Source organism: Musca vetustissima, unplaced genomic scaffold, assembly GCF_032173495.1.
Source record: "Musca vetustissima isolate MV318-11 ecotype Yass unplaced genomic scaffold, APGP_CSIRO_Mvet_v1 utg27959, whole genome shotgun sequence".
NCBI lineage: Eukaryota > Metazoa > Arthropoda > Insecta > Diptera > Muscidae > Musca > Musca vetustissima.
Window position 1 is genome coordinate 1 of NW_026889579.1, and position 129483 is coordinate 129483.

The window sequence follows — 129483 nt, forward strand, 5'->3', positions numbered from 1 at the left end:
AGATTTCATTAGGATGTTGATTGTAAATTTTGTTTTTGTTGTTTTTTCAATTTTATGTGCATTTTGACTTGTTTACAAATTAATTGGATCAAATGCCAAATGTTTAAGTGTAATTAGGTTATAAGATGACATATTAGTTGTTGTGGAAACAAAGGTGTGTGATAAAAAAAATAAATAAAAAATGTTCAACAGTGAACAATTATAACAAAATACAAAAAAAAAAAAATATAAAAGTGAAGAAATATTTTTTTTTATAAAATATTGGTTGTTATTGTTTTTCTTTTAATATTGTTTTCCAAAACTACCAAAAGCTGGGATTTTTGAAAAATTAGAAAATATCGAGAAATTTAAGAAGTGAGGTTTGATTTTTATACCCTTCACCACACTGTGGTACAGGGTTTGTAACAGGCAAAAGGAAAGGAGATATACACATGGTTCCTTTTGAGAATATGCATAGAATCACTTTCTGACTCGATTTTAGCATGTCCGTCTGTCCGTCAGTTGATGTTAAATTGTAAACAAAGTACAGGTCGCATTTATCATCCGATTGGGATGAAATTTGCCACAAGTCACATATTTGGTCCAAGGACGAAACCTATTGAAATTGGGAAAAATCGGTTCAGATTTAGATATATATTTTCGCCCGATTTAAGGTATATGATGCACCAAAGTACCTATATATCCTTATATTTACCCGAAATTTGGCATATCGTACTGAAATAAGTCTAAAACGATGTGTGTTAAATTTCGTGGAAATCAGTTCAGATTTAGATATAGCACCCATACACATTTTCGTCCGATTTAAGGTAAATAGTGCACCAAAGTCCCTATATATCCTTCGATTGGCACGAAATTTGGCATAGAGTACTGAATTAAGTCTAGAAAGATGTGTGTTAAGTTTCGTGAAAATCGGTTCAGATTTAGATATTGCTCCTATATATATTTTGGTCCGATTTAATGTAAATGGTGCACCAAATGGTTCATCGATTTGCACGAAATGTGGCATATCGTACTGAATTAAGTCTAGAACGATGTGTGTTAAATTTCGTGAAAATCTGTTCAGATTTACATATTTTCGTCCAATTTAATGTAAATGGTGTGCCAAAGTCCCTATATATGTTTCGATTTGCACGAAATTTGACACAGCATACAGACTTGAGTCTAGAATGTTGTGTGTAAAGTTTCCTGAAAATCGGTCCAGATTTAGATATAGCTCCCATATATATTTTCGCTCGATTTAATGTAAATGGTGTACCAAAGTCCCTATATATCTTTTGATTTGCACGAATTTCGATTTCGAAAATTCGACATCTGTTAGGATTCATCTGTTGAATATACTTAAAGAGGTGAAGGGTATCATATATTCGGCCCCGTCCGTCACTACTACTTTGCTTACAGGTTTATGTTTAACATGAGCTGAATTAAAAATATCTAAAATCGGTAACCATATTAATATCGTTAATTACACTGTGCGACAAATTTGAATTTTTTTGATAATCAAATTCCAACAGATTATGAAAGAGGGGCTAAAAAAAGAAGACACGTGTATCGGCGTTTTGAAAGTTTACATCGGGGGGTAACCTAAAAAAGAATTATGATTACTTGAAATCCTTGCATTTTAGGTATATATTGTCTTCGGCAATATTACTGATAAAATATCGAGGAATATTTTGATATACAACTTTAACCCCCAACCGACTCATTGAAGGGGTCTTTTCGGTCCCCTTTTCCAGAAGTGATTGAAAACTCATTCAAAACGTGTTTAAAGCTGCTCAAAATATTCTAGATAAATGTTCGCCATAAAGTTTTACTATAAGTCTCAGAATAGACTAAAACTCAAAAAATCATTTTAACATTTTAGGTTTTTACCCAATTTTCCCACAAGATGACGTTTTAGAAGAATGGTACAAGGGACAAAAATATTCTCCATCAAATTATAGTATAAGTCACTGAACAAGAGAAATCTGTATATACCGAATATATAGCCATACATTATGAACCAAAAATTCAAAATGTTCTTGTATTTTTTTCCAAAGTCATTTTCCAGTATTTTTTCGACAAAGTGCATTATAGTAACATGTCTTCTTTTTTTAGCACCTCATTCATAATCTGTTGGAATTTCCCGGTAATTATTTTTTGTGTTGCACAGTGTTATCGGTCATTAGGTTTTGTATCCTATAAGGAAATGAAACATATATTAAAGAACTCAAATTGGTACAATTTCTGACTACCGTTCAAGGATCACTACCTTTTTTATTGTCGAAATAGTGGAAATTGAGCCTAAATGAAAAATTTTCTATATTTGAACATTTGTCTGTAGGACGTTCGAAATATCTAACCTCGTGTGGTACCTTTATGTGGCGACTATGCCAAAACGTAGACCTTTAATAAAGATTTTAGATAAAGATATTTGCCTGCCTTCAATAATTCGAAATTCACAAATTACAGCCTGTTCTGTTAGAGAATGCGGCAAAAACTTTCAAAACACTGAAAACGGGCCTGTATTGTAATATGTGTACAATATGTGTACGGGGTCTCCGACAATTAATTTTATGGTGATGCAAACTGGATACAATTTTGAAAAAATAAACTTTTTAATATTTTCAAATATATTTTTAAGAAATTAAATAGTAAACAATAGTTTGGGCGAAATGTAAATAAAAACAGTGGCCAAGGTTAAAGTCCATTTTATGTTTCATTAAATATAAAAAATATTCATTTAAGAAGAAATTTATTTTCAAAAATTATGTGTGAAATAATAAAAATACTGCCTCTCACATAAATATTTGTTTTGTTTTCACTTTTCCGGAAGATAAACATAAATTCTTAGTGGGGGTGTTTTTGGTTCTTAATTTTATTGTTTTAGGAGTGGGTGTGTGCTACCATAAATATATGACAAATACAAATATTGAAGATATAAAATAAATAATATATATCAACAGATGTTGCAGTTGACCAAGTGATCTAATGATCAACCAATAATATCAACAAAATTTTGTTCTGTTTGTTTATTTTCGGGAATGTCATTGGGGTCATTGTTTCTTGGACATTCTAGAAATGAATGGAAAGAGAATTTTTCTAAAAAAAAAAAAAAAAAATAATAAAATAAAAAAGAAACTGTTGATAATTTAAATAAGTATACACTGACGATTAATTCATATCTATTTTTATTAATTCTTAATATTAATAAAGGGATATGTATTGTAAAATATTCGAAAGATTTTAGAAATAAATAAATGCTATTATACTAAAACAAATTTATTTTATTAAATGCCTAACATTTTTTTCTGATTTTTTAAAGTTAAAAATGAGGAAAAGGGTGTTATTTTCTTTTCCAATTTTATAAAAAAAAAAATATTTTAATTCTTTTAGAGATATTCCAATACCAGTGTGCAGAAGAACGCACTTACAACACCTGCTGTTAAATGATCTAGAAAACAAAATAGCCAATTTTCTTGCCTTGTTTACAGTTCGTGTTTGTGTATTTGCCTAAATCTGTTTTGAAATTTATCGGTGTTTCCAAAAACATGTAAAATAATAATAATTATTATATGAGGTATATTCCGATAGGTCGACAAATTTACACTGCAACAACGCAATTTAAAATATTTCTTTAATTATTCCAATTTATTTAAGGTATATGAATGAGGACTATATCAAGACATGGACCTATATACAGATTTTCCACCAGAGGGTATTTTATTTTCTGAAACGCCAAATTACAGATATAGCAGTTGTAAAATTCGAATATGACATTAACCATTTCAGTGTCAAAAAAAAAATTTTTTGTCGGAATAAAAATCTAAAATTTTGTACTTAAAATCATATGAAGGCACAGAGTTTAGAAAAAAAACAATTCTTATTTTAACCCTCGGACAGTTTTGTCTGTCTTTCAGCAAAAGCAAAGACATCAATTGTAACGGTACATAGGATAACCGAAAAATTGTAAAGGAAGAGAGTAATTTTAAATGTCGAATATATTCGACAAAAACACTGAAAGGGTTAAGAATATTTAAAATGTGTTGGGTTCGTCATGGGTTCAATCAAGGATCCAAGGATTAGGTCTAAATGCGAACCTATATTGAAAAGTCTCTACCTTATATAATCGTAGAACCTGAAATGCCAAAGTAAAGCCACTTTGAGAGCTTAGTGTTAAGTGAGTGAGTGACTGACTAATAGATCATCACCCATACGAAACGGCTGAATTTTTGAGTGTGGGTTGTTGTTGGTGTGTAGGCGTGAGATAAGGCTGGGTTTTTTGGAAATTGGAACTATAAAACGGCATATACATTAGAACTTTTTACCGGGTTAACCTACATTATGAGGATTTATTTGACATATATGCAAAGGAATTGACAATTGAAACCCACTGGGTTAACGAAATCCTGTTAAATGTAAACGTAGCCTAAGGGTACGAAAAGTACTAAAATGTACCAAATATGTTACACTATGTATTAGGCGAATTGAAAGATTTCTGAAATTTGGAATGTGGATCACTGATGGAAAGTTAGAAAGATGTACAAAAGGGTTTTTTTGTCTTGGAAATTCGGCCAATAAGTGTACGATTTGTATATATATTGAACATATATAGCTAGAATCTTGAAATTTAATATGGAATACTGGTTGGGAAGTGGTGTTGATGTACGGAAATGGTACAAAAAAATCGTACTGATGTGTATAAATAGTACAAAATGGTACTAAATTATGTACTATTTGCATTTATTTGTGCGTATAGAGATGGATATTCTGAAAATATGAATTAGGACTACTAATGGAGTACAGGATTGAGGTAGCTTTAAAAAATCGTACTTATGTGTACGAAAAGTACTAAATGGTAATAAGTTTGGTGCAAGTTGGATTTAAGTGAACAGATGGAGCTGGAGTCTTTAAATTCGGAATTAAATTGAATGTTGGAGTGTAGGATTTTGGGAATTTCGTACTTATGTGTACGAAAAGTACTATATGGTACTAAATTTAGTACAATTTGGATTTTGCTTGAAAGGATAGAGCTGAAAACCTGAAATTTGGAATAAGGATTACTGATCTATAGAGACATCTTTGGAAATTCGTATTTATGTGTACGAAAAGTACTGAACGGCACTGGATTTGGTACAATTTGGATCTACATGTGAACGTATAGGGCTGGTATTATGAAATTTATGATTAAAATTACTGTTGCAGTGTGGAATTGAGGAAGTTTTAGTAACTCGTACTTACGTCTACGAAATGTAATAAATGGTACTAAATTTGGTACGATTTGGATGTTGGTGAACGTATAGAACTGGAATCTTTAAATGTGCACTTAAATAGAGCTGGAAATCTAAAATTTAGAATGTGGGTCACTGACTGAGACGGAGAAAGAAAGGGTTTTTGGTACTAATTGGTAATAAATTTAATGGTGGTATGGATGTAGTCTTCAAAATGTGTACTTTTGTGTTCGAAAAGTGTTAAGTGGAACTTAGTAAACAGTACTAAATTGTAATAAACTTGATATTAGATGTAGGCATAGAGGTAGAATTCAGAACTATAGTACAACAAATTAAACAGTATTTACGATTTCCATTTGAAATATCATTTCTTTTGTATTCCCTTTCCGCATACGAAGTTGTGGGCATTTTGCTAGTTCTTTATAAAGACCTATTCTATCATATACGAATCCAAAATGCCAAATTTCAGCCTAGAATCCTTTATATATATATATATATATATATATATATTCGAAATTGTTTATAATGTTGTTTAAGGGACCGGCGAAATGGATCACTACAAGCGATATTCGTTGTAAGCGAAATACAAATAAAGGGCAAAAAAAATCGATGTAGTTCACCTCCCCATAAATTCTGTCGCTTAGTGTTTTTTTCTCCCCCTCTCTGTTTTTCTCTGCAAACACAACGAAAAAACAACCTGCAATCTATCATCACAAAACAAATTTTTAATTACACTTTCTCTAATTTAATTTAATTGTTGGTGATTGGAAACATGCGACGGTGACGGCGACGACAGATGACAGCAGCCAGTAATGCGTGAGGCGTTTCTTCGCTCGATATATACCGAAGCCATTAAAAAAAAAAAACGTCTACAAGAAAAATACTTAAATTAAGATGTTATTTGGGTGGCAAAAATTATTCTATACACTCGTTACTGTAACGAATTTTATGGTCTGTGATTTGAATTACTATTTTTTTATTGTAGAAAATTTTTTTCTCACATTGCATAAATATAAGAAGAACACATGTATATATGTGTATGTACATGAGTACAATTGAACATATGTAAGTGTGATTATGCTTTGAGTGCTTATGTAAACGAAGTGTGAAAAAGAAAATCATTGTTCTTATCTTTTCAAAATATTTTCAGTATTCAATATTTCAATTTCAATAATAGGAACTTTTTAGGAACTTGCATCCCCAAGAGTTTACAACGACGCGAAATATTGGTCCTAGACCCACCATTATACCGATCGTCTTATCTCAACTAGCTGAGCCGATCTAGACATGTGTGTCCGTCGGTCTGTCCATTATAATTTATAAACACGATACAGACCACAGTTATGGACTAATCTTCACGAAATTTTGCATGTAGGAAAGGGGTTTGGCCATTGTTTTTGGTAAAGATCGGTTAATATTTAAGGGATGATATGGACCAAATATTTAATTTTTGTCGGTTTTTCTGGTCGCTCTAGAGGCCGCAAATATGGCCCGAACATCGCGAAATTTTATATGGAGAAGAGGATTGGGACAGAGAATATGCATGCATGTTTTCGGTCATTATTTAGCGGGTCAAATGGACCCTGACTTTTGTGTGAAAAATGACAAACGTCGTATCCTATGGCGTCTATATTTACTCGTGAAGCATATAGATCCGCCAAGTTGATAGTGTATCCAAGAGGAATGGTTGACCTTCAAAATGACTACAATTACATTGTCGTATGTACTCGGATGTGGGAGTTACACACAAATATTTACAGGTGTTTACGTATTCAGATATTATTTAGTAACCCATTACCTCATTAGAGGGCGGAAATATAGCGCTGATTCCTTTAAATTTTTCCATGAAGTTCCAAATATGGTTAAAGGCCTATAATTTTCGATGATGATCTGATTAAAATTTTGTGATGAAGTGGACCGAAAACTTAATTTTTTGTGTGTTTTCTAGTCGAATATAGGCGAACATCACAACACAACCCACCGTGAAGGGAATCGAAATAAACATCCGAGTTCTGTGGTAGTTGTGTAGGGTATCGTATGGTCGGCCCCGTCCGACTATACTGCTCCGTTCACTGGTTTTATACATGTTTTGAAAAATGTAAATTGAAAAATCCCTGGACTGATAGTTAATCCCAATTTTCAAAAGTCGAGTGTATAAATTTGACAGCTGTCCAGAAATGAGCTGGATATGGGGGCGGCTATGCTCAAAATAAGTCTATAATACATAGTGTAGGGTGTTTAACTTGTTATTTCTATAATAATAATATAAATGAAAAAAATACATTTTTGCCACTTTCTATTTCAATGTCAATGTCAGTTTTTTTTTTTTTTTTTTTGGTGACAAAAGATTTATATTCTCATATGTCCGCCCGTCTGTCTGTCAATCAAATTTTAAAATATTTTTAAATTTCATAGACGACACGGGTAATTAGCATTCACGGTATTACTATTTTTGTTATTGTTTTCTTTCCCTGTCACAAAATGCTACAAATTAGAGACAAAAATTCTAAAAAAAAAATCAACAAATATTCACACGATTTGTGGAAATATCATACAACATTCTTAGCAAAACAATAGAAATGCTGCTGCTGTTGGCTTGGGTCCAAATTTATGAAATTAATATGATATTGTTATAGCTAGAATTACTATATATGTGTCACAATTTTTTTTTTAAATTTTATATATGAACGGTGTACCATAAGTGATTTAAGGCATAAATATATTAAGAAGAGAATAAAAAAAAACTAAAAATTGTTAATATACAAATTTGTAACATTTGCCACTATGTTGTTGACATTTTTATAGGGCTGGCATGGCGATGATGTGAATGCAACAATAGATTTATTTTGTAAACATATATTAAATAACGAAATATTGAAAGTAGTCAAGGAACAGTGGGCTAAATGGGATATAAAAAATCTACGCCTTTAGATGGGCTATACACATTTTAAATAATATTTAAAAAAATGCACGCCTATAAAATACACAATATTTTTAAAATATCCACGCCTTGAAATGGACTATAAAATATTCTAATAAAAATACCTGATTATAAATGGTCACTAAAAAATATTTAAAAAAAAACAACCCCCAGAAATGGGCAATACATTTTTTAAATCTTCGCGTATAGGTGGAAAATAAAAATATTTTTAAAAAAATCTGCCCCTATAATTGGACTATAACAAATATTTAAAAAAAATCTACATCTAAAATGGGCTATAAAAGTATATTTAAATAATCCAGAGGGCACTAAAAATATTTAAAAATCGGCTATAAACATTCAAAAAAAATATCAAAGCCTAGAAATGGGCAATAAAAAATTATTTTTGAAAAACCCACACCCATAAATAAACTATAAAACCAGTAAGAAAAGTTTAAAAGTCGGACGGGGCCGACTATATGATACCCTTCACCACTATGGGTAAATACAAGAGGCATATCATCTTTAGAGGACCTTGGAAATGGAATCGCGAGAAATAAAATGTGTGATTTACATAGATATTTGAATCTATAACAAGACCCCATAGACATATCATTCTGAAATCTATGAAATCATTCTGTCAATCGGGAAGACTTGCATTCTTTGGTGTACAATTTGTATAGAACCTAGCAAAATTATATAAACAAATCAGACGAAAATATATATGACAGATATAAATATATCTAAACCGATTTTCACGAAATATTCAATTTTTTGCAATCTGACACGATTTTCACGAAACTTGACACACAGCATTCTAGACTTAATTCGTCATCCCGAATTTCGTGCCAATCGGAAAATATATACGGGCTTTGCTGCATTATTTACATTAAATCGGGGAAAATATATATGTGAGCTATACTAAATCTAAACCGATTATCACGAAACTCAGCACACATCATTCTAGATTTAATGCAATATACTGTGCCAAACTTCGAGGAAATCGAAAGAGATATTGGTACTTTACCGATTTTCACGAAACTTAGCACACATCATTGTAGACTCCATTCAGTACGCTATGCAAAAATTTGGGGAAATCGAAAGACATATAGAGAATTTGGTGCACCATTTACCTAAAATCGGACGAAAATATATATGTGAGCTATATCTAAATCTGAACCGACTTTCCCAAAACTTAACACACATCATCCTGGACTTAATTCAATACGTTATGCTGAATTTTGTGCCAATCGGAAAATTAATAGGGACTTTGGTGCACCATTAACATTAAATCGAACGAAGTTATATATGGGAGCTATATCTAAATCTGAACCGATTTTCACGAAATTTAACACACATCTTTCTCGACTTTATTCAGTTCGCTATGCGAAATTTCTTGCAAATCGGAAGATATATAGGGACTTTGGTGCCTCATTTACTTTAAATTGGACGAAAATATATATGGGAGCTATATCTAAATCTGAACCGACTTTCTCGAAACTTGACACACATCTTTCTAGACTCAATTCAGTACACTATGCAAAATTTCGTGCAAATCGAAAGATATGTAGCGACTTTGGTGCACAATTTACCTAAATTCGGACGAAAATATATATGAGAGCTATATCTAAAACTTGGACCTAATTCAGTACTCTGTGCCAAATTTCGTGCAAATCGAAAGATATATAGAGACTTTGGTGCCCCATTTACTTTAAATTGGGCGAAAATATATATGGAAGCTATATCTAAATCTTACCCGATTTTCTCGAAACTTAACACACTTCACTCTTGACTTCATTCAGTAAGCTATGCCAACTTTCGTGTAAATCGAAGTATATATGGGCACTATTTCCCTAAAATCGGACGAAAAAAATATATGGGAGCTATATCTAAATCTGAACCAATTTTCCAGGAACTCACCACACATCGTTCTAGGCTTATACGGCATTTACATTAGAACTTTTTACCGGGTTAACCTACTTTATGAGGATTTATTTAGCATATATTCAAGGGAATTGAAAATTTAAACCCACTGGGTTAACCAAATCCGGTTAAATGTAAACGACCTTTTACTTCAGTACGCTATGCCAAATTCCGTGAAATCGAAAAATATATAGATACTTTGTTGCTCCATTTACCTTAAATCGGACAAAAATATATATAGGAGGTATATCTAAATCTGAACCGATTTTCCCAATTTCTATAGGGTTCGATCTTGGGCCAAGCAAATGAGCTGTGTCAAATTTCATCCAATTCGGATCCATCTGTCTGTCCGTCTGTTGTAATCACTCTAGCATCTAAACGAATTGAGATAGATCGCCAAAATTTTGCACAGAGGCGTCATTTGTCAGGCAGGCAGACAAATATCGGTCCACGTTTAGGTATAGCTCCCATATAAGGGTACCCCCAAAATTTCGGTATTTTGGGTTTCTTGAGCGCGTTTTTCAACCAAATTCGCTGAAATTTGGTACATTGAGTTCCTATTGGGTACCAAATTTCCCCACTAAAAATTATAAATATACGTCCACTTTTTCTGGTAGCGCCCATATAAGGGTACCCCCCAAATTTAGTTTTTGTGGGGTTTTGACCGAATTTTTTCACCGAATTGCCTGTAATTTTGTATTTTGAGTTATTAATAGGTAACAAATCTCTCTACAAAAAATTATATATATAGGTCCATTTTTACGGGTAGCCCATATAAGGGTACCCTCCAATTTTCGGTATTTTGGGGTTATTGTGCGCGGTTTTCAGCCGAATTCGCTGAAATTTGGTATTTTGTAGTCGTATATAATTGTTTGTGGATTTAGATATCGGTGATATTATAAAAACATTTTGGTTGTAAATGATTTAAATATCGGGTTTTAAAGATTCCGATATGGGGGATTTTTAGAGGTTTTTTAAGATTACAATTTTTTCAATGATTTAATGGGCAATAGGTTTTCGGTGGACTTAATATAGATAAGTAATTTATAAGTAATTTCACATAATGAAATTTGGATAACCTATCCTTAATGGGGCTCCAATTTCTTTAAGGAATTTAAAACTAAGTTTCGAACTTACCTGCTCATCCAATTATATTATGAGTTATGTTATTAACTTATATGAAAATTTTAAGTAAAATATTAGAGCGTGGCATTTGAAATTAATATTTTGCTGCTGCTGTTGCGTCGGCTGCATTGCTTTTACTGCTGCATACTTTTTGGCGTTGTTTTGGGGGGTGGTATTTCAGTTAAGCGCAGAGTGCAAAATAATAAACGTTAAGAACGGACTTTTGTTTTGACAAATAATTTTTTTTGGGCCAAAGCTTTTTTTCAACACTACTAAAGAAGGTTTTTGTTGGTTGTTATAAACTAAATTAGCAATTATTGATTAGGCGGTGTGTGTATGTGTGTAAAAAACAAATTCAATGTGTATAGAAAAATCAATTACAAAAAATTATATATGTTAAGGACACAAATAACACAAACAGCTTAAATATAAAAATTAATTAAATTAAAATTGTTTTCATATTAAAATACAAAATTTTCATATAAAAAATATTTCTGTAAAAATATAAAAATTATTATATAAAAAAATATATAAGCATTATTTGTAAAAAAGGGCGTAATGAAGCAATTTTGTGGTATTTTTGTTGTGTGTAAAAACAAGTAAGGGCATGCATATATTTGGATAAAAGTCTTACGGTGAAGTTTTTGTTGTTGTTTTTCTGTAAATTTTTGTTGTTGTGGGATTTTTATGATTTTGTTTTGGAAAAAGGTTTTTGTTTTTCTGTAAAAAGTTCATTTGGTATTTTTGTTGTTTTTTTATTTTTTTTTAAATTGCATACATTTGTAGTGGTTGTTTTTTGTTTTCTGTTTTAGTTTTTATTTAAAAAAAACAAAATGAACGAAAAATATGTTTAAAACACTATAACTAATTTGAACAAAAATGTAATTTATATATAGTTTATTTATTAAATTTAAACTGTTTGTGAAATTGTGCTTCGTTTCTTTGGTATTGAAATAATGTATTATTAAAAATTACATTTGGTTTTTTGTTGATGTTAATAAAACTATTAATATAAAAATAGTTTCAATATTTGTTCAATAATTGCTAATTTAATTCTTAATTAATTTGTTTTTTTTAAGGACCTTCTATATAAATATTTTTTTTGGGTTCTTTGGGAGGCAGTTACAAAATAATTCAAAGAAAGAAGTTACAGAGAGAGTATCAAAATATTATTTAAATACTCTAATTTTGTCTCATTTTCTGCCTTATTTGAAATTATTTTGCATCCGCTTCCCAAAAAAATCTTCAAACTAAGTTTTTAGGACTAGAATTTTAGCTTCAACTTTGGCTTGGCTTAAACACATTTTTTGTGGAGTAAGAATATTTGTTTGTTGTTATTTAAAAATAAAATTATTTCAATTGGGCAACTACCTTAATGGAGAAGCTACCATTTGGTATATCTTTACCACCAAATTTCACATTGATATCATAATCTCCAGGATCATTCAAGGCATAGAAGATATCAAAGAAGCCATCCTTTTCAATGACATCAATGTCCACGATTTCCCTAGGAAACAGACAAATTAAAAATAATAAATAATACAAATAAATGACAAATATTAAATAAAAATTTATTGAAACCGACGGAATCGAGTGAGATCTATTACTAGTACAGACGATAGTTTTACAACACTACTGATATCGAGTTTAACCTGTCCTGGATCTATATTGACAATTTACTACCATGACTATCATCTTCCGCTACATCAAAATTCTAAATTGCAGTTACGACCCTCAAAATGTCTAAAATCTGCTATCATGTCAAAAGATGAAAAATGTTCTACCAGAAGGCATTTTTCCCTCGAATAAAGCCAAATATCGAATTACAGTTCGTAAATATAGATTCGGTTCGAAAATCCGGTTGAAAATCTGCCTATGACCTTCAAAATATCTTAAAGCCGGATCTAGGTTCTATGTCAAATTACGTGGCTATATTTAAAATGTTCTGCAAAGAGGTATTTTATTCTCAATGGACCACTAGTGTCTAATTGTGACAGCATCGATTCGAAAATCCGGTTGAAAAATCCGTCTAGGATCTTCAAAATATCCTCAATCCGAACCTAGATCATATGTTAAATAACGGACATATGTTGAAAATGTTATGCAAAGAGGAATTTTATTCTCAGAAGACCCGTAATGACAAATTACATCAGCGTCGGTTCGAAAATCCGCCTATGACCTTCAAACTATATAAATTCCGGATCTACGGTTTTATGTGAATGAACGGAACGGACATTAAAAATGTTCTGCAAAGAGGCATTTTATCCTCAGAGAACTTGTAAGGAAATATTACGACAACATCGCATCGAAAGTCCGTCTAGGACCATTCAAATATCTAAATTTCGGATCTCAGTCCTAGATTTGAAAATTTACCGCTAAGAGGTATTTTGTCCTTAGAGAAAACGGAATGACAAATTACAACAGCATCGATATGAAAATCCGGTTCTAGATCCTTCATAGAACCTGAAATTGACTGGACCTAATATAGGGGTTCCTTGTCAAAACATGGACATATATTGATCTTTTTTTCGTCAAGAGGTCATTTATCCTCTGAGAACCCTAAATACCAAATCATAGCACCACAGGATGGAAATTGAGGTTGGGGCCTTCAAATTACATAAAAAGGGGACGGGGCTCTAAGTGGGAGAATATTTCATAACATGATCCTGTATTGAAAATACCTATAGGCTGGCATTTTATCCTCTGAGAACATGAACAGATCGAATTCGTTGGAAAGAAGTCATTTATCCTCTGAGAACCACATCACAGGACCACAGAATGGAAATGGTTGAGGCCTTCAAATTACATAAACAAAGGCCGGAGCATTTAAATGAGGGACTATTTCATAATAGGTCCTGCATTGAAAAATGTCTATGGGGAAGCATTTTATCCTCTGAGAGCATGAAAAAATCGACTTCGTTGGAAAAAAATAAGACCTAGTCTCTAACCTCATGTTGAACCATTACATGGGGGCTATGTCAAACGTTTACCTATACGATAAACCGAAATACCAAATGACGACACCCACTTCGGTGGGAAAATGCATTTAAGACCTTCAAATAACCTGAAATCGACTGGACCTATATATGGGGCCTATGACAAAACATGGATCTATATTGAATTGAATGTTGTTAGGACGTAATTTATCCTCTAGGAAACGTAAAAATGAAATCCCGGTGCCGTAGGATGGAAATTGTGCCTAGAGAGTCTTCACTTCTAGAGCTTTCAACATACCTAACATTGGAGGGGCCTTTTTTGGGTCTAATACGAACAACGAGGATTTGCATAGAAAATATTTCTTCAGGAAGGAGGTTTCTTATCATCTGAAAGTCTGAAATACCAAATCATTCACACTTGGTTTGGAAAAGGAGATTTTAAACTTTTAAAGCCTCACAAATTCGATGGCACCGCCAGATTGTAAAATATTATGGGGAAAGAATCAAAGAAAACCTTTACCCCCTTTCCTTTTTTAATGCAAATAAGTAATTTTTTCAAAGGGCCCCGTAATTTGTAATCTACACTGGTATTCAACACAAATTCCGTGCGTAGTACCCTTCCACGCGATTCCGTCCGCTTCAATTTACCAATTTCAACTTACTTTCCTGTCTTGGAGGCAATTTTACATGTAACAGCACCATCTCCCGCTTCACGAGCATCCACCGTCAAATGACTCTTACTGCCGGAAGGTTGAATCTTGGGGGCCTCTTCGACCAATTTACATTTTTTAGCTTCACCAGTTTGGAAGGCTTCCAATTTGAAGGGTGATCCTTCGATTTCTTGGCCACCATATTTAATGCTAACCATATAGGTGCCACATTCATCAGGGACAAACGACACCACATAGGTACCTTCATTGATTTCTTGGAGGCGGGGCTTAACCGCTTTACCCTTGGGATTTTTAATATCAACATCAATGTCAGCTTGGCCGGCCTTCTTGGTGTCAACTTCAAATTCAGCAGGACGGGAGGCAGGTGTCTTACGCTTATCATTGACGCCCTTGATTTTGACCTTGTGGGGTTCGGACTTGGGGAAGACGGTCATAACGAAGGGACTGAAAGGAAATGCGAAATAAAAAATTAATTTGGAAAATATCGTTTCGAATATTTTATTTCTGACTTACCTGCATGGCACTTCAGTATCGGCAAAGGTAATGGTACAGGTCAACACCGAACCCTCTTTGGGTGGTGAGTAGTGTACACAATAGATACCATCACCTTTCTCTTCGACTCTTAAATCTTCAATGGGTTTACCTTCGGAATTTTGTATCTTCACAGCAATACGTCCCGGACCGGCATCTTGTACATCAATAAAGAAGTGTGTGGGCACACCTTCACGTACCTCACCATGTTCAATGCCAGGACCATATACCTTTACTTTGGAGGGGTCGGATCTCTCTTCCACATACACAGTGAAGGGTGAGCCGGGTATGTGCTTATCGGCGAAACGGATTGAAATATCATATTCACCCACTTCGGTTGCCAAATAATCGACATCACAGCTACCATCACGATTATCGATGCAGGTCAGTTTAGCCTCAGAGGGACCTTCAATGGCCAGTGAGAGACCTCCCTTGCCGGCACCCTTTGTTTCTATGACAAATTTATTCTTTTCATTGACAAAACCTCTCTTGAGACCAGGGCCATAGGCCTTGCAGCGACTAGGGTCACAACCGCTCTTAACATTGACCACAAATGGTGAACCGGGTACAGGAATGTTATCGTACAGTAATTCAATTGTATGGCGACCTGCCTCGAATGGGGTGTACATTATACGGAAGACATCATTGGTGGGTCCGGGCAAGATTTCACTTGGCAACATTTGGCCCTTGGGATCGAAAACGGAGCAGGACAATTTCTTTGATTCGATGTTGGCACCGACTTTACTCATATCGACCATAAAATCGGTTTTCTCATTCATGATGACACCTGCAGGGGGAGGATAGAATATAATCATTATAAAAATTGAGGTCAGAATCGTAAAAAAATTAGGTTAGGTTTGAATGGGTAAAAAAATAACAACAACAACAAAAAGATTATGGATTTTAGAATGTAACTGAACGAGGGCATGCAATATGGTTTTTGGGTCTTGAAATTATACAACAACAAAAACAAAAAAGAAGCTTTGGCTGGGTTAATAGCAGAGCTGCCTGGCTGGCTGAGCGCGAATTTGCCTGAGGTTTTTCGAAACATAAATTAAAATAGGCCTTGGTTACATGCTTCAGATCAGGAGCTTGAATTATTTTCTTTGGATCTGGTAGTATTTGCTTGGCTTAGTATTTTATATTCAGATCGGTTTCCGATTGGATAATGGAATCCGGTTCGCAGCGTACAAAAAACAACAACAATTGAGGGTGACCGGATTTGCCATTTGTTTAACCTGGGGTTTGCTAACATGCTTGAGCACAGGTGCTTGTTATGGTCTTTGGTCCGGGTAGTATTTGCTTGGCTTGGCATTATGGCTTCATATCGGTTTCCGATTGGATAATGGAATCCGGCTTGCAGTGTAACACAACAAAAATCAACATCAAACGGGTGGGTGGATAGGCGATGCATCGCCATTTCTTAATAGCCTACCATGTGGCTGTATCCCTATACCACTAACTCGGGTATTGCTGAGATTCGGCAGCGGATAGATAATCGGTTGGAATGGTGATCCATTTATGTGGCGATCATTGAATGTTATGTTAACAGTATAGTCTCCGGCTTCGGTGGGCAGATAGGCCACATTACAGGTTCCATCCCCGTTGTCACGACAATTAATGGCTGCCTCACAGGGTCCCTCGACCGTGACACCCAATCCACCTTGGCCGGCTCCTCGCGTATCGATCATAAATTCAGCTGGTTGTCCCACCAGACCCTTCTCCAGGCCAGGGCCAAAGGCTCGAACCTTATTCGAATCACTGCCACTTAAACATTGTAATCGGAATGGTCGGGGGGTAATGGGTGTTCCGCCAAAACAAATACTTAGGAGATATTCTCCCAGCTGGGTTGGGGTGAAATTCACCAGGAATCCTTCGGCCGTTGGGATGACATGGGCCTTGACACGACTACCCGAGGGGCTGGTTATGGTTACAGCCAAATCGGCCTTGGGTAGGCCATGGGTAATAATACGAAACTGCTGGAGACTATTTAACGGAGCAGCTTTTTTGTTTTGATTTGGTAAATGAGGAAATGATGGACTTAAATTGTTTTTCTATACTTTAGAGCTAGACTTCGAGAACTTTCCGAGCAAAAGTTCCCTTACAAATTTTTTTGAGGTTATGTGTGTAAGAATATTTTTTGTGAGGTTATGTATGTGTGATAGTTTTTTGCGAGGTTTGGTGTGTATGAGGGTCTATACTTACTTGGTTCTAGGCCATCAACCTTGATTTTCGATACATCGATTTGTTGTTCAACCATTACTTTTTGTCCCAATGGTACGGGTTGTCCTCCATATGTCATGGTAGTGGTATAGGCTCCCTTAGTGGGTGGTATAACCTCAACGGAATAGGTTTGATCTTCATTATCGATAATACGACAGGGTATCTCCACCTTAGTTTCCTCGTGGACAATTTTCACCTTCAACTCGGCTTCGCCAGCATCACGGCAATCGACATTGAAATGTGTGGGAGCATTGGGATGGACTCCCGGTTGGAACCAGGGGCCAAAGGCCTGGACCTTATTGGCATCGACGGGTAGGCCCACATAGACACGGTGTGGTGAATTGGCCGAGGCCACACCACCAAAGTTAACTAGGGGAGAAAAACAAAAACAATATTAAAACGGAATTTTAGATTTTATATTATTCGGACTTACCCTCCACAGTATGTGGTGTACCCGACACGGGGGTGTATGTACACAATTTCGTACCATCTGGTTGATTTTTGACATCCACAGGCAATCTCTTGCCATAGATATCCTCCACAATTACATCCAAGGGTGCAGGGCCACCCTGGGTGGCATCCACAGTAAAACTGGTGGGCTCATTTATAGACACACCATTCTTTTCCAAACCCGGACCCCAGGCCTTAACCTTCTCAGGGTGGTAATCGGTCTTTGGCAGAATTTGTGTAATAAATGGCGATTTGGGTATATCCTCATTATCGCATAGAATGTGCACAGCATATTCACCCGGAGCTGTGGGATGATATTTGACCAAAGCGGAACCATCACCATTATCGTGACATTCAATTTCAGCCTGAGAAGGACCAGCTACTGTAAATCCTAAAGCACCAGTTTCACCATTGGTCTCTACCACAAAGGCAGCCGGGTAGCCGACAACACCGCCGACCAAACCAGGGCCAAAGGCTACAATATTGGAATCCTTCTTGGGGCCGACCTTAACCTCAAAGGGTGACTTATTTATTTCCTGGCCGGCAAATGTTACCACCGCAACATATCTACCCTCTTTGTTGGGGAAATAATGGCACTCATAGGTGTGGGCATCCAATTTGGTCATGGCCACATTTTCGTTCATGCCACCAGGGCCAACAATTCTCACCTCAGGCAAACCTTCACCAGCACCCTCGGTATAAATCTTGAAATCAGCATCATCGCCAACGCGCACACCATTGGGTTGTAAACCTCTACCAGAAGCTCTCACTCTCTTAGCATCGGACAAGGGGGCAATTTTCACCGGGAAGGGGCTATTAGGTATGGGTGTCCCCGCATAAAACACATTGACGGAATGCAAACCCTGCAGGGCCGAAACATATTCACAACGCCACACATCATTTTCCAATTGTCGAACCTTGGCAGCCACCGAGGTCTTATGATTGGCCGGGTCAATGATAATAACCTCAGGTACACCACGACCAGCATCGTGTGTCAAGATGTCAAAGAATGTGGGTTTGCTAATCACCACACCACTGGGTTGTATACCAGGACCGGTAACCTTTACCTTGGAAGCATCGCCGGCATGACCCTCAACCTTAACGGGGAAGGGAGACTTGGGAATATCACGGCCGGAGAATTTCACAATCACCTTGTGTTCACCCTCCATTTTGGGGATATACGAAATGGAATAGGTCAAATTCTTGTCATTGTTGAAACGGACATCGGCCTTTTCGACCAAACCATCGGGAGAGATAATTTCAACATCAACTTGGCCTGAAAAATATCGAAATTAATTATTTCTTTTATAAACAATTGAAAAATTATTTTTGACCTACCTTTGCCAGCTGAGAAAGTTTCTACCGTGAAATTGGCTGGAGCACCAACAACTGGACCAATGGGTTCAATACCAGGACCATAAGCACGTACTCTACGATAATCAAAATGAATTTGTATTAATATTGAAATTTGAAATAAAAAGATTTTGTTTTTTTTATAATAAACAATAAAGCTTTCTACAGTGTTAGAATATTGGTGCCAGGATAATTTTCAAGTATTAGTTAGACAAAATATTGAACAAGGCTTGGAAATTGAAAACAGGGTTTAAAAACGCAATTTAAATTTTAAAGTGCCACAATTCACAGCAAAGTATTAAAGGAAGCGCAATATTCAGTAAGGCATTCGAAAAAAGTTCGAAATTCAAGTATTTGTAATAAAAATAAATTTTTCGAAATTTGAAAAAAGAAATAATTTCGAATTTATTTTTGCGCAAAATATTTAAAAATGTTGAATAAAGTGCATTATCGAAAATAATTCCAAAATATAGAATTAAAAAAAAACTAAAAATTCTTAACCAGAAAATTTTGAGAAAAAAAACTAAAAATTCGAAAATAATAAAAATCCAGTATAAATAAGTTTCAGTATATGAAGTTTTTATTGGCTTTCAAGCTAAGCGAGGCCGATTTGTGTACTCACTAGGGATGTGGACAAATTGAAGCATAAGGTCTCTTAATATAATATTATTCCTAATTTTTTTAAGTTAGAAAATGTGATAAATATCGATGAACGGGATTAAATTTCTTGAAATTATGTTAAAAAATTTAACCTCAATTTTTTTTAAATAATTTTAAAACGTATTATTTTTTAATTCCATTATAGGAAAATAAAAAATATATTGCTATTAATAAATAAAAAATATATTGCTATTAATAATTAAAAAAAAATAATAACACCAAAAAATTATATGCGCCCAACGTGGGGCTCGAACCCACGACCCTGAGATTAAGAGTCTCATGCTCTACCGACTGAGCTAGCCGGGCAGTTGTTGGCGCTCTGGCTAAGTATACACAAAAGCCCAACATACACATGAGTAGCATCTACAAACACTAACAACAAATACAATTCTAATGGAAGATAAAAATAGAATAGAATGTCTTGGGATACAAGCAAATTCATTTCAATAATGTGTATTGATAGATTCCCCACTCTCTTAGAGAAAAAACTTTAAGATTTTTACGTTCAAAATGTATTATAAAAACTATTCACTGTTAACATAGAGCTTTTGTCGGAACTAGAACAACTTAAAGCTTTTTTGAACAGCATATTCAGAATTATTTTCAAATAAAGCTTTCTCGGAATACAGAAACAAAACTTTTTGTATTGAGAACGGAACTAATAGGAAATGTTGAACTCTATTAAATAAGTCCATTTGTATTTGTCTGTTACCAATGAAAGTTTTGCCAGAGTAGGCAAAAAAGAGCACACACACATACACGATGATACCATGAACATACCAACATTATGGATTGCGCCTTCTTCCCCCCTTGCAAAACCAATAACACAAAATTCAGCACATTTATAATAAATTACACACATATTTATATGAAATTATATTAACTGAGCACTTTTTTGCAATTTATATTATTTTTAACTTATTTCCATATCGTTTTTGTTAATTATTTGCGATTTTTTTATAGGAACACGGAATTCAACAACCGAACCGACTGAACTGAGCGAGAGAACTAAACCGAGTGCCATACTGATAAAATGACAGAGAGAAAGCAACCAAAAATGGCAGCCCTGTTGATGATATGTCAATGATCATCTGCAGGTGCCTCTTAACTATTGACGCATGTATATGAAAGGCAATTTGATTGAATAAACGTAATTTGCATGATTATATTATGTATAATAAATGTTTAGAGATTAAATAAATTCAGAAAAAAAACAAAAATAATAATTTATAATAAATTTTGGAGGATATAAATGCACATTAAAATATGTACATTGTAATTTAAAATAATAAACATTTTTTTTTTTTTATTTTGTTTTTTTTTTGTTATGTGCATTCGTCACAAAGTGACGACACATAGCAGTGGGAAATGTGTTGTAGTTGTCTGTAAATGCCTTGTTGACCACGAAGTCAGGCGCCAATGAAACGAACTTCTCATTGGGGTCGCATCGCTGGTAACGTAAGAACTTCGAATTGTCACAAGAGACATTTGGGTTTGAAAGGTTTTTTTTGTAAAGAAGCTATTAATAGCTTCTGGGGAGAATATCCCAACAAAAAACTAAGGGAACTGATGAGGATCAGTGGCGAGATCCGAAACTATAGTCTTCCCTGCCTTACCCCTCGGCGGACAATGCCATACATTCCCCACTAATAAATAGTTGTTTTTTATAAAAACAACAAACTGGGATTAAGCCTGACTATTTTGCAAAAACGAAATACAAATGGTATCCCAAATAACCCGCCATACACTACTGAAATAATAAACATTGTTTTTGGGCGCTATATCACCGATTTTTTTAAGAAGGTGGCCAAAAAGTTCTGATTTTTATTAACATATTTATCAATAAATCATGATAAATTTGTTAAAAATAGTTAATTAAATAAATTAATAGCAGCTCGTAAATTACAAAAAAAAAAAAACATTTTAAATAAAATTGAATGAATTTGTTATACTTCCAAATACGCATAGGTATTACAAAGATACTCATCACTGCTACGAATAATAGTCATAGTGAAAAGTCTATCTATTTTTGATGAATTTTGTTGACGCAACGTACAGTGTCTGAGAATTTAATTAAAACTGCAACCCTTAAAGTATATACATATATTCTTCACGAGAATAAAGTTCTATGTCGATTAGTCCTGGCCGTCCGTCCCTGTCTTTTGAAATTACGATATCGTAGATAGAGCTTTGAAATTTGGCACATACATTGTTATTACTTCTAGGATGTTTGGTATTGCTATATCGGTCCACGGTCTCCCATTCATTCACACAACATGGCCTAGCCACCGTAGTCGCTGCAGCTCAATACGACTGACTATGTCGATGTTCGCGTATAAATTGTAAAGCTCGTGGTTCATTCGACGACGATATTCACGGTCGACGCATATCGGCTCGTAGATCTTTCGAAGTATTTTTCATTCAAACACCCCAAGAGCTGTCAAGGTATATAAAATCTTTAACTACCTCGAAGCTGTAGTTCTCAAGTTCCACATTTGGTTCGAGTCTACTGGACGTCTTGCGTGTTTATACCATCAGCTTAGTCTCATCTCAATTTGTTCAAAGGTGGTTGTTACCGCTGGCAATGTTCGACCCATTATATCGATGTCATCGGCGTAGGCGAGTAAACTGGTGTTGTTTGGTGTACAGAGTGCCATTTCTGTTCACCTTTGTGTCTCGTATGACCTCGTTCGGTATTGAAGGGCTCCGATAGGTCTTTTCCGACTTTAACTGCTGACTTTGTGCCACTTAAAGTTATCCTGCATAGCCGTAATAATTTTGCAGGAATGCCGAACGTAGACATGTCTTTAAAAACCTTTGAACGGATTGGGCTGTCGAATGCGGCTTTATAGTCGACGAATTTTTTCCAGGATTTGGCGCAGATTGAAAATCTGGGCTATGGTGGATTTGCCAGGTCTGAAGCCGCATTGGTATGGTCCAATAATGTCATTGACCACTGGCTTCATTCGTTTACACAGCACACTGGATAGCACTTTATAAGCGATGGGAAGGACACTTATTCCTCTATAGTTGACAAATATCGTCTTGTCTCCTTTTTTGTGCACGGGACACAGGATGCTGAGGTTACAATCATTGGGCATGCATTCCTCTAGCCAAATTGTACTAATCAGCTGGTGCATGCTCCTGACCAGCATCTGACCACCAGTCTTGAATAGTTCAGCTGGTAACCCGTCGGCTCCTGTTCCTTTATTGTTCTTGACCCTATTAATTGATTTTATGACCTCATCTTGGCTATAACGGTAACCCCAAATATTCGATATTTTGAGTTTTGGGGCAAATTTTATCAACCTAATCAGCTGTTTTTTGATATTTTTTATTATAAAAATTGGTCTCCAGTTTAGGCTAATCCCCATATAACGCTATATCCCAAATTTCGGTACTTTGCGAAGATTGGGCTCGTGTTTCAATCAAATTGGCTATAATTATATATTTTTGATTCTCATTGAGTAGAAAATGTCGCTATAAAAATGATTAATATTGGTCCAAGTTTTTCGATATTCTGGGAGCATCTTCACGTTTTTTTTTTCAATTGAAATTACACTAATTTGAGGTTTCTGACACCCCACGTGACAATCTTCGTATCAAAAATTATTAGTGTAGCGTTACGTTTTGGTAAAGCTCCCCAAATTACGGTACCTCCCCATTGATCAATATCGCCCTTTGTCATTATTTTGAAGGTTTTAGCGCCATTTTATCATAGTAGTGACTGTAATTTGCCATTCCTTGATATTGCAGGCAAAACATATTTTTTCGAAAAATTTTCCTAGATTTTATATAGGTTTTGTCCGATTTAAGGAAATTTGATGCACATAACTAAAAAGTTCCACATTTTAGTTGTTTTGTTTCATTATATTGTGGGAAAAATTTAATTTAAAACTAAGTCTTATAATAGTTTAAAAAATTGTCCTTTGGATATTTCTGATCTCAGTAACAGCAATGACAGTTTACATCAATAATTCTGTTTTTATCCTTATGTAATATAATTTTATCTCCTAATAAATAATGTCCGAAAAATGGTAATTTTCTTCAAAAAATATTTTTTATTTTGTTTACCGCCATTACTAACTAGCTAAACATTTATATCTTACTACATCGACAACAAATTCCATTTTATTAATATTCTCCTTTATAATTGTAATTTCCATTGCCATAATTCCCACAATTTAAACAAGTAGCATTTCCAGTCAAAACTCATTTAGATTTCATCTCCTTCATGTAAACACAACTCCCCATTAATCACTTCCACATACGTTAAACGCTAAGATGCACCTGTACAGATGTGATCAATGAGAACAATGATAAAAGTCAAATAATAACGTAACTCTTTACTCTCAATTGTCTCTCCTAACTGCTAGAAATTTGCGACTCCCACTTTAGATCTTTCGTCGTGTTAAAACTGTTCGGTTGTGTCGTGCCGTGTCTCCGTCGTAATATTGTCAATAAATCAAGAAAAAATATAAATTTGTGTAAAAAAGTGTTTAAATGTCAAAGAAAAATATATTCTGTGTGTGTCTATCAATAAAATTCATAAAGAAAATTAAGTAAAAAGGCAATAAAATCTATTTATTAAATCCATTTGTTTGCTCTGTTCACAACGAAATGCAGCAGCAAGCGCAAGTGTATGTGTGTGTATCAAATCAAGTGCGTTCCCTTTGTTTTTGCAAAGCTCTCTAAAAAAGGCGCAAAAATATCAGTTTGTGTATGTGTTGCAATAAATGCTAAAGAGAAAAGCTTTATAATTTAAGCTTCATATAAAATGAATAAAAAATCCTTTTCTCAATTGGCGATGTGGTTGTTGTATTTGCAAAAGCTCTTTAATTTAAATCATTCAGTTAAATTTCGTTTATTTCCTTCGTTCAAAAAATGTGCCATGTTATCGATTCTGTTAAGAAGCTCTATGTTAAGATCAAAATAATCGCATTTCCGTTGTTGTGATTTGTTTTTTTTTGTTTGTGTTCACTAACACATTCGTGTGTTGCGTGTGTGCTTATAAGAATGTTTATGATGAGGATTAAAGAAAAAAAATCGCGCTCAGTAAAATGGCAAAAGAAGAAGAATTCTTTTATTTTTTTTTTTTTGAGAGTGAAAGTCTGCAGTGCAACGGGGTGAGTGTAAATAAACGATTTTATTTTAATAGTAATAAACAAGGGACAGATTTATTTTTCTAAATGTACATTTTTAATGTCAAATACATATTGTGTAATAAAATCACTATAAAATTAAAAGGAATCAATATTTTAGGTATTATTTTAAAATGACAATGTTAGTGGACAGTTGTAAACATGTTCAACAAATTTATAGAGACTCAAAAAACAAAAATGTTTCTATAAATTTCCCTTCACCACTTTCGCCTACAAACTGACAACTGCCGCAATTAAAGTTGCCTAATTATGTAATAATTATCGTGAAACGGAATTAAAAAATATTCACAGGGAAGTGACTTACTGTCAAAGTAAACCTTTCAATTTTAGAAAAAAATAATTTAAAGTTTATATTTCCGCACAAAGAACACAGCGGGTCCTTACTTTGGATATTTCGATCGAATCCATGGTATAATTACAGAAGGTAATCTCATTTAAAAAATTAATAATGGCAACTCTTTTTAATTTGGAAAATAAATTCCATAAAATTTTACTCATGTCGAATGGCATATTAAAATATATATATATATATATATATATATATATATACGTTCTGTTAATAAATATCTCAATTTCTATAACCTCCACCATAGCATGAAGGGTATATTAATTTTGTCATTCCGTTTGTAACTCGTCGAAATATTCATTTCCGACCCTATACAGTATATATATTCTTGATCAGGGTAAAATTCTAAGACGATATAACCATGTCCGTACGTCTTTTGTAATCACGCTATCTTCTGAAAATTTGCATAGCTTTGTCTTTTGTCTGCAGGCAGGTCAAGTTCGAAGATGGGATTAATCGTTCCACGTTTAGGCATAGCTCCCATATAAGGGTACACCCAAATTTTCGGTATTTTGGGGTTCTAGAGCGCGTTTTACAACCGCTGAAATTTGGTACATTGGGTTCCTATTGGGTACTAAATGTCTCCACAAAAAATTATGAATATATGCCCACTTTTTCCGGTAGCCCCCATATAACGGCACCTCCTAATTTTCAGGATTTTTGGAGTTCTTCTTTTTCCACCGAAATGACTGAAATTTAGTATTTTGAGTTCTTAATAGGTACCAAATCTCTCCACAAAATGTTATGAGTATAGGTCCATTTTTTCGGATAGCCTCCAAATTTCGGTATTTTTGGGTTCTTGAGCGCGTTTTTCTACCGAATTCGCTGCTATTTGGTATTTTGTAGTCGTATATGGTAACAAATTTCCCCATAAAAAATTATTCATATTCGCCCCCTATTAGGGGTAGTCCCCAAATAACCCCCTTTTTTATATTAAAATAGTTGTCTAATTTGTTCCGCGTTTTGGATTTGGTTCTAAGAGTAAAAAGCTAGAACGTAAGGTTCGATAATGAACTATATATGAACTATAACCCGGATTTAGCCCTAGCCCCAGTGTGGGAGGTACCAGAAGGAATGGACCGATATTACCCATCTTCGAACTTGAACTAAGTTTGGATGAAATCACATTTTCTGAAACGGATTTGTTCCAAAGAAACATAGAGTCTAGAACCAATATTTCGATGAGCCATAAGGCTGAGGGTATATTTAACCATTAAAAATTTCTGAAATTTGTATTATGGTTTACATAATGAGTTTCTAGAAATGTCGGTAAAAGTCCACTTTTTGGTATTTCCTCCATATTTGCATTTCAAGTACCTGTCAGTATATCTAAGGTGGAGGAAGGGTATCTACAGTTAGGCCCGGCCGAACTTAACGCTTTTTCACTTGTTGTACTTTTCATGTAGTTTTAGTATTATCTGACACCTGCGGACTAAGAGAGACTTTTACCCTAAATATCAAGCTCACTCATTTCCTTCACAATGTATACAATTGTACCCCGCTTTGTATGAACATTTCTAAAATAACAACAATTAATAAAAAATAAAATTTCAAAAAAAAAGGAATTCAGGATTTCATCCAAAGATGATATTCTAATATTTTAACCTTGCATAAATGAAGACCACACGGACTATATAAACTCAAATATATTTGTAAATTCCCTCCAAGAATCCCCTTTTGAAAAATCAGTCATCAAAAAATTAATTTACAACAAAAAAAGGTAATTTTGATTTAATTATTGCACAAGCTAACATTTAAACCCAATTTGAAGCAAATATGGACTGTATCGGTCCACTCCTTCTAATACATCCCCAAAATGGGTAAGAAAATCATTAAAATTTATTAAAATCATCCCCACGCCTTATGTTCCTTATGTTGGCCATACAACCAAGTACAAATGGTGCAATATATGTAACGCCTAAAAGTATGCTACACAAATTGTTCACTTTTCCCTCCATCTCATGACCATTCACAATGGTACTCTAATGATCATTTGTGTGCTATGAAGTCAATTAAAAGAGGTTTAGTTGATTTTTTTCAAATTTTTTTTCTTAAAATCCGGCTTATATCGATCGGCATGAACTATTTTGCAAAGTAGCTATATAAATATATATATTTTTTTATAATTGAAATTAGCATTAGTAGTGCGAGGGCATTAAAATTCTCTACAGTTATTTCGATCTCGTCGCCTATAGACAAAAAATGCGATTAGCCCAGCCATTCTCATGTGGTGTGGAAAGGCATTGAAATTCTGGTAAAACACTTCAATCGCTAATTTAGAGCAGAATTTGTTTAGTGTGAGCTTTGCTTGTGACAACAACAATGGCAGCAACAACGACAAGAAGACACAATAGGGAGGGAGGAATACAAATATTTGCGTGACGTTTGGATTTTTTTAGCAAAAAATTAAAAAAAAAACTTCTCATTGAGAAAACCAATAGAGCGCTTAGAAATACAGGCAAGCGTTTGGGAGAGCGTAACATAATTTTTGTTTGTCAGCCAGGTAGAAAAAAAGCGTTAACAAAATTCCAACTCATTGGCAAGAAGAAGAAAATCGTAAAAAATAAAATAGAAAGAATGGGGAGCAAAAAATTGTTGTAGCCAAAAAATAAAGTACAAACAAAACAACTGGACAACGGCTAAAAAATTTCAACAAAAACAAATTCAAAGCATTCCCAGACTTACCGCGGTGGAGGAATGCTGAGAGTTGGAGGAGAGGGGTTTTTTTCAACGTTTCGATTTTAAAGAGGGGAGTTCAGGTTTTATTTTCGGGCAAAATTCATAGGAGATTTTAACAAGAACAACAACAAGAAGTGTTTTTGTTGGAGGTATAGAATTTTTTGTTGGGTAGGTAGGTTGGAGATTTTTTGCAGTCAAAAATCGGGGTATGCATAAATCCAATTTTTGTTGTTGTTGTTATTTTCAAAATACAAATTTAAGAACAGCAGCCCAAAAAATATATTTTTTTTTTCAAATTTGTTTGTTGAGTATAGGAATTTAGATTGGATGGATTTGGATACATACAAACGGAGTAGATTGAGTAGTTGGTTGATTGGTTGGTAGGTAAATTTGTTGTTGGTGAGAAATAATACACAAGAAACAAAAACAATTTGAGTATGTTGTTGAATATTGAATTTTTAAAAAATAAAACGTAAATAGTACAGAAAGAGAGAAAGAAAGAATTAAAAAAACATAAAAAATTAGAAATCCATTTTGAAATTAGACAAAAATATAGAAGAAAACAGGAATGAAAAACACATGGAACGAATAAAAAATATGGTGAACACAAGGAATGGGGTTTCTTGTTTAAAATGTTTATCTACATGATCTGCAAAGGGTCCATATAGCCCCCTTCGTGTTATATTTTTTTCCTCTGACTCACCTATTTGGATTAGTCTTGGGTCTCAATGGTGCACCCTGCTTCAACTTGGCATTGGGATATTGCGACAAATATGTCATCATTGATTGTTCATCAACATTGGGATTAACCAATTCTTCGGGTTTGATCAGTTGGCGTACATTCAACCAATCATCAGCCAGACCCATAGCTTCGGAGGCATTTTGTACGGCATCCTTGGGATCCCACATTTCCCAATCGGGACATAAACCAGGTGCACAGGCATCAACCAAAGCACCAACAGCCTTACCGCTGGTCCAATCATTGGTAAAGTTCTTAATGGGCAGATCGGGTATTTTGCCATGGATCCAATTGAGCAATCTGGAGGGAAAAGAGGGGAAGAAAAGAGAAAATTATTAATATAAGACAAAAAAACTTAATATAAGACAAAAAAACTATTGGATTTAAAAAAATGTTTTTTGAAGGCCTGGATTTTTTAACAAATACTTTTTGAAGGCGTGGATTTTTAAAAAATATATTTTTTGAAGGCGTGGATTTTTTAAAAAAATATTTTTTTAAAGCGTGGATTTTTTAAAAAAAATTTTGAAGGCGTGGATTTTTTAAAAAATATTTTTTGAAGGCTTGGATTTTTTAAAAAAATTGTTTTGAAGGGGTGGATTTTTAAAAAAATATTTTTAAAAGCGTGCATTTTTTAAAAAATATTTTTTGAAGGGGTGGATTTTTAAAAAAATATTTTTAAAAGCGTGGATTTTTTAAAAAATATTTTTTGAAGGGGTGGATTTTTAAAAAAATATTTTTAAAAGCGTGGATTTTTTAAAAAATATTTTTTGAAGGGGTGGATTTTTTTTAACAATTTTGAAGGTCTACCCTTGGATTTTTATACCCTTCACCACACTGTGGTACAGGGTATTATGTCTTTGTGCATATGTTTGTAACAGGCAAAAGGAAACGAGATAGACACATGGTTCCTTTTGAGAATATGCATAGAATCACTTTCTGAGTCGATTTATGCATGTCCGTCCGTCTGTCTGTCCATGTTAAATTGTAAACAAAGTACAGGTAGCATTTATGATCCGAATTACATAAAATTTGCCATAGGTCACTTATTTGGACCAAGGACGAACCCTATTGAAATTGGAAAAATCGGTTCAGATTTAGATATAGCTCCCATATATATTTTCGTCCGATTTAAGGTAAATGGTGCACCAAAGTCCCTATAAATAATCCGATTTGCACGAAATTTGGCACAACGTACTTAATTAAGCCTAGAATGATGTCTGCTAAGTTTCGTAAAAATCGGTTCAGATTCAGATATAGCTCCCATATATATTTTCGTCCGATTTTATGTAAATGGTTCACTAAGGTCCCTTAATATCTTTCGATTTGCACGAAATTTGGCACATCGTAATAAATTAGGTCTAGAATGATGTATGGTTAATTTCGTAAAAATCGGTTCAGATTTAGATATAGCTCCCATATATATTGTCATCCGATTTAATGTAAATGGTGCACAAAAGTCCTTTAAAATCTTCCGATGTGCACGAAATTTGGCACATCGTACTGAATTAAGCCTAGGATGACGTGTGCTAGGTTTCGTAAAAATATGTTCAGATTTAGATATAGCTCTCATATATATTTTCGTCCCATTTAAGGTGCACCAAAGTCCCTATAAATAATCCGATGGGCACAGCGTATTGAATTCAGCCTAGACTGATGTGTGAAAAGTTTCGTAAATATCGGTTCAGATTTAGATATAGCTCCCATATATATTTTCGTCCGATGTAAGGTAAATGGTGCACCAAAGTACCTATAAATAATCCGATTTGCACGAAATTTGGCACAACGTAATAAATAAGGTCTAGAATAACGTGTGTTAAGTTTCCTGAAAATCGGTTCAGATTTAGATATAGCTCCCATATATATTTTCGTCCGATTTTATGTAAATGGTGCACTAAACTCCTAATGCCGATTGTCCGGTTTAACGAAAGTTTGCAAAACGTACCAAATTGAGACTAGAATGATGTTATTACTTTTTTTTTTTTGAAGTTGGTGCAGACTTAGCTTCCATATAAATTTCGAACGGGTGCCTGATTGAGATTAAATTTTGAACAGTGTGGCATACCGAATATCGTGTATCAAGTGTGCTAAATAAATCGATTTGCATAAATTTGTCCTATTGTACGAAAACGACTCTAAATCTGCCCAAATGAAATGAAACCGTACCAAATTGAGACTAGAATGATGTTATTACTTTTTTTTTTGAAGTTGGTGCAGACTTAGCTTCCATATAAATTTCGAACGGGTGCCTGATTGAGATTAAGTTTTGAACAGTGTCGCATACCGAATAGCGTGTATCAAGTGTGCTAAATAAATCGATTTACATAAATTTGTCCTATTGTACGCAAACAACTCTAAATCTGCCCAAATGAAATGAAACTTAGCATAGGTTTCAGAATATATGTAGGGATTGGTGTCAGTCGGTTCACATATAGATAAAGATCACATATTTAAGTTCGTTCAATTTCATGTCAATATGCCTTCGAAAGGCGACGTCTATTAGGATATATACTATGTAGAATATACCAAAGAGGTGAAGGGTATAGTCGGCTCAGTCCGACTTTACTATTTTCCTTTTAAAAAATCCTCGCCTTGGTGGAATTAAAAAAAATATTTTTAAAAAATTCCACGCCTTGTTGGAACTTCAAAAAATATTTTTAAAAAAATCCTCGCCTTGTTGGAACTTCAAAAATTTTTTTTAAAAAATCCACTCCTCTATGGATCTGGGATTTTTTTTAATTCTCATTTTGCAAAAATAAGTTTTCAAATACATACCTCTGTTTGGGCGTTGGTCCCGAACCATTCAATTGCTGATCATCCTCACCCTCCCAGGCGGGCATAGAAATGGAATAGTGCAAAATCAGGGTCCATATTAGACCCAAAATCAATTTCAATTTACAATCGACAATATCCGAAGAATCTGCAAAAGAAAGGAAAGGGGATTCACAAATTAGTATAAATAAAATAACAAATAATAATTATTATTATTTAATATTATATGAATAAAAATTAGATATACATAGCTGGCCAGACCCGTTTAAACAATTAACATAATTTAATGGTTGCTTTGTTTTTGAGAAGCTAATGCTAATTAGATGAGGGGCAGGGGGAGTGTTGTTGATAATTTATGGAGTGTTATAAAAGAAAAGGGTAAAACAATTCTTGGAAAAAATAATTTAAAAAATATATCAGGTAGAGAATCTATGGACCATGAGAAGGGATTACGATTTTTTTTTGGAAAGTGTTGGAGTTGAGAAAAAAATGTAGGGCACTTCGATGAATATGATGAATATTTAAAAGACGAAGCCATGAGAAAAAATACCATAAAGTTGGAATTTGAAAATTAAAATTTTTTCCTCTCTACAAAATACGTGCAGAATGGTAGTAATCAAAAAAATTATTTTTTTTTTCGACAAGTAAACACAATTAAGCGAACAAAAAAAACAGGTTTTCAATTTGTTGGTTGATGATTCGGCAAAGAAACCGGCCAATGATAATTACAATGATCTACTACGAAACGTAAAAAACAACAACAGCAACAACACATTAACAAAAAATGTTTCAAAAAAAAAAATATTTTACAAAAGTAAAAAAATCATCAACAACCAAAAAACGTTTTTTAATATCAGACTTGGCCCAGCCGGTTTTTTGCTTCACTGGCGTTTTGTTCAAGTTCAGGGTTAAACACGGCTACTCTTTTTTTTCTTAGGCTTTGTTTTTTTTTTTGTTTCGCTTTTCAGATATCTTGTCTGTGGCATTTCATATCTGGTTATAATGCGAATTTTGACTTATGTCTTAAATCATTTTTTTTTTATTTCGAAGTTTAATGGAATGCATCAAAAGACCGGCTGATGGCTGTCCATCAATTCCAAAATGTTTTGAATTTATTTAAATTTTCTTTATAGTTTAAATTTTTTACCGTTATGATTTATTTTTCGTTTTATTCTTCATTGTTGATATTTTTTTTTGTTGGGAGAAGGGTTTTGTTTCCGAACAAAAATTATGATAATTTCTTTTTTAAACTCTTATATAATAAAAATATTTATGGTTTGTTGAACCTTAGAATCGATTTTTGGTGAAACACACACACACACACAAACCAGTAAGGCAAGTAGTAAAGTCGGACGGGGCTGACTATATAATACCCTTCACCACTTTAGGTATATTCAACAGATGAATCCTAACAGACGGCGCATTTTTAAAGGACCAATAAAATGAAATTGGATCCATAAACATATTACTCTGCAACCGATACTAAATTTTTCATTTGGTCAGATATAGAAGCTATATCTAAATCTGAACCGATTTTCAGGAAACGTAACATACATTATTTTAGACCTAATTCATTACGCTGTGCCAAATTTCGTGCAAATCGAAAGATATATAGAGACTTTGGTGCACCATTAACATTGAATCGGACGAAAATATATATAGTAGCTATATCTAAATCTGAACCGATTTTCGGGAAACTTATCACACATTATTCTATACCTAATTCATTACGCTGTGCCAAATTGGTACACCATTTACATTAAATCGGACATAGATATATATGGGAGCTATATCTAAATCTGAACCGATTTTCGGGAAACTTATCACACATTATTCTATACCTAATTCATTACGCTGTGCCAAATTTCGTGCAAATTGAAAGATATATAGGGACTTTGGTGGACCATTGACATTAAATCGGACGACAAAATCCACGCCTTCTTAATGCTTCAAAAAATATTTTTTTTAAAAATCCATGCCTTAATGGAACTAAAAATAATTCACCCCTGGAAATTAAGATGGCAACAAACATTTTTCTAATCGGAATTTTTTGTTATTAAAAAAAAAACAGCAACAACAAAAAAAATCCCTCCACGATAATCCACAGTCATGGGTAGCGATAATGAAAGTTATATTTTTTCTTCTTCGTGGCTGAAATGCAACGAAAATGAAATACTGAAAAAAAATCCCACAAAAAACTTTGCTCCCTCATCAAATCGCCTTGAAGAACTTACGGATGGATGACTACTTCATTTCATTAAAAAAAAGTGATCTAGCTTCAGACGACATCGGCTATAACTATATGTGGAGTGATGACCGCGTATCGGCAGAGCAGAGGCGAGGCGAGACGATCCAGAGTACAGTGTGATATTGTTCACGGTCTAAATACATTTAACGTGTTGTTATTGTTATTTTTGTTGTTGTTTTTTTTTTGTGTTTTTATTAAATTTAAAAACATTGTTAGTCAATTGGTCATATCATCATGACGAAAAAACTAACTGGTGGGATGGTTGGCTCGTTAGCCAGCCAAACAAATAACCCTAATAATTTCCGATCCAAATATAATTTACATAATCTAGGAGCGCTAAAAAATTAAAATAAAGTCACATAGAAAAATAATGAGTAATTAACTAAATATGTATGTACGTGTATTGTTGGTTCCGGTGTTGAAAAAAATATTTATTAATTTGAAATTAAAAAATATGTGCTAAAGTGTGAAAAAAATTATCAGCAATTTTTGTTTTTTTTTCCGAATGCATTGGAGGTTGTTTTTTTTTTCTCTTTGTAAAGAGTGCTGATGTCAACAGCACTTGACTAAGAATGTGCATTGTTTTTGTTGTTAATCAAATTGTTGATAATTTTAATAGAATTATGTAATTAGCCTAGCGCCATCAATGAAATCGGTAGTAACTGAGCTGTGGGGGAAAACAAAGAACCATTGTAGATGTGATTGATAGCAATTGTAGGCTTTATTGATAATTTAATTTGAATTTCAAAGGTTTCAATGGATTTCTAAAATATTTTTAAAGGCCTGCAGACGCGTGGATTAAAATATTTTTTTAAACCATGCAAAGGCGTGGATTTATTTAAAATATTTTTTTTTCGAAGACCTTCCGAAAACGTGGATTAATTTTTTTAATATTTTTTAAAGTTCTACAGAGGAGTGGATTTTTTTACATATTTTTCAATGACCTACAGAGTCGAGTATTTTTTGAATATTTTTTTTTCAAAAACTTTTTTAAAGATCTACAGAGGTCCTTTAGATTTCCGTAGCCTTTATGATACTTAAAAAAAAATATATATATATTTTTTAAAATCCACTCATTTATGAAACTTCAAAAATTCTCGACTTTATGGAACATCAAAAATATTTTTAAGAAATCCACACGGTAAATTTCCATAAAAAATCTTGTGGATTTTTATATTTCCCATAACAAAATATGTAAAACGCACTATTTTCTATAGAGAACGGTTGTGAATTGTAATATAGAATAGAAAACAATGTGGAATTTAATATTTTGTATAGAAAATATTGTGGAAGATGATATTTCCTGTAGAAAACGTTGTGGATCGTAATATTTTCTATTGAAAATAATTCTTTCTTAAGAAAATCTTGTGGACCATAATATTATTCATACGAAATATTTTGGAACGTATAATTTTTCTTAAAAAAATATTGAGGAACTTATAAAAAATCGAGTGAATGGTATTATTTATGGAAACTATTGTGGAACTTCATACTTTTAATGACCGACATAGTGGAACGTTTTTCAAAAATATTGTGGAACATAGAACTTTCTTTTAAAAGTCTTGTGGATCGTGGATATTTTTTAAAGGAATTGTTATGGAACCTATAGAAATAATGTGGAACGTAATTTTTTTTAGATGAAAAATATTGTGGAATTTAATATTTTCCTAAAGAAAAATCTTGAGGAAAATGTTATTTTCTAAAGAAAATATTGTTGGTCTTAATGGAAAAATATTGTGTGTAATGTTTTCTTTAGAAAATGTTGTGGAACGTAATTTTTTGTTAAAAACATGTTGTGGAACCCAAACTTTTCCCAACAAAATTTTGAGGAATTTATAGAATATCGTGTGGACCGTAATATTTGCTATATTCAATGTTGTTGATTGCAATTCTTTTCACTAAAAATATTGTGGAACGAATATTTTCCACAAAAATGTTGTGGAACGTAATATTTGCTATCGACAATGTTCTGAGTCGCAATATTCTCTAAAAAAAATTGAGGATTTCGATACTAAATTTTGTGGATGGAATATTTTTCTAGAAAATATTTTTTCTAGCAAATGTGTCGGATAAGTAAATTTATCGTTGAAAATGTTGAGGGTACAAATAATTTCGGATAAAAATATTTTCAATATAAGAAACTGCGGATAATCGTATTGTTTATAGAGAATGGTTGCGGCAAGAATAGCCGCTATAAAAAATGTTGCAAATAAAAATATTTTTCTTAGAATGTTGCGGATAATGAGATTTTTGCAAAGAAAAGAAAATAGATTTTTTCAAAGAAGATCTTGCGTTGTTATCCGCAAGAAAATGTTCCTATAGAAAATGTTACGGATAAAAATATCTTCAATAGGAAATGGTGCGGATAAAAATGTTGCAGATAATAAGATTTCCTATAGAAAAGTTTGCGGATAAAGTTATTACGGAGTGGATAATAATATTTTCCATTGAAAATGTAATGGTTAAAAATATTTTTTCTGTAGAAAATGTTGAGGATTGAACATATTTTTTTTTGAAGAAAATGTTACCGATAATAACTAAAATGTTGCGGATAAAAATATTTTTCATAGAAAATGTGGCGGATACAAATATTTTCAATAGAAAAGTTGCGGATAAAAAGATTTCTTATAGAAAAGATTTCTATAGGAAATGGATTAGCAAATTTTGCGGATAATTGAATTTTTTTTATAAATGATTGCGAATTCGATATTTATTATAGAAAATCATACGGATAATAATATTTTCCATAGCAAGTTTTTTTGTTTGATGTATTTCTATAGTTTTCCCATCACATTTTCCAAAACAAATGTTCAATGTTTACACATTTTTTTTTATAAATTAAATTAGTAAATAAATTTGGTATTCATTAGCAAATATTTCCCAGGAGAAAATTGTTATAAAAATAACCACAATTTTTTTAAATATAGTAATAATTAAAAAAAATCCAAAACACAAATGAAATTCACATGTAATGGCACCACCATAGATATTCTTGAGAAGAGCTCATTAAAAAAAAAACACATGTCACCACGCATATTTGAAATTTCCTATAATTGAACATAACCAACCAGCAAGCAATTTATAATAGTTTGTCAACCATAAATGTGAATGTTTTTATTTTTGCTAATTTGTTAATTAAACATATGTTGTAAAAAAAATCGACAAACAGTATGGGAATTGGTATCATCCGTAAATAAACAAAACAATTTTAATAAATCCCATAGAAAAATAAAAAGTGAACGTTGAATATGGTTTCATTGGATTTGGTTGAGTGACCGATCGATCGACAATTGATTTTTTGCAAAAAAAAAAAAAAAAAACTGGCTTAGTCGCCGCCACAATGGCCTTATCCACATACAATATAACCCATCTCCTCTCTCTACCCCTCTGGGAATATCCAAAAACAATTGTCACAAAGAAATTTAAAACCCAAGTTAACACACGTTTCGTTTTCAATATTTTCGTATCGGATATTTGGTGTTGTACAAATGTTTATGAATGTTGTTTACATGTGGTTCCATAAGTACTTCTATGGAAGTACATATGGCTAAATGGCTTGCGGGCTGGTTGACTGTCTGCCTGCCCTGGCTGTATGTATTACAGAGAAGCTATGATTTTGTTTATCATTAAGTCAAAAACACACTCAAACACACAATTGGTTTACATTACAACGATTTCATTAACATGGTTTAAATTACTTGGCAACTAGTCGTTTTTTTATTTTCATTAAAAATTTAATTCAATATTTTCAATTTAGTTTTTTTTTATTTGATATTTGAAAAAAAAAAATGGAAAATATTCAATTATTTATTTAACAAGAAATCGAGTAGTGGTATTTAAATGGTATTTAAAAAATACTTCCAAATGACATCATCTTTTTTGAGGTGCAAACGTCAAGAAAAACCGCGATAACACACAAATGTTGAAAATAAAGAAGAAAAAAATAATTGTTTGTTTTCTCTTTCTTAAAATAAAAATATTTTAAAGTGGCGGTTATTTGTTCCAGTCTTGAGAATATTTATTATTTGTTTAGAAGAACAACAAAAGCAGCAATAAAAAATGCAAGTTTCCATATTTATTTTGTCGCATGTATAACAACAATAAACAAAACCAACAACAACATAGCATGACGAATTTCGTGATGAAGTTCGCTGGAGGATGTTAAATAATCGAGGGAAATATAATATCTATAAAATTTTTATGGGAATTTGACTTATCCACAACATGTTTTATAGAAAAATTAGTTATCGGCAATATTTTCTATAGAAAATCGGCCACATTTTCGTAAGAAATGTTAAATATCTCCACATTTTTCAATAGAACATAGTTTTATCTGCAACATTCTCTACACAAAATATTCTTATCCGCAACATTTTCTATAGGAAATTCATTATCCACAACATTTTCTATGGATTTTTTTATCCACACCATTTTCTATAGAAAAAAAGTTTTCCGAAACATTTTTTATGGAAAAATCATTTTTTATGCGCCCGATTTTTTACTGAAAATATTTTTATCCGTAAACTTTTCGATACAAAATTTTTTATTCGCCACATTTTCTTCGAATAATCTATTATTCACCAAATTTCCTGACGAAAATTTAGTTATCCGCAACACTTTCTATACAGAATATTCTTATCTGCAACATTTTTACTGAAAATATTTTTATCCATAGGATTTCCTCATTTTATCCATAAGATATTTTACTGAAAATGTTTTTATTCGCCACATTTTTTTCGAATAATCTATTATCTGCAAAATTTCCCTACGAAAATATAGTTATCCGTAACATTTTCCATAGAAATTAATTTTATCAGCAATACATTCTATAAAAAATATTCCTATATGATCTGCAACATTTTTCATGGAAAATATTATTATCCGCAATATTTTCCATAGTAACTATTGTTATCCGTAGCATTTTCTATAGGAAGTTTTGTTATCCGCATCGATTTTGATGGAAAATAGTGTTATCCACATATTTTTTTTATAAGAAATATTTTTAACCAGAAACTATTCTATAGGAAATATTTTTATCCGCATCATTTTCTATAGAATATCAGCTTATCCACAACGTTTTCTATAAAAAATATTTTTATCCGAAACATTTTTCATGGAAAACATTATTATACGCAACATTTATAGGAAAAAAACGGTTATCCGCTATAACTTCTATACAAAATATTCATATCCGTAATATTTTCTATAGAAATAACTATTACCAGCAAATTTTTTATAGAAAAATAATTTTATCCGCATTATTTTCTATAGAAAATTTTTTATCCGCAACATTTTCCTAAAAAAAATAGTTTTATTCGCATAATTTTCTATAGAAAATATTCTTTCCGCATTATTTTCTATGGAAAAAATTATCCAAATATTATAGAAAATATTATTATCCGCTACATTTTCTATACAAATTTTTTATCCGCAACATTTTCTATAAGAAATTTCGTTATCCACAACATTTTCTATGGAACATATTCTTATCCACAATAGTTTTTATAGGGAATATTTTTATCCGCAACATTTTTTATAGGAAATATTTTTATCCGCAATATTTTCTATAGGAAATTTATTATCCGCAATATTTTCTATACAAAATTCATTATCCGCAACAATTTCTATAGGATTTTTTCTTATCTGCAACATTTTCTATAGAAAATTTTATTACCGCCACATTTACTATAGAAAATTACCTTATCCGCAACATTTTCTATACAAAAAATTTTATTATCCACAACATTTTCTATAGAAAAATTTTATTATCCACAACATTTTCTATACAAAAAATTTTATTATCCACAACATTTCTATACAAAAAATGTTACTATCCGAAACATTTTCTATAGAAAATTTCATTATCAGCAACATTTTTGAATGGGCAACATTCTTATCCGCAACATCGTCTATAGGAAATTTTATTATCCGCAATATTTTCAATAGGACATTTTGTTATCCGCTACATTTTCTATAGACCAATTTTTATCCGCAACATTTTTTTGAAAATTTTATTATCCGCTACAATTTCTATTGAAAATTTGCTTATCCGCAACATTTTCTATAGGATATTATCGGCAATATTTCTATAGAAAAATGCTTAATCCCAACATTTTCAATAGGAAATATTTTTTATCCGCATCATTTTTCATGGATGATATTTTTATCCCCAACATTTTTTATTGATATTTTTATCCGCACGACTCTCTATAGAAGATTAGATTATCCGCAACATTTTGTAAAGAAAAAAAAAATTATTCGGATCATTTTATTTCAAATATGTTGTTATCCGAAACTTTTTCTTTTGTAAAATATTTTTATCCGCAATATTTTCCATGGGAAATTTTATTATTCCCATAATTGTTTAAAGAAATATTTGTTTTTTCAACATTTATTTTATTTCACAATATTTTCTATGACGACATTTTTATCCACATAATTTTCTATAGAAAAATGTTACCCGCAACATTAACAAGATTAAATATTTTTATCCACGCCGTTTTTTCTTAAGAATTTTTAATCTGTTCTCATCCACACCATTGTTTTAAAAATTATTTTAATAGTTTCCATAGAAAATATTACATTCCACATAATTTTCATATCATAATATTTATTTCAAATATTTTTTCCATATCTCCCAAAAAACTGCACAAATTTTGAAACCCTTCAAATTAATAAAGTTCGGTTTTGATAATATCAGCAATGAATGACCTTGTGTGGTAATTACTTAATAACCTTAAACCCACCCGAAAAAAGAAGCAGAACATAATTGGTGCAAGAACAACGACAATAATTAAAAAAAAACCCGAATTTCAAAACTTCTAAACTAAATTCCAGCAAGAAATCAAATTTTAAACCAAAACATGGTGAGACTTGCTTCCCCTAATCACCAAACAACCAAGCCAAAAAAGCCTCAACAGAAGCTCTTACTGGAAGTTTATCGTTGATGATAGAACGACCGCATACCGCAACCAAAAAAGCAACAGTAACAACAACAAAGTTTCAACACACACAGTGAACAAACTTCCTCTGGATACGATGAAACCGATTTTTTTCGTATATTTTATTTTTTTCAAATATTAAATGATATTCCATCTCTGCCTTTTGGCAATGTGGTGTGTGTTAGAGGAGGAGAGAACTTGTGGAGTATTGAATTGATGATTGCTGCTGCCCCTCAAAAAAGTCTCTCCGTCGAGGTAATTTCGTGAGATTTGAGATTTAAGGCTGGATGTGTTTTTTTTGCTTTGTAGTGACATTGAAAACCGGCTTCTCGAGACATAGAAAACGGTTGTTTTTGTTGTCGTTTTTTCACGTCATGGAACGTTAGAAAACAGAATCAGTCTCCATAAGGTTTCCACATGAGCCAGAGAGGGGAGGGGTTAGGAGATTTATAAACAACGAATCATGACATAAAAGGAAATGGAAGATTTCATTGAAAAAAACATGAGAGAGGATGAGGCACAACTCAATGAAATCAACTAACAAAACTTGCAACATTCTTTATTGAAAAATAAAACAAAAAAAAAAAAATAAAAATATTTTCCATAGAAAATTTTTATTAAAAAACCAGTAAGGAAAGTAGTAAAGTCGGACTGGGTCGACTATATGATACCCTCCACCAATTTGGTATATTCTGAATATATATCCTAATAGACGTCACCTTTCGAAGGCTTATTGACATGAAATTGAACGAACTTAAATATGTGATCTTTATCTAAATGTGAACCGACTGACGTCAATCCGTACATATATTCTGAAACCTATGCTAAGTTTCATTTCATTCGGGCAGATTTAGAGTCGTCAAACGTTCGTGTCAATCGGACAAAAATTAGGAGTTTGATGTACCATTTATGGGAGCTATATCTAAATCTGAACCAATTTTCACGAAACTTACCAAACATCATTCTAGGCTTTATTCAGTACGCTGCGCCAAATGTACAAATTTATAAATTTCGTGCAAATCGTAAGATATATAGGGATTTTGGTGCACCATTTACATTAAATCGGACGGATAAATATATGGGAGCTATATCTAAATCTGAACCGATTTTCATGAAACTTAACACACATCATTTTAGGCTTAAGTCAGTACGCTGTGCCAAATTTCATGCAAATCGAAAGATATATAGGGACTTTGGTGCACCATTTACCCTAAATCGGACGAAAATATATATGGGAACTATATCTAAGTCTGAACCGATTTTCGGGAAACTTAACAAACATCATTCTAGACCTAATTCATTACGCTGTGCCAAATTTCGAGCAAATCTAAAGATATATAGGGACTTTGGTGCACCATTTACCCTAAATCGGACGAAAATATATATAGGAGCTATATCTAAATCTGAACTGATTTTCATGAAACCTTACATCATTCTAGACCTATTTAATTACGCTGCGTCAAATTTCGTGCAAATCGTAAGATATATAGGGACTTTGGTGCACCATTTACCTTAAATCGGACGAATATATGGGAGCTATATCTAAATCGGAACCGATTTTCATAAAACTTAACACATATCATTCTAGACCTAATTCATTACGCTATGCCAAATTTCGAGCAAATCTAAAGATATATAGGGACTTTGGTGCACCATTTACCTAAAATCGGACGAAAATGTATATGGGAGATATATCTAAATCTCAACCGATTTTAATGAAACTTAGCGCACATCATTCTGGACCTAATTCAGACCCCATGCAAAATTTCGTGCAAATTGAAAGATATAGGGACTTTGGTGCACCATTTACATTAAATCGAACGAAAATATATATGGGAGCTATATCTAAATCTGAACCGATTTTTATGAAACTTAACACACATCATTCTGGACCTAATACAGTACCCTATGCCAAATTTTGTGTAAATCGAAAGTCATATAGGGACTCTGGTGTCCTATTTACCCTATATCGGACGAAAATATATATGGGAGCTATATTTAAATCTGAACCAATTTTCAGGAAACTTAACACACATCATTCTAGACCTAATTCATTACGATGTGACAAATTTCGTGCAAATCGTAAGATATATAGGGTCTTTTGCACACTATTTACCCTATATCGGACGAAAATATATATGGGAGCTATATCTAAATCTGAACCGATTTTCACGAAACTTAACACACATCATTCTAGACCTTATTCATTACGCTTTGCCATATTTCGTGCAAATCGAAAGATATATAGGGACTTTGGTAAACCATTTACCTTAAATCGAACGAAAATATATATGGGAACTATATCTAAATCTGAACCGATTTTCACGAAACTTAACACACATCATTCTAGTCTTAATTCAGTACGCTGCGCCAAATTTCGTGCAAATCGAAAGATATATAGGGACTTTGGTACACCATTTACTTTAAATCGGACGAAACTATATATGGGAGCTATATCTAAATCTGATCCGATTTTTCCCAATTTCAATAGGGTTCGTCTTTGGGCCAAACAGATGAGCTGTGCCAAATTTCATTCAATTCGAATCATAAATGCGACCTGTTCTTTGTTTACAATAATTTCACATGGTCAGACAGACGGACGGACGGACATGCATAAATCGACTCAGAAAGTGATTCTATGCATATTCTCAAAATGAACCATGGGTCTATCTCGATTATTTTTGCACAAAAACATAATACCCTCTACCACAGTGTGGTGAAGGGTATACAAATCCACGCCTAGTAAAGGACTTCAAAAACTAATTTTTGAAAAATCCAAGACTTGTCACGCTTTGATTAGGACTTTAAAAACATTTTTTAAAAAATCCACGTCTTGTCCAGGACTTCAAAAAATATTGCTCACATACTTCACATCTTCGTGCATCTTTTCTTCAGAAAAAAAATCAAAACCCCTAAATTTAATTTTCACTATATTCCACCAAGGTGGTCACTTCATTGAAACCTTTTTGAGATTTTTTGTTGGTTGTGCATTCCCGCCTATCAGCCGGTTCTCCAGTTCCCCAATTCACATTCATGGCCTTGTACAGCGCTCTTAATCATATTTCTAATCTTATCTGAAGTGTGTTTACCGGCATTCCAGTTTATTCCATGCCCGGCATATTTAACGAGCAGTACACAAACAATGTAACTGTGAATGTGTGCGTTTCTATTTTTTTTTTTGCAAAAAAAAAAAAATAAATTGAATGCAACAAATTAAAAAAATGTACACATTCATAAAAATTTGCCGGCTATTTAAATTAAAATTCATATATTATTATTATTAAAAAATTAACAATGACGTAATTTTTGCATTTCGAAGCTTAGATGACAAGGGTCTCTAAGCTAGGCACAGACACACACACCAATACTTGGAATGCGTTGTGAGTGAGGGTCACTCAGCCAGTCATCGAGTGGTAAGTGAGTGATGGCGTCATTGATTATCAAGAAGACTACGATTTGTGTGATTATTCATCGAACAATTAATGTGAAATGCAGATACAATTCGTGGAATTCGTGTTAAATATTGTTGTTTTTTTAAACAATAAATAATAATAATAAAATCGGAATAGCTTAAACTGAGCTTAAAAAAATTGAACAATGACTGAATGGCTGGGTGGATAATAGACAATGGCGTCAGTCCATTCAATGTGTATGAATTGACTTTTGTACGGATATTTTTTGTTGATGAATCTGGCGCTTCGTCTTTCTTAGCATGACTCGAAAAAGTGAGAGTTTCGGGCGAAGTAATTGAATGATTCACTTCGGAGTTAAATAGGGTGTTGGCTAAAAAAAAATTGATTTTTTAAAAAAATTATTTTAGTATCTTTTAAACAATATTTTTTGAAATTCTAACAAGGCATGGATTTAAAAATTTTTTTTTTGAAGTACTAGACAAGCCGTGGAGTGGCGTAGGGGATGATAGATTCCAAGCAACGGCTCATGGCGAAGTCCAGGCTTATCTTGTTTCCTCTTTCATCTCAATTGTACACACTGACCTCCACGCGGTGCCACCTGGGAAGCTATTCTCATCACCCGATGAAATAGTGAGCTAATATGTGCCGCGAGTTCACCCATAAGAACTATAAAAAAATGGGTTGAGGCGTTGGGTTAGTTGACCACTCTCGGAGAACCCAACCCACTATGAAAAAGCAAAGAAAAAGAAAACCAACCCTCCCCTAATGTTGACGACTCCCGCAAACGTATAAAGGACCACGATCTGAAAATCTGCACTTGGAATGTGCGCACGTTGTACAGAACAGGCACAGTGTTCGATTTGGCGGATGTACTCAAGAAGTACAAAGCCGATATTATTGCCTTACAGAAAATGCGATGGAAAGGGACTGCCATGAAACGAGACATGAATTTGGTTGAGGATTTATGGTTAACAGGAGAATAAAAGACCTCGTCCAGATTCACGCACGCAAGCGAAGTTTTTGAAGAGCAAGAAAAACGTGAGCGTGAGCAAATCGAGATGTACAGGAGTTAGAATGAAGTCCGAAAATTCTACCAACGGCTAAAACACCAAATCGAAAACTTTGGTTCAGGCACATCCTCCTGTAAAGATAAAGAAGGAAATCTGGTGACAGATACAGACAGCGTGCTGAGAATCTGGAAGGAACATTTTGAAAAACTTCTGGTATCAAATAGTAGCAGTGAAGTGGATAACCCAGAACCAATAATCGATAACGGTATATGACGAAAAGATGAAGTCATAATAGCAATCAATCGGCTGAAGAATAATAAAGCAGCAGGTGCCGATGGGTTACAAGCCGAATTATTCAAGACTGGTGGTCAGATGCTGGTTGTACTAATCAGCTGGTGAATGCTCCTTGCACCAGCTGATTAGTACAATTTGGCTAGAGGAATGCATGACCAATGATTGGAACCTCAGCATCCTGTTTCCCGTGCAAAAAAAGGAGACAATACGATATGTGCCACCTATAGAGGAATAAGTATTCTTCCCATCGCATATAAAGTGCTATCCAGCGTACTGTGTGAACGACTGAATGGTCAATGGACAATAACATTATTGGACCATACCAATGTGGCTTCTGACCTGGCAAATCCTCCATTGACCAGATTTTCACTCTGCGCAAAATCCTGGAAAAAACCCACGAAAAACACATCGACACATTCCACCTATTCGTTCAGATGTATTTAAAGCCATGTCTGCGTTTGGCATTCCTGCAAAATTAATACGGCTATGCAGGATAACTTTAAGTGGCACAAGATCAGCAGTTAATGTCGGAAGGACCTCTCGTTGTCCTTTAATACCGATCAAGGATTCAGACAAGGTGACCTTTTTAACACCCTGCTAGAAAAGGTCATACAAGAGGAAAAAGTGAACATAAATGGCACTCTGTACACCAAACAGCCCATGTTACTCGCCTACGCCGATGACATCGACATAATGGGTCGAACACTGAGAGCGGTAACAGCCACCTTTGAACAAATTGAGAAGGAGTCTGCCAAAGTGGGTCTGGCAGTAAACGGCGAGAAAACTAAGCTGATGGTATCAACGCGCAAGACGTCCAGTAGACTCGGACCAACTGTGGAACTTGAGAACTACAGCTACGAGGTAGTCAAAGATTTTTTATACCTTGGTACCGCCATAAACAAAATGAATGACATCAGTTTTTATATTCGGAGAAGGATAGTGATGGCCAACCGATGCTACTATGGTCTAAGCAACAACTCAAAAGCAAGGCCACCTTCCGCCAGACCAAACTAACACTCTACAAGACGCTGATACTACCCGTGCTGTTATACGGGGATCTGAAGCATGGGTACTTACACAAGCAGATTAGGCAGCTCTTGGAGTGTTTGAGAGAAAATTTCGCCGAAAGATCTATGCGTTGATGGTGAATATCGACGTCGAATGAACCATGAGTTGTGCCAGCTATTCTCGGACATCGACATTTTTAGACGTATTGAGCTGCAGCGACTACGTTGCTAGGTCATGTTGTGAGAAGGGATGAATATGCCCCAGCCGAGAAGACATATAAAAGCGAACCACTGTGGAACTTGAGAACTACAGCTTCGAGGTAGTCAAAGATTTTATATACTTTGGTACCGCTATAAACAAAACGAATGACATCTGTTTTTAAATTCGGAGACGGATAGTGATGGCCAATCGATGCTACTATGGTCTGAGCAAACAACTCAAAAGCAAGGCCACCTCCCGCCAGACCAAACTCACACTCTACAAGACGCGGATACTACCCGTGCTGTTATACGGGGATCTGAAGTATGGGTACTTACGCAAGCAGATGAGGCAGCTCTTGGAGTGTTTGAGAGAAAAATTTGACGAAAGATCTATGCATTGACGGTGAATATCGCCGTCGAATGAACCATGAGTTGTACAAGCTATTCTCGGACATCGACATTGTTAGACATATTGAGCTGCAGCGACTACGTTGGCTAGGTCATGTTGTGAGAATGGATGAAGATGCCCCAGCCCAGAAGGGATATAAAAGCGAACCAGCTGATGGTTCACGCAGAAGGGGAAGGCCAAGAATACGATGGAAATATCAAGTGGAAAGATCAATGGTCTTTCAAATTGGAAGAACTGCGCAAAAGACCGACGCACCTGGAAATCTTTTCTAAGCTCGTCTTATGGAACGAAAGTTCTGTCACAAGCCAGCTAAGTAAGTGAGACAAGTCGTGGATTTAAAAAACATATCTTTTGAAGTCCTTGACAAGGCGTGGATTAAAAAAATATTTTTTGAATTCCCTGACAAAACGGGAATTTTTTTTAAATATATTTTTTTCAAGGAAAATTTTTTTCTTACAATTTTTTTTAAATTCTTTATCAAAAAACCAGCTGACTGCATTAATTTCATTTCTATAAATAAATTCCGAACGTCAGTCAGGCAGTCCGCTATTAATCCATATCTATTCAGGTTATGTCCATCACACACAACCAAAAATGAATTATACCTCAGAGTCAAGCAATCAGAATCGTTTGGGAACTTAGTAACTCTTATCAGGAAAACTGATAACGATATCGAAAATAAAAGTTTTATTTCATTTTTTTTTGGTTTCCAAATTGTTTACTCAGAGTAAATTGAACTGTTGTTGTTAAACATAATTCTTGAGAGTTGTAAAACAATACAATTTAGTTGTATTTTTTTTTTAATATATATGATGTAAATATTTACTTTGTTCATTGATTTTAATGGAATCGTATTTTTGTTTATCAGCTGAATAAAAAAATACGAGATAAGAAGATAATTTGGAATCGGGGTGGTGGGTTATTAAAGTTCAAATACCTTTTGCATTGCTCAGAAAATGGAACTATAAATATTTCTGGTAGTTTTAGGTGTCGCCCAACATCGGTTATTAGAAAGAATACACGATAAATAAAAAGATTTAAAGAGGGCTGTCTGATTTGTTGGTGTTGTCCTCGGCTTTTACTTATAGGTCGTAGTTCGTGGCCACTGGTTTGGGCGTCAAAGAAACACCTCGTGCACGTTGTGTGCCAATAAAGCACTTTAACTTTGGGTGTCAATGGAGCAGGCCTCTCGTTGGGCGTCAATAAAGTAGGCTGGACGTTGTGTGCCAATAAAGCGGCCCCACGTTGGGCGCTAATAAAGCACGCTCCACATTGTGTGCCAATAATGCCGACTTCACTTTGTGCTTCAATGAAGCAGGCCCCACGTTGGGCGCCAATAAAGAAGGCTATCTGATTTGTTGGTGTTGTCCTCGGCTTTTACTTATATGGCGTAGTTCGTGGCCACTGGGTTGGGCGTCAATGAAACACCTCGAGCACGTTGCGTGCCAATAAAGCACTTCCACTTTGCGTGTCAATGGAGCAGGCCTCACGTTGGGCGTCAATAAAGTAGGCTGGACGTTGTGTGTCAATAAAGCGGCCCCACGTTGTGTGCAAATAGAGCCGACTTCACTTTGAGTATCAATGGACCAGGCCCCACGTTGGCGCCAATAAAGAAGGCTGTCTGATTTGTTGGTGTTGTCCACGGCTTTTACTTATAGGTCGTAGTTAGTGGACACTGGGTTGGGCGTCAATGAAACACTTCGCGTACTTTGGGTGCAAATAAAGCACTTCCACTTTGGGTGTCAATGGAGCAGGTCTCACGTTGGGCGTCAATAAAGTAAGCTGGACGTTGGGAGTCAATAAAGCGGCCACACGTTGGGCGCCAATAAAGCACTTCCACTTTGGATGTCAATGAAGCAGGCCTTACGTTGGGCGTTAATAAAGTAGGATGGATGTTGTGTGCCAATAAAGCGGTCCCACGTTGGGCGCCAATGTAGCGGAACTGATATGGCTTCATCCGAAACAACAATATTACAAAATTAACTTTTTACTCCTTCCTTCTTTAGGAAGTGCTTTCAGCTTATGATCTAGTCCATCAATTTGGGCAAGCGTGGGTAATGATCTTAAGGCTTCAGTGTTCGCTAAAGGAATCAGAGATGTAGTTTTTGGTACTATTTACATAATTAACCGTTAATTTTAAATATTTAAATAAGTGCTGCATTTTAGTATTCAAATGATCAATAAAACGTGTTTTTACTATAGTAATAAAAATTTGAATAAAAATAGAGTTGATCCGCTTCAGATTTTTTTAAATCCAAGCGTTGCTGTTAGTTCCAAAAAAAAATATTTTTTAAAAAATCCACACCTTGCTGGCAATTAAAAAATTATTTTATAAAAACACCAGGCCATGTCTAGGACTTCAAAAATCATTAAAAAATTGCAACAACTTAAAAGCTGCAAAATGTATTTCTAAAACAAATTTTTAATATTGTAAATATTTTTTCATTTTAAAATAGTTCTGATTCATGTTCTTTGCAGAAATTGTTATCATGAAACCACAATAAAATGTTTTGATAAATTTATTTTTATAAATAAATTCAATTAACCCTGCAATATTAACCGCATATTGCTTAATTATTATTATTTTTTTTTAAAATTGAAAATCATAAAATAGCAATCGCGCTCAACTTTTTTTATATTATTCATATTTGTTCTAATAATAATTTATATTTCTTACCCCTTACGTTCTTGATGACTAATTTGTTTGTGTTCATTCAAAACTTTGTGTTGAATAAAAATAGACAAATAAAAAAAGGTCTATATCACGCCGCCTTTTGTTTGTTGGCGGAATTTCTATTTAATTGACATTGACACGTATTTAGTTTTTTTTTTCAAAGATTGAACGTGAAATGCTATAGTGTGATAAAAAATAAATAAAAAAACTCTTTTAAATACAATAATATAATAAATTCTCTAGTATTATTGTTATTAGTGTAAATTACACATTCAGTTGATATTTTTTTTTCCTTTTCAACAAGAAAGCTCTGAGTAAAATGTGGTTGTCAATCATTGAAGATAAGGGGAATTTTTATTTAAAAATAAATTCAAAATTTATCGGAAATGCCCAAAGATAAATATAAAATGTATTATAATTGGAAATATTTATTGCTTCTCCAGCATAAAATCCGTAAAAATTAATAAAAGGTACAATCAAAATTGAATTACTGAGTCAAAAATCCATTTATTAATGTTGATTCGTTTCGAAAGGAAGAAGTTTAAATAATTTATTCTCCAAAAAGAACAGTCGGAACTAGTGCCTACTGGGTTTTTAGTTCATCTAGTTCCCTTTGCTTCTATTTTTAATTTTTCCTCTCGTTAACAAAGTCAAAACCCGGTTTGTAATGCTCATATTGGAGTTGTGTCGGTCCGAACTAATTCAAAGAAACTATTCTGCAAAAGGAACGATCGGTACTAGATCTGGTTCTTTGGTAAATTTTTCCTCTCGTTCAACAAAAATTAAATTGTTGAAACCCGATTTTGCAATTAATTTAATTGAGTTTGGGCGTTCCGGAAAGAATGTCGAATAAGACAAATAAGCGACCTAATAAAGTCGAAACCCGATTTGTAATTCATTCATTAAAGTTGTGTTGCATTCAGAAACGATATAGTTCAAATGAAATATTCACATCAAAGGAACGCTCCGTTCTAGAACCGACTCTTTCGTTCATTTGTTCCAGTCTCGTTGATGAATTGTTCTGTAATCCATTTATTAGAGTTGTGTCGTTCTGGGACGAACTAGTTCAAAGAAACTATTCTAATGAAGGAACTATTGGGACTAGGTCTGACTCTTTTTTGCTTTACTTGTTTTTTTTCGTGTCGTTCATTTTTCCACTCATTCAAAAGAGTCGAATAAAAATAAAATAATCAATTTGCAATTTACTAATAAGAGTATTCTCATCTGGAACGCAATAGTTCAAGGAAACTATTCTACAAAAGGAACGAACGGTACTAGGTCCGGTTTTTGTGATCAAGTTTATTTAGTAAATGATATATTTTATAAAATATGCGCACCAGCAATCGATTAAAAAGATTTGATATGTCAAAAAAGTAATGACAAGTTCTTCCTTCAACGTCGTCTAGATCTTCTCGTTCATATTTATTTCCATCGGTTCATCTTACATTAATTCTCTCTAGTTTTAGAAATAATGATAATTCAATAAAATAAAAATTTAATTCAAAATATTTAACAAGCGGTTATCATATTCGTTTTTCATATATCACAAGAATTGTTATTGAAGGTACTGCTGGAACAGACTTGAACTGAAATGAACTATGAAATTGAATAAATTATTTGGTTCCAATTGCAATGCCAAGGGAAACATATCAGAAAAAAGTATTACAAGAGTCGACGACAGAAGGAACTGACCAATAAACGATTGAATTATGGAACTAAATAACCTAGTTCCTTTTACGGAGCGAACCGCTTCTAGTTCTTCTCGTTGATTGACCTAATAAATTGTCACTATTAAATTCCAAGCGAACAGAAAGATTGAACCGCTTCAGAATCGACTGTAGGTTGGTAAGAAAACTCGAAAGTTGTTGTTGAACTCCGTTTAAAAATCGATTTTGAAGTAAATACGAAACGAACTAGTACTATGGATCTATTTCTCAAAAAATGAAGATATCGGCACTAGGTTCAGCTATTCAGTGCATCTAGTTATTTTCATTTGTCGTCGTTAATTGTTGCCCTCGCAAAAGGAAATTGGAGTCATGTTCGCGATTCTCTTGTTTATCTAGTTCCTCTTGTTCCAGTCGTTCATTTTTGCTCCCATTCACGTAGTTCCTTTTGATGGTTCTTTACAGCTCATTAACCGAATTAATTAATGTGTACCAATAAACGATTGAACCAAAAGGAACTGTGAAACAAAATGAATAAAATAGTTCCTCTTTTGTGTGAAGTGAACCGCTTCAGGAATTATATTACCCAACTCTAGACTTTAAAAGAAAAATGAGAAATTTATTAAGAGACGATTGATTATAATCTACTCTAGGACTGATATGAAAACTAGAACGTTGATAATGAACTCCGTTTGAGAATCGCTTTAGAAGTAAATATGAATCGAACTAAAACAAATGAACTGTTCCCCAAAAATTAAGTACTATACTTCGTACCATGGCACAATGAATAGGTAGTCCATTTAGCGCAGCTGATGTCTTGATTAACCGTCAAAGTGGGTAATTTCTATTTGAATTCGATGTGCAGTGTTGCCAACCATTTGAAGTATTATATGGAACAATTTGACAGATAATCGAGACAAAAACAAAGGTTTTTGTTTTGATACATCACCTTATTATTGTATTATGCTTCGTACTTTCGTTCATCTAATTCCTATTACTGCAGCCGTAATTTTTGTTCTCGTTCACCTAGTTCCTCGTTTTGATTCAATCGTTCACCTAGATATTCTGGTTCATTGAATTCACTGACGTGAACCGTCTAATAATTGAACTAAAAGGAATTACGGAACTAATTGAATGGCCTAGTTTCTTTTTGTAGAGCCATTCATCAGAAATATCGCTCTACAAAAAGAATGAGATAGTTCCTTCTTTGGAACGTAATAATCCAACATTCATTCAGTCAGTCAACAAATTAGTAATGACTATTTATTATTGTTTTATTATTGTCTTCCCCTCCCTCTCTTTCTCTCTCTCTGTCACCACCATTACCAGAAATACCATCAAATTGTACAATGACCATTAATTTGAAAACCACAAAAATATGCCAAGATTTCAACTCTTTTTTTATTGTTGCTTTCTATGGCTGACCTCCTAGTTACTCCCTCCCCTCTCAGAGAGCTATTAGGCCTGTTTATTATGAAGTCAGAAAATAATTGAAAACAATTTTTTGGTTTGTGGGGAGTCGTGGAAATTTTTTGTCATTTGGGGTTTTTGGAGTAACAAAAATCCATACACCATAATAAATATGGCACTTAGTTTGGTGTTTAAAGCGTGGGCTTTATTTCAAGTTTCTTCTTCGTCTCAAACTATTTATTGTGACTGCTTGCCACACAATGTATTTTGTTGTAAAGAGGCTTCATAAATTGAAATGAGTTAAAGAAGAATATTTGGATCCACTTTTCTTTTTTTAGAGAAGATGATGAAGAGGAGGTGGAGGCTGAATAGAAAAATGTTTATGAGCGTTGTTAGAGAAGAAAAGAAATTGTTGTTTATGAAAATGTGCCAAAAAGGAACGAATGAAGAAAGAAAAGAAGTTTTGTCAAATGGTTGCGACCATTAATTGTTATGGCTCCGCCACGACAGATTTTCATTCAATAGAATTTAAGTTGTTGTAAAATTGAGGCTTTTTATGGAAATTGTCACTTAAGTGTAAAGAAGAAAAAATGATAAATGATCTTCTGGCAGCTTTATGAGAGCAGTCATAAAAAAATTAAGCCTTTTTCTTTGCCAAGATGACACATTTGTATTTGATGATTTTCTTCTCGGGGTTAAACCACAATTTAGAGTTGGGCAAACTCGTAACTGAAGCGGTTCAATCTTTTTCGGGTTGCTGTACAAAGGCAACTAGTTCCATAGTTCCGTTTGGACAATGAACGAGGACATCTAGATAAACGATTCGATTAAAATACACTAGGTGAAGGAGAGCAAAAGGAACTAAATGAACGAAATGAATCTTGTAAGGGAATCATTTCGTCCTTTTGCAAAATAAACTAGTTCTTCATTTAGTTCCAATTAGTTCAAACGTTCATTGTTACACGTGACTTAATTCGGGAAAGGGAAGATATAAATGGATGATTAGATTAAAAGGAAATAAGTGGATACGAATTTGATGAACGAAACGATCGAACCTAGTACCGTTCGTTCCTTTTGCAGAATAGTTCATTTGAACTAGTTGTAATTTATGGGCAAGGATAAAATTGAAATTTTTAATTAGGTAAGAAAAATTGTGTTATTTATGAATCAATGATACAATTTTTTAATTTTTTCTTGAAAATAATTTATCATCAATTTTATCAATTTTTTGTTTTAAATATAATTTGAAATATTTACTATCAATGACAAATTGTTGTCAGTAGCTAATTTGTTCTCAATGCAGAACACAAATTTCAACATATGTTTTGGAACACAAAAAATCGGGTTTTTTTATTTGTTGATTTTTTCTACTTTTTTGTTCTTTTAAAAGATAACAGCTGCAAACCAATAATGGAAGAAGTACGAAAAAAATATCTACCGAAATATTCCCCACGTGATTGAAAGCTAGATAATAGACCAACGTCATGCGAAAAGAAGCCAAAGGCAAAATATAACCGGTATATCTTCTTCTGTTCAAATTCTATAAATCAAATTTCTTAATTAGCCCGTCAGGAAATAATAGAAAAACAAATTTGTTAAACGATTTCGAATTTTTGCACAGATTTAAAAAAAATGGTAATTAGGGAATACAAAAAATTATGATCAGCCTTATTCTGGATGTCAATTCCACGTGAATTTACTCGCTCTTTTCCTTCGTCTTATTCTGAACAACATTTTTGTGTGAATTTTTTCGCATTCTCGCTTTCGCCTTATTCTGAATGAAGTTCGAAAGCGAAAAAATCCGCTTTGGGGAAAAATTAGGTATTCTGGATTACAGGGAGTAGGAAATTTTGTGCGAAATTTTTCGCTAATAAATTTAAGGGGAGTTGACTACAAAGACATAAGTAATTACTATTTTTATGAAAAATATTTACACAATACTTATTGTATGACGATTTAAAATATTATAAATGGTAGTAAGCACACTTTTAACTGGAAAACAACCAATAAAATGCCATTGAAAATCCTATTGATAACGATGCCTGCTGAACCAAGTATTGCCAAGGAATATATGAAGGTAATACGGAATATTTAAGTCGAGTTTGATGCAGTTTGGAGGCGAAATACAGAAATTTTGGGTGAGGGTCTGTCTCTCAAAAAAAAAAATTAAAAATTATGGAAAAACCAAAACCGCCTAACAGTGAAAAACTTAAATAAAAATTATGAAAGAACAAAAAATATTTTTTTTTAAATTATCGTAATCATAACATAACATGCCACTTTAAGAATCTGGGGAAATAAATATCGAAATTAAATAAAAAGGCACACAATTATGTAGTGAAATAATAAACTGAATTAATTAATTCAATCGCAGATTTCATTCCATTATTCGTTGTGTTTTTGTCATCATAAAAATGTTCTTTTATTTATAATCTTGTTGTAGTTGTTGCACCAAATTGCATCAAAACAATGAACAGCTGTTTCACATGCCATATTGTAGGTTGCCATATTTTCAAACTTTAATTTATTTTCTTTTAATTACAAAGCATTTATACAGCGGATTCTTGATATTTCACATTTGTATTGCTATATAGTGTAAATAACAATAAAAAGTAACAATTTTTAATAACAAAAATCAATAAATAATATATTGAAAAATGTTACACAATTAAATTACAATGGGGCAACACACATTGCAACTTAAATTACAATATGGCAACACGAATCTTTTTTTCAACCACCATTTTCGAAAACTCGAATCTGCATCTCGCATTTTTTGCATCTCCCCATTCATTCAGAATAAGGCGAGAATGTGAAAGCGAAAATTTTTTACAAGCGAGATATCTCCCAAGCAAATATCCAGAATAAGGCTGGATATTTATTTAATTTGATTGCAAAACATTTAATGCAGGCAAGAATTTTGTCGGATTTTCTACGAAATTTGGTCAAAAGTTCGCAGAAGTCTAAGATGTCTATATTTTATTCGGAAATGAAACTGAATTACAGGGAAAAGAACGGGTTTTATATTAATTACATTTTCCAGTAGGCACTTCGGAAGAATCATCAGAGTTTTCTGATGAAATTCGGACGGAATTCTTTACAAATTTGGTCAAAATGTTCGCAGAAGTGTAAGATTTCTATGATTAAATCGAAAATGAAACTGAATTACAGGGCAAAGAACGGGTTTTACATTAATTATATTTTCCAGTAGGTACTTCGGAAGAATCATCAGAGTTTTCTGATGAAATTCGGACGGAATTCTTTAGAAACTTTCAGTGAAAGTATACTGTATTGCAGAGCAAAGAGCAGTCAATACATTACAAATATTTCCCAGTAGGCACTTCGGAAGAATCATCAGAGTTTTCTGATGAAATTCGGACGGAATTTCAGTGGATCATAAAATTAAAATGCCCTCAGACTTTTCTGTCAAAACTCTATTCGATTTCCTAAGGAATTTTGAAGACAAACTCTCCACACAAAAATATATATCTCAAGGAGAGAAATTCGGAAGAATCATCAGAGTGTTCTAAAGAAATTCTAATCGAATTTAAAACAAAATATCAAAAAAAGAATTAATATCAGTCAACCTGAGATTCATAATCGGTAGACATTTCTAACAAAACTTTATTTTATTTTTAATAAAAATATATATTTATTAAATAAAATTCAATAACAATTTGACATAGGACAAATTTCATAGAAGGAAATTCGGATCACTTCTCAGAGATTTTCGGCAATTTAAAACTTACTTAGCTGGCTTATGACAGAACGGGTTAAAAAAAATTTCAAAGGGTATCGGTCTGGCAAATTAAAAAATGTAAGAATTCTAAAAACATCAAAGTTGAATCCATAAACTTGAGAGTCGCATTAACCTGAAATCAGACTTTTCTGACAAAACTCTGAAAAATGTCGTAATTAATTCTAATCTTTACAGATTCCACAATCGAAATATTATTAGAGTTGGATAGGTGGTTCGATCGTACACTCCACAAAAGGAAAACTAGTTAATTCATTTAGTTCTACAGTTTCATTAAGTTCAATTGTTCATTGTGGCATGTCAGTTTATTCGGCTAATCAACAGGAAGATCTACATGAACTATAGGATCAAAAGGTGAATAAAATGAATGAGTTGAGCAATCTTGTAAATAAAGTAGCCTGTCAGTTAGCATGGTAAATGGAACTAGGACATTCAATTAGTTTCATAGTTCCGTTTATTCAATCGTTGACATTCTAGATGAACGATTAGATTAAGAGGAACTATGTAAACGAGAGCAAATGGAACTGGAGATGAATGAAAGAACCGAAATTAGTACCGATAGTTCCCTTTGCAGAATAGTTCATTTGAACTAGTTCGTTCAGGAAAGACCTAAATAAACTTTAAATATTTTGAACCAGATTGAACAGTAGAATTCAGAAACGAAATTCAGAAGAATCATCAGTGGTGCCTGATGAAATTCTGATCGAATTAAAAGGGAAATTCCAGTAGGGTCGAAAAAGTGATCAAATCCGCATTAGAAAAACTTGACACACGTCGTTATTATTATTGATCGGCAGGCAGAATATCTTTTCGTCCTCTATAGAATAAAAAAGAAACTTATTAAAAAATTATGAGAAGATCTCTTCGTCTTCTTTGGGAATACCTCTTGGTCTTCCAAGAGGAGAACTCTTGGTCTTCTATGAGAAGACCTATAGATGGCGCTCGAACAAATATTTATTATAAATCCACGCGTATAGATGGCGCTCGAAAAAATATTAAAAAAAAAACATTATGGTCCTTAAAAATATTTTTAAAAAATCCACGCGTATAGATGGCGCTCGAAAAAATTATGGACCTTGAAAATATTTTAAAAAAATCCACGCCTACAGATGGCGCTCGAAATTTTTTTTTTTTTAAAAAACATTATGTTCCTTAAAAATATTTAAAAAAAAAATCTGCGCCTATTGATGACTCTGGAAAATTATTTTTAAAGTAGCCAATTTCAAAACTTTTATAAAAATTGACACATACATACACACCAAAATGCCATTAACATTTTCTCCATCTCCTCCTCTGAATGAAAAGTAAAGCAGAAACAGAAAAACAAGCAAACAAATGTAAAATGCCATACAATTTGACTAAAATCATTTGTTTAAATAAATGCGTAATGCGAAGAGACAATTGACAATTACAAAAAAAAAAAAACAACAACAACAAAGTCATCACAAAGTAAATCATTGCAGCTTTTGCTGATGATTACTTGCTTTCCACAATCGAAAAGTGAGCGAGTGGAGCTGCTGCCAGCTGCTTTTCAATGTGTTGGCTATGAAAATTAATTGTCGATAAGCAACAAGAAACAGTTGAGTGGATCGGGTAGATTGGGAGGGGGTACTGCATCGGTAATAAGAGCCAGCAATCAAACAACAATCATTATAAATTAAATTAATGGACAAAGTGGCAAATAAAAAATAAAAAAAAAACAACAACAACTGTAAATGGTTAAATGGGTTAGAGTGTGACACTCGTTATAAAGCAGAAGAAAAAAATTTACAAAGATGAAGCATAGTGAAATTATGCAGAAAGAAGAAGCAGAAAAATCAGAGACATTTTCTATGTCTGTGTGTATGCGCGTAATTTTTCCAAAGAAAAAAAAATAGCTGCAACTAATAGAAAGGCCAAACAAGTCAACCAGACCAGACCAGGCGCTCGGCAGTAGCAGCAGCAACTCTTCAAAAAGAGAATCAATCAAAACTTAAGCCAGTCAGACAATTGTGTTGAGGTTGTAAAAGACGCACAACAAAAACACGCCAAACAATTTATGACCATGGCAATGCTATGGATGGAATTGGTATGGATAGATCAGATCTTCTGCATTTCATTTAATGCAAGATCCTCATGGCCATTAGAGTGCGGAACACTGAAGTGTAAAAATACTCTTGCCATGTTCGGCTGGCGCGGGGCAAAGCCGTTAATAGGTAATATTTTATGTCATTGTTCTTTCAAAGTAATCTGAGACGTCTTTTTTTCTGTAAAAGGTGAACTCTAACGAGGAAATGGTTGGTGGGGGTCCTGTCTAGTCGATTATTATGTTCGTTGTGGTTATGGTTGGTCGTAAATGTTGTTTCTTTTTGTTTCTTCTGTTTCTGCAGACTTTTTCAAGATGTGTTTAGATTGGCAGCTATCTATCACAGTTTAGGAAAGTCTGGAAAGACCAAAGGGATCTTCTAAAAAATACCTGAATTTTTAAGGATTGGATTTTTTAAAAACAATTTTCAAGAGTGATCAATAGGCTTGGATTAAAAAAAAATAAGGAACTCCAATAGGCGTGAAATGTTCAAGTATTTCAAGAATGCATAGAATCACTTTCTGAGTCGATTTATGCATGTCCGTCCGTCCATCTGTCTGTCTATGTTAAATTGTAAACAAAGTACAGGTCGCATTTATGATCCGATTTGGATGAAATTTGGCACAGCTCATTTGTTATGGCCAAGGGTGAACCCTATTGAAATTGGGAAAAATCGGTTCAAATTTAGATATAGCGCCCATATATATATTTTCGTCCGATTTAAGGTAAATTGTGTACCAAAGCCCCTATATATTTTTCTATTTGCACGAAATTTTGCACAGAGTAATGAATTAGGCCCCAAATGATGTGTGTTAAGTCTCATGAAAATCGGTTCAGATTTAGATATAGCTCCCATATATATTTTCGTCCGATTTAAGGTATATGGTCCACCAAAGTCCCTTTAAATCTTTCGATTTGCACGAAATTTGGCACAGCGTAATGAAAAAGGTCTATAATAATGTGTGCTAAGTTTCATAAAAATCGGTTCAGATTTAGATATAGCTCCCATATATAGTTTCGCCCGATTTTAGGTAAATGGCACACCAAAGTCCTTGGAAATCTCTTCATTTGCACGAATTTTGCCATAGCGTACTGAATTAAGCCTAGAATGATGTGTGCAAAATTTTGTGAAAATCGATGCAGATTTAAATATAGCTCCCATATCCGATTTTTGGTAATTGGTGCTCCAAAATCTCTGAAAATCATTTGATTTGCACGAAATTTGTCATGGTGTACTGAATTAAGTCTAGAATGATGTCTTCCAAATTTCATGAAAATCGGTTCAGATTTAGATATAGCTCCCATATATAGTTTCGTCCGATTTAATGTAAATGGAGCACCAAAGTCCCTATATATCATTCGATTTCGACGAAATTTAGCATAGGATACTTAATTGAGTCTAGAATGACGTGTGCCAAGTTTCAAGAAAATCGGGTCAAATTTATATATAGCTCCCGTATATAGTTTCGTCCGAAATTTAGCATAGGATACTTAATTGAGTCTAGAATGACGTGTGCCAAGTTTCAAGAAAATCGGGTCAAATTTATATATAGCTCCCGTATATAGTTTCGTCCGATTTAAGGTAAACGGGGCACAAAAGTCCCAATATATCTTTCGATTTGGGCGAAATTTGGCATAGAGTACTGAATAAGGTCCACACTGATATATCCTAAGTTTCGTGAAAATAGGTACAGATATAGTTTCATCCGATTTAATGTAAATGGTGCACCTAAGTCCCTATATATCATTCGATTTGCACGAAATTTGGCATAACGTACTGAATTGAGCCTAGAATGATGTCTGTCAAATATCGATCCAGATTTATATATAGCTCCCATATATAGTTTCGTCCGATTTTATGTAAATGGTGCACCAGGTCTTCTTATGAAAGTCCTAGAAAGTTTTCTTATAGAACACCAGGAAGTTTTTCTTATAGAAGATAGAAGATATAGAGGGACTTTTATAGAAGACCTGGAAAGTATTTTTATAGAAGACCAGAAAAGTCTTATAGAAGAATGTTTTCTTATAGAAGACCAGGAAGGTGTTCTAATAGAAGACCCAGAGATCCGCTCGTAGGGGACCAGCGGGTCTTCTGTAGAAATTTATCTTATAAGGTCAGAGAACTGCTTCCTTTAGAAGACTCCTAGTAATTATTCTGGTATGGTAACCTTTTTCGCTCCACTGTGCCTTCTTGTTGCAAAAATATTTTAAACACCACTCATATACAATGTGTCAACATATTGTTGTTCTTGTTCATTTTGTTGTTGTAATTTTGAAATAGAATCTTCATGTTGTTCTGCCAGTTCGAGTTTTGATTTGTACCTACACACCTCGTCTTTGGCATTATTGCTTGTTCTTGCTTTTGGCAAACTTCTTTCTTCTACCATCGGGTTATTTTTTGTTTGTTGTTGTTGCGGTATTGCAACAAAAAACATGTTACATTTTACAGTTTTATGATGTTAACCAACAAGTTGGCTGATGTTGTTGTTATTGTAGTTGTTGCCATTTTAGACTTGTTTATTGAGCAAGTAACCAGATTCTCTAAGCAAATAGGCAGGCAAGCAATCCAACCAACCATTTCGTTCATCAGTCCTCCAGTCAGTCATCGTCATACATATTCCAGATATTTGAAATGTTTCAATGACGCATATGTGCCACACAAACACAACCGATCGACCGACCAACCGACAGGCAGCCAGCCAACCAAGTTAAGTTGTTTAACTTGATTTCTTTTAACGTTATCTTTGTGGCCATTTAAGCCAAGATCATCGTCGTCATCATCATCGGTGTTGGATGTCAGTTAGTGACAGGCCACCGTTGGTTCTTTCTTTCTTCCTTCGAAGAATTGACTGTGAAATCTATGGGAGTGTGCAGTGTGTGTGTTTGATGTGTGTATGTTTGATGTCTGTTTGCTGGTTTTATCGCCAAGTAATTTGAGTTCCTATTTTGTCTTCGTTTTTTTTTGCAGAAGATTTGAAATCTTTTTTAAATACTGGTTTTGCTATTCTTCTTTTTTTTTAATTTATTCCAGGGAGTAACTGTCAGTCATTTTCCTATTCTCTTTCTTCTTCTGCGTTAATTTTTAAGAATTTCTTGGCTAGTTTGCTTAATGAAAACACACACACACATTGTTTGGTGTAATGATAATATATTGGTATTTACATATATTTGTATGTAAATTTATATGTTGATGATTAACATAAATACGAATAAGAATCACGTGTTTATCGCCATTGACAATAAAGAGTTAATTATAGACATTTTTATTATTAACTTAACTTAATTTATTATTTATATTAATTTCAAAATTTGATGAATATGTAATATTTCAAAATCAAAACGTTCAAAATATTTCTAGTGGAAAAGCAGTTCCTAATTCGTTTTACTTCTAGTTCTAGTTAAATAAAAATCTAAATCCACGAATCTCAGATTTGGCGCCCAATGGAAATGGAATAGAAAATTAGTCGCCTTTAAATTTTTAAAAATTACACTCTACTTTTTTTAAAATTTATTCAAAAAAAAATTTCAACTCCATGTCCCACATTCGATTATTTTTCAGTGTTGAAGGAATATTTTAGCCAAGAATAAGACACAATTGTTTTTTTTTAACCAAAAGTAGAATAGATCCCTCCACAAAAGATAATATGATAATATTCTCAGAGATGATGTGAAACATATTTTCATAGCAAGTCAGAGGATATTCTTCAGGAAGAGCATTAAATATTTTCCTTAAAGAAGATCTGAAGGATTTCTTATTGCCTACAAACAGGTAATTTGTGAAGCAAACCAGGAGTACTTTTAATACAAAAATTCTGAAATTATTCTACTTGAAGAACTAAAGGTATGGTTACGGAAGACTAAAAAAGGTCTTAAAGATCTGCAGATCGGGTTTCTAAAGAAAAACAAAGTGCCAGAAAATCTTCTACCAAAAACCAGAAGAACTTTTAATAAAAATCCTTCAAGTTTTTTGGAGAACTGATTGTGTTTTTTACAGGAGACTATCAAAGTAAAGCAAAGCAAATTTGTTTTCTATAAAGGATCCACTTGTAATCATCTTATAGGAGTTCAGAAGATTTGCTTCACATAGATTGCCAGAAGGTGATTTTTCTAATAACAATCATAAGATTTCACATGCCAGGGGGACCACACTAGTCTTCCAGAAGAAATTACAGTCTTCTCTAAGAAGATTCTATGATTCTTTTTCTCACATGAAACCAACAGAGAAACTAGAGAATATAATTATTAGACTAGAAGGTAGAGAAGCAGCAGCCTCTCGCTTTGTGAGCCAAATCTTCTTTGTCATGCCTTAGAAGATCCCATACTTTTTTCCTCTAGTCACAACAACGCTAAACGGAATAATACTGCTGGGAAATGTCGATAAATTCTATAAAAAGTTACATGTACAAAGGGGATACATTGTGGCGTATAAGTGACATCAACATTCATACGCCCCAAAGTACCTTTTTAGGGAATGGAAAACTATAGAAAATCAGAAATTTTCAAATAAAATATCAGAGGGTCTCCTAACAGGAGTCAAGAATGGTCTACAAAATCTCATCATAGAAAGATTAGAACGAATGGAGAGTGTGTGTTTTTCAAAGTAAAATAACATAAGGCTTTCTCATAAATTTAGGTAGTTATAGAAGACCAAAAGATCTTCTCATAGAATATTTCTGATAGCGTAATAAAAAGTCTTTTGATTGGGAAGATATGTTTATTTAAAAGGTGTTTTCATAGAATAATTGAAGATCTTCTAACGGAGGAGCTGATGTTATCCTTATAGAAGACGATCCTCTTATACCAAACTTGATCTAGTCTCGGGAAATATAATAAGTTTGGTTAAAATTGGAATTGCGGGGAAGGTATCAGAAGGAGTGAGCCGATATTCCCCATCTTCAAACTTGAACAAAGTTGGAATAAAAATAACGATGTGCAAACTTTGGATGAAATCGGTTACTCCCTTACTGCATAACTGAAAATCGAAATGGTTCATTCACATAAAAGTATTAATGGAAGGCTAGACGGACTTATATTTAAGGTAGAAGGTCTTGGAAGTCATCTTATAGGTGTCAAAAATGGTACAGAAAATCTCCTCATAGAAAATTTGGAGATTCATTATTATTATCGAAGAAATAAGTTTTTTCCCAGATAGATTTGGGTGTTCTTGTAAAAGAACTGAATGTGTACTGATAGAAGACCTACACGTCTTTTTATAGAAGACTAATAAAAAATCGCAGAGAACAGCAAAATGTCCAAAATGTTTTGAAATAGAATACCAAAAGGTTTTTTGGCAAGAGATCAGGAAGGTAATTTCAGAAAGATATTCTTATGGAAGAGCTGATGGTATTCTCAAAGACTGTAATAAGGTCATCTAATGGAATAGCCGAACGTCTTCTAATAGAAGACCAGAAAGTCGTCATAGAAAACCAGAAATTATTTTAGCCTTAATAATAGAAGACTAAAATAAGTCTTTATAGAAAACTAGAAAGTATTTTAGCCTTCATACCCTGACAGTGTTCTTATAAAACGCCAAATGGTTTTCATATAAAAAAAACGCAAAGGTATTCTTATAGTAGAACAAAACATCTTCTCATAGACAAACATACAAAATCTTTGTGGCTCTTTTGATCGTCTTTTATCATTTAGCTCATCAATAAAAATTTGCTTTGGCTTCCCTAAAAAAATCTATGTAGTTTTTCAGAGCCTATATAAGACTCCCTGGATGTTTAACTATCTACATCGCCTTTGTTTACTCGACTACAAGAATTCTCTAGGGCTCCAAGTTTTGACTAGCTCTTTGGTTTATTTGGTCTATAATGACTCTTCGTCCATGAAGTGGTCTACTTGGCTTTTCAGCTCGTCTTTCAAAACTTTCCGAATCTTAATCTTTCTTTAGAAACCTTACTGAGTCCTTCTTATACATTTATAATTATGATACACCGTTCGCAAAACCTAGAAACCTTATCAGATTTCATTTTATATCGACTCCTAGGATATTTGATACTTTTCACCGTATTTTATCTAACAATATTTTTTCACCGATGTGGCTGCAATTAGAAATTTCAGGTTTTCGAAGAAGAAAAAAAAAATATCCTCCTATTTTTTAACTCAATCTCGTTACCACTGACATTAATACAATATTATCCAAAAAGGTACGTTGATGCGTATGAGTGTTGTCACAATGTATACGCAACCCTTTAAGAAATTGTATTTCGGCTAGATAACGCCCTAAAATGGTCCTCCCTTAAAGCTGATATTCAAAATCAAACCAATTTTGAAAGTCCTAATCTGATTTCCAACAAAAATTTTTGTTATATGGCATTTCGGTAAAAGCGAAGAGCTGATGGTTTACGCAGAAGGGGAAGGCCACAAATTAGATGGAAATATCAAGTGGAAAACAACATTGCCCAACATGGTTATTCAAATTGGGAAATCTGCGCAAAAGACGGACGCACCTGTTTTTTTTTTTTTTTGAGCTCGGCTTATGGAGCGAAAGTTTTGTCACAAGCCAGCTAAGTAAGCAAGGTATTTCGGCATATCACAGCTCACATATAAAATCATGTTCTCTCGAATAGAAGTTAATTACAAGATATAATGAACAGGTAGACCCTCCCACTTTGCTCAATGAAGCATTACGAGATATGTGGCACTAGGATCAGTATTTTAAGTTGTAACTAACTCTTGGTCTCAACAACCTTATGTAAGGAACAAGAATTCCCTCCACTTTTTGCCAACAATGTTAATTAATTAATTTCAAAATCGCCAAAAGATTTCATTAAAAATTGAGTAATTAAAATTCTAAATAATTTCAATTCCTTAGATACCAAAACCTCCTAACCGAATTTGGAGAAAAAAAACAACTCAAAATTTACCATCTACGTAATGTTGTAGCTTCCCAAATTTAACTGAACACAAAAAATATAACAGAAACACTTGTATATCACTTACATTGCCAAAAAGGAAAACAATTTTGTATTGAAATCGAAAAAAATTGTCATACCCATAAAAAAAGCAATTTTTTTGTTATACCCATTACAAGTGACAAAAAATCGAAATTTTATTCAAAGTCATCAACAATCTTGAATGGAGTGAATGAGTAATGGTGTTTTATTTAATTTGCTGTTTTTTTGTTTTTGTTATTGTTTGCATTTGAACATTACAATAAAACGTGCTCAATAATTTTTAAACAAAAAAAAAAAAAAACAAAATGAAAATGAAAATAAATATTGAACAGAGAAAACACTGCATTATATGGCAAAAAGGTAGTAAGTGAATATCAAATACAATTTTTTGACATTCAATAGACTGGCAGACAGACAGTGCAGTACACGAGTATATGACTGGCTAGGCGGCCAGCCATATGAGTGTAATGGCAATGCAATTGTGGTTAAAATTAAATTACAAAAAAAAAAAAAAAACAAAAACGAGTAAAAAAAAATAGTAAAACAAAACTCGAAACCCAAACCAACATTCCAATGAGAGTAAAAACTCTAAAAATAAAAACAAAATAAGAAAAAAAATATTGGCATATGATGTCATCTTTGGTGGACTTCAATACGAATGCAGGCTTTAGGAAAAAAATAATGTGCTCAACAAAGTTTCACAATAATATATATTTTTTGAAAACAACGGCTACCGCTGCTTACAGTCGTCCGCCGTTCCGACCATACCCCAGACACTCAAAAATTGTGTTATCTGTATTTTTTGTTTTTGTGGATATCCCGCCGTTTTTTTCATTTTCTTGGAGTTTAGCCTTGAATTTCGTCACATACAAAAATAAAATTTCGGCTTAACTCCACACACACTGACCTCCTAACACCAAGAATTATAATTTATTGAGTGAAGTAAATGAGAAAAAATAATACATATGTGTGAAAAATAAGAGCACAGACTCGAGTTGAGCCACCTCGTTCCTGAAGACGTTCAATCTTATTCGGTTTAATCCGTAAAAGGAACTAGTTCATTCATTAAGATGCATAGTTCATTTTAATCGAATAGTTCATAGGTACAGGTCAGTTAATTCATTCAATGATCGGGAAAATGGAACAATAGGAAATAGATGAATGAAAGAACTGAAGCAAGTACCGATCGTATCGTTTGGGGATTGGTTCGTTCATAGCCACAGGTCAGTTAATTCGTTCAATGAACGCAAATATTCAAACAAAAGAAACTAGATGAACGGAAGAACTGAGCCTAGTACCGATCGTTCCTTTTGGTGAATGGTCAAGGTGGAGATTCCAAACCTTTAAATGGACTATATGATTGGATTTGTTGCAAGGAAACGCACTACAAGAATTTATTTGTATATAAAATAGGAAAAAGAGAAGCGCAGGGATAGACAGTAATGCCCACCATTTTGCTGCTGAATAACAAGTGACGTTAGGTTTTAAGAGTGAAGCTTAATTTAGGTTACTTCGTTAAGTTTTACAATTCACAAAACATGGTTAACGAAAGTACCCGTTTAAAACTAAAATTTATATGACAATTGAAAATATGCTTAATCGATAAGAAAATTTATTTAACTTAGCCTAATTATAAATACAAAATACATTCAGTTTGCAGGCCCTAAAATATACATAATTTAAAATGATAAATTCAAATATATCCAGGTTCCTTGGAACTAGTTCATTCGGGGAATCGGGTATTTTTTAATCATATGCTTAAGCAGATTATTGTCCATTGCTGTTCTCGAGATTACAGAGGTGTATTTTAGAATTGGTCTAATAACGCTCTTGTAGATCAAATGCATCATCTTTCGATTAGAATCCCATTTAGAGCCTATAGCTTCCGTTGCTGTATGTGGTCTTTCCATTTAAGCTTCCCATCTACGATGACTCGCAGATATTTAACTGTATTTGTTTTAGAAAGATAGACTCTTCATACTGTCCTATATTTGACTTTCTGGTGCAAAGACATATCTCCGTCTTGTTCGGAATAGGAAGTTTAATGCCGTTTCAGCCTTTCTATATATTAAGATTGGATTCTTTCCCCCTTTAGAAGTATTATAACATCGAATGCATAATAGATTGGTTCAAATCCCTCAGTGGTTATGGCCCATAAGAGACCAGTGGGCTAAATTTTTTCCATAGCATATGACTTGATCCAGCATATGACTGTCGGGTCAACTTGAAAGGATTATAAGGATTGGATAGGCGTTTCAGTGTTCACATTGTTGGAGGATCGACTTCGATCAATGATTGTCTAGACTACGTTGAAGACTTCTAATGATTAGATAAGCATTTCCGTGCCGTTATTATAGAAGTCGAAGTCAATGCCTACATTTTAAGTATACATTTTTTGTCGAAGGTACCTCCAATGGTGTGTACTACCAAAAGCTGATCTTCCCTTTACATACGCATGTTGTTTATATTTTATCATATTATTCTCTGCGTTGTTCCCTATCATCCTTTATACCGGATAGTTATGTATTGTCAGCTATGGGTTATTCATATATTCCTTAGCATATTACTGATCCAGTCCTTGAAGGCTCCCTCGATGTCAATGCATACAGCGATATTGTACATTTTTTGTAGAAAGTGCCTCGTGTATAGAGGCTTCCACTGATCTCTCCTTTTCATACGCATCGTGTTTCTATTTCAGGGTATCGTTGGGTACATTGTTATTTATCAGAATCCCTCCCTGCCGTATCCCCTGCTTTTTTGTCCCCTATAGTTATATCTTTTTGGCTACAGTTTACTCATCTATTCGTTTGCTTATGGTTGACCCAGTCCAAAATTGCCTGATCAACTCAAAATTGCCTGATCATTCTAAGGATTGGATACGCCTTTCAGTGCCGACATTAATGAAGACTCCCTCGATATCAATGCATACAGCAAAGGTGTACATTTTCTTTTCAAAGGTGCCCTAAATGTGGTGTACTACCTCGTGTAAAGCGATCTCCACTGATCTCTCGCCTCCGTTTCCACCTGCTGTATGTAATTTAGTGTATCGTTCGGTATGTTTCTCTTAGGCTTATTGGGCGGTAAGGTTTTGGTGCTTGCCACGCCACGTATAAATAATAAACTGGGGTTTCCTGTCAGGCCTTCGGGATGGCGTAGATAGTCGGTTTTCTTTTTGTCATAAAGCCTAGATCTGCCACTTTAAATGGTAAGGAGCTCTTCAATGTATCTCGTATCATAAAGCTTAGGATCCTCGGAGCTTACTTCCCTTATTACCGATACATCATCAGTTGCCAATGTATTCGTTAGGAAGTGAGCTTTCATGAGAAGCCTTATGTGTTTTTCCAAGCCTACAACCTTCATCAATCATAGAATCCTCGGATCATACACCTCCCTTATTGCCGTTACATCATTATAAATTATCAATGTGCTTGGCGTAAAGTGAGATTTCATCAGAAGCCTTAAGGTGGAGATACATAATAGGCTTTCAGGCATGGCAGGTTAAGTTGGCTTCGTTTGGTGTAAAAGAATAAGAGAACAGCGGCAAAACTTAAACTTGAATCTGTGAGTATGAGTTTTTGAGAGAAACTTCTTGATTTTTGAGACGTTGTTTACGCTATCTACTTGATCACAGAAAATTTTCCAGGAGTTAAGTTTGGCGGTTTAAATTGTGAAAATTCCTTCAGTGTACTATTGATTCACTGACCTTAGGTTCCTCAGACCTTACGACCTCTTTTTATCAATATGAACTCTCCATAAAAATGCGCTGTTATCCCTAAAGTAGCTTAGGTTTTTAATCGTTAATAACGGATCAATTATTGATTTTATTAATTAAAAACTTTTATGAAAAACCTTATTTACCTTTGTTCACTTGTTTCGATCCTTTTATCCTCCTGATACATCTATCATTGTTTTGGTTTGAGAATGAGTTTTTAATATAAACTTCTTTAAGAGAATTGGTAAATATAACTCCTGGAAAATCTTCTGTGATCAGGATAATTTAACCGGTTCACAGAAGATTTTTCAGGAGTCGCATTTGCCGATTCCTGTCATTTTGATGTATTCTTTTCGCTTAGCGTGGAAATGGTTCCAGTTCACTATAGATTTCCTATTGTTAATTATCAATGTAGGGATCTCTAATTAAAAATATATGTGTTGCCAATTATAAAATCAATCACAATATTCAATAGAGTTGGTGTTCTTAAAAATTTGGGATAAATCTTATGCCATCATGTAAGCTCCATCAAATGTGACCTCATAAATAAACATTTTTAAATTGTGCTATTTTATTTGTCACGCATGCAAGTTGCCGATAAGAAACCAAGAACTTTACCAAAAAAAAAAAAAAAACATATTTCCCAAGAATTAAAAATACCAAACAAAATTTAAATAAAATACGCAAGGCATATGGAATAAAATTATGCAATAAACACACACACACACACTGACACACAATTCATTTGGGGTTTGGAGAAAAAAAAATTATCAAAAGACAAAAAATTAAAACTCCCAGAAAAATAACAAAATAAATTTTGAAATATTTTTTACAATTCTTGTTAATAAAAAAATAAATCATAAATGAAAAAAATTAAAACACGACCCTAGGCAATATGGTAATGATGTAGAAACATACATTACAAACAACTGTAAATATATCAGTACCCAAAAACACCATTATCAAATGACACAGTCTTTAAAAAACAAAGCAGACCATAGAGATTACAATAATAAAAAAAAAAATCGGGGATGGGTGCAGTACGACAATGGTGGCTAGTCATTAGCTCAGTGTTTTTGTGGTTGGGGAGAGCTATGAAATCATTTCTGATGATGAAATCATTTACAACAATTAGTCTCAGCTTACAAATTACACACACTTGTTAGCTATCTTGTTATTAACACTTCCACAATTGATAGCTTCTCTGTTTTTCGATATTTAATTCAATTAAAAAAAATAAAAAAAGAAAAATCCCACGAGAATTCCGTCAACTTACCAATATTGACAATTTTGATACCCTCATCTTCGAGGAATTTCAATGCCACCGAAACATTTTCCAATTTCTGTGAACGGAATGTTGGCCTTTTATTATATTTGGGCATACGTTTCTGTGACAACACCTCAATCAGGGCAATTAGTCGTAGACCATCGGATAGATCACTTTCCAAATTGCTAATCGAACGATCGATGGTTTTTAGATGTTCATTGGCCCAGCGGGTAAAGGTATTCTGTTGGATTTTCTTCCATTGGGCATCTTCGGCCAAATCACGTTCAGCTTCCATTTCTTCGTCGAAGTTTTCGTCGTATTCCTGGAAAAATTCAACAAAAATATGATACAAAGATTACAAGAAATGTTACCAACTATAAAAAGCTTCCTTTAAAAAAATAATTTATAAATTATATATCATTGGTTTTAAAAAAAAATATGTAATAAAACTTAAAATTCATAGAAATTATAATTCTCATGGTTGACATAAGAGCTAAAATAGGGAGCGGCAAAATCAACGCCCGTTTACCGATGGTTAATCATTGATGACGCGTTACAAATAGAGTTGCATAGTTTCGAAACGTACTAGTTCAAACGGACTATTCAGCAAAAGGAACGATTGGTACTAGTTACAGATATGCTTGCGAGGACGTGGGTACCTATCTTGCGATCACCCATTGGGCTGTAAAATCCAGTTAATAAAAAGCGCAAACAAACCTTCGGCCATGTTCATAACCGTAGAAGCTTTTGCCAGTAGAATTCCAAAAAATCGACACTGGTCAACTCAGACTATTGTTCAGCTTCATAGCCAAAGCTATTACCATTAGAACTAATATTTGCAGGCTCTCTACAATGGAACAATCGATGAAAGGGGATAACAAATCAAGAGTATGAGCTAGGTATAGTTATTTCTTTCATCCAGATCCTTTTGCTATATTCGTTCTCATGGATGAATTTAACGCTAAAATGCGGAGCGACAAAACCAACACCGTTGAGCTGTTCCGGATTGAACTAGTTCAAATGAACTATTCTTCAAAATGAACCATAGGTACTAGGTATGGTTCTGTAGATCATTCAATTCCTCTTGATCTAATCGATCCGTTTTGCTTTCATTCACCTAGCCACCTTTTGATGCGATCGTTCTCCTAGATATTTCCGTTCACTGATCAAATGAACTGACATGGAGCAATGGACGATGGAACTAGTTCCTTTTACAGAGCGAACGGAAGAAGATCGAAACGTTTCTAGAACGATTTTACCCAACTCTAGTGAAAAGTAATAACGATGAGCTAGTCATAGAACTGTGCCAAAATTTCCCGCTAGTTTTTAGTGGCTCTAACTTCCCAAACAATGAGACTCATAGGTACACATAAATATAACCAAGCAGCTCCACTGGATATCCACAGACTATAGCCACTGCTCAGCTTCATAGCCAATGTTACTCTCATTAGAACTAATATTTGCAGGATCTCTACAATGGAACAATCGCTGAAATGGGATAAAAACGTCGTTGAGTCGTTCCGCAAGGAACTAGTTCAAATAAACAATTCTGTCATTCATCGAACTCCTTTTGATTTAGTCGATCATTTTGCTTTTGTTCACCAAGTTCCGTTTGGAACATTCATTTAATTCCATACCTTCTTTTACTTCAAACATTCAATGGCATAGGTCGGTTAATTCGAACGATTGGATTAAAAATAACCTTGATGAAAGAAAGAACCGAACCTAGTGCCGATCGTGCCTTTTGCAGAACAATCCCTTTGAACTAGTTCGCTCCGCAAAACAGAACTGCTTGAGGTGGTTCACCGTGATGTATGTGATCCGACATAGACGAATCACCACATGGACGGCTGAAGTGAAGCTTCCGCTGAACATAATGCTCGATGGAGAACTAATTGCGACCACAAACTACCCCAAGATACCGAGTGTAACATTCGCTAGCCTTTTTCAAGTCGTCTGCGGGAGCTACTGCTACTGAATAAGGTCCTTAGCCGACAGAACTTGGGGAGCTGACAAAGAAACCTTGTTGACCTTTAAAAAACAATAGACCGGTAAGTGGTGAGCTATGCGGCGCCAGTGTGGTTTCCCCACAAGGCACGCCAGGAGAGATCTTCATGATCTAGAGAGAGAGATGTCCAAAGTGAGAACGCTTAGTTCAAGAAGCCTATCAAGCAGGTCTGAATGACATTCACACAGACGCAGTCGCTCAGGCAGTAGAACAATATCGTGTTCTGATTGAAGAATCCAAAACATCCCCATTCATACATGATTAGTCTTAGCTCAACTAAGATGAGGATAGGGAAACCGTCTAAATTCCTACTGTGCAAGAATAGGCAGCCCAACAAATGTCCTGGATGTGGACAAAAACCACGCGACACGTTGCACTTCTTCAACTGCCCAGCTAAGCCGAATCACCTATTACCAAATTCACATTCCATTCAAGTTGCAGCATTTTTCAACTAGGAGATAGAGGAACCAGGAATACATATATTGAAGATAATGGAATTATTGTATCATCCGACATCTGTGAATTGAGTTCAAAATTATCAAGCATCGACATTTGTCATCTAGTTGTTAATTTTTATAAATTATATTTTTTTATTAATATAAAAATCGGTTTAACTGGAATCTATTAATGTCGCGGTTCTGATTGTAATTTTGTGTTATTGTCATGTTCATAAATCTGTCATTCTTAACCTCAATTTAAGCTAGGGAATTAATTTTAATTGATTAATATTAAATAAGAAGAAATTCCGCAAATAATGGTTGGGATGGTGGCTCAAGTGTCTGGCAAAGCCCAAACAATCCACCATCTAACCCCCAGACAAATCCAATATCAAGACCTTTTCATTCGCTCAACAAAGATGACGTTATGCGATCACTCACCCCCCCCCCCCAGTCTCCTCCCCCCTCTCGAAAAAAGTTCAGCAAAAAAAGCCAGACACACGAATGAAGTCAAAGGCGTTGTTGGAATCTCACACTTGTGGATCCACAACAACAACAATAAAACGCCCTTTTTTATCTTGTCGCCATATAGTCATAGACCACGACAGCGATGAAGATGATGATAAGAGAGCAGGCAAATGGGTATGTGGAATAGGGAATAATAAAAAAATGCGAAACGAATTACTTGAACAAATAAAAAATAATAAAATTAACAATTAACATGACGGACAGACAGAAAAACAAACTGGAGGCTAAGTGAAGTCAATGCGAAGTCATACCCGACAAGACCTACATACGAACAAATTTCTACAAAGAGAAATCACACACACACACACACAAAACGAGAGATCAGACGGACGGACTGAGACACGCCAATCAACTTGTTGTGCCTCCAATTCACCAGAAAGTGATTTCAATTTAAATCCATGGATGGTTGGTTGACCGGCTGGCAGACAATTTTTTTTTTGCCATGGAGCCAATGGTTTGTATTTTTTGGGTGACAAAATAAAAATTGAAACCAGTTACACGGATCAAAGATGCTCATCTCCACAGACACACACACACACACACAAAAATACGCTCACACATATCCAATATTTATTCATTCATTCCTCCAATTCGAATTTCGAAAATGATGGTGAATAGTTCGGAATGTGCCACAATCTTATCCATGCACAAGCTATCATCTAATTGCTGATGCAGCAGAATATTCATGCTCACGATGATCTGGAAGCTTGGTGGCAGGTTTTTTTTCGGTTCTGTTAATTTTTCTTCTTTCTTTTCCAATTGCAAGCCTCATGTGGTGGCATATAGCGCTTGGCATCTTATCCTCATCCACCACCTCGTATGTTGGGGCGCTAACAGTAGTTTATCTTCGTTCTTTTGTGACAGATACATTAACAAGTCATTGCATTGCAGCAAAGATGAACGGTTCTTGTACTTAAAAACAGCTGCCAGTTAGAATCCGACAGCATATTGTCTGCCGCCAGGTCGTCTCTCTTTTTGCAATGAAGGTTTGGCTGGAGGTCGTGTCTCTGTAAAGACAAACGGAATTTACCGCTGTGTCTACATATTGAAGGTACTGTTGTGATTCCAATCAATTTACACCCAATGGGAGTTCACGGGAGCTCGTCCATCGGGTTTCGTATTTAATTTGGCAAATAAATTTGCAATTTATGCACACGCCAAGACAAATGGGAGAAGGTATCCCAAGGATGGTTGAAAATGTTCAATAATAATTTACTTTAAAAGTATAATTTTTTTTTGATCAAGATAACATGAAACGAGGCACGATTTTGGGTGCGGGATTATGGGTAACAGGAGAATAACATTGGACAATCTCATTCAGTTCAGTGATCGAACGAACTATGTCTTTTTTAATATGAACTAGGTCGTTCACTTCATTCACCTGCCTTATGTAGTTCACTTAGTTCAATTAGTATGGTACCGCATTGTAATTAAGCTCTGTCAGATCCACCAACCGTAAAAAAATTTTTACCTTTTATAATCATTCGAAGAACTTGTCTATCTATTTTCTCCACATTTAAGTGGGTGGTGTCCAATGTCAAACCTACGTTATATTCGGCTCCACACTTTTGAACTGCAGTTGCTGCTCTGGACATTTTTGACACTTCTTTCCTGGTTTCCAGCTCCACACTTCCTACCATTTGTCTTTTGATCAAAAAGCTTCAAATTATTTACTGCCCTCAAGCTATGCTTAGAACTCAACTGCATTATTTGTATTTGACCTTTCGAGCATCACATTCCATTAAATGGGGCGGTGTCTTCTTTCATTTTAACAGATAGGAAACTGTTCTGAAGGTCTAGAATAAAGTTCAATATAGTTCAGTGACCGACGCCGTTTCGCCGTTCTCACTGGGTTCGTTTAGTGAACGACGGCGTTTTGTAAACAAAATCGTTCAGTGAATGAAAATTTAACAATGCCGTTCACTCGTTCAGTTCAACTAGGTCGTTCAGGAACGACACAAGACTAATAAAAGATTTCGTCTCCATATTCACCCCAGTGGATGAGGGAACTGCTATATAATCCGTATAAAAGCGAAGTTCTTCTACATCAATCTCATTTGTGCCAACGCTCCGATCGAATACAAATATAAGCAAACCAAGAAACAGCGCCCAGAAACATCCGATGGCCGCTGCAAAAATCGAGAGGAAACATATTTTTGGCACAACTTCGGGAAAATTAAGCCTCCATGAAGTAATAGCATGAGACTTCGCCACATGGCTTTCTTCCGATCAAACAGCGAAAAATCAAATTGATCGAAAGACATGCATTCAGTGTATTAGACGTTCGATGGATACGAGAAGCGAATATCGATTCCTTGTAGCAGTCAAAATTCGAACTTGTCTTAATGTAGCAACAAAGATGCGATCTAACACAACACGGAAACTCGACATCGAAAAGCTGCAAACACAACAGATAGCAGAAGCCTTCTCGGCTCAACTTGCCCACCTGAAATACGACAAAGAATTGCCCACTCCCTACAAAATGCCACAACAGCTACACTTGGATACCATATACCACCATCACAAACCCCATGGTATGATCAGAAGTGTAATTTTTGGGCTTTTCCATAATAAACCAAGCAATTAAGCCGACTTGTGATTTATTCAAAGATCAAAATTTGACCTCCTGTAGACTCGGACCAACTGTGGAATTTCAAAGCTACAGTTTTAAAGTAGTCAGAAATGTTACCTACCTAGGTATCTCCCTAATAATTAAAACAAATGACATTAGTTTTGAGATTCGTAGAAGGATAGTATTGGGTAATAGATGCTGCTATGGTCTAACACCTGATCTATATTATCTCTCGCCAGATGACATTTACACTCTACAAGACTGTGCTATTGTATGGATCTGAAGCATTGATACTTGCGCAATCAGATGAGGCTGCTTTTGAAGCGTTTGAGAGAACATTTTTCCAACAAATATATGTGTCGAACTGCGTCGACAGCGAATATCGATGTCGAACGAACCACGAACTATACCATCTATACACAGACATTAACATGGTCGGATGAATCGAGATGTGGCAACTGAGGTGGCTAGGCTTTGATATGCGAATGGATGAGAGGTATATAAAAACGAGCCTACTTGATGGTTCACGCAGAAGTGGAAGGCCAAAAGTAAAATGGAATGTGGCCAAATCGAAACATGGCCATTCACATCCAAAAAAAAGAAAACTTAGCTCAAGATCGACACGCCAGGAAATAGTTTCTAATCTTTTATTTATGGAACAAATGTTCTGTCTCCAGCAGATAGCCTTTATAGAGCAAAGAGAATACTTTATATGTCAACTAAAGGTATACTCCTTTATAGAGGAGCTGAAGTAAGCGTGAGTTAAAGGTTGTCATTATATAGCTTTAGATGAGCTCTGTAGCTCTGCATTTCGTCATTCCGTTTGCAAATTCTTGAACGGTGCCAAACCATTTTAATTAGTTTTAGTAAAATTTCAAAAAATAGGCCCATAATGCGACATTACCCATTTTGAGTTATAATTTGGAAATTTAAAGGATAATGTAAATCTGTACTGCATAATTTTTATAATCTGTAGGAGAATTGTGAAATATAAATTGCTTTTAATCTTTAACTCAGAGGTACACTGTTTGAACATACTTTTGGACATGAGGTAAATTTTACCGTCAATCATTTTCTTAAATCTTTGTTGTATTTGTTTGGCTGTAGGCTTTTTAAAGTAAAAATCGTTTTTAATTTTGATTTTTAATATTTATTGTTTCCAATATTTCAATTGGATTCTCCAATCATCCTCAGGGAACTACAATTACATATATTTTAACAGATTTTGAAAAAAACAATAACAATATGTAAATCAACTTACTTGAAGAAAGTTATGTTGTCTTTAAGTCAACGTTCTTGCTTCAACTAAAGTCTAACAGATTTGTATTTGTTTACTGTGTGTCTATAGATTTGAGCGCAATTGTCTGTGTCGGTTTTATAATTGAGTCGAGTGTCAAGTGGAGTGTTTATTATGTGCAACATCTCAAGAGTAAACCTTTTTTGATAATTATTTTCTTGAGTTAGAATTCTTATGTCATTAAAATCTGGGGTATGTCCGGTTTTTGTGCAGTGTGCAGTGTAAAGAGCTTTTTGATCCGATTTATGTGCGGATATTCTTGTCTTTAATTTAGTCTTAGTAGTGCCAACATATACCTTTTGGCATACGTTGGACTTGTCTCCCTTACATTTAATGCGGTATACTACGTTGGATTTCTCCTCGTCTTGTATTTTACTTTTTAATTTGCTGAAAAGATTATTCAGCGTGTTTGTAGTTTTAAATGCCAGCTCAAATGTTGTGTTGTCGTAAATGTTAGAATGTTTTAATCTTTCTGAAAACCCACGTGTATATGTCATAGTTTTGTAAATTTTGTCGCTGTTGTCGCTTGTTTTCTTTGTCTCTTCTTTTCTTGCTCGTATCATGAGATTGTCAATGGTTTTGTCCGGAAAATCATTTCTCCTCAGGATATTCTTAATTATATTAATGTTTTTATTTGTGATAGTCTGGGTGGCTTATGTCTAAAACTCTATTTATGAAGTTGGATGCAGTGTTGATTATTGTTCTTCTCGGATGTTTAGATGTAAAGTTAATTAGTCGTCTTAAATATTTTTTATATAATTTTCTTTTTACATTGTTTTTTACATTGTTTGTTTGTTCATGTGTCACCAAATAATAAAATAAACTCAAATCAATATGCATATTTCAATTATATAAACAAATCGGAACTCTTGAAAATTATAGTTTTTTTGAGTTCACCGATTTTACTCGTTTAACTTCAATTACAACAAAATTGTGTATACAGGAAATGCCCTAAACAACGTATTTTTTATTATTTCTGTCAATCGTCACGTTCTACCAATTTTGGAAATATTTTTTATGAACTTGTAATTTTTGTTTTTTTAATTCCTAATATAGAATTTTTTCAAACGAGCAAAAGAGACGTGTCATGTTAAAAAAAAACTTGACGTAGGTCAGGGCTAAATTAAAAATAGATTGGAACTAGACATTTGATTATTAAATGTCAGGGTTGTATGTAAACATAACGATGATCACCATAATAGGAGGATCTTATAGGCCTTATAGAGATATTTTATAGATAGAAAGCCATTTATAAGTCTGCTACTGTCCGAAGATTATTTAAAAAATTAATAAAATATACATATATGGACTTCCAAGCCCGTTAGCTCTGCTTTGAGGTTATTAAAACAACAATAAATTTAATTTATTTTTTGATGAATTTTTTACACTTTACTTTTTTTAAATATTAATTATATTAATAAACAATTAAGTCAGGCTTAATCCCAGTTTGTTGTTTTTATAAAAAAAAACAACTATTTATTAGTGGGGAATGTATGGCATTGTCCGCCGAGGGGTAAGGCAGGGAAGACTATAGTTTCGGATCTCGCCACTGATCCTCATCAGTTCCCTTATAGTAGTCTTCCCTGCCTTACCCCTCGGCGGACAATGCCATACATTCCCCACTAATAAATAGTTGTTTTTTATAAAAACAAAAAAAAACTGGGATTAAGCCTGACTATTTTGCAAAAACAAAATACAAATGGTATCCCAAATAACCCGCCAACACTACTGAAATAAACAATTAATATAAATTATTCATTATGTATTAATATAATTTATATATAAAAAATACTAAAGTGTTAAAGAAATCCATCAAAAATTAAAAGTCAAATTATTTGCTATCCTCTATCCAAAATGTTGTCCAATTTTGCCTAAAATCTTATAATTTCTTTATTTTTTCCCTACAAATCCCTTCATGGGGATTATTTCCCCCACAACAAAACATGTTATGCTCATCTATCTCCCATACAACCAAGCACAAGAGAACAATTAGGAGAGCAACAGTAAATTTGGCACCTAATGCTAATATCAACAACAAAAACAACGAAACAGAAGAAAACTTAATTCTCCCCAACAACAACAAAATTGCAATTGGGTAGAAAGAAATGCATAAGAAAAATAGAACTTGAACTCTGGCAGTTGGATAGATAGTTGTTATTGTTGTTACTTCAGTGTCTGGTGGACAGAACGCAACACATTAAGTCGCACTACTCAGTCGTAGTGACTACTGTGTATGTGTGTACAAATGTGCGTGCAGTGTGATCGCTGTGGCATTCGTGCTTCATTCACACAAGAAAGCTTTGCAACCGAGTACAGATCGCAGTCATAGCAGCAGCGACGTTGGCAGAGATAGAGACACCGGGCAGCAGCAGTCACAGCATAGAAAGAAAGTCACAAGACACACAACAAAAACAACAATGAACGGGGAAATACACAACCTAACACGCACACCTAACAATCGTGCAAGAGCAGGCAAAAAAGTGGGAATGATAAAACGAATTGAAGAAATTAAAATAAACGTAAACCGAAACAAACAACTATTTTGGGGGCAACACACATAGAAGAAGAAGAGTAGAGATATGCCATATCAAACACAGAGGCATATAAATGACAATAAGTAGAAGAAAAGGAGGAAGAAAAAGATTCAACGACAGTGGCCGGCAATGATGAGCAGCAACAACAAACAATTTGTTATCATACCCATAGGCTAAGGTAGATTTGTTTTTTTCGGTTGGGCAAAGACCACTCTCGTTGAACACCAGAGAAGGTGAGAAAGAGAGTCTACTTTACCGAGATATCAACAAATGGGAATATCAAAAAACGAAGAGGTTTGTGTGTTAGATTATTAATTGTTTTGTTGCTGTTTTGCCACGATTAATATCTTCTTCTTGTGGTTGTTTGTTGTTGCCGACAAATTTTGTATGAAATTTGCACCGGTGTAGTCGTCGTTGTTGTTGTTGCATTAGTTCTTTCTTGCTATTGTTTTATTATTTAAACATGTGCGAAATGTTGTTTGTGTGCTAATGTGCTTTAGTTTTATTATTAGGGTAGATGGTGGTGACTGGTTGTGACTTCATATTCATAAAGTGAGAGGGGAAAAACAAATCGCAAAATTAAATCATTTAAAGTTCAGTAACATAGTTTTGGTTGGTAGTGGTTAAAAATACAATTTTTGAAAGTACTGCTTAGAAGGAAGCAAATTAGCTATTGGGATGAACTAATGCTATTTTAAGTGGAGTTCTAAAACGGATTTAAAATTTGAAAACTAAAAAAAAAAATAATTATAAAATCTCATAGGCAAATGAAAGGCCGGGGATTTAAATTGATAATTAAAAATTGAAACTTTGCTGAACACGGATTCCGGAAGCAGCATAGTACAGTAACACCTTTGTACGCAATTTCATCACACATAACGAAAGGGCTAAACCAAACTGTTTGAGAACCTCGAAGGTTTGGCGTGTTTGAAACGTTGGATTGTGAATTATATATGTTGTGGACGACAGTCGTACTTGAAATTCAGAAATAACATTTCAAATTGAGATTCGGTTCGTTCTTTGGAACTATTCCTAGAAATGAACGACCTGAACTAGATGCATATGTTTAGATCATTACATCTGCGGATGATTGTACGATCATGGCGTCTGTGGCAAAATTGATGATATCTGCGATAATTAGAATGTACAAGTCGGTGGGTTCATAATTCCGATCACTTATTACCCCAAGGTTATAGGAATCACATTCGATAGCCCATATAAGTCGTCTGAGCAATGAACAAGTTTTTAAAGTCACTACCCAGCAGTACGTGAATAGGACGGTAAACTATGCGGCTCAATTGCGGTCCGCTAACGTCACTGCGCAATGAAACATTCAATACTGTCAGAATGTCGCCCTGAGGACTCATGTCTCAAATAGATCACTTACATGAGGACACGAAGATGTATTCTGTTCTGCTACAACAACGAAACCTCTTTTTTTGCGTTTTATGCCGAAATGCTCTCTGAAATTCCTGGACAAGAGTCAATTTTTGATAAGTAAGTTGATGGACCAATTCTTTTGATTACAATTATTGTTCGAACATGTAATTTTGTCGGGGAGAACATTTAATATCCGACCGGTTTTTGCGATTAAATCATCAGCTCATAAGGTAAAATATCGGAAAATCGGATTTTTATGGGTCAACATCCACAGCTAAATTATTTCCGACCTGATTTCATACTTTTTTGAGGAAATGAACTAGGTCCGGGTTTCTGTTCAGTTTCTTTTGATCCAATTGTTCAGATATATTCGCATCAGGTAATCCCCTACACTCCTGCTCTCTTTGAATGTAATTTGTGTGAAAACGAGCGTAAAAACGGATCTGTGTCTGGCCTTGATGTAGATATTGCCGTTCATTGGCCGAATAAACTGACATGTGCCAATATAACGTTTGAACTAAAAGCAAGGATGGAACTAAATGAATGGCCTGGGTCCTTTTGAGAAACTAACCGAAAATGCTCGAACCGCTTCAGGAACGAAATTGTCCAACACAATGAACAGCATAATTGTGGAGCAACAAACTTGCTTTTGACATCATAATACCTAAAAATAAGTCGGGAAATTTATAGTGTGTTTGACAAATACGTAAGAATTTGGGAGCATTTTAGATCTGGAGTCTGATTCTTATCTAAAATAATGCACTAAGTTCGGACATGAGTCTTATTTTCTAAAACAAATGTCCTCATTATAATCTAAGGTCCGATATTCTTTGTACAGAAAAATATTCTCACATGAGACCTCAGATGAACTGAGGTCTAATTTTGAGCTGCGAAACTGAGGGGTTTTGTGCCTAGTTAGGGGCTTTTTATACCGTCCCTTATGGCTAATGAGGTTAAATATATATCATGTTCATGTTTCTTTGGCCCAAATCCGTTTCAGACAATTTCGAGTCGATTTACAAATTCCGTCCGTCTGTCTGGCCGGCACGAATACTCTCGAAGCGAGTAACCGATTTCATTCAAACTTTGCACATCGTAATATTTATTCCAAACTTAGAACAATTTCGATGACGGAGGATATCGGCCCAGAACTTCCGATTTGATTCAAACCTTGCAAAATTGAATACATTTACCGCTGCTGAACAAAGGTTTGATGTTTTTCTATAGAAAAAATCCTCCTACTACAGATCCCGACTTAACTCGTTTTTTGTATACAGAATAAAGGTCTGATAATCATACTTTAAAAACAAATTAAAAATTAATTAAAAAAAATTTTAAAAAATAAACTTGTATAAACAGAGGAAGTTCGGGTACGTGTATCCGGTTCTACAGATCCTCAATGAAAATTGAGTGGCTGTATGAAGGGGTTATCTCAAATCGTTTGGGAGATACAGTCCCTCACCATCCTAATATGGCTGTATCTGGTGTGGATCAAAAGGTATGGGCCTTATCATTTGAGTCAGTACTGGTGAGGGACTATAATGGGCCCTTGTTCTACTTTCAGGAGGTTTTTCAAAAAAAATCAGGTTCCAAAGATCAAACGGTTTCATATAACCCCATTCTAAAATGTTACTCATTTTATATTAATCGGATCCGTCGGATTAATCGGTACCGTACCTGGACTTCCGGATCAAAAAATCGCATAGACGGGTCCCCTAAGAAAAAATACATTCCCATAATTAGGGTAAAAATAACTACCTCTGGTAAAAAAAAATAAATAAAATCTGGTCGTTTTTACTAAACTCTGTTGGAACTGATATCTGATTTTTTTCAGAACAGCTCTAGTTTAATATAAACGACACAATTTTTGTATATTTTTACCAGAGGTAAATATTTTTACCTTGATTAGGGGAAATATTTCTGCATTAAATATTTTTTCAAAGTCCATTGTTTCGGTAAATATAGGGTCTAGATTTTCTCCTCTGGAATATATCCAACAGGGTCTATACGCGGGTTGCTGACAGGTTTTTATGGTTATAAGGTCCATATATTTTGATCCATTTGGGCTTCCAATTTTTGTCAGTTGGAACTGAGAGCCAATTTTTTTAAAAAAGGTTATATTCTCTAAATCTCATAAACTGAGGTTTGATTCTTTGTGCATAGAAAAATACAGCCTCTTTTTCTCTATAGAAAATTTTTTAACAATGATTTAATTTTTCTAGCGATTAAAATCGTTCTCAGGTGAATTGAGATCTCTATGATAAATACTCCGAAACACTCCCAAATTAAATTCTCTCCTCAAGCAATTGCAAAGCAAAATGTAAATAAAAGAAACTTCAAAAATTCCACGAGAAGTGTCAACAATACTGGAATGTCACTTTGTGTCTGTCATTGTAAAAAAATACCACTCTCCAATTGTCAAAAAGTGCAGCAAAGCGTAGCGAACAAAAAAAATGGAAGAAGAAAAAAAAAAAACAAATGAAAATAAAACACCCACCTGTGGATTATATGTGTATGTGTAGGTATTTGTGTTGTTGTTGTCACTGTAATAAATTTGTTCAACAGGATATTCTTGCTGTTGCTGCTGAACTTGTTGTTGTTGCTGTTGTGTGGCAGCGTATGATGTCACGGGTAAATTTAAGGTTGTTGTTTTCGTTACAACAACACCACCACAACCACTACTATTGGCACTGGGATTTTTATTTGTATTTTGACAATTTGTTAGTTGTTGTTTTTGTTGTTGGATAAATTCACTATTCAAATCACTATTTTTCGTAAAATTCGTTTGCGGCAGCAAATTATTGTAAAAATTTCGTTGGTGTTGTTCTTGTGTTTGTTGTTGTTGTTGACCAGCAACAATTGCCGAATTTATTGGGTTATTATGCAAAAGATTCGCGTGTTGATTAGTTGTCGCTGCGGCAACGACACCGTTCGTTTGCGGCGTATTCTTCTTCTTTAAATTTATTTGGCAAAATTGCTCTTTCAATTGATTGATTGCCGTTGCAAATTCGGGTGACGTTTGTGGTACTAATTGTGGTTGTTGTTGTTGCTGGTGTTTTTTCTGACTCTGATTTCTACTTTGTATCGGACTATTATTAATCGTATCAACCGTCTGCGCACGCGATCCACCTTCAACTGAATGCGTTTGTCCAACAAACGGAGAATTTACTGGCTTTGCCGATGACGACGATGATGTCGCTGACGCCGTTGCCGTCGTAGCTCCACCACCACTACTACAGTTACGATTAATGTTGGTATGATGTGACTGTGGTAGTTGTTGTTGCTGTTGTGGCTGCCCTGCTGCTCCCATAAACGCAAAACCACCACCACCACCGCCAGTAAAAGGCTGTCTTGTATTTGCATTCGGCAAATGAATTCCACCACTGTTATTCATTGCTGTTGTTGTTGCCATTGCTAGTGTAGTGTTGTTGCTATTGTCACCACCAATACCATAACGACCGGCTTTGTTGTCATTGCTGCTGCCGCTGTCGGCGACGCTACTGCTGTTGTTATTATTATTGGGGCCACTCTGTTGTAAAGAGCCATTGTTGCGGAGATTACGTGAACCATACATTATGGCTCTCTAAATGGGGGGTTACTCTTGCACGCTCTCCCTCTCTTTTAATTAAAACCACAATGATCACACTCAGCAACAAATGTGTGTGTGTGTGCTTGGCTCTTTGGCTTGCTTGTACTTGGCTCTCCAAAGTAAATAAACTTGATAAGGGCTCCCCTTTTTTATTGTTGTTGTTTTTTCTTCTCTCTGCAAAGTGTGTGCGTGCTTGTTTTTGTTTGTTCTGTTTATTTCTCTGTTTATTTTGGGGCGCTCTTATTTTTATTCACATAAAATTCATTACTCTTTATTTAATAATGTCTCTTAATGCCTATTTCACACTGCAAATAAAATGTTTGGTTAACAAATTCTTTTTCAGAGAATTTGCTTTCGTTTTATGATGTTTCTTTTTTAATTTTAAATTGAATGATTTAATTTTGTTGATAACAATTTAGATTGCGTTTTGTTTTTAGATTTTTATTTTTGTGAGATAATGTGTAATTATTTGCATTGCATTAATCATCATTATCATTGCGTATGAGTGTTATTTTTTTTTAGACAATTAAATGTTCAATGTGGTCTATTGGACAAGGAGTCAAATTGTCTGGGAAGAATCGGTTCTTCAAGAAAAGAATTGGGATTTTTTTAGATGTATGTATTTGTGGATTGAGTAAAAAACAAAATTAAAAACAAATAAATAGTTAAATTTGAATATACCCGCGAGCTATAAAAAAATTTCCAGTTGATTAATCGATCAGTCGAGCTATTAAAACTGGAAACCACGAATATGCGGACGACCTTTTTGACCAAGAGCGATTTCATAAACAGCTAAAAAATTAAAGAAGTATGTTTGACCGGATGGAACACTTTATACCATCCACCAAGTGATGTCCTACCAAAATTCCTTAAATCGGTCCAGAATTTCATATTGAGGAACACTGAAGGCTTACGATCATTAACCACGCTTGCCCAAGTTGATGGACTCAGATCATAAGCTGAAAGCAATTCCTAAACAAGGAGTAAAAAGTTAATCTTGTTGTTTCGGATGAATCCATACTAGCTCCCCTCACGATCTGCTTTATAGCACACAACGTGGAGCTTGGTTTATTGTCGCCCAACGTCCAGCGAACTTTATTTCGACCATCGTGGGGCCACGAACAACGACACAAAAATTGAAATAATGGAAATTACCAAAGCAGATAGCGACGAGTACGTGTCAGGCTAAGAAGAAGAGATGAGGCGACGAGTACGTGTCAGGCGAAGAAGAAGAGATGAGGCAATAAGAAAATCCAGAAATTGTGGGGCTATATCGAATCTTTAACCAACACAAATATAACAATGTCCCGAAATGTAAAATTTCATCCACTACGATGAGAAAATTCGTTTAAAACCATTGAAACAGTCCACTATTTTAAACATGAATTGATGTAAACCTCATTTACTTTATTTATCCAACTAGATATAAATCTATGAATGCAACCCTTGTTTGAATTTAAAATATTACTACAACTCTGTAAATAATATTTGAATGTTATCGATATTATCGATAACATGACAGTCAAAGATGACTCTTTCACATTGGCGCCCAACGTAAGGCCTGCTTCATTGAATCCCAAAGTGGAGTCTTTTACAAAAATATCGAACAAAATATTTTTTTACCAAATTATAGTCACTAAAATGTGGAAAATATGGTCAAAACCTCCAAAATACTGACAATGGATATCGAGGCATATAGCAAAGCATGGACCTGTATTAATTTTTATACCATCAATATATTTCTTTGGACCCAATTTGGGTCGAATTACATTTCTGTAACCGCAACATAAATCTAGCTCTATCCAAATGGTACCATGTTCAATATATCTATATATCATATCTATATACCTCAAAAATCCAATAGCAATTATATTTCTAAATTTAAGTATATTAGTTCGCCCATATCCATATTGTACCATTTAGTACACATAAGTACGAATTTCTAAAATTTCTCACAAACCTAAACCTCAACAGTAATCCTAACTCAAAATGTTCAGGATTTCAGCTAAATCCAAATTGTATCAAAATTAGTAAAATTTAGTACAAATTTCCAATATTGCTGCACTCCAACAATAATTTTATTTCCAAATATCAGTGTTCCAGATCTATCGTTTCACGTAAATTCAAATTGTTAGTAGAAATTTTCCAAATTTCTTACATACCCCAATCGTACAACCCAACAGTGATCCAAACTTTCCAAATTTCTGGATTCCAGCCTTATTGGTTTACCCAAAATTCAAATTTTACCAAATTTAGTACACATAAGTACGAATTTCGCAAACTAACAACATACCTCAATTCTACAGTGCAATAGTAATCATATCTCCAAATTTCAGTATTCCAGCTCGATCGGTTCACCGAAATCCAAATTGTACCAAATATGGTACCATTTTGTACTTTTCGTACTCATAAGAACAAATTTCCAAAACTATCTACATATCCTAATCCTACACTCCGACAGTAATATTAATGTCCAGCTCCAAATTGAAATTTGACCTAAACCTTAATTTGAATTCAAAAATTCTAGTTTTTAGCTCCATCCATTCACATGCTAAGAAGTTGCATCTAGCTTAGTACAGTTTAGTACTTTTCGAATACTTATAGTTCGAATTTCAAAAAAACCCCTTTGCTACATCTATTCTACACTCCACCAGTGACCCTCATTTAAAATTTTAGAGCTCTAGCCCTATCGGTTCGCCAATTACGAATGGTACCACATTTAGTACTTTTCGTGTTGTTCTAGTACGAATTTAAAAAACCTAGCATTATCTGACACCTTTGGACCAAGAGTGTCACTCAAAATGTTATGATTCGAGGCTTTAGCATGTACATATTGTATTGAACAATGAAATAAGAACAAATGCTTCCAATATATTTAGTGTTGGCAACCCTGCCCTATAGTTTGAGCTCAGTTTGTTTGGAACTTTCGTTTTGGCAAGATGTCACAAACATGCGTTTCGGACCGTGTCGCGTTCTGTGTGAAATATTATCGATAATATAAAAAGTGTGTGTGTGTGTGTGTTATAATTGCAATTTCAATAAATTATTACAAAAAATGCCAAGCTTTTCTCAGTACTTTTTGCACATATTCAGTGTTTCGTTTGTTTTTATTTGTCAATTCTTTAATGGCGCATTTGTAGCGTGCAGTGTGTAATCTAACGGCACAGGCTACGTCGAAGCCATGTTTATGTTTGTTCTCAGTCAATCTCTCTAAATTACTCCCGGTTTTCATTTGATCGATTATTAGTAAATAGACCACTAATGCACAAAATAGTACGATAGCGGTGATTGCCAAGCACGTTTTCCCTTTGTCTCTCTTTGCGTCAGTCATTTTTGTTGATGATCTCTCAGTTACGCTCTCACACACTTACTCTTAATTTAGTTCTGTTCAACTCTGAAATAGACCTCGCTCTCGACGCCGTCGTTGATCTCTTTCTATCACTGTCTTGCAATGTGGGCTCTCAGTAAAGCTTCAGAGCATTGCCATATCTACGAATGACGATTGGTAAGTATTTCTTGTCATATTTACGTTTTTCTATTTATTTCTTCTTATACCCTTCAGCAAACTGTGGTACAGGGTGTTATGTCTTTGGGCATATGTTTGTAACAGGCAAAAGGAAACGAGATAGATACATGGCTCCTTTTGAGAATATGCATAGAATCACTTTCTAATTCGATTTATGCATGTCCGTCCGTCTGTCTGTCCATGTTAAATTGTAAACAAAGTACAGGTCGCATTTATGATTCGAATTGGATGAAATTTGGTACAGCTCATTTATTTGGCCCAAGGACGAACCCTATTGAAATTGAGAAAAATCGGTTCAGATTTAGATATAGCTCCCATATATATTTTCGTCCGATTTAAAGTAAAAGGTGCAAAAAGGTCCCTATATATCATTCGATTTGCCCGCAATTTGGCATAGGGTACTTAACTGAGTCTATAATGATGTGTTCCAAGTTTAGTGAAAATCGGTTTAGATTAGGATATGGCTCCCATATATATTTTCGTCCGATTTAAGGTAAACGGTGCACCAAAGTCCCTATATATCTTTCGATTTGCTTGAAATTTTACATATTGTGCTAAATTGAGTCTAACATGACGTGTGTTAAGTTTCGAGAAAATCGGTTCAAATTTAGATAGAGCACCATAGTCCCTATATATCATTCGATTTGCACGAAATTTGGCATAGCGTGCTGAATTCAGCCTAGACTAATGTGTGTTTCATGAAAATAGGTTCAGATTTAGATATAGCTCCCATATATATTTTTTTCCGATTTTATGTAAATGGTGCACCAAAGTCCCTATATAGCTTTCGATTTGCACGCAATTTGGCATAGCGTACTTAATTGATATATATTTTCGTCCGATTTAAAGTAAATAGTCTACCAAAGACCCTAGATATCATTCGATTTGTATAAAGCCTAGAATCATGTGTGTAAAGTTTTGTGAAAATCGGTCCAGATTTAGATATAGCTCCCATATATATTTTCGTCCGATTTAATGTAAGTGGTGCACCAAAGTTCACATATATCTTTCAATTTGCACGAAATTTGGCATAGCGTACTGAATTAAGTCAAAAACGATGTGTGTAAAATTTCGTGAAAATCGACTTGGATTTAGATATAGCTTCCACATATATTTTCGTCCGATTTTAGGTAATTAGTGCACCAAAGTCCCTATATTTAGATTTACACGAAATTTGGCACAACGTACTGTATTGAGACTAGACTGATGTCTTCCAAGTTTCGTGAAAATCGGTTCAGATTTAGATATAGCTCCCATATATATTTTCGTCCGATTTATAGTAAATGGTGTGTCAAAGTTCCTATATATCATTCGATTTGCACGAAATTTGGTATAGCGTACTGAATAAAGCCTAAAATGATGTGTGTTAAGTTTCCTGAAAATCGGTTCAGAATTAGATACACATAGCTCCCATGTAAATCGGAAGTAAGATTTACATTAAAATGGTTTTTAGGTAAATTGTGAACCAAACTCCTAATGTTTGTCCGATTGACACGAAATTTTGCACAACGTATCAAATTGAAACTGACATTATTGTTTTTTTTTTTATTGTTTGTCTGATTGCGGCATACCGAATATCAAGTGTGCTATTAATCGATTTACACAAATCTGTCCCATTGTACGCAAAGGACTCTAAATCTACCCCTATGAAATAAAATTAGCATAGGTTGCAGAAGGGCATGGATTGATGGTAGTCGGATCACTTATATATAAAGATCACATATTTAAATTCGTTCAATGTTCCCTCGAAGGAACATTGACATAAAGTTGTTAGGATACATATCGACGCCTCCAAACCATAGTATGCTAAGTCGACTTAGCATGTTTTAAAGTTCTTTGCGTTTTTAGATACTACGGTCGTTAATTTAAATTATCTGAAATTTTGGTAATCATCGGCCAATCCAAACCAAAGTTATAAGCAAAAAATGTATTTAGCATGGCACGTAAAATTTAAGAAACTTCCATACTTTGAGAGCTTCTGCTGAAAAACTCCCTTTTCAGACTTTGCATACTATTCTTCGGAGGCGTCGATATGTAGAATATACCTAAAGTGGTGAAGGCTATCATATAGTCCGCCCAGACCGACTTTAATACTTTCCTTACTGCTTTGTATATACAAACACTACTGCATGTCAGGGAGGTATCATATACCCCATAGTGCAGTACCCTAAAAAGTCCATCCATTCGTGACATAATTTAATTTCTGTATATTTATATTCAGTCATGGTCATTGATAAGATACAATTTATTATCAAGTGTTTAATTTTTTTGTGTTAAACATTTGTATCATAAATTCCAATAATTGATGCATCATCATACGTTTCCTGTGGTTTCGATGTTTTTTTTTTTTTTTTGCAAGAAATTTGATGAGTCAATAAAATCGATACAAAATTTGCACTTCAGTGTTATATTTAACGATAATAAAATCTCTTAATTTTTTGTAACATAATTAATAATAAACGCTTCACTCTTCAAAATCTCTCTTATAAAATGTTTAAGAGTGTCATATTAAGCGGCGTTTGTTTACAAAATCTCTCATCTAACGAATATATAATTGAGAGTTTATTGTTGTGTATGGCTTTTCTTTTGCATGACATTCTGCTGTTGTGTTAACAATGTGTGAGCTTTCTAACATAAATAATTAACATTCTTTTGTGAGGTTTTCTTGTTGTTGTTGTTGTTTTTGTTCGCAAACAAACACAAACATTCTTTGGAATTTGATGTTTGAAGATGCACCAAAGTTTGTGCTTGGCTAAGATGTTGGAGATGGGTGGGGTACAATAGGTTTTCAAGGAAATTAAAAAAAAACTGGAAGGAAAGTTCAAAAGTCGAACGGGCCGACTATATGACACCCTTTATCACTTTGCGTACATGCAAGACATGTTAATATCTACAATATCATGTAGATAGAACGGTCATACAATTTTTGAAGGACCATTGAGATGAAATCGGGCTAAATTAAATGTGCTACCTAGATAAATATTTTAGCCAATTGTAAAACCCCATACACATACCATTCTAAAATCAGTGAAAAATTGCATGTCAAACGGACAGACTTGGATTCTTTGGTGTACCGTTTGTATGAAATCGAGTCAAATTATGTATGGGAGATATATATAAACACATGGACCTAATTAAGCAACCGTTGCTTATACCAAACTATATATGAGAGCTATATCTAAATCTGAACCGATTTTAACAAAACTTCGCAGACATCAGTCTGCACCTAATTCAGTAATCTGTGCAAAATGTTGTCCCAATCGAACAAATATTGGGAGTTTGGTGCATCATTCACAAAAATCGGACGAAACTATATGTGGGAGCTATGTCTGAATCTGAACCGATTTTAACAAAACTTCGCAGACATCAGTCTGCACCTAATTCAGTACTCTGTGTAAAATTTTGTCCCAATCGGACAGATATTGGGAGTTTAGTGTATCATTCACAAAAAATCAGACGAAACTATATATGGGAGCTATGTCTAAATCTGAACTGATTTTAACTAAACTTCGCAGACATCAGTCTGGACCTAATTCAGAACACTGTGCAAAATTTTGTCCCAATCGGACAAATATTGAGAGTTTGGTGTATGATTCACAAAAAAATCAGACGAAACTATATATAGGAGCTATATCTAAATCTGAACCGATAAAAAAAAAACTTCGCAGACATCAGTCTGGATCTAATGCCATACTCTGTGCAAAACTTTGACCCAATCGGACAAATATTGAGAGTTTGGTACATCATTCACATAAAATCGGACGACTATATACATGGGAGCTATATCTAAATCTGAACCGATTTTAACTAAACTTCGCAGACATCAGTATGGACATAAAAATTTAAATCTGAACCGATTCCAACAAAACTCCCCACACATAAGCATGGACCTGAGTCAGTGCGCTGTGCAAAATCGGACGAAACTATATATGGGAGCTATATCTAAATCTGGACCGATTTTTCCAGTTTCAATAGGGTTCGTCCTTGGACCAAATAAGTGGCATGTGCCAAGTTTCATACAAATCGGATCACAAATGCGACCTGTACTTTGTTAACAAAAATACATGGACGGACGGACATGCATAAATCGACTCAGAAAGTGATTCTATGCATGTTCTCAAAAGGAACCATGGGTCTATCTCGATTCCTTTTGCCTGTTACAAACATATGCACAAAGACATAATACCCTGTACCACAGTGTGGTGAAGGGTATAAAAATCGGAAAACAAAAAAAAAAAGGTGTGTAAAAAATGTTCAAGGCCTATAAAGGCGTGGTTTTTTAAAGAAGACTTTTTTCAAGGCCTATATAAGGCGGGGATTTTTTAAAGAAGAATTTTAAGGCGTGGATTTTTAAAAGAATATTTTTTTAGGGCGTGGATTTTTAAAAGAATATTTATTTAGGGCGTGGATTTTTAAAAGAACATTTTTGAAGGGCGTGGATTTTTAAAAGAATAATTTTTTCAAGGTCCAAATAAGGCGTGGATTTTTAAAAGAATATTTTTTTCAAGGCCCAAATAAGGCGTGGTTTTTTAAAAGAATAATTTTTTCCAAGGCCTATATAAGGCGTGGATTTTTAAAAGAATATTTTTTCAAGGCCCAAATAAGGCGTGGATTTTTAAAAGAATATTTTTTCAAGGCCTATATAAGGCGTGGATTTTTAAAAGAATATTTTTTCAAGGCCTATATAAGGCGTGGATTTTTAAAAGGCGTGAATTTTTAAAATAATATTTTTTCAAGGCCTATATAAGGCGTGGATTTTTAAAAGAATATTTTTTCAAGGCCTATATAAGGCGTGGATTTTTAAAAGGCGTGAATTTTTAAAATAATATTTTTTCAAGGCCTATAAAGGCGTGGAAAGACTTTTTTCGAAGACCTATATAGGGCATGGAAAGAATTTTTTCCAAGGCCTATATAAGGCGTGGATTTTTAAAAGAATAATTTTTTAATTTTTTTTTTGTCATGATCTGTTGTATTTTTCTTTAAGCCTAAACATAGGCTTTAAATTTAGTTTCTTATTTTTATAATAAACCTGATTTCGCAGTTAGTCATGCATGACATGTTCACATGTTGAGTGATGTTTTAACAAATTCTATGAAAAATAAAAGCCGCAACTTATAAATAATATTTTTTTCTATTTTGTAATAAATTATTCATTGCACACTCACTGAGTGTGAGGACAACTCACATGAGTGAGTTGTCGGCATTAGGTCTTGAACGTAAATCGGTGTGTTAGCTTTTCATTGATATCACAGTGACAAGGAAGTATTTTTGATAAGATATCGGCAAAATTTGTTTTGAAATGCCATATGCAAAATTTCCGATGGCTGCTATTTATATTTTGGAACGAAGAAATATGCAAATTGAAAAAAAAAATATTTTCTCATTCAAAAACGTATTTTAATCAGCAGTACCACCCATTTAAAACCTACACCCCTTAATTAATTCATAATTATTTCAATCATCGATTGAAACCGTTAATAAATCAGATTGGAAACAACCCACAAAAAATCATAATAACAACAAATCAATGAAAAGAAACATAAATAATCAATTAATTGTAATCATGAAATAGGTAATAACAGCCTAAGTCGAACCACAAAAAAAAAAGAAACTGAAAAAATACAAATCGACATGAATTATTTTCAAAAACAACTATATTCCAAATTTGACCATATTTGGTTAAAATAAGTTTAGACAAGAATGAACAAGCAGCAACCATATGAAAATCATAGAAAAACTGACAACAACAAATACAATTTTCCACATTACCAGAAATGGTTGACACCACAGGGTTAACTAGTTTCACCAACAATGTCGGAGAGCAGCTACACTTGCCTGGGCAAAAATGAACACTTTTGAGTGCAGCAACTAAAGCCATAAGGGGAAGTGGAAGGGGATAGAGCTATTGCCTAATATTTCATGCAATGAATGAAAATCTATTCACAGCATGAATTCATAGAATAAAAAAAATATTTTAAAAAATATTCTTTTAAAAATCTACGCATTAAATAGGCCTCCAAAAAATTATTCTTTTAAAAATTCACGTCTTATATTGCCTCCAAAAAATTATTCTTTTAAAAATCCACGTCTAATATAGGCCTCCAAAAATAGTCTTTTAAAAATCCACGTCTAATATAGTCTTTTAAAAATCCATCCCCTTTATAGGCCTCCAAAAATAGTCTTTTAAAAATCAACCCTTTTATAGGCCTCCAAAAATAATCTTTTAAAAATCCACGCCTTATTTGGGCCTCGAAAAAATATTATTTTAAAAATCCACGCCTTATAAAGGCCTCGAAAAAATATTATTTTAAAAATCCACGCTTTATAAAGGCCCCGAAAAAATATTCTTTTAAAAATCCACGCCTTATATAGGCCTCGAAAAAATATTCTTTTAAAAATCCACGCCTTATATAGGCCTCGAAAAAATATTCTTTTAAAAATCCACGCCTTATATAGGCCTCGAAAAAATATTCTTTTAAAAATCCACGCCTTATATAGGTCTTGGGTGTTGAAAAAATATTCTTTTAAAAATCCACGCCTTATATAGGTCTTGGGTGTTGAAAAAATATTCTTTTAAAAATCCACGCCTTATATAGGTCTTGGGTGTTGAAAAAATATTCTTTTAAAAATCCACGCCTTATATAGGTCTTGGGTGTTGAAAAAATATTCTTTTAAAAATCCACGCCTTATATATGCCTCGAAAAAATATTCTTTTAAAAATCCACGCCTTATATATGCCTCGAAAAAATATTCTTTTAAAAATCCACGCCTTATATATGCCTCGAAAAAATATTCTTTTAAAAATCCACGCCTTATATATGCCTCGAAAAAATATTCTTTTAAAAATCCACGCCTTATATATGCCTCGAAAAAATATTCTTTTAAAAATCCACGCCTTATATATGCCTCGAAAAAATATTCTTTTAAAAATCCACGCCTTATATATGCCTCGAAAAAATATTCTTTTAAAAATCCACGCCTTATATATGCCTCGAAAAAATATTCTTTTAAAAATCCACGCCTTATATAGGTCTTGGATCTTGAAAAATATTCTTTTAAAAATCCACGCCATATATTGGCCTCGAAAAAATATTATTCAAAAAATATTCTCTTTGGATAGTTGGAAATCCTTATTGAACAATCCGTATATTTCAAATTATTACTAAGTATAAAAGAATTTCAAAACTAAATCCCAAAACCATTAATCACATCCTCTGGCACAAATCCATTTCTGTTAAAGCAGACCTTTTTTTCTTGGCTTTATCTCAGAATTCTGTCAACATATCTGTTAACCCCAATGACCCCGTATTGAAATGCAATTCGAACAAATGTTTGAATTTCAATTTGCCAAAAATGAAATCATTGTTTGATAAACAAAAAATAAATAAAAAATCGACAACATGTTGTTGTTGTATTTCTAAATTTAATTATTGCCATATATGATGATGACCGTAATAATGATCGTTGTATTTAACGACGATGATGTTGGTAATGAAGGCGATAAATATTCGAAAACAAATAGAGAACCCAAAACAAACGAATCGAAATACATGAAAACCCATTTCTTGAAATGTATTTTTAAACGGTGATGGTGGTGAGTCATTAATGGCGAACTAAACCGAAATAAAAAGCGGTGAAGAATCTGTTTTTGAAAGGTTGATAAAAGATTTATTTAAAAAATAAATAGCAAACAAATAATGATACGAAGTGAAATGGACGTTATACATTAATGCACATGGAATTAGGCTTCTGTTTCGAGGTTTTCTTCCAAGGCCAGTATAAGGGAGGATTTTTAAAAGAATATGTTTTGAGGCCTAAGGCGTGGATTTTTAAAAGAATATTTTTTGGAGGCCTGGATTTTCAAAATAATATTTTTTGGAGGCGTGGATTTTTAAAAGAATGACTTTTTCACGACGTGGATTTTTAAAAAAATAACTTTTTCCAGGCGTGGATTTTTAAAATAATAACTTTTTCAAGGCCTTACAAGGCGTGGATTTTTAAAATAATATTTTTCCAATACCTATATAAGGCGTGGATTTTTAAAAGAATATTTTTTCAACACCTATATAAGGCGTGGATTTTTAAAAGAATATTTTTTCAACACCTATATAAGGCGTGGATTTTTAAAAGAATATTTTTTCAACGCCTATATAAGGCGTGGATTTTTAAAAGAATATTGTTTCAAGGGCTATATAAGGAGTGGATTTTTAAAGGAATATTTTTTCAAGTCCTATATAAGGCGTGGATTTTTAAAAGAATATTTTTTCAACACCTATATAAGGCGTGGATTTGTAAAGATTACTTTTTTCGAGGCCTATGTAAGACGTGGATTTTTAAAAGAATATTTTTTCAACACCTATATAAGGCGTGGATTTGTAAAGATTACTTTTTTCGAGGCCTATGTAAGGCGTGGATTTGTAAAGAATAGTTTTTTCGAGGCCTATGTAAATGTAAATATAAAAAATATTCTGACCACAAAAGGCTGACATAATATCTTATTTGTTGCTGCTGTCACATATTTAAATATAATAAGTTATTTAACCATTTTTTTCAATATAAATGTCACTTGTGGTTTGTCATTTTTTTTTCTTCTAATAAAAAAGTGATTCAAAATTATATTATTATTAATAAATAAAAAATTGTATTCATTGTTGTTAATGAGTTGAATATTTATATTATTTGATATTTTGCAATGAATGCCATGCCGGCTGGCTGTGGTCGGACAAATGATTGAAATTGAACAAATTGCACCGTTTTTTGGTTTGTTTTAGAAATTCAATGCCCGCCATAGACTATGAACATAAGTGGGAATGATTTCCGATTATGTTCGAGATGATTTTTTAGCAACAACAAAACAATTGATATCTTAATAACAGATGTACAGCCACTGATGGAATATTTTTGCAAACAAAATATTATGGTTACACATTTGAAAAAAAAAAACGGAAAAATATTCTTTAAAAATCCACGCCTTATATAGGCCTCGATAATAATATTATTTAAAAATCCACGCCTTGTATAGGCCTTGGAAATAATATTCTTTAAAAATCCACGCCTTATATAGGCCTTGGGAGAAATTTCTTTAAAAATCCACGCCTTATATAGCCTTGAACAAAATTAAAAAAATATATGTTTTTATTTTTTTTTGTAATTTTTATTATTATTATTATGATTTACCTATACCCTAATTTGTCTTAATTAATTAATATTTTTCAAATACCAACAAACAAATATTTATTTACATTTTTTTCCTAAAAATCGAAACGTTTTATATTGCAGAGATATGCATCTATTGGCGTTGCTGCGGACGATGACTATGCCCACAAAATATGAACAAATTAAAAACAGATGGTTCTAACATTTGGCCAAAAGTGTATCAAAATCAAAATATTTACAAAAAAATGATGGCTACAACAACAAACAAAATTGAAAAAAGAAATCGTCAACAACACGAGAATGAGTAAAGAACGTGACGAAGAATTGTGAGTATCATAAACACGCATATATTATATAAAAACTAATAATAAAATAATAAACAAAATTTGAAACAACCTGACAAAAATTGTCTCTCATGTACATAAGTATTTCCTCAAAACAATTGTTATTAGATTTTTACGAAATTTTGAGTGTTTCTGAAATTTTTGCGGTAACCACATCAATAGTAATTATCTTGGGATCTCTTTTTCAATATCAATGCATTCGTATGCATGAAAATTCGTCACTACAATTTTTTCTGATTTTATTTTTGGTTGTAGTATTTTTGTTGTTGTTTTTAAAAATAAATTTTAATGCAAAAATATAATAACAATAATAAAAACTAAAGATATTGAAGAGATGATGATGTATTTGTAGATCTTTTTCACGAAAATAAATTATTTCTACTCTTTGCACATTTTCTGCAAAATTTACGAAAATTTATAAAGCTTAGAGATCATAAATTTTTCCGCTAACAATTGACAACAAAATATACAGAGAGAAAATGGGGAGGAGGAGATTTGTAAAATATTTTAGAGCACGGCGATATAGGCTGGATCACAATAGAGGACGTTTTCCCAAATATCTAGAGGGTCATTTCGTTAAAAAAAAACATGTAAAAACGAGAAATTATCTCGAACATTTTTATCCAAAACAAGGACCTATATTGAGAATTTTCGCCAAGAAATATTTTGCATTTGTGTTACTCTCAAAATAATTACACCCACATAAGTATATTACTTATATGCGGCATGTCAAGTTCGAAGATGGGCTATATCGATCCACGTTTAGGCATAACTCCCATATAAGGATACCTCCCAATTTTCGGTATTTTGGGGTTCTTTTTAACCGAATTCGCTGAAATTTGGTGCATTGGCTTCCTATTGGGTACCAAATTTGTTCACCAAAAATTATAAATTAGGTACCACCCAATTTTCGGTATTTTTTTGGAGTTGTGATCGCATTTTTCTACCGAATTGGCTGTAATTTTGTACTTTGAGTTCTTATTGGGTAGCAAATCTTTCCAATAGATATCGACGCCTCCGAACCATAGTATGCTAAGTCGACTTAGCATGTTTTAAAGTTCTTTACTTTTTATTTAGATACTACGGTCCTTAATTTAAATTCTCTGAAATTTTGGTAATCATCGGCCAATCCAAACCAATGTTATAAGCAAAAATGTACTTAGCATGGCACGTACGATTAAAGAAACTTCCATACTTTGAAAGCTTCTACTGAAAAACTCACTTTTCAGACTTAGCATACTATGGTTCGGAGGCGTCGATATTATAAATATAGGTCAATTTTCATAAGCGCGCTTTCAACCGAATTTGCTGTAATTTGGTATTTTTAGTCGTATATAGTACTAGAAATTGTCAGTTTTTACCACAAAAAGTGTGGAATTCTAAGACGATTTAACCATCGGTTGTAATCATTCCGTCTTCTAAGGATATCGTGATAAAACAAATAGAACCTGACGATAATGAAATTTATCGGCCGCCATTTAAGTATCTCACCCATTTATATGATACCTCCTGAAGAAAAGTATTGAAATACAAAACTAAAATATTGGCTTCGTTATCGGTCCATAGTAAGGCATAGCCTAACTGATTTTTAAAGTTGGCGTCAAAAAGCGCCAGATGATAGCCCTTTAGCCGTCACTTGATGCTGACACAATAAATCGGCTATATCTTCAATAGTTCTTGAGATTTTTACTTGAAATTTTGTAGGAACATTCTAGAATTAAAGTAGATTCGAATTAAATCAAAAAAAAATTTGACACCGAGAATGGGGGGGGTCCCCTTAAGCACACTTTTCAAAGAAATCGGCTATATTTCAATGTATGTTTCACATACTCTTCATAATTTAATATTTCAAATGGAGTCGAGCTATGTTTGATTAGAACCCTATTATAATTTTATTTTAAGTCGGAGTCAGGTTCCACGCCAGTGATATTTAATTCGGCCAATAAAGTTTCTCATAACACAAAATTTAATACCTTGAGAAGATTCTAATACAATTGCTATGATATGAAAAATAAATTAATTTTGTCATTCGGTTTTAAGCAAACCGAAATAACCATTTAGACCCATATGACATATATATTTTAGAGTAGAGAAAAATTCTATTTCTATGTAAATAACTTAAGTATTTTAAGGCCTAGGTCTCTGTACTGTGAATTGTTATCACTTATTACAAAAATACATAGAGAATTTTTTGAGAAAAAATTCGTCAAAGTGGAGTTTTATTTGTACGACTCAGTCTCTAGCAATATTAGATGATCAGAATATCTATAATAATTTTGTTTAATTTGTTTTTATTTATTTAATATTATTTATTTCAAGAAAGAAAGAAAAAAAATACAATTAATAATATAATAGCCCCAGCGAACAGTGTCACGACCGCGGCCAAAAATGGTCAAAACCAAGTACCACGGAGGATGAGGATTGATAGAAAATACTCCAATTAGAATAAATATGAAATTTTATATTGATATGTCGAGTAGTTTTGTCTCTACAAAAGTTCAAATCTGATAATAAACTGATTTTTTACCATATTTTCGAAAAATGGTTGTGTTTTTCTGATGCTCAAATATTTGAATATTCGAATTAATGGTTATTATAAAAGGGTTTTTTTTTTGTTGCTGTGGATGTAAAAACTAGGATTCGCATTAGTTTTTATGTATATAGATTTCATATGGTGTATACAGTCGTCCACACTTGTAGTACTTAGTTCATCAAATTTGTAAAACAAATTTTGAAAGTAGTGGAGCAGAAAAAAAAGTTTAAAAAAGGTTAGCTCTAATTTTTTTTTATTTGAGTGGTGAAAAGTGTGTTATTTAAGGAATAAAAAAAATTAGCTGAGGAGTCCTGCGGTCCTAAGAGTTATTTAACTTTTTTGGTGACCACCTTATGAAAAAATATGGCATATTCACAAAATGGTTAGAAGCGAATGGTCAAATATGTAATGTATACAATTAAATATGTTATTGAGGGTCAAATAGGAAGGAGAAAATGGATTCAGAACATAGTAATAATACAATATTTTACATAAAATGCGCAATTAAGTGGTGAAAACGTTATTCGAAGCGGAGATATGGGAGAATTGGTTTTAAGATATAGCTTTTAAATAAATTTTCAGTCAGTTTGAAGATTATACTTATTTATCAGATCATTTGAGACATAATTTTATAATCTAAATTTAGAGGTCGCACATGAATTACCCTTGTGGAAAGTTCATACAGAAAAATATTAGTTCATGGCATGGGATATGCAAAGTGCAGTACAATACCTTTTGAGCGACTTTCACAAGATGCTAACAAGTCATGCCAACAAATAATTAGTAGCAGCCCGAACTTTTGTTAAAGCCGAGTTAAATAAGGATTTTATTTAGAATTTTATATTACAAACCGACCTTGTAATATCCTTAAACAGCCATAAAGTAAAGGCCCGAGATTATAATGTGGATGATACTAAATCGTACATTTGGGAAGACAATAATATATATATATATCTGATGTGTGTTTTGAAAATGTTGTGAATGATAATAAAATTATTTATTAGTTATTAAACTATATCAAATATCTTTTATATTATAATAAAAATAACAAAAATAAAACTACTATACTTTATTTAGCTGCATATAACGATTTTATAGTACAGAAAGTTAAATTTTTAGGGACTTTTGGTATGGTAGGTACCTGAAATATGGGCCAACAACTAAATTACAACACCTATTACTGCCTTCGCCCAAATTTGATGTAATTTGGACGAAGACATGAAAGTTTTCGTGGAATTTGGATGAATATAAATAATTTATAGGTCCAAAAAGCGGATTTTTCAAGACCCTTTGTATGGGAGGTATATCAAATCTTGGACCGATCTACCCCGTTTTTTGTCCGTTGCTTTATAAGCATAAGTAAATGTAAATTGCCAATTTTCATTGAATTTGGTTGAATATTAAAGATTTTATAGCCCAAAATAGTAAAATTTTCAAGACCCTTTGTATGGGAGGTATATCAAATCTTGGTCCAATCTACCCAGTTTTTGGTCAGTTGCTTTATAGGCCTAATTAAATGTTAATTGCCAATTTTCATTGAATTGGTTTGAATATTAAAGATTTTATAGGCCAAAAAGCGCGACATTCTCAAGACCCATTATATGGGAGGTATACCAAATCTTGGTCCGACCTATCCAATTTTTTGTCAGTTGCTCTTTAGGCCAATAATAAGCACATGTACCAAATTTCATTAACTTACGATAACTGCTTCTATTTTTGGCCGCTGTTTATATGAACTCGCGACATAGTGCAGCGCCTTTTGGCATTTTAGGGGTAACGGACTAAAATTTCAAATCATACTTTCAAAAACAATGAGTAAAAGTGAAAAGAAATTAACTTAGAAAAAGTTTATGAAGCATTTCGATAGTATTTAAAAGAAATAATTTCTTTCAGACTTTGAGGGAACTTATTATATTCAGAACAACTGGTATGTTGAGTTTTGTTCTTTCTAACCTGGTTAAAAGGTTAAAACTATTTACCGTTTTAAAATGTGTTTGATTTTGCAAAAAAAAAAACCTATGACGTGATAACCAATAGTTGCATTTGGTGAAGTCCGTATAGTGGTAAAATAGTTTTGGATACATTTTTAAACAGTAATGACGTCGGATACATTTTTGAAAGATTGTAAACGATTCTGAGAGCCTTATTTTGTGATCTCTGCAAATATTTAAAATCTGTATTTTTTTATAACAGCATAGCATTAATAAATAATTATAATGATCATGTACAGGGGCATTATATAATAAACACTTCGTTTGTTCATCAAATTTGTTTTTCAATTTATAAACTAAACATATTACCGGAGCTACTTTCATTCTTGTATACTGCAAATGAGTATTCCATGCCAGATTACTTTGAAAGTATAGACCTAAATAATTGATGGAATTGCTCTCTGTTCTTCCACAGGTGGAAGCGTCAATGCCATTATAATAAGGACGAAATCGAATGATTTTAGTTTTTTTTTCAGAATTTAAAACTAATCTATTTAATCTAGCAAATTCATATATTATTGAAGCATCATGCTCAATCTGACCTTTTAAGATAGCTTCCAGGCAATACGGATAAAAGAGACTCATGTCGTCTGCATACATAACTAACTTTCCATGTAATTTTAGATTTGCTATATCATTTAAATATATTGTAAAAAGGAATGGTTCCCACAGGAAGTGGATTCGACATTTAATCGGATTTCATATTCTGATTAATTTTTTTCTTAACATTTATTCGACCAATCCAAATTTAAGTTTTTAAACTCGTTTCACATTTTGATTTGTATCCCATTATAGTAAGCCAAGGATATTGAAACAATTCGTATATATAAGAAAACCACAGACATATGAGATTTAGAATCGCATATAATTTCTTATAAAAATTAACTTCATATAATAAATAAAGTTAAACATTTTCTCTGTTGCCTATTGTAAATTCAAATTGATTGAATTAATATTTAGTATTTTAAAGTTTATGCAATATTTTATTTTCATAGTTTCCCAAAAATTATTATAATTTTGTTGTTAATTAAAAAAATAAATATTTTATATTTTTATATTAAAAACATATAAAATAATTTTTCTCAGTGTATCAAAATTTGCACATTTTGCAAAACAATCAAATTAAATAACGCGAAAATACGATTTTATTATTTGAATTCTAACGGAGATACCGCTACTGAAATATTCAAATTAAACTTACATTTTTCGAAGCCATGTTTGCAGGATATATGAATTCAAGCTCTCTCTTTCAAAGTTATTCAAATAAAATAAATATTTTTTATTTATTTGAAATTAAAGGTTTTTGTTACTTAAATCACTTTAAGGAACACGACTTCTTAGTAGTATTTTATTATAAATTAACAAAAATTCAAAACCAATTTAAAATATGTATTTTTTTTCAATTTAATTTAATTAAAATTTTTTAATTAATTTTCAAATTATTTTTTTAAATCGACTTTTTTTCTTAATTTTTTTCAAACAAATTTTGTTTGTTTTCTCCTATATTGCAATATTTGTTTTATTTATTTCTTTTTCAATTATTTTTTGAAATTACTCGCGTCGTCCACTTCATTGGCAGAATATATAACTCAACGGTTTGAATGAAATTTTAAAACTGAAAAAGTTTTTATGCGAAAAATGATTATTGTATCTATAGAATGAATGTTTCGGTTAATGTTGTTGTCACACAAAAAATCGTCGTCGTCGTCGTCTCTGTCTTCGTCGTTTGCCGTAGATGTCGTGTTGGTTGTTCGTATGTTGATTTGTTTTTGTTTCGTTTTGTAAATTTTTGTTAAGGTTGTCAATATTGCTGCAATGTTTTTGTTGTGTAGACGCCGTTGTTGCACACAACAACAACAGCAGCAGTAGCAACAACAACAAAACAATACCCAAGAGAGTGAGAATAAGAAGAAACAGCCTAAGCAGCAAGGAAGCAATGCAAACACACTACACTAAAAAACACTTATGACGACCGATGATCGTCAGGCACACATCGTGTTCGTTCGTTTACTCGCTCATTCAGAGTCATATAAGACATGCACCCATTTGTGCTTTTTGTGTTCTTTTTTTTTTCGTGTTGCTGTTTTCTGTTGAATTTTTGGGGGTTGGGGGAGGTCAGAGCGCTAAGACATTGACTGATGGCATGACACGGCGCCGCCACCTCCCTCCTTCACACAATTTATTTACCTTGTTATGGTTCGGTTTTGAGAACAAAAAATGCCTTGTTCGTTGGTATCCCGATAGTGATGACGCCACTCTAGACACGATATTGGTCAATCAGCTGATCATCATTATGTCGCCATTGTAGCAGGCAAACGGGCAGGCCTGCTTGCCAGCGTTAGAAAATTCTCAACTACTTCGGGTCCGATGCGATTGTTTTTGTTTGTTGTGATTCGTCATCGACAACAACAACAGCAGCAATTTGTTGTTAATGATAATTAATGGAATGCAGCAGAAGTGTGCGTCGACAGCGCTGCCAGCAGCATCATAAGAAGAGAGAATCTTATGCATTTTATGATTTTGAGAGATTTTATCATGGACCAAACATATGCATACGAGGGTACCATATGTACGTGGTAAAGCGATTGTCTGACTGATTTAACGATTCATCAACGCCCAGACGAAAGGGCTGAAGGTAGAATCTTGCAATTTTGGGAGTGGGTCATTCTTGGTCCAAAGGTGTCAGATAAGGTCGGGTTTTTGGAAATTCGTACTAGAACGGTACGAAAAGTACTAAATGTGGTATCATGTGTATCATAGCATATGAATGGATAGAGCTAAAAACTTGAAATTTGGAATGCGAATTGGGGTTGAGATGTAGGGTCTATTTAAGTAGATGGTTTTGAAAGCATGTACTCATGTGTACGAAAAGTGCTATATGGTACTATATTTGGTACAAATTCAATTCGGAGGTACAAATCGAGGTGGAATCCTGAAATGAATATTACCATCGGATTGGGATATATACGTAGTTTTGGAAAAAGTACTAAAATGTACCAAATTTAGTACAATTTCGTAGCATGTGAATGGATAGAGCTAAAAACATGAAATTTGGAATGCGAATAAGGGTTGATATGTAGGGTCTATTTAAGGAGATGATTTTGAAAGCGTGTACTCATGTGTACGAAAAGTGCTATATGGTACTATATTTGGTACACATTTAATTCAGAGGTACTAATCGAGATGGAATCCAGAAATTAACATTACCATCGGATTGGGATATGTACGTAGTTTTGGAAAATGTTTACTTATGTGTACGAAAAGTACTAAATCGAACTATAATTGGTACAATTTGGATTTTAGGTGAAGCGATAGAGCGGGAACAATAAAATTTCCGATAGAGTCGGAAACCTGAAATTTCGATTTAGGATCACTGTAGAGATGTAGGATTAGGGTATGGAGGAAGTTTTGGAAATTGGTACTACTGTGTACTAAATTTGGTACAATTTGAATTGTGGGTGAACCGATAGATTTGGAATCCTGAAAATTGGATTTCGGATCAGTATGCGGGTGTAGGATTGGGTTAAGTAGGAAGTTTTAGAAATTGGTACTACTGTGTACTAAATTTAGTACAATTTGAATTTTGGGTGAACCTTCATAGTTGGAATCCCGAAACTTGGATTTGGGATCACTGTGGGGTACAGGGTTGGGGTATGTAGAAAGTTTTGGAAATTGGTACTACTGTGTACTAAATTTAGTACAATTCGAATTTTGGGTGAACCGACAGAGTTGGAATCCTGAAACATGGATTTGGGATCACTGTGGGGTACAGGGTTGGGGTATGTAGAAAATTTTGGAAATTAGTACAACTGTGTACTAAATTTAGTACAATTCGAATTGTGGGTGAACCGATAAAGTTGAGATCCTAAAACTTGGATTTGGGATCAGTGTGCGGGTGTAGGATTGGGGTATGTAGGAAGTTTTGGAAATTGGTACTACTTAGTACTAAATTTGGTACAATTTGAATAGTGGATGAACCGATAGATTTGGAAACTGAAATTTTGATTTAGGAACACTGTGGTGTGAAGGTTTGGGTTAAGTAGGAAGTTTTGGAAATTGGTACTACTTAGTACTAAATTTGGTACAATTTGAATAGTGGATGAACCGATAGATTTGGAAACTGAAACTGAAGTTTTGGAAATTGGTACTATTGTGTACTAAATTTCGTATAATTTGAATTGCGTGGTGAACCGATAAAGTTGGAATCCTGAAATTTGAAATAATTATGGGGGTGTAGGATCGGGGTATGCAGAAAGTTTTGTTGGATGATAAAGGAGGGTACTTATGGAAATAATGTGTGCTAAATGGAACTAAATTTGGTACAATTTGGATTTGGGAGAACCTTTAGAGCTCGATTCATGAAATTTGGTACTCAAATTAAATTTATGGTCGATATTAATGTCTGGATTGTTCAGTAGACTCGGATCAACTGTGGAACTTGAGAACTACAGCTTTGAGGTAGTTAAAGACTTTATATACCTTGGTACCGCCATAAATAAAACGAATGCCATCAGTTTTGAAATTCGGAGAAGGATTGTGATGGCCAACAGATGCTACTATGGTCTAAGTAAGCAGTTTAGAAACAAGGCCGCCTCCCGCCAGACCAAACCCACACTTTACAAGACGCTGATACTACCCGTGCTATTATATGGATCAGAAGCATGGGTACTTGCGCAAGCAGATGAGGCAGCTCTTCGGGTGTTTGAAAGAAAAATTATCCGAAAGATCTACGGACAGATATGCGACGATGAATATCGGCGTCGAATGAACCATATTTCCCACATTCGCTTACGAAGTAGCGGGCTTATGCTAGTGGTAAAATAAAGGATTTTTAAAATAAGATATTTACCACGCTCAAATGGAGCCTGAATTTTTAAGAAAATATTTTTTCAAGGCCTAAAAAAAGGTTCTTTAAAAAATCCACACCTTCCGTAGTCCTTGAGAAATTATTTCAAAAATCCACCCCTTCTATAGGCCTTGGAAAAAATATTCTTTTAAAAATCCACGCCTTCTATAGGCTATAGTGCAGTGTCTTCTTTACCCACAGCACCTCACTCCGGCAAGGTGTGATCGCGTTCAGGTTGTTGCTGGCAGAGGTATTACCTCTGTCTTCGTTGTGAGAATAAACCGCCACTGCCACCTAATCCTCCACCATGAAACGAAACATAAGCAGTTTATGGTGCTGTTGACTCACCCATAAATGTTAGTTCGGAACAACAACAAAATATTCTTTGTATTTCTTTTTTTTTTGTTTGGCGATTTGTCTTGGTGCCTTAATGTTTTAAAATAAAATTTAATATGACGTTTTGTTGATGTTTCATTTAAATGCTTTGTGTGTGTGTGTTTTTTTTTCATATTTAATACAGGTTTTAAGTTCTTGTTTACTATGACATAAACATTATGGCAAATTTTATATGTATTCATATTGTTGGGTATTGTTATGTTTATTTTTGATAAATTACGTACGTTGTCGGAACAGTGGTTAGCAAAATTTTTTTCTTGGGAAATATTTTTTCGGATACGACTATCGGACTCGATTTTTTATATTACTTTTTCGGAGGCGTGGATTTTTAAAAGAATATTTTTTCAACGACTATATACTTACTTAGCTGGCTTCTGACAAAACTTTCATTCCATAAGCCGAGCTTAAAAAAGATTTCCAGGCGCGTCGATCTTGTTCGCTGTTTTTCCAATTTGAAAGACCATATTCGGCAATATTGGCTTCCAATTGGTCTTTCCATCTTATTCGTGGCCTTCCCCTTCTGTGTGAACCATCAGCTGGTTCGCTTTTATATGCCTTCTGGACTGGGGTATCTTTATACATTATCACAATATGACCTAGCCAACGTAGTCGCTGCAGCTCAATACGTCTAACAATGTCGATGTCCGAGAATAGCTGGTACAACTCATGGCTCATTCGACGGAGAATTTTTCTCTCAAACACTCCAAGAGCTGCCTCATCTGCTTGTACCCATGCTTCAGATCCATATAACAGCACGGGTAGTATCAGCGTCTTGTAGACTGAGTGAGTTTGGTATAACGGGATGTGGCCTTGCTTTTGAGTTATTTGCTCAGTAGCATCTGTTGGCCATCACTATCCTTCTCCGAATTTAAAAACTGATGTCATTCATTTTGTTTATGGCGGTACCAAGGTATATAAAATCTTTGACTGCCTCGAAGCTGTAGGTCTCCATCGCATTACGTGTTGCTACTGTCTGCAGGGTTGCCCTATACGCTGCGTTTTTCACATCTGTAGCATTACGATACTCCTGATCGTACTACGGATTTCTTGATGGTGGTCTTTGGTACTGGCTGCAGTTTGTAGGGAGTGAGCAATTCTATGCCAAGGCGTGGATTTTTAAAAGAATAATTTTTCAACGACTATATAAGGCGTGGATTTTTAAAAGAATATTTTTTCAACGACTATATAAGGCGTGGATTTTTAAAAAAATATTTTTTCCAAGCCCTATATAAGGTGTGGATTTTTAAATAAATATTTTTTCCAAGGCCTATATAAGGCGTGGATTTTTAAAAGAATATTTTTTCAACGACTATAAAAGGCGTGGATTTTTAAAAGAATATTTTTCCAAGGCCTATATAAGGCGTGGATTTTTAAAAAAATATTTTTTCCAAGGCCTATATAAGGCGTGGATTTTTAAAAAAATATTTTTTCCAAGGCCTATATAAGGCGTGGATTTTTAAGAGAATATTTTTTCCAAGGCCTATATAAGGCGTGGATTTTTAAGAGAATATTTTTTCCAAGGCCTATATAAGGCGTGGATTTTTAAGAGAATATTTTTTCCAAGGCCTATATAAGGCGTGGATTTTTAAGAGAATATTTTTTCCAAGGCCTATATAAGGCGTGGATTTTTAAGAGAATATTTTTTCCAAGGCCTATATAAGGCGTGGATTTTTAAGAGAATATTTTTTCCAAGGCCTATATAAGGCGTGGATTTTTAAGAGAATATTTTTTCCAAGGCCTATATAAGGCGTGGATTTTTAAGAGAATATTTTTTCCAAGGCCTATATAAGGCGTGGATTTTTAAGAGAATATTTTTTCCAAGGCCTATATAAGGCGTGGATTTTTAAGAGAATATTTTTTCCAAGGCCTATATAAGGCGTGGATTTTTAAGAGAATATTTTTTCCAAGGCCTATATAAGGCGTGGATTTTTAAGAGAATATTTTTTCCAAGGCCTATATAAGGCGTGGATTTTTAAGAGAATATTTTTTCCAAGGCCTATATAAGGCGTGGATTTTTAAGAGAATATTTTTTCCAAGGCCTATATAAGGCGTGGATTTTTAAGAGAATATTTTTTCCAAGGCCTATATAAGGCGTGGATTTTTAAGAGAATATTTTTTCCAAGGCCTATATAAGGCGTGGATTTTTAAGAGAATATTTTTTCAACGACCATATTTTTATTATTTTCAAACACCTATTCCGCTTTTTCTCTCGGTGCATTCATATTGATTTCTGCATTCAGCACGTACAAAGTTTTAATTGCATATACATTTTCAGAATATTAAATAGTTAAATTTTTTCTCCACCAACACCACCACCATCACTTTGACAGCTTAAGGAGACTCCATCAATTGTAAATATTTTTTGTTTTTGTTTTGTCGGATTGATTTTGCAACGTCACTTTTACTTTTGGCCTTTTTTGAGGTAGAGTTATGACAAAGTTTTGTAACGAAAATTGCCATAACTTTAAATTGAATGGAAAAAATAAATAATAAAATCATAATTTTTCGTACGACTATTTACATCGACAATACGTGAGTTACCAATTTATTGCAAATTAGAGGATGGTTGGATGGATAGATGTATTCAACCACTTCAAGGGACTATGAAAAATAAAATTCATAAGAGGTGGTCAGATGGCGGTATATTTTCGTGATGCAAAATGAAATGGCCACTATGCGAATTTTCTAGTATGGTTGGACCTGAACTACTAATTAATTGTACCAATAAAAGTCGTCACAGTCGACTATAATTAATTTGTTTTCCGCTTTTTAGGAACATTGAAACATAATTAGACCTAACCTCCGCATATCTCACCTGCAATGATACCCTCACCCAATCCCCTTGCCACTTGATGATTGCCATTAGGAAATTAAATTAAAATTCTTAACAAATAATTTCGATTCCCACTACTACAACAACGTATTTACATGTGTTCGCTGAGTTCTCTCGTTTGTTCTTCACATCCCCAATTGACAATCAACAACAACAACTATGATAAACAATCAATTTGAACAACGAAATCTTCTTAATCATCCTTAAAATTAGATGTCACATTAATTTGGCAGCAATTATAATTAAATAAACCCACACACAAACACATGTATACAAAAATTCTTAAAGTAAATACAAAAATATTTTAAATATTTTAAATAAAAAAAACCGATTAAAATAGTCGCATTCAACAATTGCAGATTTAAATAAACTCAAAATGAGAAAGGTGTTTAAAAATAATCAATTAAATACGTCGAAACAATTGCAGGCAACAAAGTCCATCGTTGATTGTTTCAGCTAAAATTATCTCTTTGATTTGATTGGTGGATTTGTAGACAATTCTATAGGAAAAAATTACAGTGAAAATACTTTTGTTTGATAAAAAAGTTTTTAACGAAATTTTACAGAGACTATAACATATGCACAGGAAGGTCGAGTTTATTTAAGTATACATACTCATCATAAACAAATGGTCAGTGGCTAAACTGGCATTTCCGATTTAGTTGCACAGATCTGAATATTTTTATATAAAATCATATGCTAAGACCAGGCCTTCCACAATATACATTATAATTCATCTGAGAAATAGTAGCCCAATATGAAGAGAAAGAAATCTATCGTGTGAGAATCCCAATTAATATTGAATATAAAATTCATCGACTCCAATAGGAGAGTGATTCGTTCTGTTGAAATTAGTCCGTCGCGTAATTATTAAATGGGCATTGTTGAAATATATGTTAATTATATTTTGTTAATTATTTTTTATTTAGATATGGGTAGTTGGTTTACATTGACACGGGGCATTGGCCCTCATGAGTTTAAAACCCCAAACATTTTTCTGTCTGTGTACAACATTGGGACTCGAAAGCATATTTTCTGATACTAGTTGTCCGTGGGTGTTTTAAATGTATCCGAATTTATACATCAATTCTCTGCAGTTATTTGGATATGCAATATAATGAGTGACGTAGGGGATGATAGATACCAAGCAACGGATCTGATTGGCTTTAACGTGGCAAAGCCCTGGGTTATCTTGGACAACTCTTTCATCACAATTGTGGACACTGACTTCCTCGCGGTGCCACCTTGAGTAGCTACTTTTATTATCCATTAAAGTAGTGAGCTTACCCATAAGAACTATAAAAAATGGGTTGAGGCGTCGGGGAAGTTGTCCACACTCGGAAAACCCCTCAACGAAAAAGAAAACCAAACCCCCTGATGTTGTTGTTGTAGCAGCCAAAGTTCGCATCCGTCTTAATGTAGCAGCAAAGGTGCGATCTAATGTAGCAAGGAAACTCGACGTCGAAAAGCTACAAACACAACAAGTAGCAGAAGCCTACTCTGTTCAACTTACCCACTTACTTGACAAAAACACTATTTTTCCCCATAATAATATAGAAGCAAAATGGCAAAGAATTACCCACTTCCTACAAACTGCAGCAAAACCAACATTTGGGTACCAAAAACCACCATCAAGAAAACCGTGGTACGAACTATTCAAGATTGGTGGTCAGATGCTGGTCGGGAGCATGCACCAGTTGATTAGTACACTGCTATTGGACCATGCCAATGCCAGATCCTTGGAAAGACCCACGGAAAACACATCGACACATTCCACCATCGACTATAAAGGCTCATTCGACATATCCGCATATCCGTTCAGAGGTATTTAAAGCCATATCTGCGTTCGGCGTTTTTAATTTTTAATTTTTTTTTAATTTCCAGCTGGAAAAGGCACTCTGTATACCAAACAGCATATGTTACTCGCCTACGCCGACGACATCGACATAATGGGTCGCCGGATGAACCATGAGCTGCACTATCTATTCTCAGACATCGACATATTCATACGTATCAAGGTGCAGCGACTACGTTGTCTAGGTCATGTTGTGAGAATGGATGAGGATGCCCCAGTTCAAAAGGTATATAAAAGCGGTATATCACGCAGTTGGGGAAAGCTACGAATCCGATGGAAAGACCAAATGGAGGACAACATCTCGGAACATGGTCTTTCAAATTGGATAAGCCGCACACATGACCGACGCGCATGTAATTCTTTTTTAACCTAGTCTTATGGCACAAATGTTCTATCCCAAGCCAGCTAAATAAGTAAGTAGGTTCTTTGCTCCAAATTAAATATACTCCGTTTGGAAAACTGGATTAGGAACTTCAACATAACGATAATTGAATCAGACAGGTGTGTACATTGGGGCTATTTTAAAACCTGAACTAGGTCGTTCACTTCTTTCAGTTGCATTATATCGTTCAAATGGTCACTCAGTTCAATTGGTATGGCAGCGCATTGCTTTGCTTATAAATTCATATTATATACTGACCCACTAGCTACTGCAGTATTTGCATTTGGGCTTTTGAGCACCGCATTTCATGAAATGAGACTTCAATGAACTTTTTTACAGAGTGTTCATTTTATAACACGTACCTTCATTCAATTTAACAGATTATATATGAAATTGTTCTTGTTTGACGGCACTGAAGGTGTACAGTAAAATTTAATGTTGTTCAGTCAAATCCGTTCAGTGACTGACGGCGTTTGGTAAACAAAATCGTTCAGTGAACGACAATAGTCAACATTGAACTATGTCGTTCACTCGATCAGTGGACTGACTCATTCAATTGGACTAGGTCGTTCACGATCGATACATTTTGATATGAAAAATTACACCACATGAGAACTTGAGAAATAAAATTACATCCAATTTGGACAAAACACGTGCTCAAAATACCGAAATATGGAATATAGAGCTACTCTACCAACAAGCATCAAAATACTGGAAATTTTTTAGAAATATTCATAGAACAGCAATTTCGTTGAAACACTCCCCTAAAATACCGAAATTTCAGTGGAAGCCATGTATGGGGACTACTATATAGATCATTTGTAGTAGGAAGGTTACATTTTATTAGGATTAAAAGCTGTACCGAATATTGGTAAATTTGGAAATTTTCATAAGGAGGTTTACTATTAAATAAGAGTCAAAAATATGAAATATAAAACTTGCTTTAAAATTTCGAATATTGGGATAAAAAGTGGACCGATTTATCCAATTTTGTATTCCAAAGTTTATAGGAGTAGTTCCAATACATGTGATTTCGACAGAGGGACTGACATGGCTAAATTGACAAACAATTTATTTGGGTCTCTGGTCAATATTTCGGAATGACAAATTTAATTTATGTATATTCCACCATAAATAAAAAACTTGATCTATTGCAAATTGTCCTTTTGGGTTCCTAGTATACTTTCCAGGGGGCTTTCATTTACAAAATTTTTTTACACAATGATACGAGACATCTAGAGACCAAACTTGCTCTATTCTATCTCGTCGAAATAGTAGGAATTGCACAAAATAGCATTCAGAGGTAAGGATAGGGGAGGGAATATACTAAGAAAAATAAAAATTGCAATATTTTATTGTATTGTGTTTTGGGAAATTTTAAAATCTTAGACCTTCAATTTATACAACATATCAATTTTAATAATTAAAAAAATTAAATTTTTTTAAATAAATGTAACATAATGATATTTCTTGGTATTTTTAAATAAGACTATACAAAATTGTTAATTATTTATAATATATTTTTGTAATTTTTTTTTTCTAATTTACCATTTTGTTGACTATATTTCTCCACATTTATATCGATTATTATTTTTTAACAATCATACGCCATAGGGGATCTACACACCAATTTTAAACTAATAACACTCATACGCAACCTCTCTCTTTTAATGGCTTGCAATTAATAACACTCATACGCCCATTGCTGTGGACTACCACAATTTTATTTGTGTTAATTATTACTTATTAAATCATCAAAAAAAAAAAACACCATAAAACGAATGCATGTTTTCATAATTTTAGTATTTTTTATTAAACTAAATTTTATTATTTAAAAATTTGTTTATTCCACATTTTTAAAATTTTTATTTTCAATAATAAAAGAAAGAGTTTTTCTTTTATTTTATATTTTCCTCGCACATAATTTTCACTTGTCTTTTTTTGTTGTTGTTTTTTTATTTATAGCATCTATGGATTTTAAAATAAACACACGCGATCTCGAAGCATTTTGGCTACGTTAGCCACATTTACTTTGTTCGATTTGTCTGGTCCTGCCAACCTCTTCGCAGATAGGTAGTTTTTCATAATTTTTATGTGCTTCTCTGTTGTTCCAATTTTCGTTTTTTTTCTTTTGTACACTTAAAGTAATTTTTGTGTTTAATTTTCATTTTGGTTTTGACCTTATTTCAAAAGCAAAAATAAAGAAAATTGAAAAAAAAAAACGCTCATTGTAGATTCTCAGAATGGACCGCATACATCTGTTGTTGGCTCTGCTGACTCATTTGCCTCTGGCTAGATCAAATGCGTTATTTATATGACATGTGTATGTATATACACACACATATATTTTTTCAGTTTACACTAACTAGGTCCACAAACATATGTTTGTATATATCGAGTATGCATGTTGCGTGTGTATATATATATAAACTTATGTTTGGTTTTTTGTTGTTGTCGAAAATATCCAATATTTTGTTGGGAATTTATTGTGACATCGCTGTTGATTTCGCTGTTGTTGTTGTTCTTTTTTCACTTTCACTTCGAATAAGAAAATTTTCAAAAATTCACTTAAAACGTCAACCAACCGTGGCTAATGTGAAAATTGGTAGGCGAATCACGGCACTAGCCATATGTTCCGTGTGAAAAAAGAACGATTCTTGTTTGTTTTTGGGGAAGCGAATTTTCATTACTCATCCCACAAATGAAATTGTTAATAACATTTTTTTCAAAATTAAAATTTTTAAATTGCAACGCAATTTTTCGAGATTTTTCTTAAAGCAAAATTAATTTTAAAACTTATTTCAACAAAAATTACAAGAACATTACATTTTTTTTAGACGATTTGCTTTCCTGATATTTTTTCACTCCAGGTAATATCCAAAGATATTAATACATATGTATATATGTATGTAAGATTTTTCGTCTTTCCAAATTTTCTTTGTTGATTTCACAATACACAGATTTTCCTTTATTTTCTCTCAGTCGAATAGACACTGAATTTTTTTTCACCGCACGAAGAACGAAATTTTCACTTGAACCGCTCACGTAGTAGCTCTTACCGCAACTGATCCCACATCGCATGAAAAATTAAAAATTTTCAAAAAGAAAATTTCCCAAGAATTTTCTTAGCCTCCAAGAGAATTGGAGGCAAAAAAATATTCACAAATGGAGAGAAAGAGAGAGTGCGAGAGCCTAAAATCGAAATATGAAAATCTCTCAATTTTGAAAATTCCATTTTGAAAATCCCACAAAAATGTGCATGGATGCTGTTTGGGCACTACATAAATGAATAAAATTTTAGCATTGGAAAAAAATGAATCTTTAAAAAATCCACGCCTTATATAGGCCTTGAAGAAAGTCTTCTTTAAAAAAATCCACGACTTGTATAGGCCTTGAAGAAAGTCTTCTTTAAAAAATCCATACAATGGATAGGCCTTAAAAGAAGTCTTTTTTAAAAAATCCTCGCCTTATATAGGCCTTGAATAATGAATCTTTAAAAAATCCACGCCTTATATAGGCCTTGAAAAATTAATCTTTAAAAAATCCACGCCTTATATAGGCCTTGAAAAATGAATCTTTAAAAAATCCACGCCTTGTAAAGGCCTTGAAAGAGTCTTCTTGAAAAAAGTCTTCTTTAAAAAATCCACGCCTTGTAAAGGCCTTGAAAGAGTCTTCTTTAAAAAATTCGCCTTATATAGGCCTTGAAAAATGAATCTTAAAAAAATCCACGCCTTGTAAAGGCCTTGAAAAATGAATCTTTAAAAAATCCTCGCCTTATATAGGCCTTGAAAAATGAATCTTAAAAAAATCCACGCCTTGTAAAGGCCTTGAAAAATGAATCTTTAAAAAATCCTCGCCTTATATAGGCCTTGAAAAATGAATCTTAAAAAAATCCACGCCTTGTAAATGCCTTGAAAAATGAATCTTTAAAAAATCCTCGCCTTATATAGGCCTTGAAAAATGAATCTTAAAAAAATCCACGCCTTGTAAAGGCCTTGAAAAATGAATCTTTAAAAATCCTCGCCTTATATAGGCCTTGAAAAATGAATCTTTAAAAATCCTCGCCTTATATAGGCCTTGAAAAATGAATCTTAAAAAAAAATCCACGCCTTGTAAAGGCCTTGAAAAATGAATCTTTAAAAAATCCTCGCCTTATATAGGCCTTGAAAAATGAATCTTAAAAAAATCCACGCCTTGTAAAGGCCTTGAAAAATGAATCTTTAAAAAATCCACGCCTTGGACAGGCCTTCTCAAAAAGTCTTCTTTAAAAAATCCACGCCTTGGATAGGCCATCTCAAAAAGTCTTCTTTAAAAAATCCACGCCTTGGATAGGCCATCTCAAAAAGTCTTCTTTAAAAAATCCACGCCTTGGATAGGCCATCTCAAAAAGTCTTCTTTAAAAAATCCACGCCTTGGATAGGCCTTGAAAAAAGTCTTTTTTAAAAAATCCACGCCTTGGATAGGCCTTGAAAAAAGTCTTTAAAAAATCCACGCCTTGTATAGGCCTTAAAAAGTCTTTAAAAAATCCACGCCTTAGATAGGCCTTGAAAAAAGTCTTCTTTAAAAATCCATTCCTTGGATAGGCCTTGAAAGTCTTCTTTTAAAAAATCCACACCTTGGATAGGCCTTGAAAAAAGTCTTCTTTAAAAAATCTACGCCTTGGAAAGGCCTTAAAAAATCTTCTTTAAAAAATCCACGCCTTGGATAGGCCTTGAAAAAAGTCTTCTTTAAAAAATCCACGCCTTGGATAGGCCTTGAAAAAAATCTTCTTCAAAAAATCCACGCCTTGGATAGGCCTTAAAAAATCTACGCCTTGGATAGGCCTTAAAAAATCTTCTTTAAAAAATTCACGCCTATGCTAGGTCTTAAAAAAGTATTCTTTAAAAAATCCTCGCCTTATATAGGCCTTGATAAATGAGTCTTTAAAAAATCCACGCCTATTTGTTGGCTTTAAAAATATTTCTTATTAAATTTTCGTCTGCATCTGACCCATGCAAAGATATTTTTAAAATATCCACAACTGCTTTGGCTGTTCCAAACCTTATTTGTCCTTTTTTATAGCATACTTTTAGGCGTAAACTTTATTTTCTATATTTATTATTTGTATTTCCTTATTTGGGAACATATTTTTACTTAAATCTTTATTTGCCTTGTCAAAACTAATTACAAAGGTAAACGAGATCTCATTTGTCCAATGCGACCATCCACACCTAATATTTTTTTATTATTTACAAAAAATGTGAAAAATCGTCTAAGAATGTCTATTTGTCATCATTTCCAGACAGTCCAAAAATATTAGACCTGTTTGTCGGAAAAAATACCCTCCCAACATCCAATAACCCCCTCACATTCTCCAACAAACCACCTGACAATACCCACACCTGAATGTGGAAATTCACAAAAAAATTATGGGTCGGAAAATTCAAAATATTTTCGGCGCGTGAAGACACACACACGCAATGATATACGCACATAAAACATCACCGTGACAGACTACGTTGATTCATCAAAGTGTATTTCTTTTTCATATATCGTCACGTCAAGAGACAACCAGAGAATCGATGAAATGACTATGACTGGTCAGATATAAGTTGTTGGCTCGCCGCCAATAATGAACCAATATTAGGGGAAAAATTATTTTGTGCACTTTAAAAAGTTAATTAATTTTAATAATTTTTTAAAAATATTTTTAAGGGTTATAGACAGGTGGCCCATAAATAGGCGTGGATTTTTAAAAAATATTTTTAAGGGTTATAGACAGGTGGCCCATAAATAGGCGTGGATTTTTTAAAAATATTTTTAAGGGCTATAGACAGGTGGCCCATAAATAAGAGTGGATTTTTTTAAAAATATGTTTAAGGGTTATAGACAGGTGGCCCATAAATAGGCCTGGATTTTTTAAAAATATTTTTAAGGGTTATAGACAGGTGGCCCATAAATAAGAGTGGATTTTTTAAATATATTTTTAAGGGTTATAGACAGGTGGCCCATAATTAGGCGTGGATTTTTTAAAAATATTTTTAAGGGTTATAGACAGGTGGCCCATAAATAGGCGTGGATTTTTTAAAAATATTTTTAAGGGCTATAGACAGGTGGCCCATAATTAGGCGTGGATTTTTTAAAAATATTTTTAAGGGTTATAGACAGGTGGCCCATAAATAGGCGTGGATTTTTTAAAAATATTTTTAAGGGCTATAGACAGGTGGCCCATAAATAAGAGTGGATTTTTTTAAAAATATGTTTAAGGGTTATAGACAGGTGGCCCATAAGTAGGCCTGGATTTTTTAAAAATATTTTTAAGGGTTATAGACAGGTGGCCCATAAATAGGCCTGGAATTTTTAAAACTATTTTTCAAGGGCCCATAAATAGGCGTGAATTTTTCAAAAATATTTTTCAAGGGCCCATAAAAAATTATGCCATGGAGTGTATATCATAAGAATTAATTTCTATTTTATTTTATTTTTATATTTTGTAAATACTTTTTTTATTTTACAGTGATTGGCAGCAAACATCGGCAGATAGTCCGTTAGATAAAATAAGTCTGGGTACATTTTAGTCCAAGTAAATAGAGTTTTATATTATCAATTATTGGTAGATAAAAACATTAGCAAATGTATCGTATTTTTATGGCTACCAATCAGTAATTGATTGGCATGACTTCGAGTCGTACGAAAGATATAACGTTTTGGTGATAACTACACATTCGATGGTGAAAATCAATCGCAATGACCAATAAAAATTGTAAATATATGCAGCTGAGTCGAACTTGTCGTACCATACATCATGAGAAGGACAATTCGATGTAGGTTTTTTGTTATGGCTTGATGAATTGTTTGCTTTGATGAAAAAGCGTTATACCTTTGTTGATGGCTACAGCAGACTATTCTTGGGATAACATGCCTTCAGTCATATTGAATATAAAACGTAGCCTCTTTCTATCGCCAGTTATTCTATCCCAAGAGGAGATTTTTTTGGCCTCCAAATATTCTACAAAATTTCCCAAAGTGCTTCAAAATACATTTATAGACGAAACGAGGTGACATATTATGGATCATAGGTATGAGTCCGAATAAAACAACAATCCACTAAAAATTGTTCGTGGCAAAATCACATCAAAGCAAATGATTACATGTTTCATCGCCAAAACAGGTCAGGTTTCGACCGTTCCACTTGTTTGTCTTTGGGATCTTCGGAAAATTCGAAGAATTATAACCAAAAGCTCAATCCGAATGGAATCGGATATTCAGTTCATATTATATTTCCATTTTTTATACCCTCCACCATAGTATGGATGGTATATTCATTTTGTTTTTCCGTTTGTAACACATCGAAATAATCATTTCCGACGATATTCTATGACGATATAGCCATTTCCGTCTGTCTGTTGTAATCACTCCAGCCTCTAAACGAATTAAGATAGATCGCCAAAATTTTGCATAGAGTAGCCTTTTGTCTGCAGGCAGGTCAAGTTCGAAGATGGGCTTTATCGGTCCACGTTTAGGCATAGCCCCAATATTTTGTTTTTCAACCGAACTCGCTGAAATTTGCACATTGGGTTCTTATTGGATAAGAAATTTCCCCACTAAAAATTATAAATATAGGTTCACTTTTTCTGGTAGCCGCATATAAGAGTACCTCCCAATTTTCAGTTTTTTTGGGGTTTTGACAGGATTTTTTCACCGATTTGGCTGTAATTTTGTATTTTGAGTTCTTAATAGGTGCCAAATCTCTCCACAAAAAAAAAATTGTATATATATATATAGGTTATTTTTTTCGGGTAGACCCCCATATAAGGGTACCCTCCAATTTTCGGTATTTTGGGGTTCTTGAGCGCGGATTTCAACCGAATTTCAACCGCTGTACTTTGGTATTTTGTAGTCGTATATATTAACAAATTTCCCTACCAAAAGTTATTAATATTCGCCCCCTTTTAGGGGTAGTCCTCATATAACCCCCTTTTCATACCCTCCACAATTCATATCATTCCGTTTGTAATTCATCGAAATATTAATTTCCGACCCTATAAGTATATATATATATATATTCTTGATCAGGGTAAAATTCTAAGACGATCTATCCATGTCCGTCGTTCTGTCCCTCTGTTGTAATCACGCTATCTTCTAAGGAATTGAGATAGGGTACTGAAATATTATTATATTATATATTAAAATAGTTATCTAATTTGTTCCGGGTTTTGGGTTTGGTTCTAAAACTCTGTTGCAATCGTTTCACCTGCGGAGGATATCGAGATAAAAAACTAGAACGTAAGCTTCGATAATGAACTATAACCCGCATTTAGGCCTAGCCCCTCTGTAGGAGGTACAAGATGAAGTCGACCGATATTCCCCATCTTCGAACTTGAACAATGTCTGGAAGAAATAATATGATGGGCAAAGTTTGGATAAAATCAAAATTTTCTGAAACAAATGTCGTCCAAAGAAACATAGGCTCTAGAACCAATATTTCGATGAGGCTCGTTTTCACCGTGTCTAAGTGTATACACCCTCATTAGCCATATGGCTGCGGGTATAATTATCCAATAAAAATTTCTGAAATTTGTATCATAGTTTACATAATCGTTTTGTAGATATGTCGGAGTACTGCATGAGTTTCATATGAGATTTGCAACCTATTGTGCGAAAGGTCCCGGTAGGATTGTACGAATGGGTTCCATCTTTATGTTGGATCAAGGTTTGTTACATATATCACGATTTGTCGTTACTCCCTTCGAAAGTTATCATGTGTATATAGGTCCATATTGTCATAAACTCCATATAAAATTCCTGCCTCATTTTTTAGTGTTCCACCTGAATTTTAAATCGAGCTGTAATTTGCATTTTCAGTTCTTCCTGCAGAAAATTATTAAATTATATCCAAATTCAATAATCAAAGATCACATCGGCATATCTGAAACATATGCTAAATTTCATGAAACATATGCTAATTTCGACAGAGTCGTTTGCGTACAATAGGAGAAATTCATGTAAATCGATTTATAGCACAATGAATGCGCACTTTTCAAAATTTAATCTCAATCAGGCACCCGTTCGAAATATGAATGGAAGCTATGTCTGCATCTGAACCGATTTTCACGAAACTTAACGCACACCATTCTTGACTTAATTCAGTACGCTTTGCTAAATGTCGTGCAAATCGAAAGATTTATAGGAACTTTGGTGAACCATTTACATTAAATGTGAACCGATTTTCAGAAAACTTTACACATATCATTTTAGACTCAATTCAGTACCCTCTGCCAAATTTCTTGAAAATCGAAAGATATATAATGACTTTGGTACACCATTTACATCAAATCGGACGAAACTATATATGCGCGCTATATCTAAATCTGAACCGATTTCAACGAAACTTTACACACTGTAGGTTATACTATCTACAGTACGTTGTGCAAAATTTTGAGCCAATCGGCCACATTTTGGAGCTGTGGTGGACCATCAACTGAAAATCGGGCGAAATTATATATGGGAGCTATATCTAAATCTGAACCGATTTTAACGAAAGCAATTTTGGGAGTTTGGTGCACAATTTTCTTAAAATCGGACGAAACTATATATGGAAGCTATATCTAAATCTGAACCGATTTTTTTCCAATTTCAATAGGCCCAAGGATTCGTCCTTGTGCCACATTTCATACAAATCGGATCATAAATGTACTTTGTTAACAATTTAACATGGACAGACAGACGACTTAGAAAGTGATTCTATGCACATTCTCAAAAGGAACCATGTGTCTAGTACATAGGCGTCCCGACTGATTTTGTATATTTTGAAGTGCTTAGCCTTATGTTCAAACCAAAGTAACTGTAAAATTTGACAATTGTAGTCCATTTTTTTCAAACAGTACGGCATAAGGGTCCCGATCGAAATTTGGTATTTGAAGCTTAATTTTCAAAATTTGCACTTATTTGATTTTTCGGGTTCTCCAAAGAATCTGCCGGGGATATTTTTTGTAGCACATACCTCTCAAGTATATGGTCCCGCCTAATTTTAGCTATTTTTTTATTTTCGACTAGAAAATATATTTTAACGGTCATAGATGCATTTTCAATCAAAGTATTTCAGTCGCTCACAGGATAAAAAAACGTCTGTCAAAATTTTAAAATTTTTGAATTTTTTTTAAGGTTTGGTATATTTTCCAGTTATTGGGCCCATCGTTTGCAGCACATGTTCCATATATCCGCACATATAAGTCCGATCAGCACTTTACTTAGTGACTATTGTCTGATGGAGGGCTGTTCTTATTTGTTTTGAATAGTTTGAAAATCGGTCATCGGAACCAACATTCAAAAATATGACTCCCACCCTTTTCCACGAACAAATTGTGTACGATGGATCAACCATACTATCAGGAAATCGACAATCTTATACTTCTTTAAATTCTATTTAAAAACAATTAATAGCAATTATTAAAAACGCAAAAAAAAATGTTAATTGATTATTAGATACGCGTGGAATTTCTTCTGCGAAAGACAAATCATAACAAAATTCTGGCAAAATGTCAAGCAGACAACAGCGGACGAATTCTTCACAATTGATAAGAAATCTGTTGTTTTGAATTCCGAACCCTTGCAAGTGCTTCGCTTGTCTAATCTTCTGCCATTGGAAAGCTAATAAATTTGTTTATATTATTTACTGTAACCCCAACCGACCGACCAGCCGACAACCAATCAATGCTGGTCAGCCCCGTTTGTTTTGCTAGTTTTCGATTTTTATCAAATCAGATAAAAAAATCAAATATTTCCAATTTCCAATAACATAAAATGTTGGCAAAGTTTCGTAACTTCAGTCAATTCTAGTGGAAATTTTCAAAGATGCAGATCGTCGGAGGAGGTGTTTTATTTGTGGTGTTGTTGTTTTTGGCTGCAGGACCATTTTCGCGAGTAGAGGCAAAACGTATTAAACCCTTTACTCGAGCTTCTAAGAGAAGCCAGGTGGGTCGTGTGGTGGGCGGTGGCACTGCGGAAGAGGGTTTGGCACCCTACCAGGTATCCTTGCAAACGGAATGGGGCCACTTTTGTGGCGGAGCCATTATCGATAAGGATTGGGTGCTGACAGCTGCCCATTGTGTTGTTAACAAATATGTAGAAGATATCATCGTGATGACCGGAAGTCAGAATCTGGTGAAACCTGGTCCCCTCTATTATGCGGATGCAAAATATGTCCACTGTAATCATGATAAGCCGAATATGCACAATGATATTGCCCTGCTGCATTTAAATTCGAGTATTGTCTTCAATGAGAAGACACAGGCTGTCCCATTGCCCACTAAACCCATGGAAGATGGTGCTGATGTGTTGCTAACCGGTTGGGGTTCGGAGGAGCTTTGGGGTGATTCACCGGATCTCTTGAAGAAAGTCAATTTAAAGTACATGGAACACAGTCGTTGTAAGGAGGCCATGAATGATGATCCCGATGTAGATTTCGGTCATATATGTACCTATACGAAGGTTGGTGAGGGTTCGTGTCACGGCGATTCGGGTGGTCCATTGGTCAGTGGTGGTTATTTGGTGGGTGTGGTCAATTGGGGTATGCCATGCGCCATTGGCTATCCTGATATGCATGCCAGTCCGCTGTTTTATCACGATTGGATCCGATCGAAAATGAGCGGTAATCGGAAGTGTTGAAGGGAAGGAGGAGACAATATTTAGTTAATAAGGATAAGTGTGATTTTTTTGTGTAAATAAAATAAAAAAATATATAAAAAAATTATGAAAAAAATTCTCAAGGGTCCACAACCAATATTTTTTCATGGGTTATCCAAGGCGTGGATTTTTTAAAAATATTTTTTCAAGGGTTATCCAAGGCGTGGATTTTTTTCAAGAATATTTTTTCAAGGGATATCCAAGGCGTGGATTTTTTAAAAATATTTTTTCAAGGGTTATCCAAGGCGTGGATTTTTTAAAAATATTTTTTCAAGGGTTATCCAAGGCGTGGATTTTTTAAAAATATTTTTTCAAGGGTTATCCAAGGCGTGGATTTTTTAAAAATATTTTTTCAAGGGTTATCCAAGGCGTGGATTTTTTAAAAATATTTTTTTCAAGGGTTATCCAAGGCGTGGATTTTTTAAAAATATTTTTTCAAGGGTTATCCAAGGCGTGGATTTTTTAAAAATATTTTTTCAAGGGTTATCCAAGGCGTGGATTTTTTAAAAATATTTTTTCAAGGGTTATCCAAGGCGTGGATTTTTTAAAAATATTTTTTCAAGGGTTATCCAAGGCGTGGATTTTTTAAAAATATTTTTTCAAGGGTTATCCAAGGCGTGGATTTTTTAAAAATATTTTTTCAAGGGTTATCCAAGGCGTGGATTTTTTAAAAATATTTTTTCAAGGGTTATCCAATGCGTGGATTTTTTTTTAATTCCGTGGTCTTCTTCCTATAGCGTATTTCATTTTTTACGATGGTCATAAATATTTACTACCAATCCATACTGACCCATACGTTTGTTTTTTATCAATTCGAATACGATAAACTACAAGAACAAAATTTGAGATATAAATTCGAATATTTCGAATTTTCAAAACACTTTGGCAATTCTTGCGGAAATTTCCAAAGATGAAGTTCGTTTTGCCAGTGGTTATACTTTTAACGGTCGGATCAATCCCCATTGACGCGAAGCGTATCAAAACAAATCCATATAATTCGACAAGAAAAGTAGGACGCGTTGTTGGCGGCGTAACAGCTGAGGAAGGCCTTGCTCCCTACCAGGTGTCGCTGCAAAATTTCTGGGGTCATTATTGTGGCGGAGCCATAATCGACAAACAATGGATCCTGACTGCCGCACATTGTGTTGCTCGAAAGGAGATGGAAGATATTTTGGTTATGACCGGTACACAAGATCTCGAACTACCCGGTGTTATTTATCATGTGGATGAGGTGCATGTTCATTGTAATTATGATCGGCCGCAGATGCACAATGACATAGCATTGTTGCATTTAAATGAGAGTATTGTGTGGAATGAGAAGACACAACCTGTGGCTCTGCCCACCAAACCTATGGAAGATGGTGCTGATGTTTTGCTGACGGGTTGGGGTGCCGAAGAGTTATGGGGTGAACGACCAGACCTATTGAAGAAAGTCAATTTGAAATATATGGAACATGATCGCTGTAAGGAGGCTTTGCTGTATGATCCCGATCTGGATATTGGTCATATTTGCACCTTCACGAAGGAGGGTGAAGGTTCGTGTCATGGTGATTCGGGTGGTCCATTGGTCAGTGATGGCTATTTGGTTGGTTTGGTTAATTGGGGCCAACCATGTGCTATAGGGTTTCCCGATGCCCATGCTAGTCCGTTGTTTTACCTCAATTGGATACGATCGAAAATGAGCGGGAATAAGAAGTGTTGAACTTATAATTACTTTATAATACGTAATAAATAAAGCATAAATAAAACATTATTCAAATGAAACACCTCGAAAAACTCCTTTAAAAACCCACGCATTATAAAATATTCTTTTAAAAAACCACGGAACTAGATCTAAATTTGAACCGATTTTCACGAAACTTAGCACGCATCTTTCTAGGCTCAATTCAGTGCGCTGTGCCAAATTACGTGCAAATCGAGCGGATAGGGATTTTGGTGCACTATTTACCTAAAATCGGACGAAAATATATATCGGAGCTCTATGTCTAAATCTGAACCGATTTTCACGAAACGTATTTTCTAGGCTTAATTCAGTACTCTGTGTCAAATTTCGTGCAAATCGGAAGATATTTAGGGACTTTGGTGCACCATTTACCATAAATCGGACGAAAATATATATGGGAGCAATATCGAAATCTGAACCGATTTTTCCCAATTTCAATAGGGTTCGTCCTTGGGCCAAATGAATGGGCTGTTCCATATTTCATCCAATTCGGATCATAAATGCGACCTGTACTTTGTTTACAATTTAACATGAAGACTTATATAGGCCTTGAAAAATAAATCTACTTAGAAAGTGATTCTATGCCTTATATAGGCCTTGAAAAATGAATCTTTAAAAAATCCACGCCTTATATAGGCCTTGAAAAATGAATCTTTAAAAAATGTACGCCTTATATAGGCCTTATATTGAAAAATGAATCTTTAAAAAATCCACGCCTTATATAGGCCTTGAAAAATGAATCTTTAAAAAATCCACGCCTTATATAGGCCTTGAAAAATGAATCTTTAAAAAATCCACGCCTTATATAGGCCTTGAAAAATGAATCTTTAAAAAATCCACGCCTTATATAGGCCTTGAAAAATGAATCTTTAAAAAATCCACGCCTTAGATAGGCCTTGAAAAATGAATCTTTGAAAAATCCACGCCTTATATAGGCCTTGAAAAATGAATCTTTAAAAAATCCACGCCTTATATAGGCCTTGAAAAATGAATCTTTAAAAAATCCACGCCTTATATAGGCCTTGAAAAATGAATCTTTGAAAAATCCACGCCTTATATAGGCCTTGAAAAATGAATCTTTGAAAAATCCACGCCTTATATAGGCCTTGAAAAACTAATCTTCAAAAAATCCACGCCTTATATAGGCCTTGAAAAATGAATCTTTAAAAAATCCACGCCTTATATAGGCCTTGAAAAATGAATCTTTAAAAAATCCACGCCTTGGATAGGCCTTGAAAAATGAATCTTTAAAAAATCCACGCCTTATATAGGCCTTGAAAAACGTCCCTTTAAAAATCCACGCCTTATATAAGCCTTAAAAAACTTCCCTTTAAAAATCCACGCCTTATATAGGCCTTGAAAAATGAATGCTTAAAAAATCCACGCCTTATAGAGGCCTTTTCTTTTCAATATCAAGGTCCTATCATGCCCTCTGGAACATTATTTTAAAATAAAAAACAACAATTCAAATTTGTTCTTGGTTTTTATTTCAAATTTTCAAAATCTAAAATTCGCTTAATATTTAGAGGCTTCAATTTCCTTATTTCTAAAATAATAATCATTGCCACTACAATGACAATCACGACAACTCTTGCTCATTACCTTACGAATCCAATCCAAATAGAAGTAGACATTACAGTGAGCATCGGGGCTACCAGTAGCACATGGAAAACCCCAATTAACCAAACCCACCAAATGACCATTTCTGACCAAAGGCCCGCCAGAATCACCATGACATGAACCTTCACCCAGCTTGGTAAATGTACAGATATGACCAACATCCAACATTGGAACTCCCTCATAGATTTCACGACATTCCTCATAGGTGACAAATTTCGTATAGAGTTTGTAGAGATTATCGGGAGTGCCACCCCATAGAATGTTATCACCCCAACCGGTAAGTATCAACTCATCACCATCCTGCAAAGGGCTTACAGGCAATGCAATTGGCTGTGTCAACTCATCATAGACAATGGGTTCCTTCAGGTACAGCAGGGCGATATCGTTGTGGTATGTGGGATTATCATAATTACAATGGCAATAAAATTCCTCAATTTCATAAACGGCTCCAGGTTCGAAGTAAACATTGGTCCCAGTTATGACACGCAACATGTCGGGGTTAACACCATCCATACAATGACAGGCAGTCAGAACCCAACGGTTGTCGATAATAGCACCACCGCACATATGGCCACCAAATACGGTTTGCAAAGATATTTGGTATTTGGCAAAACCCACTTCGGCCACCTGACCTCCCACAATGCGCTCCTGCCCGAACTGGACAGTTTCATTGGTGCCACCCACCAAACGCACCGCCTTGGCAGAACACACCACCACTAGCAGGACAAAAACGGATCCTAAACTTATTTTCATGATGGCAATTGTAGTTTGTAGAATGTTACGAGCGCGGTATGGCTCACTTAAATGTGTGTTGATGTTTATTGGAGCACGACTCCAACTGCCAGCCGCAAATTTAGAAAATTTTGTTCAGACACCTGAAGAACAAACTTTGAGTTATATTATATACTTGATTTTATTTTATCAGATATAATATCTATATTGGACCCAAGTTATGGCTGGCCAATTAATTTTTGGTCGTGAGGTTCAAATGATCGTTTGTATATCGATTTTACCGTTTTCTTTATTTTTGAATGACTTCTTTTGCTTGCCGGATTGCTTCTGATAAGGTATATTGTCGCTGCTGACCAGTTGTTGTTGTTGTTGCTGCTGCAAAGATAAGCATGTTTTTGTTTGGGTACAATTAATATTGTTTTGAAAATTTGGCTCATTAAAAGCCAATCATAGGCGTGGATTTTTTAAAGGCCTATCATAGGCGTGGATTTTTTAAAGGCCTATCATAGGCGTGGATTTTTTAAAGGCCTATCATAGGCGTGGATTTTTTAAAGGCCTATCATAGGCGTGGATTTTTTAAAGGCCTATCATAGGCGTGGATTTTTTAAAGGCCTATCATAGGCGTGGATTTTTTAAAGGCCTATCATAGGCGTGGATTTTTTAAAGGCCTATCATAGGCGTGGATTTTTTAAAGGCCTATCATAGGCGTGGATTTTTTAAAGGCCTATCATAGGCGTGGATTTTTTAAAGGCCTATCATAGGCGTGGATTTTTTAAAGGCCTATCATAGGCGTGGATTTTTTAAAGGCCTATCATAGGCGTGGATTTTTTAAAGGCCTATCATAGGCGTGGATTTTTTAAAGGCCTATC

The 129483-nt window shown here is 33.9% G+C and overlaps 4 protein-coding genes across 4 annotated transcripts; 2 read left to right on the forward strand and 2 right to left on the reverse strand.

The window, feature by feature from the left end:
• Positions 1 to 12525: 12525 nt before the first annotated feature.
• Positions 12526 to 84998, reverse strand: LOC133337257 (filamin-A-like). The gene is made up of 13 exons (XM_061545502.1): positions 84214 to 84998; positions 83922 to 84114; positions 70678 to 70990; positions 31698 to 31842; positions 28890 to 29225; positions 28193 to 28207; positions 19325 to 19416; positions 17970 to 19262; positions 17519 to 17905; positions 16749 to 17315; positions 15296 to 16100; positions 14774 to 15226; positions 12526 to 12682 (listed from the first exon to the last, which is right to left on the reverse strand). The coding sequence occupies exons 1-13, from the start codon at positions 84996 to 84998 to the stop codon at positions 12526 to 12528; spliced, it is 5541 nt and encodes a 1846-aa protein (XP_061401486.1).
• Positions 84999 to 123708: 38710 nt separating this feature from the next.
• LOC133337258 (chymotrypsin-2-like) lies at positions 123709 to 124521 on the forward strand. Its single transcript, XM_061545503.1, has one exon. It carries the CDS (start codon positions 123709 to 123711, stop codon positions 124519 to 124521), a length of 813 nt encoding a protein of 270 aa, XP_061401487.1.
• Positions 124522 to 125449: 928 nt separating this feature from the next.
• Positions 125450 to 126241, forward strand: LOC133337259 (chymotrypsin-2-like). Its single transcript, XM_061545504.1, has one exon. The coding sequence runs from the start codon at positions 125450 to 125452 to the stop codon at positions 126239 to 126241; it is 792 nt and encodes a 263-aa protein (XP_061401488.1).
• Positions 126242 to 127777: 1536 nt separating this feature from the next.
• LOC133337260 (chymotrypsin-2-like) lies at positions 127778 to 128635 on the reverse strand. The gene has a single exon (XM_061545505.1). It carries the CDS (start codon positions 128633 to 128635, stop codon positions 127778 to 127780), a length of 858 nt encoding a protein of 285 aa, XP_061401489.1.
• Positions 128636 to 129483: the final 848 nt, after the last annotated feature.

Coding starts and splice junctions, on each gene's coding strand:
- LOC133337257 (XM_061545502.1), bottom strand. CDS start 84,998: ATGTATGGTTCACGTAATCTCCGCAACAATGGCTCTTTACAACAGAGT. Junction 31,843..70,677: donor TATCAAAATTGTCAATATTG/GTAAGTTGACGG, acceptor TTTCTTTTGCAG/ATTCTTCGGATATTGTCGAT. Junction 17,316..17,518: donor GGTTGATGGCCTAGAACCAA/GTAAGTATAGAC, acceptor AAAACAAAAAAG/CTGCTCCGTTAAATAGTCTC.
- LOC133337258 (XM_061545503.1), top strand. CDS start 123,709: ATGCAGATCGTCGGAGGAGGTGTTTTATTTGTGGTGTTGTTGTTTTTG.
- LOC133337259 (XM_061545504.1), top strand. CDS start 125,450: ATGAAGTTCGTTTTGCCAGTGGTTATACTTTTAACGGTCGGATCAATC.
- LOC133337260 (XM_061545505.1), bottom strand. CDS start 128,635: ATGAAAATAAGTTTAGGATCCGTTTTTGTCCTGCTAGTGGTGGTGTGT.